The 121,896-nt window shown below is 36.6% G+C and overlaps 1 protein-coding gene across 1 annotated transcript; it reads right to left on the bottom strand.

Annotated features, from left to right (window-relative positions):
- Window positions 1-202: 202 nt before the first annotated feature.
- NEK1 (NIMA related kinase 1) lies at window positions 203-106,854 on the bottom strand (the record flags this gene model as incomplete). Its single annotated transcript, XM_084232141.1, has 33 exons — window positions 203-403; window positions 571-701; window positions 1,783-1,991; window positions 6,210-6,361; window positions 13,126-13,373; window positions 13,982-14,070; window positions 16,633-16,750; window positions 20,504-20,686; window positions 23,896-24,048; window positions 27,079-27,304; window positions 27,387-27,452; window positions 29,884-30,015; window positions 38,401-38,496; window positions 39,065-39,142; window positions 39,644-39,727; window positions 40,142-40,225; window positions 51,617-51,719; window positions 61,404-61,535; window positions 61,623-61,783; window positions 68,370-68,444; window positions 68,572-68,619; window positions 68,703-68,762; window positions 69,002-69,061; window positions 76,735-76,886; window positions 88,034-88,088; window positions 91,395-91,595; window positions 92,534-92,588; window positions 94,723-94,809; window positions 94,929-94,996; window positions 97,861-97,944; window positions 101,010-101,107; window positions 105,849-105,945; window positions 106,738-106,854. 33 exons carry the CDS (start codon window positions 106,852-106,854, stop codon window positions 203-205), a joined length of 3,903 nt encoding a protein of 1,300 aa, XP_084088267.1.
- Window positions 106,855-121,896: the final 15,042 nt, after the last annotated feature.

Raw genomic sequence — 121,896 nt, 5'->3', positions numbered from 1 at the left:
CAATACTAGAACCTTGATAAAAAAATTATTTGCATTTCTAGAGCTATCCAATAAGGAGGTTATTTTTGAAAAAAGGACTTAAGTCAATAAAAGTATACGATAGAATCAGTGAAAGAATATGAGAGTTAATTTTATAACTCCTTAAAAGTACTGGATATAATTCCAATATAGATTTCACCAAAACACATGTAATGTAAGCTCATCAATTTACATTTGTCATCTTGTTTTTCACACATTTATTTAAAATATAAAGATGTGAGGAAATCTTACCTTCTTGATAGGCTCCATCTGCCATGACTAAATGAAGAATCTTGGCATAAAGATGCTGATGTTCATTTCCCAAAATATTCTGGACTACTGTTGAACAAATCTCAACATTTTCATCTTCATCTTCATGAATAGCCTAAACCAAATTTTCAAATACAAATTAATATTTGAAGTTAACTTTCTCTAGTAAAACATTTGTTATTTATGATAATACTACAGACCAATAAAGATCAGTGATAATTCATTTGTAATTCAAACCGAGCACGTTTCAAAGTTAAATGGTCTAATTGACATCTTACTTACCTTTATTTTCTCATAAACCTCAAAGAACTTTTCAAAACCTATTTCCTGCTCCAAGTGAAGTCGCAATTCTTCTAAATGGTTAAAGACACTATCATATTCACACTCACTAGTAATCTCACCATCACTGTTATCTAAAAGACAGGAATAAAGACATTTTATGTTTGAAAACGGAAACTGGATAAAATAATTCTTACCCTAATAAAGTTCTATTACATGTAAATAATGTCACTGAAATAGATGATTTGTACTTCAAATATCAAGTTTTTGTCATGACAATAGTTATTTATATAGGTTACCTATAATTATATATATATATGTATGTCTTAACAAGAATGTTACTATGAGAATCTTTTATAGACATAAATTTTAAATCAGGTTAGAATAAAAATATTCCTAGATGTTATTTAAGTCAGTAAAAAATGGAAAACGCATACCCATATATGCTGCATCAAGGCAACCAACCCTAACCACTATTTTTAAAAAGTTGACAAAAAGTGGTGGTGGGAGAAATGGGGACTACACTTGAGGCAAGAAATCAAATATTATATAAAATGAACAATGATGTAAGGGGAAAAAAAGTTGATAAAAAGGATAAAAGGAATGCAAGGGAGATGAGCTACAATACATATCACAAAACTCTGGGACAGTACCTAGAAAGCGTTATAAATGCTCAATAAATTTATGCCATGTGTATGCCCAAGATATTTTGAAAAATTCAAGTAAAAGACAAATCACTGAAATTACTTTTCACTTTAATTCTTCCTCCACCCAAAATATCATATAGTTATTGAAATACAAAATTGTCTATATATCCTAAGGGTAATGCCACAACAAAGAATAGTCTCCAAACCAGAAAGTATCAAGTTTTTAAAAGGTCTTTCAGTATTACCTAATTAATCACTGTATGTGGAAGCTCTTTGTAAAACAAAGTGCTAAGAAAACTAAATTACTATCTTTGTAACTAAAAAATAAGTCAAGAAATGGAGGGCAAATAACAATAAAACTGTTTCCAAAACACATTTCTATAACTTAACGGGAAAGTAGTAGGAACAAATGAGTATGCACATGTGTGTGAAAAGAAAAAAAATATGTACAAAAGCATACCTTAGTTTTATGTAAAGTTAGAAATGGCTCATATCAGAGATCAGAAAAATATATTCTACTTGAAAAAAACACCAAAAAAGAAAAAGACCCACAATCGCACTCACGGACCTGAGTGCCACTCTTCATTTAGGACACTTTCACTGCTGGGATTGTCATCCTCATCTGCCAGCTCTGTACCATTTGCAGTCTGCTCTACATCACTGTTCTTCAAGACTGATTCCTCCTCCTCACTGTATTCTTCCCCAGGTTGTTCCCTAAGTAATTGTTCCATAGAGGCCTGAAGCTCTTGTAAATCTGTGTCAGCTTCTTCAAACACACTGAAATTTAAACAATAAAACTAAACATTACCAAAACTCTACCTTCTAAAGTTTTGCTTCAATATGCATGTACTCCCTTCTACTTAAAATTAAAAATAGTGGATGAAAAGAAATCTGAGAAAGCCTACATATTAATTGTTCTTACAAAGGAAATGAGGATTAATACAATTGATAAATATAACACATGCACATGTAGAATATGTAAGCCAGAGAGGATTTGTTTAAAACAGTCCTGATTTGCCAAACAGAATCATTTAACTCATAATATTGTTACCTAAATTTTGAAAGAATGTTTCAATATTTGAAAAGGACAAACTAAAGTTTTTCCCTTGACTTCTAAAATACATACTTAACACTCAAAAATTTTTCTTTTCTGTAATTTTGAAAGTTTAGCAAAATCTTGATGTAGATATAAAATAATAGTACATTAAACTTAAAGGCTTTCTGGGGACTCCCTGGTGGTGCAGTGGTTGAGCGCTGGGTTGCGAAGCTGCCCGCAGCCTCTGCAGTATCAGTTTGATCCCCGCCTGCTGGGCAAGGATCCCACATGGCACACAGACCTCTCCTGCCGCCCGCTGCTCCCCTCAGCAGTGTGTTTCGGTCCGCCTGCCTGTTCTGCTCCCTGCTTGGTGAATTCTCTCACCCTCCCGCACTTCTGACTGTACCCAGTGCTTGTATAAATAAATAAATAAATCTTTTAAAAAAACAAACAAAAAACTTAAAGGCTTTCAAAATAAATGCTCACTGGACATCTGAATTTTTAGAAATGGAAATATTTGGGGAATTAAATGTTCACATTAGAAGGATGATCTAGTGAATAAAGCAGTCACCAGATATCTTATCCTTGGACACTTTTTCTGAAAAATATTTCTAAAATATATAATAAAAAGAATAAACTTCAATGTGTAATCAGTATATATTAACCAATATTCACTGGAGAATCTTGCTTCCAAACAATAGGATATTAATTCTATTTTCATAGGATTACAGATGCTGGAATGAACTAATTTATGCAAGTAATATCTTACCTTCATATAGTACTTTCGTTTATTAAGTAAGCAGTTTTATTGTTCAAATTTTTTTTAATGATTTATTTATTTTTTATTTATTTATACAAGCACTGGGTACAGTCAGAAGCGCGGGAGGGTGAGAGAACCCACCAGAGCCAGAGCGGGGAGCAGAGCAGGCAGAAGGACCGAAGTACACTGCTGAGGGGAGCAGCGGGCGGCAGGAGAGGTCTGCACGCCATGTGGGACCCTCCTCTGGTGGCTGGGGAGCAGCCTGGGATCAAACCGGCGCTGCAGAGGCCGCGGGCAGCTTCGCAACCCAGCGCTCAACCGCTGCACCACCGGGGAGGCCCTTGTTCAAATTTTACCCACACTAAACTTACTTCGGAGACATGGAAAACTGTGAATCAAAGATTTTAAATGAACTGTTCAGGACCACACAACCAATAAATAGATATAAAGAATTGAAATCTAGGTCTTCTAGTCACTTCTATAATACCAAAAAAATAATCATCATCAACTTTATTTCTCTTAGGAGTTGCTTCTTTCTCCTAAATCTACATGCAAATGGAAAAGCTTGTACACTAAGTGTTAAATGAGGTTCTAGAATTACGAAGTTTGGGCTTCCCTGGTGGCCTAAGGTTAAGTCTCAGTGCTGTCACTGCTACAGCCTGAGTTCAATCCCCGGCCAGGGAGCTGACCTATATATTGCAGAGCAGACCTCTCCTGTCCCACCCACAGCTCCCTTTAGCAGTGTATTTCAGTACACTGCCTGTTGTGCTCCTCACCTTGTCTCTAGTGAATCCTCTCACCCCACCTCTCTGGCTTACATTCCCCAATAAAATTTAAAAAATAAATTTATAATTATAAAGTTCTTTGAAAGAAAATATGTACCCATGTTGAACATTTCATCCACCAGAAAAACAGTGCTGAACAGGACACAGGGAGTATTAAAGCCTTTCTTAAAGTTTAGACTCTAATCAAATAAACAAATACTTATTGAAGAACTAAAATATCAACATTACATGAGGTGTTGAATAAAATTTCTATTTATAAAAGAAAATTATTAATGTAGGAATAATATCTTTATTTTGTATATAAACTCCTTCATTTTAACTTTGGAGCAACTATAGAAAAGTGAGGCATCTAATTATGAGACACTATATCTATAATCTTCTGGATCATTTTACTAGTAGCAATTAACTAAATATGTAATTGTAAGACCAACATACTAATACTACTATACACATCTGCTAGGCTAAATTATTAGCCTACATTATTATTACTATATTGATTAAACATTAACCTGTTGATAAAATCTTCTAGTATTCAGTCTAAAGGAATTAGAGCCCTCTACAGATGGTATTAAAGTAAGCAGGACTGCTAGGTTTGCCATTGCAAGAAAAATAGGAGAAGATTAAGATCGTTTATAAAATGAGTATTCTAACAGTTGGTCCTGAATTAATTTTTTAATAGCCTTTCTTACAGGAACTTAAGGATAGATTAAAAATGTTTTTTTTTCCCCAAAGAAAAAAAAATTCAAGTGAATTTCCTAATATGGACAAGGAGTAACATTTTAAAAATATATTTTAGTTTTAAATTAAAACTAATATTAAAAATTAAAAGAACACAGTGACAAAGAAGTTATAGTTCAATCAGTAAAAGCATTAATTTATAAAAATGTAGGGGAAAATATTAACTTGCACTTTGTCAATGACAAAGGTACTGGAATGCTGTGCTCTCTAACAGGCTTAATAAGAACACAAGTTAAAGTGCTCAATAAACATAGCCAAGTAGAAGAAAACAAGGTAAACAACTCTTCCTCCAAATTCTGAGGCATCAGCAAAAACTTACAGAACTATGTGAAAAATGGGGGGAAAAGAGAAATCTTTAAAAGTACCAACTTTTAGGGCCTCCCTGGTGGAACAGAGGTTAAAGTCTTAGTGCTATCAATCACCAGCCGCTGCAGCATGAATTCAACATCCTGCCAGGGAGCTGACCCTGGCCTGTCTTACCTGCTGCTCCCTTCAGCAGTGTATTTCAGCAAATCTGCCTGTTCTGCTCCCTACTCTGTCTCTGGTGAATCCTCTCACACCCCCACACCTCTAACCTATACCCCAGTTCTTCTATGCATAAATAAATACAGTAAAATAAATCTTAAAAAAAATTTTTAAGTATTTAAAAAAATTTCTAAAATTTTTTTTTAAATAATTAAAAAAATTTTTTAAAAAAGTTAAAAAAACCATAAAATAAAATGTTCCAGCTGCAATGGCTCAGACTCAAGTATTACAGGGGGAAAAAACGTAAGACTGATATAATGCTTTCAATCAGATTCAAATATAGCTCTTTCTATTGAAAGGCAGAGCTAAAAAAAGCAGAAACTTAACTTAAAAAAAAAAGGAAATCATACATATTTTGTGATTTAATCACATTGTACCTTGTCAAATACTTTATTGCAGGATACTTGTATTTTATTTCCCAAAAGAAGTCTATAATATTTGTCTGAGGGGCTGAGAGGGTTGTTTATGGGCCATCATTTCTGACAACTCTTAGAAATATTGCTGGTTAGATTTCCTTCATGAATTCTAGATTCCTCATAAATTGTGAAGAAAATAATTTTTGTGAGAGCAATCAAGTTATATGCAGAACACACATGTACACACTCGCATACACAGACCCAAACAAAATCCCTATCCTACCTGTTAACTCCTCATTGCCAGGTTTTGAAATCATATAATGGGAAGACAGATGTAGAACTTTCTGGGCATTTTCCTAGACAATTCTAGAGTAATAAGTACTTCAAAATTTCCTATTGTGTGGTGGTGCACTATCAGTTATTACTCTGCTACCAATCATTCATTTAATCAATATTAAGACCTACCAAGCATAAGACAATGTGCTGAATGTTCAGTGGTGAATTAGAGAACACAAATACAAAACATTTTCTAATACCTCTCAAGAGAGGTTGAATTATTACATTATTTACAGGTAGATATATATGTGTGTGTGTGTGTGTGTGTGTGTGTATGTGTATATGTGTCAAAAGTTACATGGTTACACCGTAAATATGTTGTAAGAAGTTAAAGGAGCAGTAAGAAATCAGCTACTGACCATTTTTTAAAAATGTCTAGGTAAGTCACCATCTCTAGAATTTATATGTAAATTCAGAAACTCTACTAGTGCTAGCATCTATAAATGACATAACACTCACATGTCTTCAGAATCAGAAGGTCCTTCTTTAATGTGCTCCTCTTCAATTTCATCTATTTCAAGATTGTCTTGATGTACATCTCCTACAATGGGAACATCCATCAGTGTTCTAAACAGCTTTGAGAGATCTGGAAGTGAACATGTCCTCAACATCTTTAAGAAAACAAAAAAATCAACATATTTCCTATTAGGAGTAAAATAATTAGAAAAGAAAAATTAGAAAATTGTACACTAAAATAATTTGGCTCGTATCATATTTAGAGCTAGAAGTTTCAGGTTATACTCTTAACTCTCTTGAATTTTAGCTCAGCATTTTTTTCAGAAAAGAAAATAAACTTGTGATGTTTGATTTTTGTCTTAACATGAAGGTATTCATTTAGAGCACATTTAAAAGTAGGGAGATGTATTTATTTGGGGTATAGACATGCAATGAAATTGGAGATCTTTCAGTATTCAGGCAGTACTAGAAACTGCCAATTCAGTCCTTCTTCCTCCTCCTCTCACTGTCACAAGGACAACCCTCCCCATGGATTTTTGCCCAAATCTTAGAGTGAGTTATTCTGAAGTTTGGCTAAGTACCAACACACATCAATGGTGGACACCTGTATCCTTTTATCTTAGGAGTTGCAGGCTAAACAACACTGATTAAATCCAGGGGGCTCAAATTAGCACAATGAAAAGCTGAACATTGCTTCTTTGAACATTGGACTGTGAGTGGAGCCTTTACAGCTAGAATGGAAAACTGGAAACACAGGTAGTTTGATATTCCTACTGAGGATCATTTATAGCAGCAGGGTGAGAAGGTACTCAGCAAACTGAGCTGAGGAAAAACAATGCATAGTTGAGGTGTTAAAATTTGACTGTGCTGGATAACAATAGTTACTGATTGGAATCCCCTCTGTCAAACAACTTTTCACAATTAAAAGGTGATGGACAGGCAGGATTACTAAACAAATACTTATATACATGTAAGTCTTGGGGTTATGTAACCTTAAAGGAATCTGTGCCATTTGAAACATGGCTGTGATAAGAACCTTATACCAGATGGGAAACTGTGAAGAAAACACAATGTTTAGCATATTAATGAAAATTTATGTACTTGGCCAATTTTATTGGTACAATCTGTTTTTGAGAATAAAAAAGGATAGATTTCCATTATTTGAACATAATTTACATATATAACACCCAAGGGGGAAAAAGTGATGAACTACAAGATGGTAAAGATACACTGCTTGTTAAAACATTTAATAATGGTACTGTAAGTATTTCTTTTGCTGAATTTTCCACTGTCATGAGAATTTATGTATGGCCTGTCTGTTTATTCTAATGGCTTCAACCATGTTTAATATAGGAGAGTGGTATGCAAAATGTACATCCAGTAACAGTCTCTTCAGATACATTCAAATCAATAAAAATAAGCAGCATATATGCATTATATACTTAAATTCATGGGGACTACACAAAAGGATGTAACATTTTTCAGGTTGAGATAAATTTTATCCAGGTAAAATAATCTCAATTCTGGTTTAGTCTTTTCACTAATTAAAATTAATTTCATAAACTAACATACAATAATACAGAGAATTTAAACTGGTACACAATCTAACAACCTTTCTCTTGTTGGTCTAAACACCAATCCAACAGCTATCTGCCACATATGAAAAAAATGCTTTATGTTCAGTCTTCAATAAGACTATTAAAGTATTAAATGGGATATTCTTCTTCAGTCAGAAAAAATTTATATAAGAAACCTTTAAGCGCTATAATTTGGATTCCACTTTTTTTGTGTCATTTAAATGATATTCTATAGTTTTAACACTCATAGAAATGTTCCTGAAAATAGCTATACATTCATAACATGTTGCCTACTTTGTTTCACACTAATTTGTTTCATTTATAGTCAGACTTAATTTTCTCTAGATTCTTTGTTGCATGATACAGAGTTAGCATTTGGTCCCATTAAAAAACATGGAGCAGGAGAATAATGTTTTTGGAAACCTTAAAACATTTTTCAAAATATATACTTCCTTTACATGTTTTTGTTCGTGGTTAAGTTCTATTTTTTCTCAAAAATGAAGAGAACCATGTGAGTGAATAAATTAAGGACTAGATGCTCCAACTGAAATTCATCTTTAAAGTATTCTAACAACCCACTTTTTAATCTGTATAATTTTTCATGTAAGTTTATGAACTAGTAATACTCTGGTTAAACTACAAAATGGTTTATGATGAATACATTTGTTAGCCACTGCTTAGTGCATTTAAATGGTAACTTTGCTCCCTGAAAACTGCATCTACAAATATCTGGCTCACTTCAAAACATAAACCAGGTTAAAAGAGATTTGAAACATTAAAAATTATGAACTTTCACCAAAGGCAAAAATTATGGACATAACCTAAAAAAAATTTGTATTTTTAGACCAAAAGATGACATTTAAGGCAATTGTACTATTTGTGAATTGTACATTAATACTTTCCCCCACTCTGCATTTACTGGAACAAGAAAAATAATTCTTAAGTTTTCATAGAGGGGATCAGTTTTCTACTCCACTCCCTGAAAAAAAATATGGGTGGCGCACACCTGCTTTCTCTTCACCCCCTATTTACTAGCCCCTAAAGCAAGGACAGTCTAAAGGGAAGGACAAGCAACTTTTTCGTTTGGCAACCTAGACTTGTCTTACGCGAGTCATATAAGACAATCACATCTTTACACGATTTTGATCTGCTGCAAATTTACCTTCAAGTTTACTTTAAATTATGTTCTTTAAGTGCTATACTCTAATTTTATCAAGTTACTGTCTTAAAACTACCTTATGAAAGTGGTACTTGATACATACACAGTGTTGCCAGCAAGTAGAAGAAAATATAACTGTAGATCTAATGCAAATATTCTTTAAAAATGAAAGTGATGGGCCTCCCTGGTGGCACAGGAGTTAAAGCCTCAGCACTGCAGCATGAGATCAATTCCCAGCCAGGGAGCTCATCCACATGGCGTAGCAGACCTCTCCTGTCTCACCCGCTGCTCCCCTCAGCAGTGTATTCCAGTAGATCTGCCTGTTCGGCTCCCCACTCTGTCTATGGTAAATACTTCACTCCCCACATCTCTGGCCTGCACCCCAGTTCTTGTATGCATAAATATATAGATATAAATCTTTAAAAAACAAAATGAAAGTGATGCAAAAATGTTCTTACCTAAATAAAAACTGAAAAAACTTTATCAGTAACAGGGCTGAACAAGAAGTGATAAAAGAAGTTTAAACTAGAAGAAAAAAAGCAGCAGAAAATTCTACAGAAAGGAATGAAGTATGTCAGAAATGGCAAATACGTAAATATAAAAGATTTTCTGAATTTATACTTTCTGTAATAGAAAATATAATGTTTAAAGTAAACACATTATCAAAACAACAGAGGGAAGAGCAAAAGAGACTATGGTGATGGTGCATGGATGAACTGGTGGTAGAAATTCTATGGGGACTATACCTGAGAAAAGAAAGCAAACATTGTAAAAAAATGAACAATGATGTAAAATACATATAAATAAAAATAAAATAAATAAAATTAAAATAGTCAAAGTTAAACAAATTTTTAAAAATATAGTAAAATGTATTGTGGAGTTATAATACACATGGAATTAAAACATGAAAAGAGTTTCAAGAAAGCAGGCCAGATAGTACAAATGGAAATGTGCTACATGAAGTTCTCATGTTATATATAAAATGTTAAAGACGTATTTTGAAAAATGATATTTACCAATAAATACAAATTTTAAAAAGTCGATCTTATATAGCAAATACTAGAAATAATTTTTCCTTCAAAAGAAGGGAGAATAGGGGCCTTTCTGGTGGCCTAGGGGTTAAGTCTCAGCACTATCACCACTACAGTCTGAGTTCAATCCCCTGCAGGGAGCTAACCCACAGAGGGTGCAGCAGACCTCTCCTGTCTGGCCTGAGGCTCCTCTCAGCAGTGTATTTCAGTAAATCCTCCTGTTCCACTTCTCACTCTTTCTCTGGTGAATCCTCTCACAAACCTTCTCCCTGACCCCTGCACCTTTGGCCTAAATTCCAGTTCTTCCACACAAAAATAAATTTTTAAAAAATGGGGGAGGGGGGAAAAGGAAGAATAAAAGTGAAAAAGAAAAAAGTAATGAGAAAAATAGGAAACAAACAGCAAAATGATAGGTTTAAACCCAATCATATCAATAATATATTAAAATTATGTTAAATATAAATCATGCTAAGTAAAATCACTTTAATTAAAAGATTGTCAGACTGCTTAAAAAGCAAGTTTTGAATATATGAGAATAAGAAATTGAAATATAAGATCACTTTGATTAGAAGGGTATAAAAAATGTATAAACACCAAGCTTAATGAAACTGGACTGTATATTAAAACTAAGGTACATTTGGGAACAACATGATTTGATTGGTAATAATAATAATAAGAGTCTTCTCATAAAAGAGACATCAAGATGATTAACTTACATTCAACTAACTGGATATTTCAATACTCATTTCTCAGGAATTGATAAACAAATAGAAAATCAGTAAGGCTATAGAAGATTTGAATGATACTATTTAAGGAGGATACTTCAATAATAATAAATATATCAGTTCATCCAGAAGACATGACAGTATTACATTTTTATTCACTCAAAAATAGCAGAACTTCAAACTTGACATTAAGTGAAAGGAGAAACTGAAATTATACAAGTATTTTAATCTGCTTTTTTCAGTAACTGGTAAAGTATGCCAAAAAAATCAGTAAGATGAAGAAGACTTAAACAACACTATTAATTCTCAAGGTTTACAGAATACTTCATCCAATGAGACATAAATACCTATTATTTTGAAGAGATCTGCTAGTAGTAATAATTGCTAGCATAGGAAAATGAAGTGATTAATGACTACAGAGGAAAACTAGGAAATTATGATTTAAAGGTAGTCAGCAGATAAAATGATTTATAAAGTGAGTATCAACTCTGTTGAAAGAAGAGAAGCCAAAAAAGGTGAGAGAGAAAAAGGTACAAGAAATTTGGCAATGTATTGTGTATGCATTTTACAAGAACTACTAAGGCTGAACTAAGGTCATGAAGAAAATAAAATGTACTATCAAGGCATATTACTTTATAGGAAGCAACAACTTATTAAAGAGCTCTGGGGTAAAGATAGCTATAAATATTTACACAAAAGAAAGCATATGGATTCTAGGATAATCTCTGCCCTATCAACAGGTCTTTTTCTGTAACTCTGAAGAACATAAATTTATTTTGGTAGTTTATATCTTTCCAAGTCTGTCTGCTATTGGAATTTAGTAATCTAACTGGAGAGAACTTAGCAATCTCTATATTTAAGATAACACTCAACAAGATAAAAACATATTCAAGTGGAAAACTAAATTAGAAATCAAAATGACATCTAAAAACAGTCAAGGATGAAAGTATTCAAGTAATTCAGTCATACACAGACTTAAATTAATGAAACATGTTCAATCTCATTTGTAAACACAGAAACACAAATTAAAAAGTCAATTTCATTACTTATTTTGAATACACAAATTTTAAATAAGTTATAATTGTTGGTGTTATTAGGATATAGACGATCACATGCTATTTATTGATAGCACTGTAAACTGTTCCTTGAAGGGAAGTCAGGCATATATAACTTTCTGAATTCTACTTATAGAAATTTATTTTTTGGATATAATTGTGAGTATACACAAAAATATAGGTGTACCTAGTAACAAAAATTGGAAGTTAAAGGCACAATAAAAAAGATTAATTTTAAAAATCATGTATCAGTATAATAGGATTTGTGGTCACTAAAGATGATGAGAGATTATCTGACAATATGAGAAAAAGCTATTTTGTAATAATATTATTTGTAATAATTTTACAATACATATTAAAATAAGAAGAAGGTTCAAAAGTGTATTATATCCTATTTTGGTAAAAAGTTTTATAGGTAAAAGTTACATGTATGAAAAGCAAAACACCAAATGTGATTTATTATATTTATTTTTAAATTTTCTATAATCTTCTAAATTCTTAGTAAGGAAAACTGACTAGATATTTTTAAAAATTGCAAGTGTGAAAGGAGGTCTGAAAAACTGCTACCAGGAAGAGCATAAAACATCTATGACTCTTTCTAGATTCATTATTAGGCAATGTGGCACTTTTATCCATTAAAGTATATCTGCTAGGTTTAGTCTCACACTAAAAATGCAAGTTGGGTCAGGTAAATACCAAAAAAAATCCTAAACAGAGAGTATATAATAGTTTTTGCTGGTGGGAGGGGATGAGGAAGGGAGGCAGAGGGGGTAATGGCATGTGTGGTTTGGTTGAAGGCGAATAGAACATATATGCACATATGATGAGCAAAACTGTAACTCCAAAATTTTTTTTTAAAAAGTTTTTGTCCTATTTGTACTTTGAATGACAATTTCTTCATAGTATCTCTTCTTGGAAGAGAAGACAGAGGGGTCTTTGTTGTTGTTTTCATGTTTGTGTGTGTATATTTGAGGTTTTTTTTTTTAAAGATTTTCTGAATTTTTTTTTTAAGATTTATTTTTTATTTATTTATACAAGCACTGGGTACAGTCAGAAGCGCGGTAGGGTGAGAGAATTCACCAGAGCCAGAGCGGGGAGCAGAACAGGCAGAAGGACCAAAGTACACTACTGAGGGGAGCAGCGGGCAGCAGGAGAGGTCTGCGCACCATGCGGGACCCTCCTCCGGTGGCCGGGGAGCAGCCGGGGATCGAACCGGCGCTGCAGAGGCTGCGGGCAGCTTCGCAACCCAGTGCTCAACCGCGGCGCCACCGGGGAGGCCCATATATTTGAGTTTTAAACTGGAATTTACCAAAGGAAAACAATGAGAAATGTTACACATGGATAAAATTTGCCATTTGAGGAGCATACTTGCCTTTGGGTTGTTTGCATCAAACAGACCAGTTGAAAGTCCAATCAGCAAGGAATTCTTGCTTTTAGTTTTTGGTGGTGAATCAGAGCGAGATCGAAGCGGGAAGGATTCTTCTGGTGAACACGAAATTGATTGATTTTGAGACACTAAGTTCAAGTGTTGAGAATGAACCACCTTATGAAAAAATGGTTCTGGTTGCATAGATTTATCTACAGCACATTTAGAGTGCTGAGAATCATCTATTCCAGGTTCTGTGGTATAAAGGAAAGATCATAATGATAAGTCTATGTAACACTTAAAGTTCTCAGTGATACTGAAAACACACAGTATTTAACATAAGTTTCACCAAAAAAACTCCATATTTTGTCAGAAAAACAGTATCAAAATATACATGTGATCATATTACCATATAATCTTTAACAGGATATAAAATTTCGTATTTACAAAACAGCTTTAATGTCATATAATTATATACTTGGAACTTCTAAAATGTATACACAAATACAAGGAAATGCAAAAAAAAGTATTTTTTAGAAACACATATTTAGTTCTATTTTATCTCTGTTCCTAGAAATTAGGAGAAAATGGCATTTCTTATATTTTAATTAATATTAAAAAATGAATAACTTTAATGTACTTATAGACTTGGTAAGTCTTTGCATTTTGTACATTTGATAAAATAAGTGACAAAAAATTTTATTGTTCTTGGTAGACTTAATGCAAATTCCAGTGCTCCATGCCTGTTACATTTTTTAAATGACTGAGGTGACTTGTAAGTAATGCTTCATTTACATGTTACAAATAAAACAGGTGTTAATAATCTTCCACAAAGTAATCAGATTAATGCAATGCTGCTTACCTATTAGAACTTCACTATGGTGATCCACATTCCTTGAAACTCCATTTTCAGAAACTTCATTTTGCTGAATGGTGATCCTATTTTCCAACCTGTCTCAGATGGATAGACCAGGAAATACCAGTATTTATAAATAAGTAAAAGCACTCTCAAATTAAAAAAAAAAATGGAATACAAGTTCACTAGCATCCTGTGATCCCTCTTTCAAATATTTTTCTCATTTGTATGTTTACTTGCCTAAGTACATTGTATTTTTTTACCCAGTTCAAAGCTTTACCAGTCACAATCATGCACAAGTACCTTCAATAATTTTTACAACAGTGACTCCAGAAGTATAACCCCTAGATAACAGGAACACAATGGAAACTTGTTAGAAACGAAAATTCCTAGGCCCTACCCTGGACCTATGAATCAGAAACTTTGGGGAGTAAGTACCAGCAATTTATTTTGTTTTTTTTAGATTTTTTTTTGAAGGTTTATTTATTTATTTATACAAGCACTGGGTACAGTCAGAAGCACGGGAGGGTGAGAGAATTCACCAGAGCCAGAGCGGGGAGCAGAACAGGCAGACTGATGAAATACACTGCTGAGGGGAGCAGCAGGCATGGCAGGAGAGGTCTGCACGCCATGTGGGACCCTCGCCAGGCAGCTGGGGATGGAACCGGCGCTACAGAGGCTGTGGGCAGCTTCACAGCCCAGCGCTCAACCGCTGCACCACCAGGGGAGGCCCAGCAATTTATTTTTATAAATCTCATACTAATCTAATGCTTGACAAAGTGTGAGAACTCCTTTCAACAATCAAAATGTTCCTTAATAGTGTAGAATATTAAAATTCTGGTAAGGCTATGGGGGAAATAGGAAGTTTCATGTTTTTTATCAAAGGGGTGAGATGACTTCTCATTGTGGTTTTGATTTGTAAGTTTCCCAACACCTACAATCAGATCTATTACTATGATGTATGACCAGTGATTTTTGATGTTACTATTACAATAGTTTTGGAGCTGACAAACTGTGCCCATATAAGATGGTGAATTTAATTGATAAATATTGTGTATGTTCTAAATAACCAGAAGTTCTCCTGTCTGTCCCTCTCTTCAGGCCTTCTGATTCCCTGAGACACAACAATATTGGAATTATGCCAATTAATAACTACACAATGGTCTGTAAGCAAAAGGAAGAGTTGCACATTCACTTTACATCAAGTTAGGAATGATTAAGCTTAGTGAGGAAGGCATGTTGAAAGCTGAGATAGGCTGGAAAGCTAGGTCTCTTCCATCAAACTATTAGCCAAGTTGTGAATGCAAAGGAAAAGTTCCTGAAGGATATTAAAAGCTCTACGCCAGGAAACACATGAATGACAAGAAAACCAGCCTCACTGCTGATTTAAGAGTTTTAGTGGTTTGGATGGAGGATCACACCAGCCACAAAATTCCCTCAAACCAAAGCCTAACCCATAGCAAGGTCCTAACTTTCTTCTATTCTGTAAAGGCTGACAGAGTTGCTAAAGTTACAGAAAAAAAAAATTGAAGTTAGCAGAGGTTGGTAAGTGAGGATTAAGGCAAGCCATCTGATTGACATAAAAATCCAAGATGAAGCAACAAGTACTAATGTAGAAGCTACACTAACTTACCCAGATCTAGCTAATTAAATTGAGGATGGTGGCTATATTAAAGAATGAATTTTCAGTGTTTGCTTCGGCAGCACATACACTAAAATTGGAATGATACAGAGAAGATTTGTATGGCCCTTGTGCAAGGATGACACACAAATTCATGAAGCATTCCATATTTTTACTATGTACAATAGCTAAGCTATGGAAACAACCCAAATGCCCAAAAACAGAGGACTGGATCAAGAAGATGTGGTACATACACACAATGGAATATTACTCAGCAATCAAAAAAGATAAACTCATGCAATTTGCAGCAACATGGATGAAGCTAGAAGGGATCATGCTCAGCGAAATAAGCCAGAAAGAAAAAGAAAAATACCGGATGGTCTCACTCATAGCAGGAATTTAGAAAACCTAATAAATAAGGGACCAGGAAAAAGACTAATTATAATAAAGTAAAAATCAAAATCAACAAGCAACTATAAACCAGAGACACACAGGGCGGGGGGCGGGGAGAGAAAGGATTAGGGTCAAAATAAAGGGGGTGCAATTGTATGGGGAACATAACCAAAATGAAAATGCATACATTGTGCAAAAATGAAAAATGATGTAAGAATTATATAAAATAAAATTTTTTTTAAAAAAAGGAATGAATTTTCTATGGAAACTTCTTAAATTATGTACATTATTATTTTTGGACAAAAGCTATTGCATAATTAAAACCCTACAGTATAGTGTAAATGTAACTTTATAAGCGCTGGGAAAACGGAAAAGAATGTGAATCACTTTGGGAGATTCTCTATTGCAATAGCCTGGAACCAAAGAAGATCGTGGAATTATCTCCATTGTGTGCCTGTATATTTATATTTAGATACGTGTTGAGTTCAAAACCACATGAATGTAATATTTATTTTTAAATTAAATTATTTTTATGAGGCTTTATATTATTAAGATATAATACTGCAATGTCAGGTCATTATAGTATTTCATAAAAAGCTGTCACAAAAAAGGGAACCAAAGGTAAGGAAAAGAGGCAACATACTCAGTTTCCTTTGTTTCTTGCACCTCATTAATCCATGCATCAATAGCGCATGGCAAGTTTCCATTTTTCTTTGTTCCATTTGGTTCTTGTAAAACTTCTGTTTCCAAGTCATCAGGTCCTGAAAAGCAAAAATTTTTAGTAATAAAAAAAAAGACAAGTCTCAAAGCAAAATTCATTTAGAGAAAGTTGAATAAACTTTCTATAAATTATCATTACCTAATTTTAGGATAATATATTAATTATAACAAAAAACTAAGTATTTTGTCTATAGAAATTTAATCTTGTTACTGTTTACCTATGTTAATTCTCTAGTTCAATTGTTTCTGAAATGACAGATGTTTCCTTTTGTATTTTCACTGAAAAATACTCAAATATTATATACTCTTTTTCATCATTATATAAAATGTCCTCTTAATTGAAAGCCTAGCAGTATGTAAATTGGCTTAAAGGTACAAAAACAAATTTAAAGAATGATGTACAAGTTATAGGAAATTTCAATCATCAAAATTTATCTTTCAATGACTTCCCCTTTACCCCCCAAAAAACTCCTATTACCTCTATTACCTGTACTTTTACAATGATACTGAGGACTTAATTAAAGTGCACTAATAAATGTATTTTCCTAGACCCTCAAATAATTAATACCTAGAGTACTCTCTATTTTCTGGCAATGGTTCAGTTTTAATCTGGTTGCTATTTCCTGAAAGTAAAAAATGATGAGAAGAGAGGTTCTTCCTTATTGTTTCACTTTCCTTTCTCATCTCCAATTTTGATTATTATTATCTTTTTTAAGCCACCATAACACCTTTTTTTAAAGGTTTATTTTTTATTTATTATGGATACAAGAACTGGAGTGTAGGCCAGAGGTACGGGGGTGGGGGCGGGTAAGAGGATTCACCAGAAATAGAGTGGGGAGCAGAACAGGTGGATCTACTGAAATACACTGCTGAGGGGAGCAGTAGGTGAGACAGGAGAGGTCTGCTGTGCCATGTGGGTCAGCGCCCTGGCTAGGGATAGAACTCCTGTAGCATTGGCTTGTGACAGCTTGATAATGTTGATACTTAAACCCCTGTGCCACCAGGGAGATTCACACACCCTCTTTTTTTTCCTGGAATCTGCATATTCTTAAAAGTTTCCAACTAGTTATCCTACTATTCAGAGAGATGATACTGTACCAATCCTTAAAATTTTTATCCTTTATTCAAATGACTTTTTTTTCATTTTTAGAAGATAAACACCTGGGCGGGGGGAAATCCTTTTTATTTTTTAGTGAGTAACTGTTTTCTAGTACATGAGCTGTATCAATATGACTCTTCCTACAAAGTAGATTTGCAACTATATCTGCCTCCAAAAATGAAAATATTTACTAGCTGGCTCTATAAAGTTTGCCGACCCATGCACTGGGCTGTACAGTTTCTATTATAAACCAAAGACGGTTTTATTTTTTCCAAAAAAAAAAAAGGCATTAAAAACCTACTATGTCCTAAAAAGACTATTCAAGCTACTGTGGTGAATTAAAGATGGTCCCACATACTGCAAGGGCTCTGCTATTTCTCTTATCTAGAGGGGGGTGTTTCTTCTCCCCTTGAATTAGGGCTGGTACTATAACTGTCATCATCAACAGAATACAGTTGGAGTGTTGCTATTCCCGTTCCACCAGGTCTAGTCTTTCTGGTAGCTTCTGCTTTGGAAATGTGGAAGCCTAAGCCACCGTGAAAGAAGTTTAACTACACATGCTCAGACCCTGAGGCTAAAATGAAGAAGGGCCATCTGAGCAACCTTGCCTAAAGACTATTCATGGGCCGGACATCATCTTGCATTCTCTAGGGTCACTTAATGATACCGATGCTTCATGGAGAATTCCTAATTTATAATTGTGTGATAAAATAAAAATTATTTTAGCCACTAATATTTGGGAGTAATTTATTTTATAGCAATACATAACTGAAACAGAATTATTTCAATGGGGTACTGAAAAAAAAGACTAAAATCTGTACACTGGTATTAGGACAGGGCAGTAGGCAGGGTTTCAAGGAAACTGACTGTTGGTGAGACTATTCATAGAAAAAAAATGATCAGAGGTATCTAAGCAGAATATTGAAGATGCAGGCTAACTTCTTCTAGTAGCCGCTGATAAAGTACAAAAACAGATTAACTGAAGAACAAACTGTTTAATGTATGAGATGAGTTTAGAAGAGAAAGCCTACGCAAATTCCTTCTAGGCAACAAATGCTTCTCAAGGGAAGACATAGCCTCAAGACAAACACTAAATTCAGGGCAGTAAAGTGTGGTCTTAGAGCAAAACTGAAGCCAAAGGTGTGGCCATAAGGCCCCCCTGCTATGGCACAGAAAGATTCAAAAGCAAGCCTTGTCAGACAAAAGTTTTTCTAAGAATCTCATGTGCACCATCTCATAGAATCCTCACAGGCAACTCAAGACTCAAGGGAGAAAAGGATCATGTCAGTATAAAAAATAGTTTTTGTCAAATGCAGCAACTGTCAATAACATTCACACAAAACCCACAAAATTATTATTATTATTTTTAAAAGATTTATTGATGCATCCAAGAACTAGGGTATAGGCCAGAGGTGTGGGGGGGTGAGAGGATTCACCAGAGACAGAGTGGGGAACAGAATAGGCAGATCTACTGAAATACACTGCTGAGGGGAGCAGCGGGCAAGTCAGGAGAGGTCTGCTGCGCCATGTGGGTCACCTCCCTGGCTGGGGATCGAACTTGTGCTGCAGTGGCTGTGGACAGCTTCATAGTGCTGTGTCTTAACCCCTTACGCCACCAGGGAGGCCCCAAAACCCACAAAATTATTAATAAGAAAATTCTACTGGCAGAAGCACCACCAAGTTGGATTGGAAGGGACAAAAAAATTTCTGAGAAAAAGAGCCTTTGAGGGCACCAACTTTGGTGCAAAGGAAAAGGCTGACAGCGCTTCTTGACTGGATTTCAGAACTTCTATGGAGTAATGATTGCCATGTGCCTCCCTTTTCCCTTGTTTTTGAAAAGGAGTCTTTATTCCTGTTTCATCATTGTATGCTACCTTTTTCATTTACAAGTGTTCAGGGTGATAGTAACTGTACTCAAATAGCTGTACCCAATGAAACTCACCTGGTCACAGGTCTGACTTTGATAACCTCTTTAGATCTTGAGTCAATTTCATAAGAAGGTATTCAGAAGGGGTGAATGTATTTTGCATGTGGGAGGAATGTAAATTGTTTCCAGTAAGACAGTAGACCATGGCAGATTAAGGATGGCTGCAAAACCTTTAACTCTCTTACCTTTGAGAGGTAGGTTCATTTTCTCTTCCCTTTGAATCTAGACTGGTCTGTGACCACTAGGACAAACTGAGTCCTTAGTATGCCAGTGATCTTGTGCCAGTTCTGAGATTAGCTTTTAAGAGAATAAGCAGTTGTAGCTAAGTATCTGCTAATCCCTGGGCAACCATATAAAAAGTCAAACCACCTTGCTGGAGAGTGCAGAGGAAGGCATAGAGACTACAGAGAAAGAGAAAGGGGCCAGCAAAAACTAGCTCTATAACTGCAGTATATTAGTGAAGCCATTTTGGATCAGCCTGGCTGCCAGCTGAACCACACCAAGCCTTCCCAAAGACAACAGCACATGAATTAGAAAAATTACATTAGTGAAGTCTTGACTTAATTCCTAATGCACAAAATCATGTTACATAGATAAAATGGTTATTTATGCAACACTAAACTTTGGATTGATTTAGCATGTAGCAATAAGAAAACAGGCCTATCTCTAAAAGTATAAAAACACTGTACACATATTTTGATGATTTGTTTATAAAGAAGAAATTAAAGTAATATCAAAAACAGTTAATTTTGACACATTAAAACATACCGTCCAAATTTCCTTCTGGTTTCAATGATGTCTGTGGAGAGGCCTCAAAAATCTTTGGACTGTTTGTCAGAACAGGATAATCAACAGCAGCTGATAGGTTCATTTCAAGTGAAACACAGTCACAGTTAACTTTTTCTTCTTTAGTAGTTAGGGGGTTACACACCTCCCCTTCAGGAGAAATCTCTGATAAAACAAAACATGAAAAATCATCCTACATTTTCAAAATGACCTGAATTTTACATGTAATAGTATTAAGGGAAAAGATCAAAAATTGTACTTTTATAGCAGTGAATTACTTTAAGTTATGGCCACAAAACTAATAAATGATTGAGGTAGATGATTATCAAATTTTACTTTAATTGTATATACGTACAATGATTTCTAACATGATTAACATAGTTTACATTCGTCTTCCTTTTGGTGAAACTAATATATACGTGTCAATGGTATTTTTAAAATAATTGTGTTTGTTTCTGACAATTGTTAGTTATTTTTAATTGCTACAAAACTCTCCATATTTTTTTTAAGATTTATTTATTCATGCATACAAAAGTTGGGGTACAGGCCAGAGATGTGGAGGGTGAGAGGACTCACCAGACAGAGTGGGGAACAGAACAGGCAGACTGACTGAAATACACTGCTGAGGGGAGCAGCAGGCAAGACAGGAGAGGTCTACTTCACCTTGTGGTTTCTCCCTGGCTGGCTGGGGATCGAACTAGTGCTGCAGAGCTTCGGGTTGCTTCATAGTGCAGTACTTAACCCCTTGTGCCAGCAGGGAGGCCAAACTCTCCATATTTTTAATTAATATAAAGAGAATGCATTTACTTCGTAACTGTGAAAGTTATCTACAAGACACCCTATCAATGCCATTCACTCCTTAAGATAAAACTTTCTAGCTCACTGTCAGGACATCCCTCCTCAACACTAATTTCGTCATAACTAATTTAGTTGATGGGTCTTTGGCCAGTGGGTTAGAAGCAGAGAGATAATCTGGGCTTTTAATTGGCATCTGAAATGAAGGGTGGGACAGAGAGCTGTTCTGTAGGACTGATCCTTTAACCTGTGAGAGCTGACACTATCTCCAGATATTGTGTCAAAATTGAGCTGAATCGTAGGAAACCTGGCTGGTGTCCAAGAATGGCTTGGAAGGTATGGAAACAACTCCCTACACACACACACACACACACACACACTAATTTGGAGTCAGACTTTTAGCCTGGAATTTCATTTTCCCTCTTATCCAACCAATGCTCTTTTTTAATCCATGACCTATCTCAAAATTAAATGCTTTCTCTGTATCTTTCCCTGACCTAAAACTGTCATATCATCATTATTAAACTGTATTGATAACAGAAAGCATCCCCATTTGAGGTTCATAGCTTTTCAGGCACAATAGCTCTACCACAGACTTTGTGACATGTGAGTTTTTTGATTATAAGAACTATACCTTCTTTGTCGTAAAGTCTCATCATAAATCATTTTCTTCTGAGTGTAGTTAGGGAAAAAATAAAAATGAAGATGACAATACTTTGAAGTCTTAACTATCTAAGGGTTAATTAACTTTACGGAGATAAAGTTAATTCCTTAAACATCTCCTTCTACTTCTTAATCTTGTACAGATTTTTATTCTTGCCCTTTTCATATATCATTTCTTTGTTTTCATTTGTATCTGTCCCCTGAGAACAAGGATAATATTTTAATTCTTTACACTTGATCACCTAACATGTAATAATGCACATAGCTTAAAAATGTTCAATAATTGGGAAATTAAATTTTTTTTTAAGATTTATTTTTTTATTTATACAATAGCTGGGGTACAGGCCAGAGGCACAGGAGGGTGAGAGGATTCACCAGAGACAGAGTGGGGAGCAGAGCAAGGAGAGAGACCAAAAGCACTGCTGAGGGGAACAGTGGGTACGACAGGAGAGGTCTGCCACACCATGTGGGAATCTCCCTGGCCAGCTGGGAATTGATCCGGTGCTGCAGAGGCTGGGGACAGCTTCACGGCGCTGTGCTCAACCCGTTGTGCCACCGGGGAGGCCCGGGAAATTAAGTTTTAAAGAAATGAAGCAAATTGTAAAATAAGTTAATTCGGTAAGTTCAAATTTTATGCAGATGATTTAGTTTACTACTGAGAAGGAAAGCCCTACTTTACAATGCCTAGAAATTATTCTGAACTAAATTACATATATTTAAGCAATAAATATTATACCTAAGAAGACTCAGAATCTTATGTTTTTAAATAGTTCTAATAGGAATGAAGATAAACAGGAGACTTAGACTCTATCATCAGAAATTTTTATCAGTTTTTGAAAATCCTTTAGACTACGGACTTTTCCTGAACAAAGCCTAGGCCATTTTGAGAAAAGACTCAGACCAAGATGTAAGAATATTAAGTTACAAGTATTTTTGTTTTTGCTTAAAGTCTAGCATATAACCAACCATATTGGAGTATGAAAAATTAATTAAAATATACTTTGTGTACTTGCTCTTTTATCAAACAAATGGTTAAATATATTCTTCACTCAAATTGTTTCTTTCCTTTAATATTAATGATAATGCTAGAATTAATTAATGGCTACGAGTTTCATCCTTAATAAGGAAAGAACAATCCACTTTTGTTTATAGGTTCATAATATGTGTATAAAATTTTTCAACATCTGGTTAATTTCTTCGAACATGATGTGAAGATTCTCACCTCTTATGTTATTTTTCAGGCAGTTTTGATATGAGTTTCACTCTAATATTTAAGGAGAGACAGTGAAAAAAAGAAAAAGAAAAGCAGAGACAGCACAAAGGTGACATCACAATCATGCTTAGTCACAATTTCCAAAAACAGAAAAATTATATTCAAGTTTTTCATCACTTTAGTAAAACTGAAAAATCTGACAAGATCTATTTTATAATTGGACACACTTCTTTATGCATAGCTTAATACCAAGATCCATAACATGTGTGGATCATAAGTGTATTTCTCCTGCCTCAAAACAACTTACCTTCTCCAGTCCTGGGATAATGTCTTTCATACCTACTATAGGTATCTTTCAGTCAGTCAAATTCCTGAATGAAGCTGAATCCACATGAAAACATACATCATTCATTTCAATATATTGCTCTTACAACTTTTTTCATGTAAATATCAATCTGATGTTCTACTTTTCTGGCTCCTTCCACATTTCATTTTCAGATTTTGTCCCGGTTATATCAGATTAAAACTTAAGACTACCACTTGAGATAACAAGTGCCCAGAAGATATAATCATTTTCCATGTAATTAGTGAATTACTACAAAATGATAATTACAAAAAAATTCACTAAAATAACCATTATCTTAAATACAATCTGATATTTAACATTACTTCTAATATAGCAAAACAGCTAGTTTCAGCTTACCACTTCTAAGAGACGTGTTTTCTAGTATTTCTGTCTGAGGTTGTAGTTCAGCTTCTCCAAGTATCTTTAGAACAGAATCTGTAGGGCTTTTCCCCCAGACTCTTCTCGGAGATCCGCCAGGATCTAATTTAATAACCTCTCCCACTGTATGATCTATCAGAGATACAAAAAATAATTTTTAATAAGAGCATAAAAATAATATGTATTATAAGGTAGATTTAAACACTTGAATCCAATTGAGTCCTGCACAAAGAAAAAGGGGTTACATTTCAAAGAGCATATGATGATGATAATGTTAAAAATAAAAAAGACTTCTAGGGAATGAATGCTAAAAGACAAAGAAGAGAAGCAACAAAGAGCAGTAATAAAAAACATCTATAATTGTCTTTTAAACTATTTATGAATTACAAAGATCTACAAAGAACTCATACAAGTCAACAAAAACAAAGTAAATGATCCAGTCAAAAAATAGGCAGAAGAGCTAAAAAGACACTTCTCCAAAGAGGAAATGCAAATGGCCAACAGGCATATGAAAAAATGTTCGACATCACTTATAATCAGGGACATGCAAATCAAAACCACAATGAGATACCACCTTACACCAGTGAGAATGGCACATATTAAAAAAAACAGGAAACAACAAATGTTGGTGAGGACATGAAGAAAAAGGAACTCTCTTACACTGCTGGTGGAAATGCAAACTAGTCCAAATACTATGGAAAGCTGTGTGGAGGTTCATCAAACTACTAAAAATGGAGCTTCCATATGACCCAGCAATTCCACTCCTAGGAATCTACCCAAAGGACACAAAAGCATTAATTCAAAAGAAAACCTGCACCCGTATGTTTATTGCAGCACTATTTACAATAGGTAAGAATCTACCCAAAGGACACAAAAGCATTAATTCAAAAGAAAACCTGCACCCGTATGTTTATTGCAGCACTATTTACAATAGGTAAGATATGGAAACAACCCAAATGCCCAAAAATAGATGACTGGATCAAGAAGATGTGGTATATATACACAATGGAATAGTATTCAACAACAAAAAGATAAAGTCATGCTATTTGCAGCAACATGGATGGAACTAGAAGGAATTATGCTCAGTGAAATAAGCCAGAAAAAACAAAGGAAAATATTGAATGATTTCACTTAAATGAGGGATATAGGGAACAAAATAAGGGATCAGGAAAAAAAAATAATGATAATAAAAAAATTAGCAGGCAAATATAAATCAGAGACATTCTGCAAGGGAGGAGGAAGTAAAGGAATTCAAAACAAGGGAGAAGGGCAAAAGGGACTATAGGTGATGATGCACCAGTGAACTGGTGGTGGGAATTTTATGGGAAATACACCTGAAAGGAGAAAGCATACTAGCATGCATTGTACAAAAATGAACAATGAGGGCCTCCCTGGTGGTGCAAGGGGTTAAGCACTTCACTATAAAGCAATCCACAGCCTCTATGAGTTCCATCCCCGGCCGGCCAGAGAGCAACCCACATGGCGCGACAGACCTCTCCTGTCTCGCCCACCCACTGCTCCCCTCAGCACTGTATTTCAGTCAGTCTGCCTGTTCTGTTCCCCACTCTGTCTCTGGAGAATCCTCTCACTCCTGGCATTTTTGGCCTGTACCCCAGCTCTTGTATGAATAAATAAATAAATCTTAAAAAAAAAAAGAACAATGAGTTAAAATATACATAAATTTAAAAAATTAATTAAAAAATAAACTATTTGTAAATTAATCTGGCAGAATATAAAAATTGGAAAAATACCAAATCAAGTCTCTATAAATTTTTATTTGAAAAAATTTTTTAAAAGGCCTTAAGATAATTAAGCACTAATTTGGAGGACCACAAAAATACATAAAATATAATTTTCTATCAATATAATTGAGAGAATAGAAACTATGCATATAGATGGATTAAAAGTAGAGAAAAGGTTTCTTTTTTTTTGAATGGTAAACTGAAAAGATTCCCATCATGAGTCAATTTTCCTTAACCCCAAAACAGAGTTTTTGTATTTTAGACAGAAACCTGACACATACTTCCAAGTTTAAACTTTTACTTTCTCACATTTCTTTGTTTCACTATCCATACAGCAAGACGGAGGTTCAGAAACAGAAGATAAAAGAAATAACTGATGAAGCGAATGTATAAGGACCCTTCATAATCTAGACCTGTTTAATTCTTCCAAGGCTTTTTGCTTGTCATTCTGAACATTATACAGATGTTGAATTATATCCAGTGTCCTGAATTTTGTATGTTTTCTCACTTCTGGGTTCTGGCCACTCAGTCCAAAACATATTCTTTGGCTTTAAGCTTAGCTAACTACCTTTTACCCCTTAACACATCCTTTTTTCCAGAAATAATTTCTGTGGCTCTCCCAGGACTGATTTATGGTCTGATACAAATGCTTACATTAGCTTATGATTACTCCCAGAATATTACTTATCAACCATAATTGCCTCTTTACTTTCCTCCCTTTCCACTAAACCCTAAACTCCTGAAGATGAGAGACTATATCTTTATCACTACTATATCCTTATTACTTAGGAGTGTGGGGTTTATAATGGGCCACAATAAAGAACTGTTGAATACATAAAATAAATGCTATGGGGTTTATGAGCTTTTTTCCAATATACGAAATAATTCTACAAAAACAGTCCATTAAAAAGTGATTTAAAACTGTAGTTAGTTGATGGCTAGATTTGCCCTTTTAGAATGTAAACTCCCCAAGAGCACACTTTTGTTCATCATTGTTGCATATCCAGTGTCTAGGACAATGCAAGACAATAGTGGGTACTGAGTACTTATGGGTGAAAAAATCATTAACTCAGATCTTTCTCAATACCTCTGTGAAAAGCCTAAGGGACCATGCTGAGATTTTTTTCAGTTCACTACTCTGGTTCTCATCCAGAATTATTCCTAATAACAGGTTAATCTAATATGGTAGAAAGGGTTAAAGTAATACAAGTGAAATATACAACATTAGTTCCCTCTCTCACACTACACATTTTTATAATAAAAATCCTTGCTATTAAGATTAAATAGTTTTCTCCATTTTTCACATATATAGAATTCTTCCAGCTTCTGTCAATTCTTCTAAGCATTTTGTCTTTTAGTGTCTTCTTTAAGTTTGCACGTGTACTAGACCCAAATGGAATGTTAACACTTTTACACATACTTTCACTTTCAGAGAAGGATGTGTCCAATGTTAACTCATCTAGAGGAATCACAAGTTGACCTCCTGCTTTCCATTTCTTGCGATCAGAGGAAACTGATTTTTCTTTTTCATGCTCTTTGGCATCTTCATGAATAGCATCATAAGTATCAGAGTGACACTGCTTTCCTTTTTCATCTTCTTGAGCTTTAAGATTTTGATTTAATCTACGTAGTATTTCTCTCTTACTCTGAAAGATTTAAAAGTTATGTTTTAATAGTCTATGATGAAGTAAAATTGCTAAATAGAGAAAATTTGAAAATTGTACCTACTGAGATAGCATCATTAGTCTTTTGCATTTCTTCTGAAGTTTCCTGGGTATCAATTAAACTTCTGTCCTTTAAATACAAATAGTTACAGTAAGAAATAATATCTTAAAACTCTACCTTAATTTTTTACTTTTTTCATTAAATTGTTCCTTGTGAATTTTTTATTCCTTGAAAACATTAACACAGCTTCCTTCATTATGTCAGCAATGAGAAACAGTTTAATAATACAACAACAAGTTTACTACATAGTGAAGGGTCAAGTCTCAATTACTTGTCATATTTCAAGATTATGATTTTATATTTAGTTATCTTCTCTTTAATACCTGATTTTTGGTAATTTTGTCAGTAGTAAAAATAAAAAGAAAATTAATTCATAATTTCTCCTAGAGAGAAAGTCTTGATGGATAAAGTAATTTAAGATAGGCTATGTTATTTTGAAGCTGTCTTTATGTTTCATAAACATATAGTCTTATTATATAATATAACTAAATATAATTGACAATTGGTTCTTTTCCCTATGGAAAGAAAGTAAAATAATATTAAGTTCTGAGTCCCTTATACTACTGATAATATAAATTCTGTCTTTTGATTAGTATCATAGCATTCTAGACCACCTAATATTTAAATATGTGAAAAGAAGACATTAGTTATGAAAGCAAAGGTCCTAGAGTAAGGAAGAACAATTTTCAAAAATTTAAGTAAGTTATATTTACCAAGAAAAACCCTTCCGTTGCATGGATTACCTCAAATTTTGCAGTATTTGGGAAAATATAAAAGAATGTAGTGGTCAGTTTTAAATACATGTAAGTGAGACAAAGAGCATTTTACCCAGTAAAGTAGTCAGGAATTAGCAGTCGCTACAACCAGAGAGATGAACAGCTACTTGAGATGTGACACTGGGTACCAGGAAGGGAACCACACAGTGGTATCTAAAGCTGAAGTGAACAATGTAGCACATGCAAAGTAGTTATCAGAAAGAAAAAGAGGTCAAAGCTACTTGAAGAACAGTAATTTCTTACATGAAGCTCTTGAGAGTGACCAAGAAACTTGTATTTTCCTATTCAGTTTTATTTTCAAGAAAAAAAAAAACAAATTGGTGTAACAATAACACCAGTGTTGTTTGCAAAAACTTAATGAATCTTAACAAATAAAAGACACCAGGCATTAATTACCAGGAAGGAGAAAATCAGGTTAATCTGTTATATTACATGATCCAATACTTTTTCCTTCAGTCTGTTGAATTGTAGGCTGTTAGTACACATTGTGAGCACATTTCCCTTAACCCCACAGTAGAGTTTTCACATTTAGATGGACAGATAATTTTCCAAGATTAAAGATTTTATTAGTCCACTCTTTTACTATACATATGGCATGACAGAGATTAAAAAATAGAAGGTTTAAAAAAATTAATGTATTTGAATTACACATATTTACAGAGTCCTCTAAAATTTGCTATGCTACCAAATTTCAAATGAATATAAATATGGCGGCCTCCCTGGTGGCCTAGGGCTTAAGTCTCAGCGCTATCACCAATAAATGTAAATATGTGTTAGACTTCATTTCTAAAATTAGTTACATTAAAAACCAAATGCAGGGCCTCCTCTGGTGGCGCAGCAGTTGAGCGCTGGGCTGCGAAGCTGCCCACAGCCTCTGCAGTGCCAGTTCGATCCCCAGCCACCGGCGAGGGTCCCACATGGCGTGCAGACCTCTCCTGCCACCCGCTGCTCCCTTCAGCAGTGTATTTCAGTCCATCTGCCTGTTCTACTCCCAGCTCTGATTCTGGTGAATTCTCTCACCCTCTCGTGCTTCTGATTGTACTCAGTGCTTGTATAAATAAATAAATAAATCTTTTAAAAAAATGCAGATTATATTCTATTTTTATTTATTTTTTAAGATTTATTTTTGCATGCATACAAGAACCAAGGTACAGGCCAGATGTGTGGAAGGGTGAGAGGTTTCACCAGAGACAGAGTGGGGAACAGAACAGGCAGACTGACTGAAATACACTGCTGAGGGGAGCAGTGGGCTAGACAGGAGAGGTCTGCTGCGCCATGTGGGTATCTCCGCCATCAGCTGGAATCGAACTCGCGCTGTGGACAGCTTCACAGCGCTGTGCTCAACCGCCTACACCACCAGGGAGACCCCAGTTACATTTTAAAAATTGAGTCCTTGTTAACTGTGAGAGCTAGGCCATAAAAATGTGTGTTGCTTTACTTGGGGCACATTTCTAAATGTATTTTATTTGTTCATTATTATTTTAAAGTAAAAGAGAGAATCACTGTAATATATTTTTATCTACCAGGTAGTCCTAGATGTTAAAACCTATGAGCAGCGAGGCGCTAATATTCAGAGTAAACCATATATAATCTTACAAATCTTAAGAAGCAAATATTTTTCTTAGAAAACCTAATAGAGGATTAGGAAGTAATATAATTTCATTAAATTTAATACTTTTATTAATCTTTTGACTTTGAGCAGTTCTAAATTTTAGGAAACTTACCATACCCATTTCTTTCAAAGCTGAGGTAACTGAAATGACACATCTCATCTGCTGCTTTGATGGAGAGCCGCTTGCATCATTCTGCCCTACCGGCAGAGTAACATCAGAACTCTTCATTCCTTTAGCCACCAACTATAATAAAGAATTTAAACACAATGGGAAATTTACATCTGCATGAAAAGATAAAATCGCATAGACAAGATTACAGTCTATCCACCCTATCCACAAGTATATTTTTTATTCTTTAGTTTTTATTGTGCAACGTGCTAAGTGTTGGGGAAAGATGAGTGAATTAGAAACATCTCTGACCTCAGATGTAAACATAATCATTGTTCACAAGTTGTTTACGAGTAGTACTAAATAATCCCTTTCCATTATCAATGCTTCATAAAATGATCTGGAAAAAACTGTCTTCTGAAAGATTAGTCCTCTTACTTTAAATTTAACATTTGGTAGGAAGAATAAATTTCTAAAATTTGTTACAATCTTTAAGTTTGAACATCTATCATCCAACATAGGAGCCCTCATTAAAAATATCAACATAAATGAGAATGGAAGAAATGACAGATATAAGTAGTAATATGATTTACTTCAAAGGGTATAATCCTGTACCTTTAAACACCTACAGTGTTTTAAACCAATGATACCTCATAAAAATTTTTTTGGAAAGATTTACTTCATTAAAAATACAATTTGTTTTATTCATATATATGTTCATTTTTATCTTGCCATTTATACTCTAAACAATCTGAAATAAGATTTTGAACCTTTTATAATAGGAAATAGCACTTATGTACATGCTGACAGCAATATGGTAGCAATTTTGCTTAATACCTCTATTTTTCAAACTGGTCAATGGGAACTTCTGGTGAATACACATTTCAGACTTATTATTTATTCAGCATCTTCTGAAAATATGGTAGCAATACATTGATAATATTTCTGAACTTTTACTTTTACTTTACTTCAATTTATTTTCTTCAAAAGATAAACACAGCCATCGCAGTATTATAGGAGAAAACCATATTGGAGGATCCATACTACCTGGCCTCAAGACTTATTGTAAACCTACAATAATCAAGACATGTTGTACTGGTGACAAAATAAAACAGATCAATGGAATAGAATAGAAAGCACAAAATCAGATGCACATAAATATGATAAACTTTAGCAATAACCCTAAATCTTTAGCAATGGAGCAACTCCCTGGAATATTTTCAAAGTAAATTCAATGGAGAAAGGTTGTTCTTTTTCATTTTTCTTTAAATTTTTAAAAAATTTATTTATTTATACATAAAAGAACTGGGATACAGGCCAGAGGTGTGTGGGGGTGTATGTGAGAGGATTTACCAGAGACAGAGTGGGGAGCAGAACAGGCAGATCTACTGAAATACACTGCTGAGGGGAGCAGTGGATGAGTCAGGAGAGGTCTGCTGTGCCATGTGAGTTGCTGCCTGGCCGGGGATCAAACTCGTGCTGCTGTGGCTGCACATAGCTTCATAGGTTGCGTCTTAACGTCCTGAGCCACCAGGGAGGCCCAGGTTGTTCTTTTTTAAAATTATTTTTATTTTAAGCAATATTAAGATACCGCAATGAGCTATTGCCCCTGTAGTGCACCCACCACCTGGATTCCATTAAAATTCAAAAATATTGCTCTGTGAAAGAAACTGTCAAGGGAAGAGAATACAAGACACAAAACAGGAGGAAATATTTGCAGAAGATATCATGGTCTGTTAGCCAAAACAAAGAATTCTGAAGACTCAATAATAAGAAGACAATCCAGTTAAAAAGACAATCCAAAATATGTGAACAGACATTTTATCAAAAAAAGAAACATGGCAAATAAATACATGTTGTATACATCACCTAAACTAACAGATCAGAAGAACTTGAAATAATGAACATGCAAAGAATTTCAGGGACATCCCTTGTGGCCCAGGGGTTAAGTCTCAGCGCTATTACCACTACAGCCTCAATTCAGTCCTTGGCCAGAGAGCTAATTCACATATGGCGCAGCAGACCTCTCCTGTCTCGTCTGCTGCTCCCCTCAGCAGTGTATTTCAGTAAATCCACCTGTTCTGCTCTCTACTCTGTCTCTAGTGAATCCTCTCACTCCCCACACCTCTGGCCTACAACTCAATTCTTCTACACACAAAATAAATATTAAAAAAAAATTTCAGATACAGGAAATCTAAGCCAAAGAACAAAGACAAACAAACCATTCTATTAACTTATATAGTAACAATAACAAAATTAAGTCAGTCATTAAAAAATTAAAAGTAATTCAGGGTAACTACTGAGATGTGGCAATATTGTTTCAGCCCACTGCACAGTGGGTTGAGCACAGTGCTGTGGGGCTGTCCACAGCCTCTGCAGCACGGGTTTGATTCCCAGCCGGCCAGGGAGAAACTCACATGGTGCAGCAGACCTCTCCTGTCTCTCCCGCTGCTCCCCTCAGTAGTGTTTTTGGTCAATCTGCCTGTTATGTTCCCCACTGTCTCTAGTGGGTCCTCTTACCCCCCGCACTTCTAAACTCCAGTTCTTGTATGCATAAATAAAAAATCTTAAAAAAAAAAAAAGTTGATTCAATATGACAAACACAAAAATTAACCAAACTAAGGAAATAAAATTTCATAGTAGACAAAAAATAAGCTCTTAAAACAAACAAAAAAACAATTTTATTACAAAATTGATGATCCAGATATGTAGTATATATATATATATATATTTTTTTTAGCACAAGTGTTTGAAATTCAATCAATTTTTAATACATTTGCAATATTAATAATCCACTGACCTTAAAGTTTCATAAAGCAACTTGAAAAATTAAAATGCTTTAGGGGCTTGTTTAGTCCAGCCATTTCTCACCAGGTTCACCAATTCAAGACTTTTCCATACTGATTCTATTTCCACAAAAGGTTTTCAATTATTACTGTGAAACAGCTTCTATTTCATTTTTCTATTTTATTTTCTTGAAAATTTATGGAACAGTGCCACCAAATGACAAAACTCAAAAATGCACCAAATAGTGAGGCCAGGTTTGCAAACACACAAAATTATCAGTTTACCTACTCTTGAAGCATAGGTAAATACAAGTACTATTTCATCTCTATATGCTGAATGATTAATAAGAATTTAATGTATGTTAGGAAAATATCACTAAATGGATTGATTTCATATTTTGAATATAAAGCAATTTAAAGATATGTCAAAGCTATGCACCTTTACGTGGAGGAGGTGGGGAAGAAAGGGACAGAAAGGGCGAAGAGAAGAGACGAAAGAAAGGGTTCTAAGTAGAGCCATAAAACCAAAGGGAAGTCCTCCAAAAGTACTGGAACCAGGGCAGCTCTACGGACCTAGGTAGAAGAAACCAATTTATGGTTTCATCAGGTATTCTTACAGGATTCAATAAACTACAACTTCAAATCTTGCACTATTCTGCTCAAATGTCAAGTCCTGGGAGTGAATTCAAACAGATCTACTTTAGATGACCTGCCTAACCCTCAGCTGAAAGAAGCCAGGACACCTTGTTTAACAGTTTTACCAAAAGCACACACAATAAAATAATTCTCCCAAAGGAAAATCTGTTGCTAGCCTGTTGGACCTAAAAAGCCAGATCAGGTCAATGCATACCTCAGGTCAATGCTGCCAACATAAAAATCTTCTGAAGGGACATAAGGGAATACAAAGTACCATACCAGAAAATGCTTTTATCTATCAATAATATAGGCAATGAAATCTGTCATTTGCATGCACTTTATAACTAAGAAATACTATTAAAAGGGAGAAAAAATATATAGAGAAAAAAGTTTTACAGTTGTTTTAATGTGAATCAGAAAGCAAGACACTTAAGGAATTTTTCTGGAACTGTATCAATAAGTATATGAAAATCCTTTAAAGTGTATTGGATAGATGTAATGACATAGATTGCAGCCTTTTAGAAATAGAGAGGTTGGCTCCAACTGGTTATCTAAGGAAGCAGAATTATGCTACTATGCAAATATATAACTGCCCATTACAAAAATATTATATAAAAATGCAGAGCTCTTGCTAGAGCTGAGTTATTATTAGACATAATTTGTAAAAAGCATTTGCTGAAATAAAAAGCAGTGCTTCCATAGGTGCTTCCTTCCTTCTTCTTTCCACCTATTTCCTCTACTACCACCACTACCACTGTGAAACTTGTGCTCCTGTTGCTTAGAGAAATTTAGCTTCAGGGCCTCCCTGGTGGCGCAACGGTTGAGCACTGGGTTGCGAAGCTGACCGCAGCCTCTGCAGCACCGGTTCGATCCCCAGCCGCCTGCAGCACCTGTTCGATTCCCGGCTGCCGGGCGAGGGTCCCACATGGCGCGCAGACCTCTCCTGCTGCCCGCTGCTCCCCTCAGCAGTGTACTTCGTCACTCTGCCTGTTCTGCTCCCACTCCAGCTCTGGCTCTGGTAAATTCTCTCACCCTCCCGAGCTTCTGATTGTACCCAGTGCGGTATAAATAAATAAATCTTTTTTTAAAAAAAAAAAAAAAAGAAATTTAGCTTCATGCTAGAAAAGTCATCAGAGTAGTAACTGAAATAGAGAACCGCAGCGTAAGTGGAATTCTTTGATTTTCTTGAATCCTTTATGTCAAATAAACATATCTTGCAGAGATGTCTCTCTAGAACTCTATTAATGTCCAGTGACACCTGGCACAGGGAGCATGATTCCAAATTGGTCGCATGATGTGTCTAATTAAATGCATGAGATTGGATGGCAAGACAATGGATAAGGAAATTCTGAGGAAGCCATAGATCAGAAATGAGTTCACTGGAAGTTTTACAGTACTATGGTAGGTCGAAAGACTAGAACAAAGGTGGAAATGAAAGACATAACAAAGATCTAAATACAATAAAGGAGGAACTCATCATATTCAATATATAGCTTCTAGTCTAATCAAGGAACAGACTTCCACTGATACTGCCTGAATTAATGCAAGAAATATGCAGAAAGGGTCCCAAGAATATGCAGAAGGGTCCCATGATACAATAGTTTAAATGAAAAAAATAGGTAATACAGCTCCACTTACAAGTGTAGGACTGCAATCCAGGGATGTCAGTGGACGTATCAAGCACCAATGAGAATAAGGCAGCAAAGAAATAAATGAAAGAGTTGACTCAATAGACAGATTATGTACACAGTTACTGAATGATCAAGTACATGCTTATACCTACTCCTGGACAGTGATTATGATAGTGTTGAATGGGAAGGATAATGAGAAACAAGCCATAAAAAGAACTCTATTTGGGGAACAGTACTTTAGAAAATTATTATATAAAAAGTATTTAAGATCAAATTTATGGGTGTTTGTGGGCCATGTTTCCAGATCAAGAACAGATTTTTGCAAAGGAACATAAAGCATGAGCTTTATATATATTAACTTGAGTTGTTGGAAGCACAATATTCTGAATCACAACATTTCTTCATGAGTAGAAGAAAAGGAAACATGTGCCTGAGATCAAGGAAACGTGAACTATGCCAATTCAGTATGCTACATGCCAATCATAATATAAACTAGGACATAACCACTCACACTACACTGGGGGGCATGGTGCAGCAGTGGACTACAATAGGCCTGCTGCCACAATAGAGCCTATGCATGCATATTGAGTTCAGTAGAGATGGAGTAGCTCACCCATCTTCAAAATTACAGTGCACCACATAAACAATTATACAGACTATTATCAAATACTTGATTTCTCCCCCATGCAATCTGGATAAGGTCACATTTTAAAGAAAAGTCTGATTTGCAGCAAGCCTAAGTTAATCATATTTAATACATGTATTATCAATGTGATCACCTACAGGTGCTAAGCAGACTGCTGGCATGAGTTATTAAAGACAAAATAAAAACTATGAGGGCAATGGCCCTTAAAGCTTACAACTGCAGGACTGTAGCTGAACATAAGGGTAACATCAGCAGACTACCCATTAGGAAAGCAGATTAAAAAAGAACACACAGTGAGTTTCATATTGATTCATTTTGATATAATCATTGCCCCACTATGCAAATCAGCACATGAAAAGTTTCTGTTTCTTATGTTGAAGACATAAACCCAAGAGAACAAAAGCTCATTGTCCCTAACTACTGCATAAACATGCTACCAAATAGGCTCACATTATTTTCCAGATCAGGGTTAAGTTTGAAAGGGATTTGGGTAACAGAAGAAATCATTGGTTCTGATGCTAACGATGAATTATTTCTATTTCTGACAAATTTGGTTGCTACAATTTTCTCTAGGAGAAAAGGCAGTAAGTTAGCACAGTGACTATTTCATACTCACACCCTATTCATGCTATGTCTCAAAGAAGGAAAAAAGGGAAATAAGAAACACTGGATTTAAATAGAGTTATAATTTATTTATTTATTTTTTTTAATATAGAGGCATGCTTTATTTATTTTATTTATTTTGTTTGTTTGTTTGTTTTGTTTATACATGCACTGGGTACAGTCAGAAGCGCGGGAAGGTGAGAGAATTCACCAGAGCCAGAGCGGGGAGCAGAGCAGGCAGAAGGACCGAAGTACACTGCTGAGGGGAGCAGCGGGCGGCAGGAGAGGTCTGCGCGCCATGTGGGACCCTCCTCCGGAGGCCGGGGAGCAGCCGGGGATCGAACCGGCACCGCAGAGGCTGCGGGCAGCCTCGCAACCGAGCGCTCAACCGCTGCGCCACCGGGGAGGCCCTAGAGTTATAATTTAAACAGAGTTATAACCAGGTAGATTTTTGGCCCATAGACTAGACAGTCTTAGGCAAGATGGGATGCACTACCAGTTATTTCATACTTGAGCTATTAGAGGAACACTGCACCACTTGATGTTTTTACAGATTCTATTCCCATCTCCACACTGGAGAGATCTCAGGCACTGAGGACTATAAGTCCCAGCATGACAAGAACTGGACTTCCCAAATGGGGACAGCTGAGAAGGAGCAAGATGGATATACAAAGGGAGATGGTATTGCTGCAAGGGATCTCAGAGGAGACAAATGGGAGATGACATGGAGGAAAGACAGAGAGAGATACTTGGAGGAGACACACTGGTAAGAGAAACATGGGAGGCAGCTCCTGGTCTTTGGCAGACAAAATGGCCATCATTATCTTGACCTGCCTAACTTCTTTCTTGTGGTTCTGTAACAGTGTAATCTCCATAAAAGAGAATGTTCCAGATTCCCTGCCTTGCCTAAGGAAGGTTTCACTGTAGCACTACAGACAATAGCTAAGTTATGGAAACCACACAAGTGCCCAAGGATAAAGGATTAGAAAATTATGGAATATGGATGATTTCACTTATATATAGAATATAGTGAAATCAAACTAAGGATTAGACAAACTTTAAAACCAACCTCTGAAAGCTGACCACAGATCTGAGACATTATGGAAGATAGCAGTATAGAGAGGAAGCAAACAAGATGGGGGAGAGGACAATGGACTATGGTGGAGGATTATGGATGCTTTGGTGGTGGGAGAATTTTGGTGACTACACCTGAGGGGGAAAAATGCTGTATTGTGAAAAAACTAACAAGGATGGATGTAAAATAGTGGTAATTTATTAAATTATAAATATAAATTAAAAAATTTATAACAAAAAATTTTCAGCAAAACAAAAAAAAGGAAAAATGCGGTGTATATAACACAGTGGAATACCACTCAGCTATAAAAAAAGATGAACTATAGCCATCTGTAACATGAATAGAACCAGTGGGGATGATACTAAGTGAAATAAGTCCGAAGGAGAAAGACAAATGCCAGATGGTTTCAATTACATGTGGAATATAGAGAAACAAAACAAAGGTTCAGACAAAATCAAACCACTAATCAACCCTAAAAAATATGGCTGTAGAAGTGAAGCAACCTGAAGGTAAGGGGGAGGGAAGATAGAAAAAGAGCAAATAATTGAGGAAAACAAATGTAAAAAGGAGTAAAGGAAAAACGAGGGAAGAACGCCATCAGAAATTAAAATATTGTCTACACTCATAATATAATGAGGTACTGGTAGAACTGACAGAAAGAGTATTAGAGGAGAAGCTAGAGTCCCAGTAAAAAGTGCATTTTATATATATATATATATATATATATATATATATATATATACACACACACACACACACACACACACACACACACATACACGTTATAAATTCATTCCCTAGTATATATGAGAATTTAATGTATCTTAGAGGTAGCATCATAAATCAGTAGAGGAAGGAAGCCGTGGTCATTAAATGACACTGGAACTTTGATCAGCTGCTTGGTAACAACAAAAATTAAAAATAAAATAGGCTGTCATCTCAAATCAAACCCCAAAATAACATCCACATAGATCATCCTTGATTATAAGAGAGACAGAGTGACAGAGATAAGGACAGCAGGAGAGAAAAGAGTGAGGGAGGAAGAATGAGAAAAAAAAAGTAGAATAAAATTATAATGCTGATATTACCAGTAAGAGACACAAGAATATTAATACAAGAGGAAGAATATAAACTAAATCTTACCTGCTCTTCCCATATTTTCCTTTCTCGATCATATGCTTCCTTTCTTTTTCGCTCTAATTGTTCTTTTATCACAGCAGCACGTGCATTTGCTTGAGCCTGAAAATAAAAACAAACAACAAATTAGTTACCAGAGAGGTTTTTTAAAAATCTGTGAAGATATTTATTTAGTAACTAAAAAAGTGCGTGTGTGTAATTGTGTGTATTTTCAGAATAAAAAATCCATGTTTACTCACTAGCACTAAACCAGGGATCAACACACAGCACTGCTCAATAAGTATTTGTTCAATGAAAATAAACACAGGTAAATTCTAACAAAAATATAAATGTGAAAAATTTACTTATGATTACTAAACATAAACCTCATTTATCTTCATAGAAATGGACAACCATATTTCTTTCACTTTGAAGGTTTTCATTCTTTCTTTTTAAGGTTATTTGTGTAAGAGTTTCATGTACTTATGCCAGGCTTTCATCAAATTTCTTTTCATAAATATATGACAGAAAAATGCTCTTTTTCAGAAACCAAAAAGTGAGGGATAATGGAAAGAAAAATGAAGGCAAGCTAATAGGTGATTTAACAAAGTCAGACTTAAGAATGCAACTATTCATCTGAGGTTTCAACTTTCTCTTTGAAAACATTTCTAATATCATTACTCGTCTATACCTTCAATGCTTCAATTTTTTTGCGCCTCACATCAGTTTCCTCACTTCCTTCTTGTCCTCTGGGACTATCAGTTCCTTTCTGAAAAATAAGTAGAAAAACCATTTAGGACAGACATTCAAATTCTGCACTGAGTTCTGTGGAAAGTGGTATGAACATACTAACATCTAAAAATATAAAATGGAAAGTTGTTCAACACTGCTAATTTTCTCATAGCTACAAATGTTCACAACTGTCAACTCTTGCACAACGGATAAAAGATAAAAAGAGAATAATAAAAAATGTCCCTTTTTATGTCCATAGGTTCTACTTATATTTTCCTTTCAGAATTCCTATGGAATAAATGGCTTTACCAATTTTAAATCCCCATATCTGTATATATGATTTACTGAATATATACTGTATTAATGATTTAATTATCCCTAATTAAAATTTTCCTGGTCTTTGACTTTTACTATATCAGTTTTTATTTTTTGTTAGTGGTATAGCATTCTTAATCTTTTATAAAATCATTTTAATCTATTATAAACAGTCAATTAAATGTTCCTAAATTCCACTTTAAAAAACTGATTTTCAACCTGCCTTTTCACCACGAAGTTTGGCTCTAATCTGTTGGCGTTCATTGAAATTTTGCAGTCTTATTTGCTTCAGCCTTGCCAAATAAACCTACAAAGAGAAAAACAGCATTTTATTTAAAACAAAAACTATCAAGATTTTTACTGCTAAAATTTTTAATTTAAGGAAGTGTTAATCCGAATACAAGAAATAAAAGCGTTGAAATCTGGTTAATGAAAATGTAATATTAGCTTTCAAGTGTTTAATTTAGATCAACTTACTTCTGAAAATACATTAAAATTACAAAGTTTTAATTTTATCAAAAGAAAAGAAAGTGAACTCAGAATACTGAATAACAGTTATGGGACAAAATTATAATGTAGTATGTCAGCCAAAATATATTAATAGGCCCCTACAGACCTACAAAATCCTCAAATAATTGTTAAGAATTTTAACCATGCAAGAAAAGAAGGCAATAAACTCAAAAATGGCTGTGACGAGGTAGCGAACATGCGGGAAGCATACCTCTTCCTCTTTGTTTCTTGGCTTCCCTCCTCTTGAAGAGCTGGGCCTGCCTCCATACATAGCTGCCAGGTTTTGCAGGATTCCCTGTTTATCATTTAAGTACTAAGTTTAAAGAATGACTAAGGCTACATCAGCATCTTACCTAGGAATATCCAGGTGCCACTTTACTTCTTTTGGCAAATACTCATCATCTCTAGCTGATCAACTAGTAACAAACTCTGGCATGTCAATTTACCCAATACATTACGTGAGAACAGAAGGAAGCAAGTAAACCTCAAACATAAGTATTCAAAAAAGAGAGCAGCTATGTTTTTATTAGTCATTTTAGTAAACAGGTTTTTGAAACTGCTTTGGAGGTTGACAAAACCCCAAATCAAAATTTTTCCTTTACAAAGGGCCAATCCATTTCTACATGATACATTACATACAAAATACACACATACAATATAAAATACTTGAGTTCACACTTTTCACTAAGGTAATTCCTTTTCCTATACTGCAAATGATCATATCCAATCACAAACTGACTCATTTAACAGTTCATCATAATATAGAATTATCTTAATAGAAATTATTAAATCCTTCAATTAAAATATCAGATTGTCTGGGCCTCCCTGGTGGCGCAGGGGTTAAGATGCAACCTATTAAGCAATCCGCAGCCACTGCAGAACGAGTTCGATTCCCGGCCGGCCAGGGAGAAACCCACATGGTGGAACAGACCTCTCCTGTCTCACCTGCTGCTCCCCTCAGCAATATACTTGGTCCGTCTGCCTGTTCTGTTCCCCACTCTGTCTCTGGTGAATCCTCTCACCCTGCATGTCTGGCCTGTACCCCAATTCTTGTATAAAAATAAATAAATCTTTAAAAATAAAATAAAATAAAATATCGGATTGTCAAATTGCATTTTTTTCTTCCTTCGGGAGAAAAGCACACTTGAAGTTCCTCCCAACTTGAAAACATCATCAGTCCTACTTCCCTATCTGATGTCGTTTTATCAGCTTGTTGAAAGAGTACTTTTTATATTCATTACTTTCATTTTTGTGTTTCCCCTTTATTTATTTATTTATCTTTAGAAAATTTATTTATTTTTTTTTAAGATTTATTTTTATTTATTTATACAAGCACTGGGTACAGTCAGAGGCGCGGGAGGGTGAGCGAATTCACCAGAGCTGGGAGCAGAGCAGGCAGAAGGACCGAAGTATGCTGCTGAGGGGAGCAGCGGGCAGCAGGAGAGGTCTGCACGCCATGTGGGACCCTCCTCTGGTGGCCGGGGAGCAGCTGGGGTTTGAACCGGTGCTGCAGAGACTGCAGGCAGCTTTGCAACCCAGCACTCAACCGCTGCGCCACCGGGGAGGCCCTCCCCTTTATTTTTTAATCCACTACTTCTGGATTCTGATTCCGCTATGACTGAAAATTTTTTCAGGTCACCAATGGTCTTATAGATCACAATCAAATGGACGCTTATGAACAAATTTTGGAATTAACATTTCCACTGGAAATTAGTTTTAACTGAATCCACTTACTTTACATACGTATGTAGTTGTCCTCATAAAAACAAATGATGTTCGTTGCAGAAAATTTATGAAATGAAGAAAATGTAAAAAATTCATAATTTTATCATCTAAGAAATTCGAAGTTTAAAAGTATTTCTCCTTTTATTTTTATTTATTTATATTTTTTAAAGATTTACTTATTTATGTATACAAGAACTGGGGTACAGGCCAGAAATGCTGTGGGGGGGTGAGAGGACTCACCAGAGACAGAGTGGGGAGCAGAACAGGCAGACTGACTGAAATACACTGCTGAGGGGAGCAGCAGACGAGACAGGAGAGGTCTGCTGTGCCATGTGGGATGCTCTCTGGCTGGCTGGGGATCGAACTCCTGCTGCAGAGGCTGCGGATTGCTTCATAGTGAGGTGTTTAATCCCTTGCGCCACCAGGGTGGCCCAGTATTTCCCCTTTTTTAAATTCCCTTCTATGCATATGCATATATACATGTTTAGTTATACAAAATTAGAGTTTTACTATATCTAGTCTGATTTTTCCACCTAATATTAACACATTAATATTAATAATTTGAAATTTTTTTCCTCATTCAATATCCATAAAAACATTTTTTATTAGTAACAAAATCTTAACAATATGTTGTACTTGAAAACAAAGGACTGAGTGAAAGCTATAACTGTAGAACAAAATAGGGCTATTTAAGATATCTATTACAACTTGGCTGGTTTTGATGGTTTGTGGTTTTTGAAGTCTTGGCTTATGTCTTCTAAGTTGTTAAATTTGAGTGTAAAGTTATCCTTTTAATCACTAAAATAGCTGTAGTATTATGTCCATTTATTTCCTGATACTGGTAATTTGCGTCAATTTTCTTGTGAGTTGTGCTAGACATTTCATTGACCATTTCTAAGAATGAGTTTTACATTTTACTAAATTTATCAATAATTTTATTGGTTTCACTTTCAAAGACTGCTACTCTTAATTATTTCCCTCATTCTGCTTGTTTTGGGTCTATTTTGTTTTTGTCATTCAAATTGTCCTTTTTGTAGGTAATGTGTCATTTTCTCTATTTTAAGATTGTTTTCTTTGTCTTTTACTTTTAGAAGGTTAATAATATTTCTTGATGAGGATTTGTTTCAGTTTACCCTATTTGGGGATCTGTTCAGTTTCTTGAATCTGGAGATTCATGTCTCTCACCAAATGTGTAAAGTTTTCAACCATTATTTCTTTAAATATTTTTTTCAGTTGCACAGTCTCCTGTCCTTTGGGCTCTGATGTTACAAAGGTTAAATTTTGGGGTTTTGTGTCCTTTAGATCCTTAAGAGTCTCATCATTTTCTTCAGTCTTTTTTTCTCTCTGTTGTTCACACCGAGTAAATTTGACTGATGTCTTAAAATTCACTGATTCTATTTTTTGTCATCTCATCTCTACTACTGAATATATCCTATGAATCTCAAATTTTGGTTATTTTACTTTTTAATTATATAATGTCACTGGTTTTCTTATCTCTTCGCTGAGATTTTCCTTTTTTTTCATTCATTCTAGAGCATTTTAAATGATTTGCTGGTGCATCTGTTTATAGCAACTTTAAAATTCTTGTCTAATAAAATCAAGTCTCTGAGTCAGCTTGGTACTGATATCAACTCAATGTCCTTTCTCATTCAAGCCATGATTTTTCTGATTCTTGGCATGACTAGTGATTTTTTACTATGTTTTAAATATTTTGGTAATTATGTTATAAGACTCTTGATACCATTTATATAACTTCTATTTTACCAGTCAGTTTAGATTTAGCATTTAGGTTCTAGACTAGTTTTGTGGGTTGTAGTTCTAATGACAGCTTGGCTTTCTGAATGCTTGCAATGATATGCTGATCTGCTACATTCTTCTGGTACTATGGAGCTCCTTACTTAATCACTATTGGTGCTATTTTATGAGGATGGAAGTTGCTTCCCTGGGCCGCCTTCTATTATTCAGAGATTTCCAGATAATTTGGAGGCATATGTCACTGGGCCTGGTCTCATTATCACTGGGCAGGAAGCAGGAAGACACTGGGGTTTGTGGTGCTGCTATGTATAGATGGAATCACCTACCACTGCCCTAGTTTTTAAACAGGGCAAGGTTGGCCACAGCTTTGCTGCTGGGTCAAATTGTCCTCCAAATTATTTACCCATGCTTCCGGTGTGGAATGGAGTTGGGACAGTCCAAGGCTTAACTGTTACCTACAGTTTAATCCACTTACTAGGACTCCAATGTAACAAGTCTTGGAACTCTACTTTCCTAGTACTGTGACACCAGTGAGAACAGATTCTTCTTGTTTTTTGTGTATTTATTTGATGAGTTTCGGTTGTTGGCATGTTCCACAGAAGTCCAGGATATACAGCAGATAAAGGAAAACCCAAAGAACCCTGCATTGCTATTTCCTAAGTCCTGAGAGGTCCACCATCAGTTTACCTTCTTTCCAGCATTTAGATTCCTACTATTATTCTATGTTAAATAATTTACAGATACTTTAATTATATGTATTTAGAGGAGAGGTACAGGGAAATACTAGTTTATGCCATCTTGTTTTGGAATAGGGCATAAGTTACTTTTTAATAGCTAGGGTTTTTACAGCAGTATAATCTGTTATATGAACAGTATATTAAGGCTTAAAAGTGAGAGAAGATCGTTGTAAAACCTAAAAGCGACTGTTATGGGTTTAACTGCGTCCCCTCTTCTCCCTCACTCCAAATTCATATATTGAAGTCCTGACCCCTAGTACCGCAGAATGTGACCTTATCTGGAGGTAGTATCTTTATCAAGCTAAAATGAGATCATTAGGGGGAAACCAAATAATAAGACTGGTGTCCTTACACGATGGAAAATTTGGAGATAGATTCACACAGGGAGGACATAAGGAGAAAAGAAAGCAGAGATCAGGGTGATGATTCTATATCCAAACTACTGCTAACTATTGCCAGTCAACCGCCAGAAGGTAAGAAAGAAGCATATACAGACTCTTCACAGCCCTCTGCAGAAACCAGCCCTGTCAACACCACTGATCTCAGACTCCTAGCCTCCAGAACTGTGAGATAGTAAATTTCTGTTGTTTAAGTCATTTAGTTTGGGATATTTTGTTATGACAAAATAGTCCTAGTAGACTAATACAGAAATAATGCATATACGCTCCTTAACATAATGACTAGCACAGTAAGCTTTCAATGAACAATTATTATTACTTAGTTGTTGGCTTAATCAACAACTAATATAGTTGTTGGCTATATTCTTTACTGCTTATCTTAAATTCTCCTGCTAGCAAAAAAGCTAACATTTAACATTTATAGTCAATAAATTTGTGTGCAATACTAAATGAAGGAATAAAATGTTTTAACACAACTGTTGATTAAAGGCATTATTCCACTAATATAAATACAAAATGATTTGAGATGAATTTATGAAGGGATATATAATCCTGCATCATCAATTTTTTATAAAATTCTGAAGTTTTTCAATTACATTATTAAATAGGAAAAAATACACAAACAAGAAATATTCCTGTACATATGTGCCAGAGACATGTATAAGACTGTTCAGTGCAAAACTAAAACCAACCTAAAACTCTCTATCAGGAGAATAACTATAATATAGTCACATAATGCTATATCAGATATAGTTGATTACATACATGAATACACCTTACAAAGTTGAATGAAAAAAAAAAGTAAATCCTAATCTATAAACAACGCAAATTTTATAGTGCTCAAAAATAATATATTGTTAGGGACATTACATATGTGGGAAAAGGAATTTAAAAAAAATCTATAGGAAAGATAAACCCCAAATACAGGATATCTGTCACCTCTGGGAAAAGACAGAGGATTGGGTTAGAAGAGGAATTGGCAAAATACAGGTTATGGGACAAATCTAGTCTGCCATGTGTTTTTGAATGGTTCATAATGTAAGAAAAGTGTTTTTTTTTACATATTTAAGTGGTGGAAAAATGAAAAGAACATCTCATGAACATATTAAAATTATATAAAATTCAAATTTTGTTGTCCATTAAGTTTACTGGAACTCAGTCACTTACTTATTTACACATTGTCTATGCTTGCTTTTGTCCTAGGGTACAGAGTTAGACATGATGATAAAAATCTCATGGGTTACAAAGTCAGTTTGCCAATTCCAGAGGATTAATTCTTAGATAAAAATTAATCTTAACTATAGAGATTCATATATAAAGGGATTTTTTTAAATTATTAGAAAACAAATATCAGGTTTAAGAGCTGAACCTGTCAGAATCTCTCTTTTTTCCATCCATTAGCAAAATGGAGATTTTATGACTGGTTATTATAGTATAAACCACAGTGTAAATGCATATACATTTTCAAACTGTACAAACAAATCATAAATATTAATATTTTTCAGTGGGAAAATACTTATGTTGATGTTTGTTCTTTAAGAGTCAAGGTTATTATTATAAACATCCATCATTGTACTGTGCTGTAAGTGCAGTTACAAAGTTGAATTGAGAAGCCAAAGTTGTCATAGCCCAAAAATATATATTAATGACCACTATAAAATTAGCCCGTCATCCCCACTTAACATCAGTTTCTACTCAACATTTATCACAATTGTATTAGATGTGTATTATTTTGTCAGATATTTACATTATTCAGTAATATGGAGACAATATAATGCAATACTAGTACAAGCTGACTAACAAAGGAAATTAAAAATTTTGCCAAATCAATGTCTATAATGTGAAGTTAGTGTGAATACTAAATGAAGAAATCAAAAACTTCTTGTAAACTAACATTCTATATATATTAGTAATAATTATTTCTATAGTGAATCATCATCCCCTTTATAGCACGGAAATCAATTCAATGATACTGAAAACACAGTTTTCTTTCCTCCTTGATCTCGCATACTCCCCAAGCAATAAGACAGTAAAAGGTATCATTAATAATCTTCCAAGAAGACAAAGGAGATGGGATTTCATGTAAACACTCAAAAGAGCACTTTCAGGGGGATGCAAACAATATGGTATTGCTGAAGATTAACAGATGAAGAACCAAAAAGTGGCAAGAAAGTCAAAAGAACAAAGCTTTGTGTTAAGCTGAAGAGTTCTTAATTTATCATCTAAGCAATAAAAAAAATTACAGAAGAGTTTTAAGCAGATAATATTTTCAACTATGCTTTAGAAAGATCACATTGACAGCTTAAGCAATAGATGCACTAGAAGTAAAGATATGAAAAGGCCAACAAGAAATAAGGAGCCCAACGAGGTCAAAATAAAAAGGAGATGGGAACCAGATATTCAGAAAGCAAAAAATATGAGAGTTGGTCAGTAGACTGGATGTGAGTACAGTGAAACAGTGACAGAGAGAAGGTACTAAAAGATGACTTGAATTGTCAGTAAATCAAACAAAAACCTCAGTTATCTTTTATGGTTCTTCTCTATAGTAAGATGGGTAATACAGGAAAAACAGTGGGTATGAAGATTATAAAGATGAATTTAGATAAGTACTTGCCATCCTTCCTCTGTAATGAATACAACCACAAAACCTGGATGATAAGACCTCTGGTCGGTAAATAGCAGCAAGCAAATTAAGAATGCTGGAATGCAGAGTACCAAACGTGGTCATGACATGGTATCCTCTATCACAATCCTAACTTGGCTGAAAGCTGGAACCAAGTATTCCGGTGATAACAGAGAGAGAAAAGAATCCTCTAGTTTGGGCTCAAAAATTTCGGGAGAAAGGAGGAATTTCCCATTTTTCCCTCTCTCCTTTTGTCCTTCCTCTCATGCCCATTTCCCAGGGACTATCACTGCTGTGGGAGTAGTAAAGACAGCCAGGAGCTTAGAGTAACAAAAAACTTTCAAGAAGGGATACTTCTGTCTCCCGTGACGCTAAGCCTTCAAAATACAGAGACAAAATCTATCAGCTCTTTCTCTCTCTATCCTCAGAGTGCTCAGCACCAGAGAACAAAATCCCTGGTATGGAAGGTTATAGCCGTAAGACTAAAGGGTGGAGCCCAGGGAATGGGTAAGTAATGAGTTAACGGCAGACTGGGAGAGCTCAGGAAATGACCCCAGTATGTGGACAGAATCATGTTTTGCATACCCAAGAATTTGAGCACTGAACTAACAGATTTCAACCTAGGCCCCAGAGAGATGACAGCAGATGGTGTACACATGGGCCACTCTGAAGAGGCACCACAGAACTCTGACAAAAGTAGCTTGAACTACAACACATGGAAGAAAGGTAGGAACTTAGAGTCTGGGCCTGACAGGTGAACCGCCTGATAAAACAAATAACCAACAATTTCTTTTACAATGGTACATTGTCTTACAGTTACAAGATTGATTTAAACTAAAACTGTCTTTAAATCATGAGATGAAAGTATAGTTTTTCCTAAATTTCTTCTTTTTTATAGGCAATGTTAATAGGTCATATTGAGGGATAAGTCTTTCCATTGTATTCGTTAGTCATCCTACAATGGGAATGAGGAGGTTTTCCTTTGACTTTCCACTTGGTTGAAAGTCAAGAGAGAAACTGAAGACAAAGATTATCTTCTTGGCAGTTTAGTCTGTTTAGTCTCAGTTCTTATTTCCAGCCTTCTCGTGCTGTTCCTACTGTCTAGATTAATTAGTCTGCTATTTTAAATAAGAGGCACACATTTTTACTTTGAGAATATTGTGATCATTCTGCTTCAGTGTGCACTGCTTCTCTTAAATTTCTCCCTCTTAAGAAAAATTGCTTATAAAAATGATCTTGCTTTATAAATTATGTATCTTGATAGCAGTATCATTTTTTATTAAATATATGGGAAAATAAGTATATACAAAGAAGATAAAGGTGTAAAAAATTTCCATTAATTAGGTACAATTAATTACTTATCTGTAACTATTTACATGAATAGTTGTAATTCTTAAAATCTCCAGGATTCATTTCAGGTTTGTATTTAATTGACAAGGTATTTTTTCCTCAAGTTTATTTAGTGAGATTTGCATGTTTTCCCATGTATTTACCTTTCCACTTGACAAAAGAAATGAGGGAAAGAATCACTTTTACTTTGAAATTATCTTCCATTTTTAAAATGTCACCTTTGTTTTTGGTTTCTGGATATTCAAGGATAATTTATTGGGTTAAATAGTCAAGATACACTGATGTTTGAAAGGACAACTTAATTTCAAATCTGTAAGCACCAAGAATATTTCAACTCTCATAATATTGTATGGGTTATGAATGAATTTATTTCAATATTTGCTTAATAATAAGTATAAAGCTCAAAAGAAACATATATTATACTGATGTCATCACTTAAGCACTCTAAAAGCAAAGTTTTCTCTGGCTGGTTGTAGAAGTGGAGTTAGGAATCTGAAGCATGACAGGGATTGATGACCAGGAAGTTTTCTGTTGCTGAGGTAAAATGACAAAGACCTGAGAAATAATCTTTCATAGTTGAGAGTGGTTCACAGTCAAATACTATTCAACAGAGACTTTAGTCCTACAGTAGCAATGAAGTGAAGCCTACCAACATCTTAAGGCCCTGGAACAGCAAAGATCATCTTGGCTTAAATGAGCCTCCAAGTGAAGTTACAGTTAATTGTCATCTTGGCTTCAGCCTTAGGAAACTATGAGTAGAAGACTCAGTTAAAACAAACCAGATTCTTCACCCACAGAAACTGTGAGTAATAAATATGTTATGCTTTAAGGTACTACATGTATGGTAATTTGTTACACAACATTAGAAAACTAATACAGAGAGGCAATTTTTTAAAATTTATATTTAATTTTTTTTTTGCATGATTGTTAATTTTTGGACAGCATTTGATTTCTCCACTCAGGTGTAGTCCCCACAGTTTTACCGCCATTGCACTCATCACTGATACATCATCATGGCTTCCCTTTCTGTTTTGAGCTCTCACCTTCCCTCTTCTCCCTTGCTGTATGCCCAGATATAGGGTCAGCGTCCAGAGGCAAATTTGAAATAGTATTACTACCTCATAGTAGAGAAGTTCTAACTTAGAACTTAATGTCTATGAGACCTCTTACCTTTCCCACAGTTAACATCAGCTCTCACTTTTATTCAGTTTCATATTACTAGTGTGTATATTTTTGTCTAAATTAGACTGTAAACTACAGACAAACTATGATAAACACTAAAAATAAGATTTTTAAATAACAGTAGTCTTTTCAGAGAAATGAGAACATAAGAGTAAGGAGGTTTAGGGGAAAACTAATTAGAATTGATGGGCATGAAAATTCAAATTTCTAAAATTAAAAGCAACTCAATAAAGGGCCTGAAAAGCAGAGCAGACAAAAGAATATGTTAGAGAGTGGAAATTTAGGCCTAAGAATTTTTTCACACATAGTCAAAAGGAAGAAAGAGATAAAAAGGATGAAAGAAATATAGGAAAAAGGACATTTGATATATAGGTTCCAAGTTTACCCATTTAATACCAGTTCCTTCAGGAAAAAAAGGAGAAGCAGCAATATTTGAAGAAATGTTAATTAAGAATGTCCCATAACCAAAGATAAGTACTTATATTGAGATCTTCCAGTTAGAGTATAAGTTGGGTCAATAAAAAAAAACCTGAGAAATATTCAAGTGAAATTTCAGAACATTAATAGAAAAATGGTCATGAATGCTTTCAAAGAAAAAATATCCCATAAAAATGAAAATGATCCAGAACATAATCACATGCATATCTCATTATCAACAAAAAAGGTGGAAGACAATATTTAAAATTAGTGATGTCTTTATCCAGACAAATTATCATTAGTGACTCTCACTTGCAGCCCTGATGAAGTAACAGGGACCAGATCTACCTGCCTACTTTACAACTAGAAGTCTGGACAAAATATAAAAAATAATGGTTTTTAAACACTGGACAATAGGCAGCACAACACCGTGTGAGAGCAGGGAAACAAGTGAGATAAGCTCAATAATAAGCCAACGGGTTACACTGTAAGAGTTTTCAATCCACAGTACACAGAGCAGTCTCCCCGAGTTGAGGCAATAGCAGTTATAGCTTAGGAAATTGAAGATCACTAAAATTTTCAGGAAGAATTACCAGATAAAAGAGTTACAGAGAGAGAGAGAGAGAACACTGAAGATCTACAGAGAAAGACAATACTGGAGATCTAAAAAAGGGTTTCCTTTGAGTCTCCTGCAGAGTGGCAATTAGAATCATGTCAACAAGTTTTTACTAGTTAAAATTATTTAAAACAAAAGCAAACCCATAACAAACCCTTGACATCTGAAATGCAAAACTGAGGCAGCTAGAAAGAGGGTGGTGGGGTGGGACCAGGCCCAGTGCAACAGGTGGAAGACTACTGGGGTACTGGTGGCAGGTAGGCATGGTATAGAAACATACCCTTGTAGAGGTTTAAGCCTATACCCAACCCCCAAAGCAGATACAATCATGTAAACCAAGTTTACCTCAATAAACATAATTGGGAAAAAACTGAAAATAAAACTAACTTCCTATTTATATTCTTTACATACATATATACCTCCTTACAAAACTATAAACTCCTGGAGGGTATAGCCAATACATCATTCACATATTTATCCTACATGTTGCAAAGGCTTTATTAACACCTGTTGAATAAAAGAATGAGTGAACATAGCATAGCTCCCCCCAAAAACCCAAAAGCAGTAATATTTGGAGAAACACAGCAATGTAAGAACTCACTTAATATAAACAATAAAGTTGTTATACCTACCTTCATTCTTTTTAATGGAAGGATACAACTATGAACTAACTTCCTATAAACCTAAGCAAAACCAGAATTTTACCCTGGTTGTAAAAGCTATAGCAGAAGAGGGGTTAAAGAAGACATAGTACAACTTTACACTTTGTAAATACTTAGAGCAAATATTTGAAAAAGATTATAATTCTTTTCATTTATACCTACCTTATTCCACACCTTCACCTGAATATCAATATGTTCAATATCTTTAAAAAAAATCATACCATATGTCCTTCAGCTCGAGCTTTATTCTGCAGTGCTTCCCGTTTTCGCTGTAGAAACTCTTCCACTTGTTTAGCTCTTTCCACAGCTATCTGTCCTTTTTGCCTGAGTATTATAGAGAAGTAGGAAAGTCAGAAATTCTGAACACTATATATTCCACAAAGTTAAAAATTATACATATTTTAAATATTTTGTGAGAGAATGTGAAATAACTTGACACAAAATAAAACCTTCCTCTTAATGAATAAGCTACCCATAAATTAGTATCTTCTACCTAAACCACGTTCTTAACTATTTTATTTATTTATTTTTAAAAAAGATTTTATTTATTTATTTATACAAGCACTGGGTACAGAAGCGTGGGAGGGTAAGAGAATTCACCAGGGCCAGAGCGGAGAACAGAACACACAGACTGACGAAATACACTGCTGAGGGGAGCAGCAGGCACGGCAGGAGAGGTCTGCGCGCCATGTGGGACCCTCGCCCTGAGGCCAGGGATCGAACCAGTACTGCAGAGGCTGCGGGCAGCTTCGCGGCCCAGCACTCAACTGCTGCGCCACCAGGGGAGGCCCTCTTAACTATTTTAAATAGCAGTGAATTCCAAACAACTACTCCAAATCTAAGGTTTTCCTTAGATTTATTTAACCTGTTTCTACGTATAGATAAATAAAACTAAAATGCTGTACTTAAATAAGAATCTCAAAAGTTAAATTTATTTCTGAACTCTGTTCAAAACATCTAAGAACCTTCTTTAATCAGTACTGAAATGAAATCAAAGCAGTTTAGTAGCAATTTCAAAAATGAACTAAAAGAATGAAAAGCTTATTTCTATAAGTTTTGAAAGAGACAGTAGAAAGTGTTCTCTGAAATCCTTTAATATCATAATCATTAAAAGTAGTATGGATAGGTTAGGGGAAAAGTTAAAAGCACAGTTATTTGCTTTAAACTTCTGCAATTGTATGTCTGTATCTTGCTCTAACAATTATTAAGAGAATGCAAAATGTTAAGCTTAGACTCTATTGATAAGTATTTCTTGAACATCTAATATATATTGTACCTGTACCATGCTAAGTATAGGAGATATAAAAACAAGTAAAACTCAACCCAGAAATGAGAGAACTCATAGCATAGTATCAACTGCAGAAAAATTTGGAGGTGAGGAAGAAAGATGAGCAAGTTATTGGCTGTGCTTCTACTTGGACTTTGGCTACTGAGGTACACAAACTTCCTGTTACAGCTTCTCTTTATGATCATAACTAAGTTATGTTTTGAAAAATACATCAACTAGTAGTGCATTTTCTCTGTCTTAGTAGATTATCGGAACATTTTTTTTCAAAGCCTCCCCTCCCTTCAAAAGGAGGATGTCACTCAAAGGTTATGATTTAAAAATGATCAAAATATTAACCAGCATCCTCTGAATACAATTCTTTATCCAGTAAATAATCCAACTAACAATCTTATTTCTTCACCTTATTTACACTGAGACATCCTGGCAACAATATAATACTGAAATTTATATACTCTATCAGGTGTCTAAGTAATTTTTCACAATGCCTCTTGGTCAAAAGATAAACCTAATAGTTTCATTTATTAAATAGTTGAGTCCAAACTGCTTAACAGAAGTAGTCTGCACTTTTCCAACAAATGTTGTATTTCCCTCAAAACTGTAGAATAACTGTGATGGTTCCTCAGCGCACAAGCAAAGCTATAGTTCTTAAAAACTGCAGTTCTAGGGGCCTCCCTGGTGTCGCAAGGGGTTAAGCACCGCACTATGAAGCAATCCACAGACTCTGTAGCATGAGTTCGATCCCCAGCCAGGGTGCAACCCACATGGCGAGGCAGACCTCTCCTGTCTCATCTGCCGCTCCCCTCAGCAGTTTGTTACAGTCTACCTGTTTTGCTCCCCACTCTGTCTCTGGTGGATCCTCTCACCCTATGCATCTCTGGCCTGTGCCCCAGCTCTTGTATGCATAAATAAATAAATCTTTAAATAATAAAAAAAAAAAAAAACTGCAGTTCTAGCCTATAACCAAGAAAGAAAGATTATGTTTGACATGATTCAGTCCTCGTGAATTTATACAGCATCAGTGATTACTGTTTCCTTTTAAGGTGTCTCTTGACCCTATTTTAAGCCTAGCCTGGCATCAAAATGAAAACAATTAGTCTCTAGCTATAGAATTTGATTTTTGAAAATTATATGATACTTGCTGATCTTCCATTTTCTACCAAGTCCTCAGATAACATCAAAATAAATTCAACGAGTATATCTGAAAGGTTCATTGAGTTTGGTTATCATGTTTAATTTTTAAAGTACCCAATATTTTAAAATTCTATACCCATCTAAATCAAGAGCTTTTCAGTCTGCTCATTAGTAGTATCTCAAGAAGCTGAGAAATATTTGTAAGAGTGTTTAGGGAGTAGACCTCTACAGTCACGTCATCAAAAATATGCCTATGTGTGAGTCTGTAACCATCCTTTCTCAAAAATGAAAAGAATCTACCAACGAGCTTAATACTCCAGGCTACCATGTATAAGTAGTAATGTTAATTGACCTGAATTATCTCTGCTCAACTATATTTTTTATAACTGGGTTGATCATAAAGATTTTTATGACATTTGAAAGTATTCTCCTTCCAATGATAAGGAAAAGGCAATGTAAATAAACTTTCACAAATTGTTATCTAATGTTTCTTAGCCAGTATGTTTTATATATGAAATAGAAATGTCTACTATGCATACTTAATAAAAATGAACTATGTAAATTAAAACAATATAAATTAAAACTACCACATTAAATTCATTGGAAAGAAAAGGAAGAAAAATGAATAGGATCACAGAGAAACATAATTCATAGATGACTGTAAAAACAAAGAAAAGCAACAAAGAAAAGTGGGGTTCCAATTGATGAGGAAAAGGAAAACAAAAAAGAATGCTTTCAAATTTTACATAAAGTATGATTCCATTTAAATATATTATGATTTAAACCATATGTTGCTTGAAAGTTATCACATGTTCCTTTAAATCCTGTGTTTAGCCTATAATACATAAACAAACTACAAAAATTAGGTTGAAGAGGTACATGTTCACCAGATGTAATCATGGGCCAAACTGCACCTAAAAAAATTACTACAGTCAGAAGGCAAAAAATATTCTATGTGAGGAGGGCGGAGCAACATGGCGGCGAGGAGACGCTGCGAGTAAGATCTCCCATTAAAAAAAGTTAATAGGGAGGAAAAGCGGCAGGTCCCAGTGAGAACTGGGACACGGAAGATAAACGGGTGACTCCAGCAAACTGCCCGAAGAAGAAAGTGGCCATAAAAGAGGACCAGAAGGGAGGGAAGCGCAGAACCCTGCTCCCCTCCCCCGCCCACAGAGGCGGCACTCTCCCACCAGCAGAGAGGAGGGAAACAACAAACCAAAACGGCCAACAAGAAAAACGGACACAGCAAGTGGGACTGTGAGTGGAAAGGAACTATTTCAGCCACCACACCCCGTGAACGGGAGCTGAGGCGAACAATGCAGGATCCGCCGCGGAGGTGAGCTCCACGCGCCATTAAAGAGAGCCCCGACCCCCAGGAGGAGACCAGCACCAGCACACAGCCCCGGCCTCCCGGTAAGCTTGCACGCGGAAAGTGGCACGGATCCAGACCGGATCGCAGCTGCCCAGGTCCCCGCGCCTGCGACCTAGGCTTGCGGGGAGACGGCGGAGGCCCTCCCTGAGTGAGCAGGAACAAGGCGCCCAGGCAGGGGAGCAGGATTCAAAAGGCGCCATTCCCGCGCCACTGATCTGGGCTACAGCCCGCGTCCTGGAACTGAGGGCTTTGGAACTGAGACCCGGGGCACGAAATTAGGGGCGTGGGTTCCCCACGATGGTGGGGCACAAGGCAGACACAGCACCCCAAAGCCGTTGAGGTGTACCCTACCATCCCCGCTCTGCTCCCTGTCCCACGGGGTGGAAAATCAGCTCCCCAAGGGCTCTAGGAGAGCTCTCTGGCGCCACCTAGCGACTTGACCCCAGCACAGGCTACTGAAGGAGCTAGTGGCCAGCTGGGGAGTTAGCCCACACCGGGCTCCTTCCGAACAAGTAGTCTGAGCCCACAAGGAGAGCGAGCACCCACAGCCGGGGCAGACCAGGCGCGCAGAAGAGTATGCCTGAGACCAGACGCGCAGGGAGTGTGTCCCACATCACCATTTTAGAACAGGGACATTTCTTCAGTAAAGACTACCTGCAGAAGGCTTCCTCAGGAGCCAGAGGTGAGCGGGGGAAGTTCGCCCATGCCAGACCCCCTCTGGCCTGCAGTCCAAGCCCAGAGGGGAGCAGGAACCCACCGCCGGGGCAGACCAGGCGCACAGGGGAGTGTGTCCCCACATCGGCATTTTAGAACAGGGACCTTTCTCCAGTAAAGGCTGCTTGAAACTGACAGATGACTCCTGGAAGAACCAGAGGGGAACAGAGAAGCCCACCCAAGATGCCGGCCAGTCCCAACAACACAGTGTCCCAACGCATACGGCAAATTAGAAAACAGACAGTAGGGAGGAGAAGAACCACAAGCAACCTAGCAACTCTCCAGAGAAAAAGCACACCACAAAAAGAAAGCCAGCCCCCAGATTGCAACGACAATAACTTGGAAGAATTTCTGAGCCTTCCAGAAAGAGAATTTAAAATTGCCGTGATTAAAAAACTGACAGAAGTCATAAAGGAAAACAATGATAAGGGAAAAATAATCAACGATCAGAAGAATGCAATTGAGTCCCTAGAGAGGGAAAACAATGGTCAGAAGAAAGAAATTGAGTCCCTAAAGAGGGAAGTAAAAGAAATGCAGGAGATCAAAGAATTAATGGAAGAACTAAAGAATTCTGGGAAAAGCAATGAAAGCAGAATAGATGAAATGGAAGAACGAATAAGTAATCTTGAAGACACAGAAATAAAAAGAACCAAAACAGAAAAGGAATGAGAAGTACGAAGGAAAAAGAATGAAGAAAGACTTCGGGAACTATCTGACTCCATGAGGAAAGGAAATATAAGAGTTATAGGAATACCAGAAGGAGAGGAGAGAGATGTAGGAACAGAGAAAATATTCAAAGAGATAATTGAAGAGAACTTCCCAAATGTGAAGAAGGAGCTGAAAATTGATATACAAGAAGCAAGAAGAACACCAAACTTCCACGACGAAAGGAAAAATACAGCAAGACACATAATAGTAAAGCTCCCAAGAATCCAGGACAAGGAAAAAATAATGAAGCTGGCAAGAGGGAAGAAACAGATAACATTCAAAGGAAAACCAATCAGGCTGACATCAGACTTCTCCGAAGAAACACTACGGGCAAGGAGAGAGTGGAGGGACATAGTCAACAGACTCCAAGAAAACAGATGCCAACCAAGAATACTCTATCCCGCAAAGCTCTCCTTCCTCTTTGAAGAAAGAATATGGACCTTCCCAGACAAACAGAAACTCCGGAATTTCATTGCAACTAAACCCCCACTCCAAAAAATACTACAAGGAGTCCTAAAGCCAGAACCTCAGAGGGATGAATAACAATGAAAGAAGGCCAAAAAAAAAAAAAAAAGTTATTAAAAGAATAAATAAATAAAATCAAAGGAAAGACAAACACAATGGCAAATACAGATGTTAACATATCAATATTAACTCTAAATGTAAATGGACTAAACTCTTCAATAAAAAGACACAGAGTTGCAGCCTGGATTAAGAAACAAAACCCAACCTTTTGCTGTCTCCAGGAAACACATTTAGCTACAAAAGATAAAAATAGGCTCAAAGTTAAAGGATGGAAAACAATCCTACAAGCAAATGGACCAAAAAAGAAAGCAGGAACAGCTATACTTATATCAGATAAAACAGATTTCAAACTCAAAAAGATAAAAAGAGACCCCAATGGTCACTACATTATGATCAAGGGGACAATACTTCAAGAAGAAATAACACTCATTAACATATACTCACCAAACGAAGGAGCACCAAAATATATCAGACAACTGTTGTCCTCTCTGAAAACAGACATCAGAGAAAACACATACGTAGTGGGAGACTTCAACACACCACTATCAACAATGGATAGATCAACAAGACAAAAAATAAGTAAAGAAACCAAAGCTCTAAATAAGGACCTAGAGCAATTAGGCTTAACAGACATCTATAGAACACTAAACCCCAAAAAAACGGAGTACACATTTTTCTCAAGCGCACACGGATCATTCTCCAGGATCGATCACATACTGGGGCACAAGACAAACATCAACAGATACACCAAGATTGAAATCATATCAACCATCTTTTCTGACCATGAAGGCATCAAACTAGAAATAAACCATAAAAAGAAGGCAAGGAACTTTCCTACCTCATGGAGATTAAAAACCACACTACTGGAAGACCATTGGACTAATGAGGAGATCAAAGAAGAAATTAAAAAATTTTTTGAATTGAACGACAAGGAGGACACCAATATCCTAAATGTATGGGATGCAGCAAAAGCAGTAATAAGAGGAAAATATATAGCAATAGAAGCTCACATCAAGAAACAAGAAAGAACGCAAAGAAACAACCTAATCTCGAAGCTCAAAGATCTAGAAAAAGAACAACAAAAAAACCCCAAAACCGGTAGAAGAAAAGAAATAATAAAAACCAAAGCAGAAATAAATGATATTGAAACTAAAAAAACAATCCAAAAGATCAATGAAACCAAGAGCTGGTTCTTTGAAAAAATCAATAAAATAGACAAACCCCTAGCCAGGCTCACAAAGGAAAAAAGGGAGAAAGCACAAATAAACAGGATCATCAATGAAAGAGGAGAAATCACAACGGACACAGCAGAAATCAAAAGAATAATCAGTAACTATTATGAACAGTTATATGGAAACAAGTTTAACAATCTAGAGGAGATGGACAAATTCCTACAACTCTACAATCACCCAAAGCTAGATAAAGAAGAAATAGAACACCTAAACAGACCAATTACAATTAGCGAAATTGAAATGGTAATAAAAAACCTCCCCAAAAACAAAAGCCCAGGACCTGATGGATTTACAAATGAATTCTACCAAACATTCAGAGACGAATTAGTGCCTATCCTTCACAAACTCTTCCAAAAAATTGAGAAGGAAGGGACAATACCAAACACGTTTTATGAAGCCAACATTACACTAATACCAAAACCGAACAAGGACAACACAAAAAAGGAAAACTACAGGCCAATCTCCCTAATGAACACTGATGCAAAAATCCTCAATAAAATTTTAGCTATCAGAATCCAACAATGTATCCATAAGATAATTCACCACGACCAAGTTGGATTCATTCCAGGGGCACAAGGATGGTTTAACATCCGAAAATCAATCAACGTTATCCAACACATCAACAAAAAGAAATATAAAAACCATATGATAATATCAATAGATGCTGAGAAAGCTTTCGACAAAGTGCAACACCCATTCATGATAAAAGCCCTTGAAATTCTGGGGATACAAGGAACATACCTCAACATCATAAAGGCCATCTATGACAAGCCAACAGCCAGTATCATTCTCAATGGTGAAAAGCTGAAAGCAATTCCATTAAGATCTGGAACAAGACAAGGATGTCCACTCTCACCATTGCTTTTCAATATAATACTGGAAGTCCTAGCCAGGGCAATAAGACAAGAGAAAGACATCCAAGGAATCCAAATAGGAAAAGAAGAAGTCAAACTATCACTATTTGCAGACGATATGATATTATACATAGAGAACCCCAAAAACTCCACAGAAAAGCTAATTCAACTCATCAATCAGTTCAGTAAAGTGGCAGGATACAAAATCAACACGCAAAAGTCAGTAGCCTTCCTATACACAAACAATAAATCTGAAGAAGAAGAAGAAATCAAAAAGACCATCCCTTTTGTTATTGAAACAAAAAAAATCAAATATTTGGGAATAAATCTAACAAAAGAGGTAAAGGACCTATACAAAGAAAACTATAAAACACTGTTAAAAGAAATAGAAGAAGACACAAAGAAATGGAGAGACATCCCCTGCTCGTGGATTGGAAGAATAAACATTATTAAAATGGCCATCCTTCCAAAAGCAATATACAGATTCAATGCTATTCCAATCAAAATTTCAATGTCATTCTTCAAAGAAATAGAACAATTATTGATGAAATTCATATGGAATCACCAAAAACCCCGAATAGCCAAAGCTCTCCTGAAAAAAAAAGAAGGGAATGGAGGCATCAGACTCCCAGACTTCAAACTATACTACAAAGCCATAATCATCAAAACTGCATGGTATTGGAACAAGAACAGACATACAGACCAATGGAATCGAATAGAAAATCCAGAAATAAACCCACAGATTTATGGTCAACTAATCTTTGACAAAGGAGCAAAGAATATGCATTGGAGCAAAGAAAGTTTGTTCAATAAATGGTGCTGGGAAAACTGGGTCGCTACATGCAAAAGAATGAAGCTTGACCACCACCTCACACCATACACAAAAATCAACTCAAAATGGATTAAGGAACTAGACATAAGACCTGAAACCATAAAATATATAGAAGGAAATATAGGCGAAACACTACGTGATTTGCACATCAAAGACATCTTTACAGACACATCACCCAAAGCAGTGATAGTGAAGGCAAAGATATACAGCTGGGACTACATCAAATTAAAGAGCTTTTGCACAGCAAAAGAGACAATAACAAAAACAAAGAGAAACCCCACCAACTGGGAGAACATTTTTGCACCCAACACTAATGATAAAGGACTGATCACAAAAATCTGCAAAGAGCTGATGAGACTCAACAACAACAAAGAAAATAATCCAGTCAAAAAATGGGCAGAAGAGCTTAAAAGAAACTTCTCTGAAGAGGAAATGCAAATGGCCAACAGGCATATGAAAAAATGTTCAACATCACTTGTCATCAGGGAAATGCAAATCAAAACTACCATGAGATACCATCTTACACCAGTGAGAATGGCACATATTAAAAAAACTAGCAACAACAAATGTTGGCGAGGGTGTGGAGAAAAAGGAACTCTTCTGCACTGTTGGTGGGAGTGCAAACTGGTCCAACCACTGTGGAAAGCTGTATGGAGATTTCTGGACCTACTAAACATAGAGCTTCCATATGATCCAGCAATTCCACTCCTAGGTATTTACCCAAAGGACACAGAAACATCAATTCCAAAGAACACCTGCACCCCTATGTTTATAGCAGCACTGTTTACAATAGCTAAGCTTTGGAAACAACCCAAATGCCCAAAAATAGATGACTGGATCAAGAAGATGTGGTACATATATACCATGGAATATTACTCAGCATTCAAAAAAGATAAACATATGCAATTTGCAGCAACATGGATGGCGCTGGAAGGGATCATGCTCAGCGAAATAAGCCAAAAAGAAAAAGAAAAATACCGGATGGTCTCACTCATAGCAGGAATCTAGAAAACTTAAATAAGGGACCAGGATAATGAATAACTATAGGAAGGTGAAAATCGGAATCAGCGGAGAACTATGAACCAGAGACACTTTTGGGGGGGCGGGGGTGGGAGGGGAGGGATTGGGGTTGGAATGGGGGGGCTGCAATTGTATGGGGAATATAACAATAAAATTTATTAAAAAAAAATAAAATAAAATTCTTAAGGGTGATAAAAAAAAAGTTCTTTAGATATAAAAAAAAAATATATTCTATGTAATAAAAGAAGAAAACATCCACGAAGTGTAGACACTAAGCTACACATAAGACAAATTACACACAAGGGTGAATTTGTAGATCATCACAGTCCAACCTGTTTGCACCAGCTTGTTTAGAAACAGCCTTCAATCTTTCTAAAGTTTTTCTAATAGCATCAGCAGCAGCAAAATGGTGATGACCTGCAGCCCCACTAGGGAATCCTGGATGTACTCCAGGTGGAATTCCTCTGAAGATATGTATGTACAATAACTTTCATGACCTTCTCTGAAGCAAAGCATAAGCAACTTCTACAGAACACAGAACACAGCCATACCTTTCTGAAAGCCTTTGGCCATGGAGTTCTCCTTTCCATTTAGCTTCATTATCTTCTGCTCTTTGCCGCTGCATTTGATCAAAAATAGCATGATAATGTTCATACTGTCCTCGAGAAGAAAAAGATGGAGCTACAGCCCCTCCACTGCCAAAAAAGGGAGCCTAGGGATTAAACAAAGAACTTCACATGTTTATCTTATAAGGCCTAAAAGGCCTTTGCTACCTTCAAAAGAAAAAAAGTAAATTTCAACTCTTGACTTTTAAAAAATATTATGTAATTTGAACATATTAATAAACATACAGCTTAATGCAATACTGCCCTACTTTGTTATAACCATGAACAATCAAAAAATAATATTTTGCTACTTACAGTATAATTTAATCTAACAAAAATAGCAAATGTCATCAAATTCATGTAAATATGAAAAATCTGGCCTTAACAAGTTTTGAAGTTTCTAGAATACATTTCATATCATCCATTCTATTAAGTTTAAATATGTAGAGTTTATAAAGAGAAGCAGATTGATTTTGTAATATTCAAAATTATATTTAACAAAAACATTTGTATATGGCATTAAATATACTCCCAAATCTATAAATCAAAAAGAAATTAAGATACAAACACCTTGGGCCTCACCGGTGGCGCAAGGGGTTAAGCACCGTACTATGAAGCAATCTGCAGCCTTTGTAGCATGAGTTTGATCCCCGGCCTTGCCAGGAAGCAACCCACAGGGCGCAGCAGACCTCTCCTGTCTCACCTGCTGCTCCCCTCAGCAGTGTATTTCAGTCAATCTGCCTGTTCTGTTCCCCATTCCGTCTCTGGTGCATTCTCTCATCCCCACCCTCCCACCCACCACATCTCTGGCCTGTACCCCAGCTCTTGTATGCATAAATAAATCTTTAAAAAAAAATACAAACAGCATTAAAACATATTCAATGTACAGATAAGAGAAGCAAAACATCCTAGCGATCCTTTACAAAGTTTACAAAGTTAGGGAAACAAAGCTGAAACCCAGAAAAACATTTCATGCCTGTGGCAAACTAATGGTAACAGGCATACTCTAAAGTAGGTAAGTACTGAGCAAACTCACATAACAGAAAATAATTATTAGAAGTAAAAAATCCTAAAAAAAAAAGTCAGGAGAAATATAATGCTCAATTAAGTCTTAAAAGCAATGTAACAAAGAGAGATGAAATGACTACATATGAGCCAAGAAATGAAAATAAAAATAAGCAATATATGTATATATTTGAGTGTTGGCAGTAAGAGGGAGGAAGTATAGAGACAAACACAGGCATACTTGGAGATGTTGTGGATAAGGTTCCAAATCATTGCAATAACGCAAATATTGCAATAAAAACTACACACATGAAATTTTGGTTTCCCTGTGCACATAAAAGTTATGCTACACTATTCTATAGGATATTCAGTGTGCAATAGTATTATGTTTAAAAACACAGTATATATACCTTAATTAAAAAATATTTTATGGGGCCTCCCTGGTGGCACAAGGGGTTAAGCACAGCACTGTGAAGCTATCCGTAGCCTCTGCAGCAGGAATTCTATCCCCAGCCACCCAGGGAGCTACACACATGGCGCAGCAGACCTCTCCTGCCTCGCCTGCTGCTCCTCTCAGCAGTGTATTTCACTCAGTATGCCTGTTCTGTTCCCCATTCTGCCTCTGGTGAATCCTCTTACCCCCCGCACCTCTGGCCTGTACCCCAGTTCTTGTATGCATAAAAAAATAAATCTTAAAAAATATTTTTTTAAATTTAATTAAAAAAAATGTTTATGGCCAGAAAATGCTGTTTCCATTATCTGAACTGTTGGAAAGTGGTACTAACAGACTTGCTCAACACAGGGCTATCAAAAACCTTCAGCTGTATGTACAAAGTACAATCAAGTAAGGCACAATGAATGAGGTACGCTTGTACAATTAGAAGGAAGGCAAGCATTAAGCTTAGTCATGAAAGGTTGGCATAGGGCCTCCCTGGTGGCGCAGGTGGTTGAGCGCCACACTGTGAAGCTGTCAGCAGCCTCTGGAGCGCAGGTTCGATCCTGGCCGGCTGGCGAGAATCCCACATGGCAAGCAGACCTCTCCTGTCTTGCCCGCTGCTCCCCTCAGCGGTGTATTGCAGTCAGTCTGCCTGTTCTGTTCCCTGCTCTGTCTCCGGTGAATCCTCTCAACCTCCTGCGCATCTGGCCTGTACCCCAGTTCTTGTATAAAAATAAATACATCTTTAAAAAAAATAAAAGGTTGGCATAGTTAACTACTATCAGGCACGGGTGTTTGAATTCATATAATAACAGAAAAGAATTTATCAACTTTCTAGCAGAAGTAGCAACAGGTTTTAAAAAGGTCTATAAGTCAAAGTATGCATGATAAGCAGAAATGAGAGAACAAAGAGGAATTAATTAGAATCACTTCACACTAAACCCAGTCCAGGAATCCTAAAAGAGAGGTAACCAAGGAAAAAGATAATGCTGAGGGAGTTGTAGATTCTCTGCAGGCATGACAGATGAAGGATAGAGGAAAAGACATAGGGATCAACCACAGAGACACAGTAACTCAAATGCACGGAGAACTCAGAAAATAGAGATGTCAGAAAAGAGCAATAGTTAAAAGTAATAAGGGGATAATGCTATCAAAGGAAGAATTGAAGGGGCAATCAATAACCTCAAATGCAGAGGTCAATTGCAATGAAAATAAGGCAGATTTATACACTAAAAAAAAGTTGAGTCTTTTTTTTTCTTTCTTTTCTTTTTATTTTTGGTGGAGTGATGAAAACAGAAGCCACAATACTGAGAGTGAAGGAGGAAAAGCTTCCAAGTAATAAGTCTTAAAAAGGGCCTCCCCGGTGGCACAGTGGTTGAGCTACGGGGTTGCAAAGCTGCCTGCAGTCTCTGCAGCGCGGGTTCGATCCCCGGCTGCTCCCTGGCCACCGGAGGAGGGTCCCACATGGCGCGCAGACCTCTCCTGCCGCCCGCTGCTCCCCACAGCAGTGTACTTCGGTCCTTCTGCCTGCGCTGCTCCCTGCTCTGGCTCTGGTGAATTCTCTCACCCTCCCGCGCTTCTGACTGTACCCAGTGCTTGTATAAATAAATAAATAAATAAATCTTAAAAAAAAAAAAAAGAATGAAAAAATGTTAAAAAAAAATAAGTCTTAAAGAGAAGACTGGCTACAAGTAAAGATACAAAGAAAAATATTAGAATCAAATAGAAGAAACTTCAGTGGACCCAGTGAGAAAGAACGTGTTACACTCTTGATACAGTAAGTTGTACAGGAATAGAAGACAGTCTATATTATCTTTTTAACTCCGTTCACAATGATACAGATAAGTATGTTTAAATAGCAAGAGAACAAAGTTGCTAGAAAAAGAGACAATAACTAGCTTCCATTTAGGCGCCTCCATTACAGTTCTCACACATATCTTCAAAATGTGCCTCTCAACAAGAATCAGAACCAGAATTCTGGTAGAAGTGGTGACATCTCCTCTGTGGCTGGTTACTCTTTTAACTTAGTCCATAGCTACAGTATCATCTTAACTGCATTCCAGTACTCTAATGTTTCTCTTTAGCAAAAACAGAATCCCTGAAGATTCCTATACTCAAAATAATGCCCCAAGAAAAATTATACAATATTGAAGCAATATAAATTTGTAAAAAATGACTTTATTTAAAATTTTGAGAAGAGGCTAATGAGTTCTGACAAATATACACAATAGTATAATCGCCACAACCAAAAGCATATCCTTTCCCCTAAAGTTCCCTCATGTTCTTCGCAGTTAGTGCTCTTTCACTCCAGCAACTCCTGAAATGTTGCCATATAGGCTGTATTTGCCTTTTCCCTCATTTCATATTAATGGAATCACACAATATTTATACCATGTCTGGCTTCTTTCACTCACTATGTTATTTACATTCATGTTGTTGCATGTGTAAACAGACTAGTCCTTTTTACTGTTAAATAATATCCCAATATATTCTCAAACAACAGGTGTGCCTCCTGCATATTATGATCACCATAAGATCAAAATATATATGTGGAATATTTGATAATTTTTCTAAAAACAAACACTCATAAGAGATACATCAAAAAGGAAGGCAAAAAAAAAAAAGTCCCAGGGCCTCCCCGGTGGTGCAGCGGTTGAGCGCTGGGTTGCGAAGCTGTCCGCAGCCTCTGCAACGCCGGTTCGATCCCCGGCCACCAGGCGAGGGTCCCACATGGCGTGCAGACCTCTCCTGCCGCCCGCTGCTCCCCTCAGCAGTGTACTCCGGTCCTTCTGCCTGCTCTGCTCCCCACTCTGGCTCTAGTGAATTCTCTCACCCTCCCGCACTTCTGACTATACCCAGTGCTTCTATAAATAAATAAAAAAATCTTCAAAAAAAAAAAAAAGTCCCAGATTTTATAGATGCTAAATAATCAAAGGTAGTTGGTTATTTATACTGTGATTTAATGTCTTATTATTGAGAGATATTTAATAATAGCATTAATTTAAAAATACTTCCCTTAGTGTTTAGTTTTTATTTTATCTTTATTTTGGGGAGCTCCTTGATTTGATTCACATTTCACTGAACCTTCAGGCCCTTGTCAACTATACAGATATCAAACAGCCGAAGAAATTAAATATTTCAATTCCATGGGAATAAGTATAACTAATAAAGAATTTGCTTTAAGTGATGAAAAATAAACTATTATATTTTATTAATCCTCAAAGAAATCATTGTAGAAGTTTACTAAATGATGTAGGGATTTATTAAGCATATGTTCTTAACACTGTTAGAAAACTGTCTCAATTTGTTATCAAACATTCATTAAAATGGACTTTAGGATTAAATACAACTTAAGACATCACAGAAAAAGAGATATTTTATAACATAGGAGATATATGCAAAAAGAGAAGAAAATAATCAAATTCTCAATGCTAATTCTGGACTTAATATAAAATGCTTGACAAGATCTAGGGGGTCTACACTTTAATTGATAAGTATTTATTTTCCAATCAGATAAGATTAGGGATCAGTTACTTTAGAATAGGCCAAATTCTATTTGAGTCATTCCTTATGAAGTAGTAAGTTTACTAATAGTGAAGTACAATATAGAAACAGTAAAATATAATTTTATTCTGCAAATATTATTTTTTTATTGAGGTAATACTGGTATACAACAGTATATATGATTAGGTATAGGTTCATATTCCTTCAAATTTTAAAAAAGAATTGTAGTACTCGAAACTATATACACCTATATTAATTAAGAATTGAAAAAAGAGACTTGATAAATTACTGATAGGTGAGAACATGAAAAATTTATGCATCTGAAGAGACTCAAATACTAAGAAAGTCAGGACAGAATAAAACATCTACATTAAACAAAGTAAACATCTATTCAAATATAATTTTTTTGGTAAATAAAAAAGAATGGTAATCAACTTGACAAATATCTATCAGATACCTAAAGGGTCAGGGGAAGTCAGTGTAAAGACAAGATGATTAATATTTGCTTGGATGATACAAATTAAAATTATAATACAGCAGAATAATAGTGTATTCAATCTGTTGTGTGTAACAAATTACCACAAACATAGCAGCTTAAAACACTATCCATTTATTATTTGGAGTTTCCCTGGCCCAAGAGTCTGGGCATGGTTAGCTGGGTCCCTTGCTTAAGATCTTACCAGGTAGAAATCAAAGTGTCAGCCATGGCTGCAATTCTCATCTGAAGCTCAGGATCCTCTTGACAGAATTTGTTTCCTGTGGTTGTTTCCCTAAATCACCACTTTTTTGCTAGTTGTTAATCAAACACCACTATTAACTCCTAGAAGCCACCTATATATATATATACTTCCTTCCCACCTGAATATGTGCTTTTTTCCAGGTCAGCAGAAGCATGTCTGATTTTCTTCTCACCTTCCAACTTCCTATGAAGGAGTCTTATAAAATGTTAACTTAGTCAGTCAGTCATCAAATCTAATCAAGGGAGCTGCTGCTGTGACACCCTACTAAAGGTTCAACCCATACTCAAGGGGAAGGAATAATAATACAAGATATATACAGCAGGTGTCCAAAATTTTAGGAACCATTTTAGAATTCAGCCTACCATAGATACATAAAGGATGCTACAAGAACAAAAGAAGAAATGCAAGATTCAAATAGATTGAAGAAAGAAAAGGAAGTCAACAAATGAGCCTTTGACAGCAAGCACTATTCATGGAAATTTTCTTTTTTTTTTTTTAATGACAAAAATAGAAGCTCAGAAAAGCTAAGTAAAATCCCCCAGCTTAAGGGCCTCTTTGGTGGTGCAAGGGGTTAAGACGCAACCTATGAATCTGTCTGCAGCCTCTGCAGCATGACTTCGATCCCCCGGCTGGCCAGGGAGCAACCCACATGGCGAGGCACCTGCTGCTCCCCTCAGCAGTATATTTCAGTCTGCCTGTTCTGCTCCCCACTCTATCTCTGGTGAATCGGTGAATCTTCTCACCCCCCGCATCTCTGGCCTGTACACACTCTTGTATGCATAAATAAATAAATCTTTAAAAAAAAAGGTCACATATTAACTATTAATACAGATTATGTATAATACATGCAAGAAAACAAAGATTTCATAAAAGATGTTGAAGAATTCTAAGTAAAAATTAAATGCAAGCAAACAAAGAAGAAAGCAATTACATACATTTTAAAAAGCCAGGTGAAATTGGAGGGAAAAACACCACTAGTGTAACAATATGTTTGTGTTAAATGCCTACCTTTACTTCACCACTTCCACCTGCACTTAGCACATTTCTCCATCCTTGTTCTCTGGCCCTATTAATTTTCTCCAGCTTGTGGGGAAAAGAAACAACAAAACACCATTTCAAGTATTTCATATAGAACACAGGAAGTACAATTATAATAAAATGGAAATCAGCATATTCCTTAAAAAAGTATATGGAAAAGGCATTTTCTTACTCTTTCCTTTTCGTATCTTTTCATCTGTTCAGGCTTCATTAAACTCATCTGTAACAATTTTAAACACAAACTTCTTAGCATTCTTGAAATTTACCTATAATTCAGCAAGGGAAATAAAAGCAAAACATTACCTGATCCTTTTGCTTCTTTTCTTTTTCAAAAATTTCCAACCGTCTCTTTGGTGCTGCTTCCTTAAATTAAAGAATATTTTTATAAATAAATAACTGCTACTTTCTAATTTCAACAGGAAAGTACACCAACGGTAGGCATATGCACAGGGAAGTTTAGGAAGAAAAAAAAAAATACTAGGTTAGATGTAACTGAAAGAAATAAGGAGGAATTGTTTGGAGGTTTTATATTAGAAGTTTTGTTTCTTTTTCTGTGATTATTTTTGCAAAGCTTTAAAATAAGCAGACAGATGTCTTTATACCTCAAACATTTTCCTCCTTTCTTCTCCAGGATTCACTTTCTTCACTGGAATTTGATGGGCCTGGACAAAAAGTAAAACTATAAATTAGATAAGGATTTTAGGGTACCCATGTGAAAATTTCAAATTCATTGAAATTTAAAATAAAAAAAGTAAATTCAATATTGCCATAATTTCTTTCAAAATAGATTACCTCTAAGCCGGCCCCGCGGCCACCACAAGACGGAGCCCAGAGGGGATCCAGCCACGGCCCGGGCAGACCGTGGTGGGAAGTGACCCCCACTGATGCCTCTTGAGACAGGGAGGGTCCTACCCGGACCTCACCGAAACTGTGTGGAACTGAAAAAGGGCTGTCTCCGCAGTCAGAGGTGAGCCGAAACCCTGTAGGAGCCGAGCCCCCGTGTCTGCGGTGAGATGGAGCCCAGAGGGGAATCCAGCCACTGCCAGGGCTGACTGCCCCCCAGCCGTGCCATCTTTACGACAGGGAGGGCCAAGTCGGGACCTCACCAAAAGTGTCAGAGCCTCTGACATCCCAGAAGGAGCCAAAGAGATGCCGGCCAATACCAGCGACACTGTCCCAATGCATAGGACAAATCAGAAAACAAGTAACAGAGAGAAGAAAAACTACAAGCAACCAAGCAAAGCAGAAAATCAACCACAAGACTGAAACAACAGTGACTTGGAAAAACTTCTGAGCCTTCCCGATAGAGAATTTAAAGTCGCCATGATTAAAAAACTGAAAGAAGTAGAAAATGATATGGGAAAAATAATCAACAATCATAAGAATGAAATTGAGGCCTTAACGAGGGAAGTGAAAGAAATGCAGATCAAAGGATTAATGGAGGAGCTAAAAACTCTGGGAAAAGCAGTGAAAGCAGAATAGATGAAATGGAAGAACGAATAAGCACTCTCATAGACATGGAAATAAAAAGAACCAAAACACAGAAAAGGTAAGAGAAGTATGACAGAAAATGAAGAAAGACTTTGGGAACTATCTGACTCTATGAGGAAAGGAAATATAAGTTATAGGGATCCCGGAAGGAGAGGAGAGAGACACAGGAACAGAGAAAATACTCAAGGAAATAACCGAAGAGAACTTCCCAAACATGAAGAAGGAGCTGAAAATAGACATACAAGAACTTCCATGATGAAAGGAAAAATACAGCAAGACACATAATAGTAAATCTCCCAAGAATCCAAGACAAGGAAAAATAACGAAGCTGACAAGGGGGAAGAAAGAGATAACATACAAAGGAAACCAATCAGGCTGACGTCAGACTCCTTCAAAGAACCACCACCGGCAAGGAGAGAGTGGACGGACATAGTCAACAAACTCCAAGCCAACAAATGCCAATCAAGAATACTTTATCCTGGGCCTCCCCTGGTGGTGCAGCAGTTGAGCGCTGGGCTACGAGGCTGCCCACAGCCTCTGCAGCGCTGGTTCATTCCCCGGCCACCTGCAGGGTCCCACAAAAAAAAAAAAAAAAAAAAGAGAATACTTTATCCTGCAAAGCTTTCCTTCCTCTATGAAGAAAGAATAAGGATCTTCCCAGACAAATAGAAACTCCTGAATTTCATCATGACTAAACCCCCACTCCAAAAAATACTATAAGAAGTCCTAAAACTGGATCCAACAGAGGGATGAATAAGAACAAAACAGACAAAAAGTAAAACCACAGAAAAGACAAAAAGGCAAATACAGACGCTAACAATCAACATTAACTGTAAATGTAAACGGACTAAACAGGAATTTAGAAAACCTACATAAGGGACCAGGAAAAAGACTAATTATAATAAAGTAAAAATCAAAATCAACAAGCAACTATAAACCAGAGACACACTACAGGGGGGTAGAAAAAGAAGGGAATATGATCAAAACAAGGGGCGTGGGAATTGTATGGGGACTATAACCAAGATGAAAATGCATACGTTGTGCAAAAATGAAAAATGATGTAAAAAAACTCCAAAAAAACAAAATAGATTACCTCTAAAATGAAAGACCCAGTATAATGCTTGAAATGCTATTTGTTAATCAAAGAGAAACATTCAATTCAATGAAATTATAGAAAAGGATTCTTCTCCAGTCATCAACTAAAAATTTGTGTTCTCAAGTATAGATGTTAAAGTTTTCTAATGTTATGAAAATAAATGTTATTTAGAAAATCAAACATTGAAGAGATAAATTTTTCCAAAAAACAGTTAACTACACAATATATACTCACTAAATCAAATTTGAACAATTGTAAAAAGTTAGTCTACTTCACTTCCCACCTGCACACGTAAGCACAGTAATATCTTCTTGAGTATCATTAAAGACATAGTTTTATGCACTTAAATACACACATAACTATATATACATAGAATATAAGCTTTTCATGTTTCTTACATAAATGTAATAATGTTTTATTATATTCAGAAATGATTTTTATGTTCACAATGTGCCCTGACATTTCCACAATGTGGTAATAAGCAAGTAACAATATTCCATACCAAGAATTTAATTAATTTATTTAATCGTTCCTCTGGAACAGTTGCAAATTTTTCTTTCTCTATATACTGTAAATAACTTCCATGTACATACATCTTTGTACCGTATGCAAGTCTTTCAGAAGGGCAATACTTTTAGACAGAGAATTAGAGTAAAAATTAAAAAATTCTAACGCTGAGAAAAACTATCCTTCCAAGAGGCTGCATCAAATTATGCTCTCATCAAAGTACTCATTTTCCCAAATCTCACAAATATTGGGTATTATCAATTCAAGATACTAATAATATCTTGAATTTCTGCTTCTTGGAAAGGCTAAGAATATGTTCCAGTACATTACACATGTATATTTTCTCTTTTATATACTAATTATCTAATTTGGGGGGTATTTCAATTTTAGTAGCTTTTTGTATATTATGGAAAATAAGACCACATCTATTATAGATATTGCAAATATTTTTCCCATTCTGTCTTTAAATTGCTTACTATATATTTCACTGTACAGAAATTCGTAACTTATATATAGTTAAATCTGCCAGTCTATTCCTTTATGATATATATTGTTTTATTAAGGAAGGCAACTGACCTCATTATTATATTTACTCTGCCACTTAGTTTAATTTTTATATTTAGATCTTTATAAAAGAACAAGTTTACAATGAGATTTTTGAATATTTATAGTTAGGATTTTTATTTTTAGATCTGGAATAAGTTTTTGTTCATGGAAGAGGAAGAACCTAATTTTTCTTCCTCTAGAAAATCCAATTATTTTGTAACCATTTACTGGCTGGTTTATCTTTCCCCTCATTGGCTTGAAATGCCTCTATTATTCATGTAGTAAATTCACATACACGTATTGGTCAGTTTCTGGAATTCTCTGTCTACTACACTTCTCCATCTTCATTGTTCCTTTTTCCTTTTTTTTTTTTTAACAGTGATACAAAGTAAATTAGCAGAAAGATATAGAAATAGAATATTGCAACACTTGGAAGCCTTCCATTGCCTGACAGATTTTTTTAATTAAATTTTGTTGATTAGTAAGATTTGTATTTAAAAAAAGTAAGATATATATACACATATATATATATATTAAAATTTTGTTGATTTACTACTGATTCACAATACCACATAAGTTTTGGGAGTAGTTTCACAATTCAACATAAATACACATCTTACTACACATAACACCAAAGTTATAGTGCCATTTGCAACTTCAAAACAGGTAAGAGAGCTCTGGGGACACTATTACAGAAACACAAGGAGGAAAAATATACAATTGTAGATAATGCTCTTCTATTACAAGCACACTTAACATTTCAAAATATGTTCTATGTATACAAAATTGAAACTAGTAAAGAACGTTACCCAGGAGCTTTGTAAAAAATATATAGTCCCTTGGGCCTCCCTGGTGGCGCAGCAGTTGAACGCTGGGTTGCGAAGCTGCCCGCAGCCTCTGCAGTGCCGGTTCGATTCCCGGCTGCTCCCCGGCCACCGGAGGAGGGTCCCACTTGGAGCGCAGACCTCTGCTGGTGCCCGCTGCTCCCCTCAGCAGTGTACTTCAGTCCTTCTGCCTGCTCTCTCCCCGCTCTGGCTCTGGTGAATTCTCTCACCCTCCCGCGCTTCTGACTGTACCCAGTGCTTGTATAAATAAATAAATAAATCTTTAAAAAATATATATATATATAGTCCCTTCATACAAAGGAATATTTGGCAATGAAAAGAAATGAAGTCTGGGTACATGTACAACTTGGATACAAAATACAAGGTTGAAAGCATTATGCTAAGTAAAGCAGTCACAAAAGACCACATATTGTATGATTCCATTTATATGAAACGGACCAAACAAGTAAATCTCTATATGGACACAAGTAGATTACTGAACTTCAAGACTATAGGGGTGGGGGCCTCCCCGGTGGCGCAGCGGTTGAGCGCTGGGTTGCGAAGCTGCCTGCAGCCTCTGCAGCGCCGGTTCCATCCCGGGCTGCTCCCAGGCCACCGGAGGAGGGTCCCACATGGCGCGCAGACCTCTCCTGCCGCCCGCTGCTCCCCTCAGCAGTGTACTTCGGTCCTTCTGCCTGCTCTGCTCCCAGCTCTGGCTCTGGTGAATTCTCTCACCCTCTGGCGCTTCTGACTGTACTCAGTGCTTGCATAAATAAATAAATAAATAAATCTTTAAAAAAAAAAAAAAGACTATAGGGGTGGGGGAAGAATGGAGACTACTAACAGGAAAAGGACTTCTTTTGGGGGTGATGAAAATGTTCTAAAGTTGACTGTGGTGATGACTGTACAACTTTGTGAATACATTAAATACTATTTAATTCCAAACTTTAAATGGATGAATTTTATAGTATGTGACTATCTCAATAAAGCTGTTTTTTCCAAAAAATGTTAGAGTTACTGAATAATAATTTCTGGACATAAAGCCCTGCATTATATATTTTGACAACTTCCACAGGTTATATGGACCAGCTTTAAACAGCTGCTAAATAGATTACAAAATAATGTGAAACAAGAATGTTTAACTAAGATACCTCTCAGGTAAGTTAAATGAAGTAAAATTTACACTTATCTTTCTATGTTCCATATTGCTTTACATATAAGATTCTCAAGGTATTTGTGAAATAAAAAATACCAAGCTGGGCCTCCCCGGTGGCGCAGCGGTTGAGCGCTGGGTTGCGAAGCTGCCCGCGGCCTTTGCGGCGCCGGTTCGATCCCCGGCTGCTTCCCGGCCACCGGAGGAGGATCCCACATGGCGCGCAGACCTCTCCTGCCGCCCGCTGCTCCCCTCAGCAGTGTACTTCGGTCCTTCTGCCTGCTCTGCTCCCCGCTCTGGCTCTGGTGAATTCTCTCACCCTCCCGCGCTTCTGACTGTACCCAGTGCATGTATAAACAAAGAAAGAAAGAAAGAAAACATGCCTCTATAAAAAAAAAAAAAAAAAAAAAAAATACCAAGCTGCACCTGTGGGATAACACAGGTTATTTTTAGAACACTATTTCTACACATTAGAGAAAAAGAGAAAATATCAATACTAAGAAAAATGTTCTGTTTTCTATTTCTTTTTCAAAATTTCAGGGGGTGGTATGCCAAGTACTGAAACATATTCATGGAGCTCCCCCTGGTGGCTTAATTATCAACCACTCCTTTGTTTAAGTACAGTCCTTTAAAAAAAAATTACAGAACTGGAGCAAACCAACCTTTTAAGAAATATAAATATTTTCATGTATGCTTGACATACAAAAACATTTTGATAATAATACATATTATATTGCATTTTTGCAGCTGAAAATGACAAATAGTTATAGATTTCCTTATAAATTTCTTATGATTGACTTCTTTAACTTAGCATAATGCTTTCAAGATTGAAAACTAAAAATTTCCAAAGTCGTCATGAATTTGAATATAAAAGATGATTTTCTGGGAAAAAAAAAAAAAGGGCCTCCCTAGTGGTGCAAGGGGTTTAAGCACTGCACTTGAAGCAATCTGCAGCCTCTGTAGCATGAGTTCTATTCCCAGCCGGCCAGGGAGAAACCCACATGGCGAGGCAGACCTCTCCTGTCTCTCCCGCTGCTCCCCTCAGCATTGTCTTTCAGTCAGTCTGCCTGTTCTGTTCCCCGCTCTGTCTCTGGTGAAACCTCTCACCCTCCCACGCATCTGGTCTGTACCTTGGTTCTTATATAAAAATAAATAAATCTTTTAAAAAAATTTTTAAAAAATAAGGGTGGTCAGGACTAAAGTGGTGATAGAAACAATAAATAGTCAATTATGACTCCAAAAGTTTTTAAGAACAAATGGAAGGGTGAAGTTTTCATTTACTGAAATAAAGAAGATCAATTTGAGAAAAAGGTAGAATCAGGAGTTGAGTTTTGAGATGCCTATTAGAAGTTCAGTTACAGATGTTGACAGATATGCATCTGTACTTTAGGAAAGGAGTCCAGGCTGGAGATATAAATTTGTTGCCGTTTACAAATGCTATTGTAGAGTACGATACATGAAGAGAGAAATCAAAGGACCAAATCCTTGAGTGTTTCAGCATTTGGAGGTCAGGGACATTAAGAGGAGCTTGCAAAGAAGACTGAGAAAAACTATTACTCAAGAAGGAAGAAAATCTGAAGAATGTAACACTCTGACCTCAAGTAAAAAATACGTTTTATGAAGGAGGAGTAATCAAGTAACAGATTTTAACCAAACTGACTATAATTCCTACTGTGAAGTTTATCTTTCAGCAGTGTATGCACAAACATAAGCCAAAGCAGGCATGTATGTATATGTGTATGCATATACCTAGGCATGCAGCCATTACCACTGACATTAAGGAAAAAGTCAAATTCCTATAATGAACACTGTATTCTTGAACATGACATATAAATGCCACAGGCCTTAATTTTTTTCATCTGAAATATGATACCACATTTCAGATGATAACATTCCTTCCAGTACCATGGTATTGATATATCTGACTGTGGATTCTCAAATACAAAAATTTCTCATATTTTTATCAATTATATCATAGATATTAACTTTTTTTGCATACAATGAAATGGCTCTACCCAGATTGTTCAAAAGTGATTTTATTTACAACATTACTTTCTTTGTGCCCCAACTACCTTATGTAATATATCTACTAGATGTTTCTCTATGACTTCTATAAGACTTCTTAGTTTTAGAATATGGTGTGGGGAGAACAGCAATGTTCTTAGTAACTTAATAAAAACCATCCTAGGACTGTCAGGGTGACTGAATTGAATTTGTTACTGTTAGGGGGAAAAGGATGTCCTAAAGCTAATTTCATACAGGCTTTGTGGACTCCACCCCCACCCCAGGCCAAAGCCAAAGACACTGGGAACTCCAAATCCCATCACCACCAAAGGGAAGGTAGCTGGGACCTGAGGGTGGGGTTAAGCAGCCAGGTTGATACAAAAGGCAGACACGTGGGCTTTGAGGGGCCCCCCATTTTGGCTCTCTACCAGCTAGCAGCGTCTGGCCAGCTCTGAGAGTGACTTTGGGTTTCCAGGTCGTCGTCGGATTGGGTAGGACGCATTAAAGACTTTATTTCCCTATTTTCTCCCTGAGTTGTACATTTTCCTTTTCCCTTGTAAATAAACCTTTTATTAACCTTTTGTGTGTGCCTGTAGTGGAGTATTAATAAGTCCCTTGTAAGTGCGCAGGTGAGGACCCACAGCCAGGAACCCGTTCAATATCAGGGCTGCTCTATAACATTACTAAAACACAGTTTGTATATGGTCATCATACCTGTTTATGTTTTTGGAGTGGTTTCTTTTCATGTAACTTTTTATCTCCGTGTTTCTTATTTATTAAAGATACTCCATATTTAGCAGCAGGCTTTGTAATTTTCTGAGCAGATCCAACAGAAGCCACACTTAGTCCTGAAGCTGGTCTTTTAGCTACATGAAAAGAGACAAAGAATTTTTTCCAGAATTCTTTATAATAAAACTTTCAAAACTCTCCAAGATAGCAGTTTTTTCAATTTCACAATCACCGACAGCATTTAACGTGAAACTTTTCATTAAACATTCACTCCAGAACACAGGCTTTCATAACTATTTTACACTTATACCACTTTTTGAAAGAAATCATGCTGCTCTAAAATTCTGAAATTTCTCATACTAAAAAAAAGGACACCCCTTAAATTGAATGTGGGTAAATGCACATATATGGAAATATAATAAAGAACACTGAATTGTAGACTTCAAGCAGGTAAACTGAATGGTATATAAATTATATCTCAAAATAGTTTTTTAAAAATAAATTTTTATTTATTTATTTATTTATTTTTTGGTGAGGTCATTTTATTTCACAATCTGTCAGAATTTTGTTTTTTAAAAATATTTTATTTTATATAATTCTTATATCATTTTTCATCTTTACACAATGTATGTATTTTCATTATGGTTATATTCCCCATACAATTGCACCCCCCCCTTATTTTGACTCTAGTCCTTCCTCTCCTCACCCCTCCCACAACCAATAGTTCTTTATACCATAGTTCTCCACCGTTAAAAAATAAATTTTTAAAAGAATATTTCCCGGAGAAAATACAGGTGAAACACTACATGACACACACCTCAGTAACATCTTTAAAGACATATCACCCAAAGCAAAGATAGAGAAGAAAGGGATAAACAGATGGGACTACATCAAAAGAGACATTAACCAAAACAAAGAGACACCCACTGATTGGGAGAAAATTTTGCACACAATACTAATGATAAGGGACTGATCACAAAGATCTACTAAGAGCTGACTAAACTCAGCAAAAACAAAGTAAACAACCCAGTCAAAAAATGGACAGAGGAGCTAAAAAGACACTTCTCCAAAGAGGATATGCAATTGGCCAACAGGCATATGAAAAAAAGTTCAACATCGGGGGCGGAGCAACATGGCGGCGAGGAGAGGCTGCGAGTAAGATCTCCCATTAAAAAAAGTTAATAGGGAGGAAAAGCGGCAGGTCCCAGTGAGAACTGGGACACGGAAGATAAACGGACGACTCCAGCAAACTGCCCGAAGAAGAAAGTTGCCATAAAAGAGGACGAGAAGGGAGGGAAGCGCAGAACCCTGCTCCCCTCCCCCGCCCACAAAGTCGGCACTCTCCGACCGGCAGAGAGAAGGGAAACAACAAACCAAAACGGCCAACAAGAAAAACGGACACAGCAAGTGGGACTGTGAGTGGAAAGGAACTATTGCAGCCACCACACCCCGTGAACGGGAGCTGAGGCGAACCCTGCAGGATCCCCCGCAGAGGCGAGCTCCAGGCGCCATTAAAGAGAGCCCCGCCCCCCAGGAGGAGACCAGCACCAGCACACAGCCCCGGCCGCCCCGTAAGGTTGCACGCGGAAAGCGGCGCGGAGCCGGACCAGATCACAGCTGCCCAGGTCCCCGCGCCTTCTGCCCAGGTCCCCGCGCCTGCGACCTAGGCTTGCGGGGAGACGGCGGAGGCCCTCCCTGAGTGAGCAGGAACAAGGCGCCCAGGCAGGGGAGCGGGATTCAAAAGGCGCCATTCCCGCGCCACTGATCTGGGCTACAGCCCGCGTCCTGGAACTGAGGGCTTTGGAACTGAGACCCGGGGCACGAAATTAGGGGGAGACTGCGGAGGCCCATCCTGAGTGAGCAGGAACAAGGCGCCCAGGCAGGGGAGCGGGATTCAAAAGGCGCCATTCCCGCGCCACTGATCTGGGCTATAGCCCGCGTCCTGGAACTGAGGGCTTTGGATCTGAGACCCGGGGCACGAAATTAGGGGCGTGGGTTCCCCACGACGGTGGGGCACAAGGCAGACACAGCACCCCAAAGCCGTTGAGGTGTACCCTACCATCCCCGCTCTGCTCCCTGTCCCACGGGGTGGAAAATCAGCTCCCCAAGGGCTCTAGGAGAGATCTCTGGCGCCACCTAGCGACTTGACCCCAGCACAGGCTACTGAAGGAGCTAGTGGCCAGCTGGGGAGTTAGCCCACACCGGGCCCCTTCCGAACAAGTAGTCTGAGCCCACAGGGAGAGCGAGCACCCACAGCTGGGGCAGACCAGGTGCGCAGAAGAGTGTGCCTGAGACCAGACGCGCAGGGAGTGTGTCCCACATCACAATTTTAGAACAGGGACATTTCTTCAGTAAAGACTACCTGCAGAAGGCTTCCTCAGGAGCCAGAGGTGAGCGGGGGAAGTTCGCCCACGCCAGACCCCCTCTGGCCTGCAGTCCAAGCCCAGAGGGGAGCAGGAACCCACCGCCGGGGCAGACCAGGCGCACAGGGGAGTGTGTCCCTACATCGGCATTTTAGAACAGGGACCTTTCTCCAGTAAAGACTGCTTGAAACTGACAGATGACTCCTGGAAGAACCAGAGGGGAACAGAGAAGCCCACCCAAGATGCCGGCCAGTCCCAACAACACAGTGTCCCAACGCATACGGCAAACTAGAAAACAGACAGTAGGGAGGAGAAGAACCACACGCAACCTAGCAACTCTCCAGAGAAAAAGCACACCACAAAAAGAAAGCCAGCCCCCAGATTGCAACGACAATAACCTGGAAGAATTTCTGAGCCTTCCAGAAAGAGAATTTAAAATTGCCGTGATTAAAAAACTAACAGAAGTCATAAAGGAAAACAATGATAAGGGAAAAATAATCAACGATCAGAAGAACGCAATTGAGTCCCTAGAGAGGGAAAACAACGGTCAGAAGAAAGAAATTGAGTCCCTAAAGAGGGAAGTAAAAGAAATGCAGGAGATCAAAGAATTAATGGAAGAACTAAAGAATTCCGGGAAAAGCAATGAAAGCAGAATAGATGAAATGGAAGAACGAATAAGTAATCTTGAAGACACAGAAATAAAAAGAACCAAAACAGAAAAGGAAAGAGAAGTACGAAGGAAAAAGAACGAAGAAAGACTTCGGGAACTATCTGACTCCATGAGGAAAGGAAATATAAGAGTTATAGGAATACCAGAAGGAGAGGAGAGAGATGTAGGAACAGAGAAAATATTCAAAGAGATAATTGAAGAGAACTTCCCAAATGGGAAGAAGGACCTGAAAATTGATATACAAGAAGCAAGAAGAACACCAAACTTCCACGACGAAAGGAAAAATACAGCAAGACACATAATAGTAAAGCTCCCAAGAATCCAGGACAAGGAAAAAATAATGAAGCTGGCAAGAGGGAAGAAACAGATAACATTCAAAGGAAAGCCAATCAGGCTGACATCAGACTTCTCCGAAGAAACACTACGGGCAAGGAGAGAGTGGAGGGACATAGTCAACAGACTCCAAGAAAACAGATGCCAACCAAGAATACTCTATCCCGCAAAGCTCTCCTTCCTCTTTGAAGAAAGAATATGGACCTTCCCAGACAAACAGAAACTTCGGAATTTCATTGCAACTAAACCCCCACTCCAAAAAATACTACAAGGAGTCCTAAAGCCAGAACCTCAGAGGGACGAATAACAATAAAGAAGGCCAAAAAAAAAAAAAGTTATTAAAAGAATAAATAAATAAAATCAAAGGAAAGACAAACACAATGGCAAATACAGATGTTAACATATCAATAATAACTCTAAATGTAAATGGACTAAACTCTTCAATAAAAAGACACAGAGTTGCAGCCTGGATTAAGAAACAAAACCCAACCTTTTGCTGTCTCCAGGAAACACATTTAGCTACAAAAGATAAAAATAGGCTCAAAGTTAAAGGATGGAAAACAATCCTACAAGCAAATGGACCAAAAAAGAAAGCAGGAACAGCTATACTTATATCAGATAAAACAGATTTCAAACTCAAAAAGATAAAAAGAGACCCCAATGGTCACTACATTATGATCAAGGGGACAATACTTCAAGAAGAAATAACACTCATTAACATATACTCACCAAACGAAGGAGCACCAAAATATATTAGACAACTGTTGTCCTCTCTGAAAACAGACATCAGAGAAAACACATACGTAGTGGGAGACTTCAACACACCACTATCAACAATGGATAGATCAACAAGACAAAAAATAAGTAAAGAAACTAAAGCTCTAAATAAGGACCTAGAGCAATTGGGCTTAACAGACATCTATAGAACACTAAACCCCAAAAAAACGGAGTACACATTTTTCTCAAGCGCACACGGATCATTCTCCAGGATCGATCACATACTGGGGCACAAGACAAACATCAACAGATACACCAAGATTGAAATCATATCAACCATCTTTTCTGACCATGAAGGCATCAAACTAGAAATAAACCATAAAAAGAAGGCAAGGAACTTTCCTATCTCATGGAGATTAAAAACCACACTACTGGAAGACCATTGGACTAATGAGGAGATCAAAGAAGAAATTAAAAAATTTTTTGAATTGAACGACAAGGGGGACACCAATATCCTAAATGTATGGGATGCAGCAAAAGCAGTAATAAGAGGAAAATATATAGCAATAGAAGCTCACATCAAGAAACAAGAAAGAACGCAAAGAAACAACCTAATCTCGAAGCTCAAAGATCTAGAAAAAGAACAACAAAAAAACCCCAAAACCAGTAGAAGAAAAGAAATAATAAAAACCAAAGCAGAAATAAATGAAATTGAAACTAAAAAAACAATCCAAAAGATCAATGAAACCAAGAGCTGGTTCTTTGAAAAAAATCAATAAAATAGACAAACCCCTAGCCAGGCTCACAAAGGAAAAAAGGGAGAAAGCACAAATAAACAGGATCATCAATGAAAGAGGAGAAATCACAACGGACACAGCAGAAATCAAAAGAATAATCAGTAACTACTATGAACAGTTATATGGAAACAAGTTCAACAATCTAGAGGAGATGGACAAATTCCTACAACTCTACAATCACCCAAAGCTAGATAAAGAAGAAAGAGAACACCTAAACAGACCAATTACAATTAGCGAAATTGAAATGGTAATAAAAAACCTCCCCAAAAACAAAAGCCCAGGACCTGATGGATTTACAAATGAATTCTACCAAACATTCAGAGACGAATTAGTGCCTATCCTTCACAAACTCTTCCAAAAAATTGAGAAGGAAGGGACAATACCAAACACGTTTTATGAAGCCAACATTACACTAATACCAAAACCGAACAAGGACAACACAAAAAAGGAAAACTACAGGCCAATCTCCCTAATGAACACTGATGCAAAAATCCTCAATAAAATTTTAGCTATCAGAATCCAACAATGTATCCATAAGATAATTCACCACGACCAAGTTGGATTCATTCCAGGGGCACAAGGATGGTTTAACATCCGAAAATCAATCAACGTTATCCAACACATCAACAAAAAGAAATATAAAAACCATATGATAATATCAATAGATGCTGAGAAAGCTTTCGACAAAGTGCAACACCCATTCATGATAAAAGCCCTTGAAATTCTGGGGATACAAGGAACATACCTCAACATCATAAAGGCCATCTATGACAAGCCAACAGCCAGTATCATTCTCAATGGTGAAAAGCTGAAAGCAATTCCATTAAGATCTGGAACAAGACAAGGATGTCCACTCTCACCATTGCTTTTCAATATAATACTGGAAGTCCTAGCCAGGGCAATAAGACAAGAGAAAGACATCCAAGGAATCCAAATAGGAAAAGAAGAAGTCAAACTATCACTATTTGCAGACGATATGATATTATACATAGAGAACCCCAAAAACTCCACAGAAAAGCTAATTCAACTCATCAATCAGTTCAGTAAAGTGGCAGGATACAAAATCAACACGCAAAAGTCAGTAGCCTTCCTATACACAAACAATAAATCTGAAGAAGAAGAAGAAATCAAAAAGACCATCCCTTTTGTTATTGAAACAAAAAAAATCAAATATTTGGGAATAAATCTAACAAAAGAGGTAAAGGACCTATACAAAGAAAACTATAAAACACTGTTAAAAGAAATAGAAGAAGACACAAAGAAATGGAGAGACATCCCCTGCTCATGGATTGGAAGAATAAACATTATTAAAATGGCCATCCTTCCAAAAGCAATATACAGATTCAATGCTATTCCAATCAAAATTTCAATGTCATTCTTCAAAGAAATAGAGCAATTATTGATGAAATTCATATGGAATCACAAAAAACCCCGAATAGCCAAAGCTCTCCTGAAAAAAAAAGAAGGGAATGGACGCATCACACTCCCAGACTTCAAACTATACTACAAAGCCATAATCATCAAAACTGCATGGTATTGGAACAAGAACAGACATACAGACCAATGGAATCGAATAGAAAATCCAGAAATAAACCCACAGATTTATGGTCAACTAATCTTTGACAAAGGAGCAAAGAATATGCATTGGAGCAAAGAAAGTTTGTTCAATAAATGGTGCTGGGAAAACTGGGTCGCTACATGCAAAAGAATGAAGCTTGACCACCACCTCACACCATACACAAAAATCAACTCAAAATGGATTAAAGAACTAGACATAAGACCTGAAACCATAAAATATATAGAAGGAAATATAGGCGAAACACTACGTGATTTGCACATCAAAGACATCTTTACAGACACATCACCCAAAGCAGTGATAGTGAAGGCAAAGATAAACAGCTGGGACTACATCAAATTAAAGAGCTTTTGCACAGCAAAAGAGACAATAACAAAAACAAAGAGAAACCCCACCAACTGGGAGAACATTTTTGCACCCAACACTAATGATAAAGGACTGATCACAAAAATCTGCAAAGAGCTGATGAGACTCAACAACAACAAAGAAAATAATCCAGTCAAAAAATGGGCAGAAGAGCTAAAAAGAAACTTCTCTGAAGAGGAAATGCAAATGGCCAACAGGCATATGAAAAAATGTTCAACATCACTTGTCATCAGGGAAATGCAAATCAAAACTACCATGAGATACCATCTTACACCAGTGAGAATGGCACATATTAAAAAAACTAGCAACAACAAATGTTGGCGAGGGTGTGGAGAAAAAGGAACTCTTCTGCACTGTTGGTGGGAGTGCAAACTGGTCCAACCACTGTGGAAAGCTGTGTGGAGATTTCTGGACCTACTAAACATAGAGCTTCCATATGATCCAGCAATTCCACTCCTAGGTATTTACCCAAAGGACACAGAAACATCAATTCCAAAGAACACCTGCACCCCTATGTTTATAGCAGCATTGTTTACAATAGCTAAGCTTTGGAAACAACCCAAATGCCCAAAAATAGATGACTGGATCAAGAAGATGTGGTACATATATACCATGGAATATTACTCAGCATTCAAAAAAGATAAACACATGCAATTTGCAGCAACATGGATGGCGCTGGAAGGGATCATGCTCAGCGAAATAAGCCAAAAAGAAAAAGAAAAATACCGGATGGTCTCACTCATAGCAGGAATCTAGAAAACTTAAATAAGGGACCAGGAAAATGAATAACTATAAGATAGTGAAAATCAAAATCAACAAAAAACTATGAACCAGAGACACTTTTAGGGGGGCGGGAGGGGAGGGATTGGGGTCAGAATGGGGGGGCTGCAATTGTATGGGGAATATAACAATAAAATTTATTTAAAAAAAAAAATAAAGCTCAGGGTCAGTAACCACTAAAAAAAAAAAAAAAAAAAAAAAAGTTCAACATCACTGGTAATCAGGGAATGCAAATTAAAATGACAATGAGATACCATGTCATACCAGTGAGAATGGCACATATTAAAAAAACTAGCAACAATTGTTGGCAATGATGTGGAGAAAAGGAACTTTCCTACACTGCTGGCAGGAATGCAAGCTAGTCCAACCACTATGGAAAGCTATTTGGAGGTTCCTCAAAATGCTAAAAATGGAGCTTCCATATGATCCAGCAATTCCACTCTTAGGTATCTACCCAAAGGACACAAAAACATTAATTCAAAAGAACACCTGCACCCCTATGTTTATTGCAGCACCATTTAGAATAGATAAGCTACGGACACAACCCAAATGCCCAGAAACAGAGGACTGGATTAAGAACATGTGGTACATATTGATACCGGAATTGTCAGGCCTAGTCTCCCAGCCAGGAACGGATCTCAGGCTGCAGGGGCAGCGCTGAGCCCCAGCCACTAGACCCCCACGGGTTGGTGTCTCACGAAGCCGCAGCAGGAACTTCGCAGACGCTCAGGCAAGCAAGTGAGAAGAGGCAGGTTCGTTTAGAGAAAGAAAAAGTTTACTGAGGAGAAAAAGAACAGAAATAAAGTGGGACTCCCAGGCCAGGGGAGGGAAGGCCAGGGAACCAGGCCTGGGAGGGGCAAGGAAGCCAAAGTGGAGTCGTGTCTCAGGGAATATATACTTTCTTTCCCTGATTATTCTAAAGCTCCACCAGTCTCTTTGTGATTGGTCAGTTTTCGGCTGTTTCACTTAATTTGCTACTGAGTAGGGGATCTTCACATTCCTTATCTAACAGGTCTGTCTTTCCCCATTTGTTACATCTTTATTTTTATGGTCTAGTCTTCAGGGAGAGCATCTCCACACTTTATCTTTATCACCTGAAGAAAACTAGGACCATCCTGGATATTGTCCGTGGTCCTGGAGTGTTTGTTTTTCCCATTTTGTTAACAATGGTCCTGGGATGTTTGTTTTTCCCAGTGGAATTGGTTACATTCCCTTGGTTGTCCTTATCTCTGAAGCCTCCCTTAATTCTTCAGAGGTCCCCTCCTGCACTGTCCCTAAAACTACCTAATTATCCTAGCTTGCCCTGTGTCTCAATATAACACTAGAACATGACTCAGCAGTCAAAAAAGATAAACTCATGCCATTCGCAGCAACATGGATGGAGCTGGAAGGGATCATGCTCAGTGACATAAGCCAGAAAGAAAAAGAAAAACACCGGATGGTTTCACTTATAGGAGGAATGTAGAGGATCCCAAAAAAGGATCAGGGGGAAAAAAAGTAATTATAATAATTATCAAAACCAGTAGGCAACTATAAACCAGAGACATTCTGCAGCAGGGGAAAGGGAAGCAGGATCAAAACAGGAAAGCGAAGAGCACACTGCCTGAGTAGTAGCTTGCATTCTTTCTCTTTGAGGTTTCAAAGAGAAAAAGTCCAGTTTAGTTTTTTTTTTTTTATCATGTGCTATATATTAATTTAAATCAATTTCCTCCATTAAGTATTCTTCCTTTTTATGAGGTGAAAGGAGAAAAAATATTCCACTGATCGTTCACCATAAGATATTAAGGTCAGTTCTTAAAATTTGATTGCCAGTTTAGCAAATCATAAGTAATTTGTGTTGAAGATAAGAAATACAGTATGACAGAGTAAGGTGTTCCAAATACATGTTCCAACAGTATCCTGACAGGAACCAGGAAATGTGAGAAAAAAAATTTCCCTTTAAGAATTTAGGTGTAAGATCATATTGTAATCTCACTAAATGTGTTAACAGAACTAAAGAAATACTGTATATGTCAGAAAAGGGGCAGGAGGCACAAAAGCATAAAAATGAAGAGGACCAAGAGACAAATACAAAAAGTTCCCATATACTTTCCAGAGAGGAGGAAGAATGGCTTATCTGACTTTTAAAGCATTTCTCAGGCTCAATGACAGGTAGGGCAAAGCTTAAATGGGAAATATGTGTAGGCCCTTCAGCAATACTACCCTACTCCAGCCTTGTGCTGTTATACATTTCCTTCATGCATTGCCTGTTTGAACAAAATAACTTTCTAATTCCTCTGTAGGCTTATCCATGTGGCAGAATGTGCTGACACAGGAAACTTTCAGACTTTCAGACAGTGAGGCTTTTGATTAAGATTTGACTTCTCATGCCAGGAGAGATATGCTGAATCCATCACAGTCTGTCTCTTGTGAATTTTGTTTAGAGTGAGCTGATTTCCTAGACAGTCTCTACACACTGAGAGGATGAGTTTAAAAGTCTTTATATTTATTTTTATTAATAGTCAAACTCAAAATGGGATAGAATATGCAAAGCATTGTTTGAAAAATAATATACTCTTGAACCTTCAATAACTTCCACTGATTTTATAAATTCATTTTGAAGTCATTTATGCAGAAAATATATAATGTCCTATACTCACACAGATATATTGATAGGTATATACATATATATCATACCTAACGCCAAAAACAATCCTACAGAAATCTGACAGTTGTGGAGTAAATTTAAAAGAAAATCTTCCCTGGTAAAGTACCTGACTTTACATTAATTTACTTTAAAAAAATTTAAAGCTATGGGGCCTCCCCTGGTGGCACAGCGGTTGAGCACTGGGCTGCGAAGCTGCCAGCAGCCTCTGCAGCGCCATTTCGATCCCCAGCCGGCGAGGATCCCATATGGTGCGCAGACCTCTCCTGCCACCCGCTGCTTCCCTCAGCAGTGTATTTCATCAGTCTGGCTGTTCTGCTCCCTGCTCTGGGTCTGGTGGATTCTCTTACCCTCCCGTGCTTCTGACTGTACACAGTGCTTGTATAAATAAATAAATAAATCTTAAAAAAAAATTTAAAGCTATAAAGTATTTCTCAAAGAAGAATATTTTACATAAAGATCTACACTTAAGGGCCTCCCTGGTGGCGCAGTGGTTGAGTGCTGGGTTGCGAAGCTGCCCGCAGCCTCTGCAGTGCCGGTTCGATCCCTAGGGTGCAGGGTGAGGGTTCCACATGGCGCGCAGACCTCTCCTGCTGCCCGCTGCTCCCCTCAGCAGTGTACTTCGTCTGCCTGCTCTGCTCTCCCCTCTGGCTCTGGTGAATTCTCTCACCCTCCCGCACTTCTGACTGTACCCAGTGCTTATGTAAATAAATAAATCTTAAAAAAAAAACAACACAGATCTATACTTAATTAGAGCATGTAACATCCTATTACAATTTTCTCAGAATATCATCTAAGCATTTGATAAAAATAGATTTCAAGACAGATTTCATTTAAGGCAGACAAGAAATGGAAATTTTGTTATTAATTATCATCTTGTATATTGTCATATATCATTAAAAAATCTAAAATGCATTTCCCCTGGATTAAACTTACTTTACTACTATCTCAACTTATTACATTTACATATATCAATAGTATCATTGGCATATTGATTATTTCAAATACATGAAAGGTCTCATATTAAATTTCATTTACCTGGCTGTGCTCCAAACTTGGAAAATGTTTTTTGACAAAATTCTTCTGCGATAAGCTTAGAATGAAAGAAAAAAATGTCAGAAAAGATGTTAAATTTCCAAAATTCTACCATAAATTATAAAACATTCTTTTCCCTTTTCAGTCTCAACTATACTGCCAAATTAACTGTACTAATGAAATCCCAGTAATCCATTCACTGAATCCCTCTGATGCTAACTCCATCCACCACCTTACCAATTATTTCTATTACTTTTCTAGATAAGTTTACTTCTCAAATTAACATATTACATCACACAAGGCCTCATGCACAGTCTCCTTGTTTTGTATCTTAGCTATTTAACAAAACTACCTCCTATCTGGAGGAACCTTTAATATTCGATCCAAGAAGACAGGTCCACAGTGTGCAATACTGAGAACGAGATCTATTTACTTTGGCTGGGACAAAGAGAATTTAGGGACTAAAAAGAAACTGTATAGTATATTATAGTGATAGTAGAAATAATAGCTCATACATTGTAGTAAAGTTCATAAATTGTTTCAAAGTTAAAATCTTAAAAAATGTATTAAAGACTTTTTAATTAGAATACTGAACAAGTGGTATAAGCAGAAAATAAATCTCAAGAACAACAGATAAAGGTTTTTTAAAAGAATGAAATCTAAGTGGTACTTAAGTAGCAACAAGGGTCATGTATATACTAAACATGCAATGTCAAATACTCCATTTGTTAATAAATTTCTGCCCTTCTCATTTTCCATTAACTTTTATTTAAATCATGCTTGAATATTTTCTTTTTTTGCTGGCTAGCTGAATTCCAGAGCTTTAGTCTTGAGACTATATGTCCTAACTGCTGGTATGGGGGAAAGAAACCTCAGCAAGACTAAATGAACTCATTCATTCTTCTTCAGTAGTTGCCAGAATAACAACAGTACATAGCATCATAAAAATGTCCTGGAATACGATATAACAAAGGAGTCTTGTAAGACACCCACATTTAAGAGACTGTAGCTATGTCTTACACAAGTAACTTTAACCTACGATTTTTAATTGGCTTACAGGATTACTAATGTGTACTCCTAGTGGTAACAGTTTAATCCATTATCTGTTCTCTGAAGATTACTTGTTCACATGAATGCTCTGTAAAGTTAGAGGATAAGACATGTCTATCTCCTCTCAAGTGTACATAAATAATAAACGTATGATTTTTACATAAATAATAATAAAGTGTGATTGTAACTAATTTATAGAATTAAATAGTGATCATTTAAATAAACAAAGGGTAACAAAACATATAAAATAATTTCAGTTTCAGGTGATAATATTTATATCAATAACTTAAGCTAACTGATTTGATACTGATTTTTTAAAGTCCTGTAAATTAAATTTTAATTCATTCAACAAATATTTGTTTTGTACTGATAGTCAAGGACCAGAAGAAAAACCATGAGTCAACAATTTATTATACATACATATAAAACGTTCATAGAGTAATAGTTTCCAATCATTTTCTATCAAATCACTTGAATTATAATGACAACAATGTGTATTAGTATAATAAAGCGATACAATACTGAATATTTTAAATATACTGAGCACTTATGGTATGCGAGACATTAAGTGCTTTACATGCATTATCATGTTTAAACAACCTAATAACCTCATGATGTTCATATATTTATAATCTCATTTTTCAGAGGTAAGGAAAGCGAGGCACAGAATAATTTGATAGTTTTACAGTTAGAAACCCAGGAAGACAAAGTTGAAAGGTGGCTGGTTACCAAAGGAGCAGGGGAGAGGAAGAGTTATTGGTTAATGGGTATAAAGTTTGTTTTACAAGATGAAATGAGTTACAGAGGTAGATGACGGAGATGGCTGCGCAACATTATGAAAATATTCAATACCACTGAACTGTATAAAAACAGTTAAGATGATAAATTTTAAGTTATGCATATTTTACCACAATAAAGAAAAATTGGAAAACAACAGAAGCCCAAGAGAATAAGGAATGTTTCTATGATGTTATGATGTTGTGATTTACAGTAAGAAAAATATATACTTGATCTTTGTCCCATTCCTGGCATATAACAACTAAAATCCTCAGAATTTTCTATATGGTAAGAACATAAAGGTGTCTTTTCTTATTCATAATGAGTCCCTAGCAATCACACCTGAGTTTATGCTAGCAAGATGACTTTTGGGAAGTCCTTAAAGATGGAGGCTGGTTTTGCCAGGGAAAACAAACATGTGATCAGAGGACTGGAACTTCCTGTCCCACTCTCCTCCCCTCCAGGAGAAGGGGTTGGAGGTTGAACCAATAGCTAAAGGCCAACGATTTAATTAAGTATGTAATCAATCACCCAATGAAACCCATATATACAAGCAAAATGGATGGGGTTTGGTGACCTTCTAGTTGGTAAATATGCCAGAAGAGTGGCAAGCCCGGGCCTCCCCTGGTAGTGCAGAGGTTGAGTGCTTGGCTGCGAAGCTGCCCACAGCCTCTTCAGCGCCGGTTTGGTCCCCGGCTGCCGGGTGAGTGTCCCACCTGGCACCACAGACCTCTCCTGCCACGTCCGCTGCTCCCCTCAGCAGTATATTTCGTCAAGTCTGCCTGTTCTGTTCCCCGCTCTGGCTCTAGTGAATTCTCTCACCCTCCCAGGCTTCTGACTGTACCCAGTGCTTGTATAAATAAATAATCTTTAAAAAAAAAAAATGTTTGGGGGAAAAAAAAAAAAAAGAGTGGCAAGCCCAAGTTCCATGGGGGACAAAAGCTCCTGTGTTTGAGATCCTTTCAGAACTTGCCCTGTATGTTTCTTCATATATCTCTATCCTTTATTATAAGCTATTAAATAATAAGTAAATATTTCTCTGGGTTGCATAAGCTGCCCTAGCAATTAATCAAACCAAAGGAAAAGGTCACAGGAACCTCTCATTTATAGTTGGTGAATCAGAAGCACACATGACAACCTCCTCTTGTGACTGGTAACTGAAATGGGAACAACCTTGTGAAAGAGCATCCTTAACCTGCTGGATCTGATGCTTTCTCCAGGTAAAGAGTGGTATTATAGATTTGCTTGATGGAGGGTTGAGGGAGATCTATTATTACACGTTTAGGAATCAAAAGTGCCAAAAATGAAGTATTAGGTATTAAGAGGAGACACATGGAGCAATGTTTCCCTCCCTACAGGCCACAAATGAAAAGCAAATAGGAAGGGGAAGTATTATATAAAATGGAAGTGAAGGTGACTCCAATGCATTCTGAAAAAGGCACTTCATTCCCCCAAGGTTCTGATAAGCTCTCCTCAAAACAGGAGATTATGTCCTCATAATGCACAATAACCTAACTTCAAAAGTGAAAAAACATACCTGAGGTGAGAGAAACTTCTCAATGCGTTTGGCCATAAAAACTTTCTGCAATATGGAGTTGACTGATGGTCTAGCCCTAGGATTTCTTTTAAATAACTGAGAGAGCAAACTGCGGAGATCAGAAGAATAATGCAAAGATACAGGTGGAAAAGATCCAGATATTATCTTCAGTACCAGATTTTTCATATTGCCAGCTTCAAACTAAAACCCAGAAAACAGATTAACATTATGAAATATACAAATTGAAAGTGGGAATAACAATGAGAAATAGTTCTTTTCCTATCAATACAAAAGAAAAATACAATCCTCTTCAAATATTTTGATCAGCATATGTACTCTAGAGCAAGGTTCATTAGGTTATAAACAAACATTTAAAAGAGAGTATGAGTCCTCATAAAATTTTATGACTTGCTATAAGATTACTTTTTACTTATTCAAAATATTAAAAGAATGAATTTAGGTCTTAGAACAAAGATTTTATAAAACGACAATAATCAAGATGGTAAAACAAATTTAGTGGTCATCAGTTAAGACCTATCTTCCTATTGAAGTAAATAGAACAAAATATTACTATAGAACTAAAAGTATTTGGGAAAACATAATTTTAAAAAGTATTAATTACTTTCCTTTTAAACACTGCTCATTGTTATTATTTTTAAGTATGTGATGCTTTCAAAAAGCCATGGAATCAGCAAAATGGCAAATATTACAAAGGTGGAATACAAGCCATATAATGGAAATCTGTATTTTATGATTAAATACAATATATTCTAACTAAAGTTAAAAACAAAAACAAAAAAAAAAACAGGAGAGGCAATTTAAAAATCTAAAGATTTCTTTTTGGAAAAAAATTTGCTAAGCTAAAATACCAAATTCAAATTTGAGTTTAACCTAGAAATAATTTTCTGGGAAAAGTATGGCATAATAACAAATATATGACATGCATATATAATATATAATATCTGTTAAGGGAAAATCAATTTCAATTTATACTTTAGAAAATATGAGAACATTTCTTATATGGCAGTGAATTTCTAGTACAATAGGGCCATCTGAAAGATGACATATGACTTCTTAAAAAAAAAATACTATAGTCACTTTCTGACATAATTTTTAAAATGTCAGAAATTTCTACTTACTGCATGTTTAAGTGTACACATCTCATAAAGGACACACCCCAGAGCCCAAATGTCACTAGAAAAGAAAAAAGTGAGAAATTTTCTCTAAGAATCAGAATTAAAAGCTTTTAATATAAAGGAAACAAAAGCAGCATGAAAATGCTTTTGAAAAAATGTTTCATAAAGAACATCCTTTAAAATTTAAAATTTAAACAAGCCAAACGTCAAAAGCAGCTACCCCACATTAGAAAATTAATGGTTTCCTCAATAATTAAAGTTTCAATAAGGAAATTTAATATTTAAAAGAATGAAATTAGGAAATTTCATAGATATTCCATTTATTTTATTTTGCAAGTCATACTGCTTTATTTGCAAAATAACCTTTAAAAATATGTAAAGCAAAATACTGCTCAAATTAACATGAAGAAAATATTAATTTTTAAAATTAAATCTGAAATAAACCTGTGAGATCTAATCAAAATTATGGTATGTATTAATTTTATTCTACTTTTAAGAACATAGTTACAGGGCCTCCCCTGGTGATGCAGCAGTTGAGCGCTGGGCTGCGAAGCTGCCCGCAGCCTCTGCAGCGCCGGTTCGATTGTCCCACATGGCGAGCAGACCTCTCCTGCCACGCCCACTGCTCCCCTCAGCAGTGTATGCACTCTGGCTCTGGTGAATTCTCTCACCCTCCCGCGCTTCTGACTGTACCCAGTGCTTGTATAAATAAATAAATAAATCTTTAAAAAAAAAAGAACATATTTCCACTATCTTCTTTATACATGGTCTTTTCCCCTTGTTTATCTTAAAATACACATTTTCATAACAAAAGACTTTCTCTAGTGATCAAGAAAAGTAAAAACCACTGATTCTGAAAGCTGAATTTATAGAAGAGAATTAAATATTCTTGAAATCCTAAGGTTATTTTTACCCAAACTGACATAAATTTGTAACCCCCAAATCTATTTCATATTAAAATTGATCTGGGAAAAAAAGTGAAAATGAAATTAAGCTATTTAGGAACTTGTATGTGCTACAAACGACAGTATGAACAAAAACATTAAACTCATGATCCGAGAAATAAAATAAATTTAGAAAAATAAGAATTTCAAAGCATAATTGATGATTCTAATTCATATATTTTTAAAGCCTTTTTCCTACAATTTATTTTATATAAAATTGTTCAAAGGATGATTAAATCCATTCCTGAAGTATTTTTTATAGTTGAATTATCAATAAAGTACAGAAATTACATTAAAATGTAAAATTATTTTAGCTCAAAGAAAATGTTAATCCTTTAAAATACCCACTAATAAACATGCACACATATGGAAGAGCAAACGTGTACCTGCAAAATTAAAAAAAAAAAAAGAATATTCAATGTAATACAGTTTATGAACTAGATTGATCATTGTAATTTAACTTATTTTTTAAAATACAATGCTACAATGACATTCTTTGCTTCTGCTGCTCAGGTTTGATACAGCTTCCTCCCAATCCTTAAAAAAGGGGGGGGCTGGGGAGGAAGGGAGAGCAATTGTGAACACATGCTTCCCTCTATCTACTTCTTTTAGCTTCTGAATTTTTCAAAATTCAGACCAATGTTTCTTGGTTGAGATTCTTCAATTGCAAGGAATGGGAGAAAATAAAGGGTAACCTATTATACAATCTGTTAGTCATAAAAACAGCACAGTGATTAGGAATTCAGATTTGGGAGCTAAATGGCTGAAACTCTGAAGTCATTTTACTTCTCTCTAGTTTGGCTTCTGTAAGGAAAGGAGGAATGATTAATACCTACAGTTCATAAAATTACTGTGAAAATTAAAATAATCAATACATAAAAAACATTCAAAACAGTGCCTGGCGTATATTAAGTATTTAATCAATAATAACTAATAATAATTATTACAATTCAATAGGAAATTACTATTACCGCTAAAAATATCAAAGAAAGCACTTGATTTCTAATTATGTCTTAAATAACAAAGTGATTCTATGGTTACTTTAGCAAGATAAAGAACTCTGTCTATCATTCCTTTCACTTCTTTACAATTCTCCTCATGTATTTTCAAAAATGCAAATAAACAAATACATATTTATATGTTTACATAGGTTCATTACATATTTTAGAATAGTATCCTGAAGGTTGGTTAATATAGTATAACAGAGACAAAGGTAACATATTGTGTAATGAATATCGTTTTAAATACCTTTTATTATTGTAAGGTTTGTTTTCACAGATTTCAGGTGACAAGTAGTATGGGGTTCCTATGTAAGTTCGAGCCAGTTCTACAGTACTAGATCAAAAAGAGAATTATTGGAGAAGCTTAATATACCTAAAGATATTATAAATCATGACATATACAACATCATGGATTAAATTTTTAGTGAATAAAGCTTAAAATTGATATGTTACCTATTAAGAACTCTAGCAATTCCAAAATCTCCAAGTTGTACTGTCCCATCTTTGGTTAAAAATATGTTCTATGAAAGAAAGTGGGAAAAAATCCAGAAACATTGTTACAGTCCACTATTGTGTTGACAACTTTTTTTCATAAAAATACTGTTAAAAACCAGATATCCATCAGCAAGAGAATGAATAAAGATTCCTATTTCATACCATGCCAAAAAATGAACTTAAAATGGATTCCAAACCTAACTGTGAGAAGTTTTATTTTTCTAGTTTATAGCTTTATTATAAACTAAAGAAAAACTGAAGGATTAATTTTCATGCTATTGGATTAGTCAATAGTTTCTTAGATATGACACCAAAAGCCAAGAAAAAAAAATGAAAAAACAGATAAAATAGACTTGATCAAAACTGAAAACTTTTATGCATCAAAGAACACCATCAAGTACTGAACAGACTACTCATAGAATTGTATAAAATATCTGCAAATCATGTATCTGAGAAAGAATTTGTATCCAGAATAAAGAATTCCTACAAGTCAACAATAATAAAAGACAAATAATCCTATTTAAAAATAGGTAAAGACACATATTTTAAGATTCCATTAATATAAAAAGTCCAGAATAGACAAATCCATAGAGCCAAAAAATAAATTCGTGATTTCTGAGGTCTAAAGGTGGGGGGAGTGCAGGGGAAGAACTGACTGTTAATGGGTATAAGGTTTCTTTTGGGAGTGGTAAAAATGTTCTGTAATTAGAGAGTAGTGATGATTTCCCAACTCTGTGAACATATTAAAAATCACTGAACTGTACAACTTTAGGTGGGTAGTTTTATTGTGTGTAAAAAAGTCAATAAAGCTTTAAAAAAAAAAAAAAGAATCCAGATGTTCTTCCCCAACAACGAAAAACCTGCCGAAAAATTCTATTGAATAAATAGCTTAAATGTAAAATTTAACCTCAAAATTTTCCAATGATTTATCCAACTGTTTCACTTTATAAAAACAGAACTACAACCCTATATGAAACAGTGAACCAAGAGTTTGTGTGATAACACAAATTAAATTTCATATTAGCATAGGCTCACAGCTAAAGATTGCACTGACTGGGATGGAGTAAGATGGAGTAAGTGAAATGAGATTAGGTATTAGAAAGTCAGAGAGTCAGAGGAACAAAAAAGTATGGACCCAAAGAATACAAAAACACTAATTCAAAGGGATATATGCACTCCTGTGTTTATTGCAGCACTATTTACAATAGCTAAGTTATTAAAAACTACCTAAATGCCCAAGGACAGATGAGTGGATAAAGATATGTTTATATACACAGTGGAATACCACTTAGCTATTAAAAAAATAAGATAAAATCTTGCCATTTCCCACAGTATGTGAGGAACTGGAGGGGACTACGCTAAGCAAAATAAGTCAGAAGGGTGAAGACAAATACCAGATGATTCACTCATATGTGGAATAAAAGAAAAAAAGCAAAGGAACTAATAAAAACAAAACAAACACTAGAAATCTGACTATAGAACTGAAGGTGAGAGGTGGGGAGCCAAATAGGGTGAGAGGGTAAATGGATTAAGTGGAAGAACCCTAATGATAAATAATTGCACCATTATGATAAACAATTGTAGAGGTGTAAGCCTATACCCCGAAGGCATATACAGTGTTGTAAGTCATTGTTACCTTATTAAACATAATTTAGAAAACCAACATTAGAAAATTGTAGAGGTAAAATTATCCACTGAAAAAGAATAAGACATTATGACAAATCAAAAATAAAAACTGGTGTATATGAAAGACTATCTTGGGCCTCCCCGGTGGCGCAGCGGTTGAGCGCTGGGTTGCGAAGCTGCCCGCGGCCTCTGAGGTGCTGGTTCGATCCCCGGCTGCTCCCCGGCCACCGGAGGAGGGTCCCACATGGCGCGCAGACCTCTCCTGCCGCCCGCTGCTCCCCTCAGCAGTGTATTTCGGCCCTTCTGCCTGCTCTGCTCCCTGCTCTGGCTCTGGTGAATTCTCTCACCCTCCCGCGCTTCTGACTGTACCCAGTGCATGTATAAACAAAACAAACAAACAAACAAATAAATAAAAAACATGCCTTTATAAAAAAAAAAAAGACTATCTTGAATGATAAAAAACAGAGAGATAAGCACTAGTTTATATAAAATTAAAAGGGATTAGTTAACTAAAAAGATTGAGGAGTCTAAAATGCAACTGAGAGACAAGAGACAAAGTATGAAAAAACAATTAAGAAACACGAAGGGATAGATTAAGAAGCTCTAACACATACTAGAAAATACTACAGATGGCCATAAAGGAAGTGATAGAGAAATAACATTTGAAAAAACATTATTAAATATTTTTTACAGGAAATATACATTCTCAGATCAATAGTAAAAATTGAACCTCACCAATGCAGAAGTTTCAGAAATGAACAAGGAAGTAAAATGTCACAACAATGAAGACGGAATGCCCTAAAAACTTCCAGAGGGGGAAAAAAATCAAGGATAAGAAATCATAATGGCCTTAAATTCCAAAATAGATGCCAAAAGATAAATGAGCAGTATCTTCAAAATTCTCTAAAAAAATAGTTATACACTTCCAACAACCTGGAAGTTTATATCCAAATTATCATTAAGAGAATGGAAAAGTCATATTCAGATATTAAAATCTCAAAAAATACACCATCTACACACCAATTTTTTACTTTTTTATCATAATGAGTCAGTAAACCAAGAAAGAGGCAAATAAAGGAAGTAGGAAGGATATCTAAGACAAATGAAGAGGAATTCTAGGACTAAGTAAAGGGGAGACAGTGAAGGGAGAAGACAGATTATCTAAAGTAGACTGAATAAGATTAAAAATGTTTGGCCTAAGACTATGCTGGCTCCATATACATACCCATCTATATAAAAGTTACTAGTGACAGAATAAACATACCTGCGATTTTATGTCTCGATGAAGAATTTTTCTATCATGTACATGTTTCAGAGCCAAGCATATCTGCACAAACCAATCCAAAATCTAGTGGGGGAAAAAGCAAGTATGTCATTTCTTTTGACCCCGAAAAGGATTCAGAAATATGTGGGTTGAGGGGAACTAAATCCTTAAAAAGAATTTAAGCTTTGAGTTTATTTTTAATTTGTACTCACTAACATTAAGTAGATAGTCATACCAACTGCCACATTATATGAAGGGCACATGCTAATTTTTAAAAAATGTGAGAGACTGATATGGAAGCATTTCTTATAAATCAGAATAATATAGAAACTTCCAAAGAAGAGTGAAATTTTAACTTTTTACTCTTATTTCAGTACTATTTTTAAAAAAGAACAAACATTACATATTACTTGAAAATAATATAATCTTTTTAAATTTATAGTCTTTATAAAAACAAGTTTCTCAATTCAATTCAATAGATATTTAGAGTACGACAGTAAACATGAAGCTTTTGTTCCACATTTACATAAGGCACTGTAAGTGGAGAAATGAGTTTAAACTTAAAGTGAGTTTAAGTTCATATGGTGATAGAAATACACTTATAAACAAATATCAATAAATAAACATGTTTTATAACAGCAATATGTACACTGAAAATACCAATTAATTCAAGCAGGTTGAAGTCAGGCAAAGGTACGAAAGAAAGTGAAAATTAATGTCAGGGGAGTCTTACTGTTATGCAGTCTACCTGCAGAGCTGGAAAACATCATAGAAATCACCTATGCCTCATTTTACAGATAGGGTTCAACCACTACAATATCTCCCATACCTGTACTCCTTTATAATTTGATAAAATGCAGGTAGCACCAACCATGTTCCTGATAGGTACAGGAGCTGGCAAAAAAATTAATGAAAGCGCTCATAGATTGGAGTTAGTAAATTTACTTTGTAAATATTTTAGGCTTTGCAGGCCAGATCATCTATCTCAATTCAACTTTAGCACTCTAGCATAAGAACAGCCACGGAATAAATGCTAACAAATAAGTGTGTGTGTGTTTTTTTCTCCTAGTGTAAGTGTGTTTTAATAAAATTTTGGTTACAAACACAAACAGCTGAGTTTGACTGACAAGACATTTTTTGCCAGCTCTTGTCAATTACTATTGAGGAAGATGAATAAGTAAACTAAAGAGATAATGCTCTGAGAAGGAATGGAATACAAAGAGTTTAAAAAAAAAAAAAAAAGCAAAGCAAAGCAAGGGCTTTGCTGGAATGGAATATAATGTAACTATTAAAACTAATGGAACTGAATGGGGCCTCCCTGGTGGCACAAGGGATTAAGATGCGACCTATGAAGCTATCTGCAGCCACTGCAGCATGAGTTCGATCCCCTGCCAGGGAGCAACCTACATGGTGCAGCAGACCTCTCCTGTCTCGCCTGCTGCTCCCCTCAGCAGTGTATTTCAGTCGATCTGCCTGTTCTGTTCCCTACTCTGTCTCTGGTGAATCCTCTCACCCCTCAAGCCTCTGGTCTGTATCCTAGTTCTTGTATACATAAATAAATAAATCTTAAAAAAAAAATAAAACTAATGTAACTGAATGGACTGATGAGTAATGATAATCAAGATAAATTGCATATTATATATGGCATACATAATATCCCATTTCTGAAAATGGGTCTTGATGTAATTTATGTACATATGCAAGTATGAAAAATAAAGTGGAAGAATACATCAAACTAAAAACAGTGGCAACCTCGGGGAGGGAACAGTGGGGAAAGAAGACTTTCCGATTCTGAATTTTCTAATACTTTCATAATGTAAGTTCGCGAAAATAAAGTCTTTTGAACTTTAGTATTAGAAGCAGGTTCAAACAACTATATGAATTTTGTGCAAGTTACTTAATGTCTCTTAGCTTTCTTGTCTATTAAAGAAAGCTACAATAATTCATGGGGTTATGAGAATTTAAAAAAAAATCCTAGCACAATGTTCCCTCCATCTTTCTATGTAAATGCATGCAATTAAAATTAAGAATGGGCGATAAAGCGAAATGCAATAGGAATTAGAAATGGAAAAGATCATGTAAGATTAGTAATGCAAAATTTAAAGAAAAACTTGGAAGTTTTGCTGAGCTTTAAAATAAGGGTAGAGGGCCTCCCCTGGTGTGCAGGCAGTTGAGCACAGTGCTGTGAAGCTGTCTGCAGCCTCTGCAGCACCAGTTCGATCCCGGTTGGCCAGCGAGGGTCCCACATGGCACGGTGGACCTCTCCTGTCTCGCCCGCTGCTCCCCTAAGCAGTGTATTTTGTCAGTCTGCCTGTTCTGTTCCCTGCTCTGTCTCTGGTGAATCCTCTCACCTCCTGCACATCTGGCCTGTACCCCGGTTCTTGTATAAATAATCTTTAAAAAAATAAATAAAATAAGGGTAGAATACTAGTAACAGAGAGTTGGTAGGAAGATAGCACCAGAATGAAAGAAATAGAATAACTACACAGGAGAATAAAATGTATAAACATATGTCCCAGTGCCAAACACAAAATAAAACTTCAATAAATATCTACTAAATAAATAAAAAAGGGTATACATTAAAGGCTAGAGAAAAAAATGAGTCACTAGTTAGTAACTAAAGAGTTAGTACAACTAAAACAATTAGAAGAGTCATGTTTTAGAGATCTTTGAAATCTAAGCAAAGATTAGACTTAGTGCAGTTGCCAATGCAAGACATATTGAGATGGACATATCTGGCCAAACCACATTTTAGGAAAATATTACCTGGTATTTTGGTAGTACTGACCTGGTATTCTGGAAGTAGTAAACCAGATTAAAAGGATACAGACAGGTCAATTATAATGAATAATGAAATTATACACGTGGTACTATGTTGAATACATATATATGTATACATATACACATAAAACACAATGTTTATTATATACATAACAATATTATTACAATAGGAAATCAGATGGGGAATGGAACTTAGGTAGAAGCTAATCAGCATAGAAATATGACAAAATGCTAGAATATGATATCAAACTGTCTTAATAATTACAATTAACATTTGTAGCTACAAATAAATACATATATAAAAAAATACTGAACTACTTTTCAAGAGTATTATGGAGTAAGAGTCAATCTCTTAAAGGATAACTCACCTGATCCTCTTGAAACAAAATGCCTTTCTGAGCATTTATTCGTTTAAACAGATCCCCTCCTTCACAGTAATCCATCACTATATAGAGAGAGCCATTTTCTATAAAATATAAACATTACACTCATCTTTAAAATCAAAAGCATAGCCAAATCAAAGGATACTTAAAGGCTTACTAAAGAGTAACACTTAACTGTGTTCTATTAAATGAAAAACAGAAACACACTCAGAGGTGTGTAAAGTCAAGGTTTTGTGGTCAGAGAGATTATATAGTAACTTAGGCTAAAAGACAATTTTACCATTAATGATTTTTCTACTGAGAACATATCATCCTACTGGTTAGGAGTGTCCACACTGGTCTAAATATCTCTGGAACACACACAAAATGCAGACACACATTTCATTTAACAGTCCTTAAATGGCATCTATTAAATCATGTTTTACCACCAAGTTGTCAGAGATGGGTTATCTTACTTTTCAACTGACTATTACTTTTGGTCTCATTTTATTCACTTACATTCTTTTTAGACAACTATAGTAAAAAATGCTGTAATGAAATCTGAGGATTCAAGTATATATAAGATTGTCTCTATTCTCTCAGAGTTTCTTTGAATTTACTTTTTAAAATTATAAATGAAGGGCCTCCTTGGCAGCACAAGGGGTTAAGTCTTGCTACCATGAAGCTATTATCAGCCACTGCAGCATGTGTTTGATCCCTGGCCAGGGAGCAAACCACATGGCGCAGCAGACCTCTCCTATCTCGTCCATTGCTCTCCTCAGCAGTGTATTTCAGTAGATCTACCTGTTCTGTACCCCACTATGTCTCTGGTGAATCCTCTCACTGCTCCCCACCTCTGGCCTACACTCCATCTCTTGTATACATAAATAAATAAATCTTTAAAAAAAAAAGGAAATAGGGCCTCCCCGGTGGCGCAGCGGTTGAGCGCTGGGTTGCGAAGCTGCCCGTGACCTCTGCGGCGCCGGTTCAATCCCCGGCTGCTCCCCGGCCACCGGAGGAGGATCCCACATGGCACGCAGACCTCTCCTGCCGCCCGCTGCTCCCCTCAGCAGTGTACTTTGGTCCTTCTGCCTGCTCTGCTCCCCGCTCTGGCTCTGGTGAATTCTCTCACCCTCCTGCGCTTCTGACTGTACCCAGTGCATGTATAAACAAACAAACAAACAAGTAAAATAAATAAATAAAGCATGCCTCTATTAAAAAAAAAAAAAGAAAAGAAAATAATAAATCATGTGATCAAAATGAAGACCAAGGCATCTTTGTCCACAGAGAAAGACACTTTTCTCATAGGTAGACAGGACTAGACATATGTCTAACCCTATCTCTACTGCTAAACCTTCAGCTAAGTAAGCAAGAGTAGCCTACAACACATCTAACAATTACTAAACCACTACTTAACTAGAGACTATTGCAATTCAAAGGAGACTTTTCCTAGTTCACACTTTGCTTACTACCCTGTGCTTACAACCTTATTCCCAGCAGTATTTATTTCTTACCCCCTCTGGGGATATTCTTGTTATTCATAGTACTCACATCACCTCTGATAAAGTGCTCCTAATATGCCATGAATTGGGAACCTACATCATGAAGATAATTAAGAATCTATATGATTCTTGGGCCTCCCCGGTGGCGCAGCAGTTGAGCGCTGGGTTGCGAACCTGCCCGAGGCCTCCGCGGCGCTGGTTCGATCCCCGGCTGCTCCCCAGCCACCGGAGGTTGGTCCCACATGGCGCGCAGACCTCTCCTGCCGCCCGCTGCTCCCCTCAGCAGTGTACTTCGGTCCTTCTGCCTGCTCTGCTCCCCGCTCTGGCTCTGGTGAATTCTCTCACCCTCCCGCGCTTCTGACTGTACCCAGTGCTTGTATAAACAAAAAACAAACAAACAAATAAATAAATAAACATGCCTCTATAAAATTAAAAAAAAAAAAAGAATCTATATGATTCTTTAAGGTTGATACGGAAAGATCATCCAAATATACTTGTGAGAAATTATAATGTGGAAACTGTACAATCCACTATTTTTATAAAACATGTATAGGACATTACCATTTGTGTAGCTTAAGAAACAAAAAGCAAAAAATCACAAGCAGTATGTTATCATTTATGTATGCTTGCTAATGTTTAGAATATTCTGGAAGGAAACACAAGACAATGATAATAGTAAACCCTAGAAAAAGAAAATAAGTGGTTTGAAGACAGAAATAGAAGGCAAACTTTTTACTGTCAAGTAACACTTGAATTTTGTACCATAAGCATGTATCAAAAAGCAAAGCTTTAATTAACAAAAAGACAGACAAAAGGAGACAGAGAAGGCTTAACAAGAGCAGTGAAAGGGATAGGGAAACAATCAAGGAAGCAAAATGTTTGAACTTTAGTACATGAGCTCTGTAATGTTATCCACCTAAAAGTATTTATTTATTTAGGGAATAAATACTTCTTACAATTTAAGTTTAACAAAAAAAATCTTTTCTCCATAAAGGAAATATTAATCTATTTTGGGTTTATTCAATCATTCAACATCTGAATCCCAGCTATGTGCCAGACACTTTGCACAAGATGCTAGGGGTATAGGACACCACCCTTATCACACCAATGAATAAACTTAAAAAAAAAAAAAACCAAAATACAGTTTCCTTTACATTAAAATTGAACTAGCCATACGAACTAAATCTGTCTAAAAACAGAACAAAGGCCAAAAAACTTTAGAATTATAATTTTAGAACATAAGATAATTATTCTTAACATATCAAAATGTATAAAAATCAGTTAGTAGGGATAAAGAGTAAATATACTAATTTACTCTCATCTTTCATGGAAGACATTCAAAATAATATGAAACCTGGCGTTTTTAAACCAACTTGCTTACTTTGACAGATTTTAAATGTTTGCACTTACAGGTTATTTTTCATCCGTTCATAAAACAAATATTTGTGTTTCGGAGCTCCTTAAAGCTATGTGAGAAACTAAAGAGGATCAAAGTCCTACTGCAATTAAAATCAGATCATGCAGGTGAGGCAGAAATAGGGACCATAATCAAGTACACAGAATCACCAGATAAATTTATACCCTATAAACTCTTAAATGAACTGATAAATCACAGTTGGAAAGTGTGTGAAACACAGGAACTCTCATTCCCTTTAGTCTAACAATTACATTCATATATAGAAAGAAACACTAGTACAAGTTTATTCAGCGCTACATTATCTGTTAACACTGAAATACTAAAAACCACCTCAGTATCCAAAATAGAAAACTCATTAAACAAATCATGACAGAGCCATATAATGCATACAGTAGAATACACTGCAGTTGTTACAAGAAAGGTGTAGGGAATAAGGTACATCAATAGGAGTAAAAGGGAAAGAAAACCATGAGCTAGAAAGTGAAAAGAATAAGATGCAAAAAATAAGCATATGATGCCACTTATTTTTAGAAGTTATATGTCCTGTTAGAAGCTCTATGTATGTTTGTGCCATATAAGCACAGTAAAAACAGTAAAAAACAAAAAAAAAAACACAAAAAACACTGAATTATTAATAGGCTTACTCTTAGGGAATGGGAAGAGCAGATGACTTAGGGTTCACGCACAACTCTATTTTGTAGATGTTTACCTGAGCATGCAATCTTTTAAAATGAAGTGGCAGTAATAATACAACCTTATTCAAAGAATGTGCAACCCCACTTGAATCATTCAGATTTAAAAAAAAAAATCATTTAAATGGTATCTTTTTTTAATTGAGATAACACTGGTCTGTAATACTGTATATGATTTAGGAGTAAGGGTTTATAACTTTTCAGATGTATCCATTCAGGTATTTCTATGTGAAGGAATTGGACATAAATACAAATCATCTGCTGGAATATTAGTTGACATACATTCAAACCTTTTAAATATTAAATATTAAAATTTGAGTGATGAAAGAAAGAAGAAACTAAAAGATACTAGGGTAAAGAGGAATAAAGGACATTCAAGGTCTTGGGAAGGAAGAGAGTGTTAACACTATACTTTTACATAAGGTAAAAATCCTCATTTCAACGCCATCATAAAACATAACTGATTATCTTATGATATAATGTGCTAATTAAACCATACATTTTAAAAAATATGTTCTACTGCAGCAAATGACAAGTTTATGTGGGAACAGAGATACTTTCGCTCTAATTCAGACTCTGAAACTGGTATGTGATGTGATCCTGAAAGACTCATTTAACTTTCAATCTAAACTATCTTTCTGTTTTGTAATATATAGAAATTCATGATAATGGAAATAACTTCAGTAGGACTTAGATAAACTACTTTGACCTGCTCTTAAAGAAGCTTTGACTTATCTTAGTTCTTGCATTCCAAACATAATGGTATGTATTTCCAATATAGCAATACAGCTATGGCATTTTAAGAACTTAAGAACCCTTCCAATATTCCTATATATTATGAGGAAAACACTAGAACACTCCAATGCTTATAGAAGCAAACTAACGAATACCTACTGTCTAAAGATCAGAATATTTTCTCAATGGCAGCAATTAAGGGAGTTTATTTTCAAAAAATGCAAACTGCTATTCTCACTTTGTCTAAATTCTTGCACCTACAACATGGTTTCTTTTCAAGCAATCATAATAGTGTGTCAGTATTAAATCACACAGAAATAGCATAGTGTATCAGTATCATCCTAGAATCAATCTGGTATGTACACATATAGTTACTGAAGCAATACCAATATTCTTTTCTTTCTGAGATACATTCACAAAGCATTCCTTATAAGGAAAGTATCCAAAATTTGTCATGATTTATGAGTTCTTTTCAACATCCTTGCAAAACTTATCTGACCTTCAAATGATTCTTTATACTGGACAATATTTGGATGCTTCATGTTTTCCAACACTGCAACTTCTCTCCTTGATTCTTCTCTTTCTTTACTGGACATCTGAAATGGGAGGGAAAAAGAAAATGTTACATTAAATGATTCATTAAAAAAACCCCTAGAAGTCCATCAATAAGAGAATGGTTAAAAGATAATGGTACCAATAAAGCACAGTCCAAATAACAAAATACAGCCAGAAGTTAAAAAGAATGAGTTGGGGCCTCCCCGGCGGCGCAGCGGTTGAGCGCTGGGTTGCGAGGCTGCCGGCGACCGCTGCGGCGCCGGTTCGATCCCCAGCTGCTCCCTGGCCACAGGAGGAGGGTCCCACATGGCGCGCAGACCTCTCCTGCCGCCCGCTGCTCCCCTCAGCAGTGTACTTCGGTCCTTCTGCCTGCTCTGCTCCCCGCTCTGACTCTGGTGAATTCTCTTCACCCTCCCGCGCTTCTGACTGTACCCAGGGCATGTATAAACAAAACAAACAAACAAACAAACAAACAAATAAATAAATAAACATGCCTCTATTAAAAAAAAAAAAAGAATGAGTTGAATCCATGTTAAAAACATTTTAAGATGTTCAACCTAGATACATTAAAGAACAGCAGATGCTGTTTATATTTTTAACACACATACATAAAAACATACATCACAAAAAAATCCGAAAGAATAAAAAAAAGAAGAAAAAAAACACAAAAGAAAAAAAATCTGAAAGGATATACAAAATATTATTAAATCAGATAATCTCTCTGAGGATTATAGCAGTTCTTTCACTTTAGGTTATGTATTTTTTATTCTCTAACAGTGAACACTTTCATAATCAAACTATTACTGAAATAACCAAAAGAGAAACATACTTACTCTTGAGATATTAATTTCCTTGATAACATATTGTCTGCCATCTTCTGTAGATTTAACAAGGATGGCTTTTCCAAATGAACCTTCTCCAATCTTCTGTATTCTAACATATTTATCCATGATTTTTCCCTAAGGCATCTTAACAGATATGCTAGACATAAAAAAAAAATGAGAGTTAATAGAGATAAAGCATGTCTTCTATAATAATTTAATGTGATTCAAATTCTAATTCTTTAGTGATTTACTAACTGAAAAAAAGGATATTCAAAATCTTTGTTGAAAGCTAAACTATCTCAATCTTATTCATGCAATGTAGCTATATCTAAAAAGAGAACCAAACAATGACATTTCAATTTTCTAAGAATGGGTTGGAAAGTCAAATACTAAAAACACTTAACATATTTGGAGAGCAGGGGATAGCTAACTTTCTTCTAAATGTATGAGTAGCAGTATTTTATTATCTTCAGTAAGAATATAAGTGTAATTAGATTATTGCCAAAGTTAATCCAATCTTATCAGACATTTAAATTGTTTAGTGTCTGATACTATTAAAAATAATTTCAGATAAAAATTTTTAATATACATTTTTATGTACTTATTATGAGGATCCCCTTAGGATAAATTCTGAGTTCAAAGAATATGACCATGTTAGGGCTTTCAAACATATTACATAAGTATCTTACAGAAATGTCTACTAACTTATACTCTAATCAGCAGTGTTAAAGAGCTTGCTGCTAGGGAATCTTTAACACTATATATTATTTATTAAAATCTTTGAGCGATAGTAATTAAAGAGCACTAAAACCTTAGCAGCGGGAAGTCTGGGTTTAAATGCTATCCTAGTTTTATCATGTTACCACAGAAAAGTTACTCATCTTTAGGTGCTTCAGTTTGTTCAAAATGCAGAATGTATCTGCAAAATGCAGATAATAGTCATACCTAATTACAAACTGCTAGGAGGATTAGTTAATTTTTTTTTCAAAGATTTATTCATTTATTTATACAAGAACTGGGGTTCAGGCCAGAGGTGTGGGGCAGGGGGGAGAGGATTCAGCAGAGACAGAGTGGGGAAAGAGAGGAGGCAGAATGACTGAAATACACTACTGAGGGGAGCACCAGGGGAGACAGGAGAGGTTTGCCATGCCATGTGGGAGTCTTGCTGGCCGGCCAGGATCGAAACGGCACTGCAGAGGCTGTAAACAGCTTCACAGCGCTGCGCTCAACTGCCTGCGCCATCAGGGGAGGCCCAGGGTTAGTTAATTTTAATAATATACTGAGAATAGTACACACACATAGTGAGCAGTTTACCAGTATTTGTTGCTTTTGTCACTTGTTACATTTAATGGTGGAAATGGTGTCTCCTTTTTATTTGAATTTTTGCTTACTAGTGAATTTAAAATATTCTTCCACATTTATAGAACAGTTGTGTTTCTTCTCTTTTGAACTATTCATTCATGTTCTTTGTCCATTTCCTACTAGGATAATCAGTTTTTAATTAACTTATAAAAATTCCTTATTTAATGTTAATGTTAGACTTTCTTTATAGTAAATGTTTTCCTTATATGCTGATTTCCCTTTCAATTTTGTTTAAATATAAAAGTTTACTTTGATATGAATAAATATATCAATCTTTTAAAAAGTGTAATTCTAACTTTGGTACCATACCTAGATATTAGATAAAGTCATCAGTATGTTTAGCAATAAAAGAATGGTGGGGACAGAAGCCAGTGTACAATATATTAGGTAGTGAAAGTTTAAAAAAGTGAAAGGGAGTAGAGAGGGAGGGGGAAGAAAGCAGAAAGAGTTAAAAACGCAATCATTAACAGCCTACTGGCAAGATAACCCTCACTGTGGAAATATAAGAATCCCCTATGTTAATCTAAAGTTAATAAATATTTAATTCAGCTGACTTGTTCTTTTCCATTTCCATTCATAACATACAGGCTTTCTGTGTATGAATCTCTGCCAAGAGCAAATGGGCTTGTCATTAAGACTATCTTAAAATTTCTATGACAAAGTACTCTATTTCTCATTGTAAATCAACTAACACATATTCTCATTTCATCCACCAATATTAAATTTGTTCAATTTCATTTTGCATTTTAAAAAATTATTCACTCTCCTTATGTGACAAAATTCATATTCTGGGTCTACAAGACTACTGGAAACCAACCTGTGTAAAAATTAGGATAGTGTGCTTACGAAATTCCATGGGAAAGAGCTGTCTCTACATTAGAAAAAAAATTAAACGATTTTCCACTTCAAAGTTTCCCTAAGAAATGACAAGGCTTTTTAGCAACTTTAAGTCACATTTTACAAATCTAATTAAATAACAATCACATGCGATTATTTCACAACCAACACTATTGTGTGACTTTTTGCCAAGAAATAGAAACAATATTAGTCAATTTGACCCTGCCTCAAAACTTACTTACCTCTAACAAACTGAGGGACCACTAACAAGATGGAAGCTTCGAGTCCCCAGTATTCATTTTACTGCCTACCTCATTGAACGACCTCAAAAGAACTCCTATGGCCAAGTTCCATAACCCCTACTAAACTCCTAATGGTGACTTACTGCAAAAACCGCTCCTCACCTTTCAGTCCGAACAACAGGCACTCTTCAGTGAAACATCTGTTACAGCCTCTAATACCAGACAAATCTAAACTAGAAACAAAGGAATATTTCTCTCCATATCTGGCTCCCCTCCATCATCTCTGCAATACTGCTGCATCATTACTAGCAATATTGGATATTTTAATTCTTCACAAATATTTCTAAGGTAACTGACCATGGCAACAAAGTTTTCTGCATCTTGGGAAGGATTTTAGAGAATAAAAATAAAACCTGTATAAAACAGTTATGATGAACTCTGAAACTAGTAGAACTTTTAATGTCTTATGGCAATGTTTCAAATTGTGGAAACTAAAACATAAGCTATTAGGCAAACCAGTTAATTGCTACTCATTAACTAAAACGTATATGTAATTTCCTAACAGAGACAACACACAAGCAATGTAAATGAGTCCTTATCCATACCAAGATTTCTATTTTCAATCCCATTATCACTCTCGCTTCTTAAATAATGTCCAAGGATTGCTTCCTCTGTAGTACACACTGTTCCTCAGAAAATTAACATTCTAAAATGTTAACGAAATGATGTTTTCCGTGCACTTAAGGTGAGCATCCGTGCAATCTTGCCATCATCGAGAAGGCTGAGCAAGGTCTTTCCATTTCAACCTGGCTTGATTATTTTGCATGTCATTGCTTCCCCCAGTGCAACTCACCTCAATGACCCTGGGCGTTAGTAGGAATAACGGTGGTGTTCAATTAGCATCAGCCTAGGTGTAGCCGTCTTCCTGTGGACTTAATGAGGCAGAGGCATCATCCGCATTCTTAAAATGACATCCTGAAAGAAAAGCCGCGTCTAACTAGCAGCAGCTCCCGACCTAGTGTGAAAGGGGGGAGATGAGGCGACTCCCACACCTGACACCAGTCTTTTGTGGAACCTCAGGCTTGATTCCGTCCCGCCTCGGGCAACGCCCGGAGGGACTAGCCCACACTACCCTGCCGAAACAAACAAACAGTTTCCCGAGCCCCGTGGAAACGGCGGGAGGCGACGAGCCGGGAGCCGCGGTCCCGCCTCTCCAACTTCGGGGAGGTGGTGCTCACGGCCTCGGCGGGGACGGGGCGGGCGGTGTCGGGAGCTAGGAGGCTGCCTGCCCGCCACGGCCTCCTGCCTGGCAACGCCTGCTCTAGATTCCGGGCAGTGCGGAGTTCTCAGGACTTGGGGATCGGCACTCTGCACCCTAGCACCCCAGAACCCTGGAGCAAGTGCAGAAGAAGGGGGAGCGGCCGACGCGTCACTGGCGCTGGCGTGTGACGTCAGCGCGCGGCTGCTGGCGCGCCGTGGGGGTGGCCGGGAAGGAGGGCGGGGCGGGGCCGGGAAGGAGGGGGCGGGACCTGGAAGGGGTGGGGCGGGGCCGGGAAGCGGGGCGGGGCCGGGAAGCGGGGCGGGGCTGGGAAGCGGAGCGGGCCGGGAAGCGGAGCGGGGCGGGGTCTGGACACGGGGCGGGGCCGGGAAGCGGGGCGGGGCGGGACCTGGAAGCGGAGCGGGGCGGGGCCTGGAGGCGGAGCGGGGCCTGGAGGCGGGGCGGGGCCTGGAGGCGGGGCGGGGCCTGGAGGCGGAGCGGGGCCTGGAGGCGGGGCGGGGCCTGGAGGCGGGGCGGGGCCTGGAGGCGGGGCGGGGTCTGGAGGCGGGGCGGGGCCTGGAGGCGGGGCGGGGCGGAGCTGGGGCTGTGCTGATGCCGGAGGACTTTGGAGAAGGCAAGATGAAGCCGAAGGTGAAGAGGAGGGTGGAGAAAAGGAAGGAGGGATTAGGGTCAAAATTAGGGGGAGTGGGAATTGCATGGGGAATATAACCAAGATGAAAATGTACACATGTGCAAAAATGAAAAATGATGTAAAAAATATATAAAAGAAAATTAAAAGAAAAGGGATTAGAGGCGTGCCAAGTCTAGAGGATCAGGGCGAAAACTCACTAACAGAAGCCTGATTTGGAATCAAGTCTATGATAAATATGTACCATACATAGTGCACGGAGGAAAGGAATTTTTTGAGAGCTTTTACTTAGGATGCTATTTTTTTAAAGTAATTTTGCTTTTAAAAAGTAAGTATATTCTGCATGTTTAAGCAGAAGTATCTTTAAGTCTTAGAAAAATTTTAAAGATTTTTGATTGTACCTTTTCATCTAGTACTTGTATAAGTTACTTGCCTGTGTATTGACATGTTTCGTAGTCTCAGTACCGTTCTTTATTGGAGGGCTTTCAAAGATCATTAAAAACAGATTTCCCTCAAAAAAAGGCTCAAATCAGGTGTCCTGCTGAGTAGCCCTACAGAAGCTAAAGGAGGATGGTGGCTTTTATACAACTTTAGTTACCCTCCAAGCTGTACACATTGTCATATGTAGGTCGCTTGGAGAGAGCAGACTTTGCCAGAGACCTCAGAGGTCAAATGATTCAGATACTTACTTCAAAAAAATCTGCTTACTTCTCCCCCCTCATCCTCTTCCCAACACACCAACTCCCAATGGTTCCTTGCCATTCTACTTTAGTCGTGTTCATTATATATATATATATATATATATATACTTTTTAATTTACTCCTAGCGGAGAAATTGGAAGGTTTTGGCTTGTTTGCCAGAAGATGGCACTGCAAGTCATCCAATCTGGCAAACTGGAGAAAATCTACCTTTGTTAATCTCTTCTAGTTTCTTGCAACCAATTTATTTGTTTCTCTCACTTCTAGACTAACCCTCTCTGACCCCTCCCACTCCCAGTGAGTAGGAATTTTGGTGTCTGAATGCACAATAGCTGTAGTTCTACCCACGGCCCTTTGTACAGCAAGGGAGCATGAAAATGCCAGTTGCTAATCTAAGCAAATTCTTTCCTGCTGCTTGCAAGAACAATGGGTTAGTCAGGTACCTCATTAGATAATTCTTTAGGTTCCTGCTGTAAAGTTTTGGTGAGAAGACATGCATGGCAGCACAATGCATATCCTTTAACTGCAATTTTACTTCTAAGACACATATACACAAATGTGTATATATAAGAATAACCATTATTGTTTGTGACCAGGAAACCTAAAACAACATAAATTTCTAGCAATAAGAAATGGGTTAAGTAAATTATACTATATCCTAACAATGGATTATTCTGAAACCACTACAAAGGGTATTTAGGATCTATTCTTATTCATGTGGAAAATACCTTTGATATATTGTTGAGTACATAAAGCAGGTTACTCTAACCCGGGTTAAGAGGTTTATACCCTTTTGTAAAGTTTAATGTTTTTCTTTTAACACATGAATGCATGTGACATTCTTTGATTCTTTTTATTTATCTTATTGGATTTTTCTTTCAAATAATAAAATCAGTAAATCCACCTGTTCTGCTCCCCACTCTGTCTCTGGTGAATCCTCTCACCTGCATTCACCCCGCCCCCCACATACACACCCCAGTTCTTTTACAAAAAATAAATAAAATCTTAAAAAAAAAAATAAAGGTTAGGCCAGGAAGAGCTATCTAGATGTGTGTTACTTAGTGATGAGATAGGTCCAGAGAAATGCGTTTTAGGTGATTTTGTTATTGTGCAAACACCACAGAGTATACAAACCTAATGGTATAGCCTATCCCACACCAAGACTATATGGTATAGCTAGTTGTGACTGCCATCATATATATGGTCCATCATTGACCGAAATATTCTTATGCGGTGCTTGTACTGTTACCTCAGCCATATTCTTTGTGAAAAACCAAGGCTCATATACAGGCAAGATTTTCAAGGAAGGTGGGGGGTCTCCCTGTTGACATAGGGGTTAAGTCTCAGTGCTGTCATGCTATCACTGCCATGGCCTGAGTAAGATCCCTGACCAGGGAGCTGACCCAAATATGGCACAGCAGACCTCTCCTGTCTCGCCCACTGTTCTCCTCAGCAGTGTATTTCAGTAAATCCGCTTATTCTGCTCCCCACTCTGACTCTGGTGAATTCTCTCATTCCCTGCACCTCTGGCCTATACCCCAATTCTTAGACACATAAATAAATAAATATAAATCTTAAAAAAAAAGATTTACAAGGAAGGGAGGAATCAATGGCAGTTATATTTGGAAACTATCTACCATACCCTGGACTACTTTTTAGAAGTTTAAGTTTTAGAAGTTTAAGTTAAGGTTTATTAAAACCCTTAATAGTTTTATACCCAAGGTGACTAATTCTACTACCAATGAATGTTTCTCTTTTAATTCTGCAAAATTTTGAATTTCCTTCTGTATGTCTGCCTTTCATATCCCTTCCCACTAATCTATTAGATCGTCTTCTTATACATTTGTAGATGGTATTTATAAGTATAAGGGGAAATTAATCGTTTGTCATATTGTGTGACAAATATTTTCTGACAATCTCTCACTAATGTTTTGATATTTTTGATAGCTATTTTCAAATACAGAAATTTGTATATTTGAATATGGCCAAATTTGTCAGTTTATTTGTCATTTTAGGTTTCTCATCTTGCCAAGCAAATATTCCTTCACTCCCAGTTATCCAAATAATCTCAATGTTCTTATTTTGTAATTTAATAAATTTAATGCATCTGAAATTTACTTTTGTATATACCTGACAGAGGAAGATTAGCTTTATATTCTTTTGGAGCAAAGTTTGTCATGTCAGAATCATTTGTTAAATATGATTTCCTTTTCCACTGGTTTGATATGTAAACGTTATCATATAAAATTTATCATTTATATCTGTACTTATGGACTTTTCTTTTATTTAATTATTGGTCTCTTACTCATTTTGTTAAAAATGAGTAAAAAAAAAAGACTGTTGCTTTAAAAAATCAAAATAGTCCCATTTTGAAAACAAAATTCCAACACCAAGTTAATATTTTAAATTATATTAATTGTATGCCTTGTATAATAAAGATTGCTATAAAGCTATAGTTGTGTGTTTCTTCTCCCCACAGAGTTCAGTTTTTTGTTGAATATTTTTTGAACAAAAGAGGCTTAGTCAAAGAGCCCAAAGTCCATGTCATCATCAGAGTTCTCAGATAGTTTGTTTCTTGTTTTTGCTTCCATTTTCTTCTCAGTTGGGGCAGCAGTGTTGGAAGGGGCAGGGCCTCCTGTTGGTGCAGCACCTGCTGCCCGCCCAGACTCTACATTGCAGATGAGAGACACAACATTGACATTGCCCAAGGACTTTGCAAACAAGCCAGGCCCGAAAGGTTCAATATTTGCACTGACTTCTTTAATGAGGGCATTGATTTTATCTTCCCAGTGACTGTTACCTCATCCTTATGCAAGATGAGACCTGAGTAGCTGCAAGTGATCTGAACTAGGAGGCCATGTTGTGGGTGGGTGTTGGGCAGGTGCTGCCTGGTGTGGTGTTAGTTGTCAGATGAAATAAGAGACTTACCCCAACTCTGCCTTAGTTTCCTCTGGAGGGCTTCTTTCCTGCTAAAAAAATGACAATTCTGTAAATCTTTATTGATAGTAGGAATATAATATGGCAAGTGGAAAGGGGCTAGCTATATTACCAATATTTTCTTCTACTAAATATTTTTCAGAAATATATTCTCTTGTTCATTGACAATGAATTGAGCACTATGCTAGATGTTAAGGGTAGAGTGCTGTTATCGGTTATTTCCAGAAAGCAGGCAGCAAGATGAAACGGAGAAGAGCAAATTAGAGCAATGCTTGGCAATAAACTTATTTTTCCTTTGTGAAATAATTAAAAGGCCACCTATTTGTGTAGGTATAGGTATTTGATCAAACGAAGTATCCTGGCATACAAACAATCTTTTTTGATAAGAGAAAAGAAGGGCCTAAAACTTTAAGTATCAGAAAATACATTCTCTAAAATCCACACATTTCTTGCAGAAATGGAATATTAAAATTCAAGACAAAAACAACAGTGTCTTTGCATTTAAGCTTCCATCTTTTTACATTCTAAGAGAGGAATTTAAAGTCTACTCTAGCCTTATATAGTTTGAACTAACCATTAGCTATAAATAGTTTTAACTTTAACTGTAACTGCCTGCTGAATTTCTACATGTCAATCTGGTAGACCTAACTTACTATGCAAAGATAAAATGTTTATCTAGTCAGCCCTTGAGTTTCTGACTTTTTTGGTGGCTCATCTGCAAGAGCTCAGAAGACTTAGCTATCAGAAGAGGGAGAAGATTATCTATTTCTAGGAAGACTAAAACAAAACATTGAGGATTTAGCTATGCAGAGCCTGAAAGGAGGCATGATATGAGACTGAATTGCGGGCATACTTGTTAAAATAGCTCAGTGTATCAACTTTCAGGAAGCTTGAATAGACCAGAGTTTCGTAGAAAAGCTTCGCACGAACCTGGAAGGTTTAAAAATGTAATAAGGAGTGCAAATCTGTTCAAGATAATTTCATGTTCTGGGCCTCCCCGGTGGTGCAGCGGTTGAGCACTGGGTTGCAAAGCTGCCCTCAGCCTCTGCAGCACCGGTTCCATCCCTGGCCGCCGGGTGAGGGGCCCACATGGCGCGCAAACCTCTCCGGCCGCCCCCTGCACCCCTCAGCAGTGTACTTCGGTCCTTCTGCCTGCTCTGCTCCCCGCCATGGCTCTGGCGAATTCTCTCACCCTCCCGCGCTTCTGACTGTACCCAGTGCTTGTATAAATAAATAAATAAATCTTAAAAAAAAGAGATAATTTCATGTTCTTTCTTAGGGAAAAATGGCAAAGGACAAGAAAAAGCCAATTTCAATTACCCAGAGCTGCTGGAATCAGGAAGAAATTCCAGACTAAAATCATATCACTAATTTGCTGACAGATCATCTCAATCCCTTTCACTCCCTTAATATGTATGAAACATAAGCAATAAAATAAAAGTTATTTTCAGAATATTGCATAATATAAACAATATTACTGAAAACCAAATGTAGTAGCAGACTTGTTACCCACTTATAAGCGATCCTTGGGATATGTCCCACATAGGAATTAAACATTACAATAAAAGACCTAGGATATATTTCTAAAAGGATAATAGAAAGTGGATAATATTAATAGACTGTGATTATTGTCTGCTATTCTCAACACATATGTGCATCTTCCTAAAATTAGGTTACATATCTGCAAGAGAGAAGAACACACATAATGCCTGTGCATATCTTGTGACACATTACATGCAGTTTAGAAAAGTTGTTTCTTGCATCTCAACATTTTCTAAAAAAAATTTAAAAACTCATCCATGGTGTCTTATGTGAAATAAAATTGTACTTGGATATTGCCATGGTTCCACCAATTCAACCTTGATAAAAATATGGAAGTGTGACAGGAGTTTGATGGCAATATGAGAATGTTCATCATCATCAGCTCTGAGACCCAGGATTGTATTATTTGTGAATATTCAATAATGCTCTGGAAGAGAAGAAATATTTGGGATGGGCAAAACTCATGTGTTAATCACAGATAATTAAATTACTAAGTTTGACGCGGGGTGAACAAATAGTGGGACATATGAGTATAAACAAAGATAGAAAGACTGTACAGATCAAGTGATGCCTAATGTTCATGAGGCATTAAATATATGAGAGATCCAATATTCGTTAAGCACGATATATTTATGACATGGCAAAAGCTCAGACACTCTAGTTCACAGTTGTTAATTCTGCCACCTAGTGGTGACAGTTGTACTCCCACATGTCCTGCCCAAGAAGTGTAAAACTTGTATCTGCCAGTGTGTTAATTGGCCGGCTATGACTGTAGCCAGGCATTCTTGCCCCTGCATCTCTCCAATAGATTGAGAGTTTGTCATTTGCTTAGGTACTTTTCATTTGGGCGTCCTCGCTCAAATCTCAACTTTGGTAAAAATTGTTGTGTCACTAACAGGGAATCTGATGTGCAAAAAAAGAAAGGGTATATATGAACATTGCATAACTATAGGCTTCAAATTCCATCTGATTTTTACACCATCCTAAATGTGGCACTGTTGGTTTTTGGTTTTGTTTTTTTTTTTTTGTTTTTTTGGCTTTGCAAGGTTTGTTGTCATTTCTTTCCATGAGCTCTGGGATAGCTCTCTGGAAGTATACATAGACAGCATCAAGTGACTTTCCACATGGTACCAAGCAGCTAATATCTACATGCTATAATGATTTAAAAAAAAAATGAGAGTGGAACACTTTTTCCTGACAGCCTATAATTTCTAATACTTCTCATTCAAAATAATACCAGTGTAGACTTTGCTAGCAACAAGGGAGGGGATCCCTAATTTTAGCAGTTTGTAAGATATGTTCTTATGTGATTTTTTAATCTCTAGGTTTTCCAAATAAACCACATTAACAATTTTTGAAATGTTTGTCACTGAGGGGTATAGTGTATTTTAATGGCAAGATGGTAAATTTCTTAATTCAATAAAGGTCAGCTGAGTGACCCTCTGATTACTGCACAGGGTTGGTGACTAGATTTTATTGGATTAAGTCACAAGAACTTTGGGTGTTTTACCTGGTCTAAGTGGTCTAGTCTGAGATTCAGAATTAAGGAAATCTACAGTGTAATCTATAATTTTTTTCAAGAGCAGGAACCACAGAGTAATTTTTTCACTTTTTTTTCTACTGTGTCATCGTTGATTATTTTATACAATGTTTAGTGACACAATGAACAATGAGGCTTCCAAAATAAAATTATGCTGAGAGAAACCTGATTTTGGGGTTGGTGCCAGCACAGAATAAGGGAGTGAGTATAAATGGTGATTTGAGTCTGTGAGGTTGTCAATTGGTTGAAAACAGATACAGGAACTGAAAAATCTGGGGTTCAAACCCACCAAGGCATAAAACTTATGGAATAGGGTAATACAAGGGGACTTCCTTTTCTCAAAAACAACAAAAGAAAACCCCAAACCACCAAAACCCAACTGTAACAGGGTGGTCCCCAGGAAAGGGGGAGGTTCCCTGCCCCTCCCAAGGGAGGGTGGAGCTGAGCAGGAAGAGGAGAAGCTGCAGAAGAGACTGAGGAAGGAAGCTGGATGGAGCTAGGAGACCTGGAAGAGGCGCATGGAGCCTAGAGACACGTGAAGAAACTGTGCTTGTCTTTTGGTCGTGGACGGGGTGACACAGATGTGGGTGAGACCCGTGGGGAGGTGACAATGGCAGCTTTTTTCTTGATGTTGATTTTGCTCTTTTCCTTCCGGGCTTGTCCGGTTGTTTGTGACCCTTTTCTGTGGGTCCCCACTGGAAGATGTTTTAGACTTGTAGCAGGCTTTGGGGCCTTGTTCTGGGCCGATCCAATTTGGATGGAGTTTTACCCACGAGGGGATGGGTAACTTTGGGTGCTTCATTTAGAAACTAGACTCTTTGCCTTACCTGTATTGTTTCCTAGTTTTATTAAAGTTCCTTCCCATTAAAGTCTCCTATGTTTTGTGTTGATGCGGCGGATGGCAGAACCCATGTAGAATAGGCAGGTTTGCGGGGTTTGGGCTGCCCCTCTCCCTGTCCTATAACACAACTACTGTAATAGGAAAGAAAGGCACCTTCTTTCATCACTTGTGGAAATGACTCTGCATTTTATTTTTCTAATGATTTATTTATTTATGCATACAAGAACTGGTGTGTAAGCCAGACGTGCAAGGGGTGAGAGGATTCACCAGAGAGAGTAGGGAGCAGAACAGGCAGGTCTACTGAAATACACTGCTGAGGGGAGCAGTGGACGAGGCAGAAGAGGTCTGCTGCACCATGTGGGTTGCTCCCTGGCTGGGATCGAATTCATGTTTCAGTGGCTGGCGATAGCTTAATAGCGCTGTCTCTAACCCCTGAGCCACCAGGGAAGCCGTGACTGTGCATTTTAAAAGAGCCACTTCTCTCTAGCTTTCTTTCACCTAGGTTTAAACTAAAATGTCTACAACTGTTATCTTAAGCCACTCCCACTATCACATATTGGGGCTGTTGGGAGGAGATAATTTAGCTCTTTAGTTTCACAAGTCCACAGATGGGGGGATTAATTGATTATATCCAGAAGCCTCATCTTCACCTGAATTAGGATAAATTTTGGACTTTGAGCTAATATGCTAATGAAATTTAATTTAGAGGTTTAGTTATGAGATTTTGAACTTTAAACAGATGTTCTATTGGGGTAAGACTTTTGTAGCCCTTGGGAATGGGTGTTGTATTTAACATGTGGATTATTAGTAGCTAGAGAGTGGACTGTGGTAGGCATAGTTCTGAGCCCTGATGTACATGCCAGGAATAACTACATCTGTGAATATGGCGGATTTCACTTCCAATGTTAAGGTTACTAATTGAATGATTCTCAGTTGATGAAAAATGAGATTATGATTTAAAGGGCCCTCTTTTTTTTTTTTTTTTTTTTAAAAGATTTATTTATTTATTTATACAGGCATTGGGTACAGCCGGGAGGGTGAGAGAATTCACCAGAGCCAGAGCAGGGAGCAGAACAGGCAGATGGGCAAAGTACACTGCTGAGGGGAGTAGTGGGTGGCAGGAGAGATCTGTCGTGCCATGTGGGACCCTCGCCCGGTGGCCGGGGATCGAACAGGTGCTGCAGAGTGTGCAGGCAGCTTCGCAACCCAGTGCTCAACTGCTGTGCCACCGAGGAGACCCTAAAGGGCCCTCTTAAAACTAATCACAAACATTCAAGAGAAAGTAAGATATAAGTTTTCCTGCTGACTTTGAAGAGGTAAGTTACTATGTTGTCAAAGGGCTACACGGTTAGGACTTGAGGATGTTCTCTAGAAGCTGAGTGTGATCCAGTCATCAAGAAAGCAGGAACCTCAGTCCTAGGACCACAAATATAATCATGTCAAGCAAGATAAATTTGGAAATGAGAACATCCTCAAACTTATCTTGGCTAAAAACCCTATTATGTTATATGCAGCTATAAAAAAAAAGAGTTGAGGGCCTCCCCGGTGGCGCAGCGGTTGAGCGCTGGGTTGCGAAGCTGCCCGCGGCCTCTGCGGCACCGGTTCGATCCCCGGCTGCTCCCCGGCCACCGGAGGAGGGTCCCACATGGCGCGCAGACCTCTCCTGCCGCCCGCTGCTCCCCTCAGCAGTGTACTTCGGTCCTTCTGCCTGCTCTGCTCCCCGCTCTGGCTCTGGTGATTCTCTCACCCTCCCGCGCTTCTGACTGTACCCAGTGCATGTATAAACCAAACAAACAAATAATAAATAAATAAATAAATAAGACAAGACATGCCTCTAGAAAATTAAAAAAAAAAAAAAGAGTTGAATATTGAATTTTAATGATATTAATGCTTAATGAGTGCTGTTTACCTTAAGACACATATATACTTCATCGAAAGTATTAGTGTATATTAGTTTAATAAAATTTTGGTAGGGATGCAACTAAATTTCCATTGTATATTCCACTATAGACCACGTGACAGAAACCTCTTTTCCAACACTTTACTCCCAGTCTCCACTTGGGGCATTGGGTCTTTCCTACCCTTTCCTCTCTCCAAAGAAAGCAAAATAAATTTCATGCTAAGAAGCTTGATGTGCTTCCCTGAATTCTAAGAACAAGCTGGTACACATCTAGGATCATTGACCTTAAATATTTGTCAAAATATTTGGACAAGCCAAGAGGGGTATCTCTTTTAATGAGGCAACTGGTGAATAAAATTTCCTCCATCATTTTACATATGTAGTATTTTTGTATACACCTGAAAAGCCTAGAAAGCCATCAGAGACATAATAGTACCTTTTTGTGGTGAGCAACATTAAGGTTGGTCAGGCTATCAACTTTCATTTTATACTTTATTATGTCAAGATGTTTTAAGTCATTATATTAGTTTTCTTAAGATGGCTGTTAACAAGGTAGCGCAGACTAGATGTCTTAGAGCAGAAGTTTATTATCTCATGTTCTGGAGGCTAGAAGTCTGGAATTCAAGATATCAACAGGGGTTATTATGTTCTGTTCTAAGGTTCTAGGAAAGAATCTTTGTTTCTTACAGCTTAGAGTAGCTCCAGGTGTTTCTTGATTTTTTTTTAAAAGCATAATTCCAACCTCTGTCTCTGTTTTCATATGGCCAGTTTTCTGAATGTCTGTCAGTGTCTCTTCCATTTTTGTAAGGACAGAAGAATTGAATGAAGGGCCAGCCTAACAGCCTTAACTTGATCATATCTATAAAGACCTGATTTCCAAATAAAGTCATCTTTACAGGAGGAGGGACATGGTCAACCTATTATAGCCATGGATTACTGTTAAAAAGAAACTATTCCACATACGCTACAAGTTGTTTACACGACAACTTGCTTGATCTCTTAAATACATGAATTCTGATGTCATAATGCAATGCAGTTTCAATTAAAAATGTAAAACATGGATGTCCTGAAAAATTGGGAGGATTGTTGAATTATTAGGAGATTTAAGAAATATAATCAAAATGCAATGTTTGAAACCTGATTGGATCCTGGTTTGGGGGGAAAAAAAACCTAAAACCCAAAAATTTGTTTTTGACAATTGGTGAAATTTAAATATGAATTGGATATTAGATGATACTAGAGAGTTATTGCTAACTTTTTTAGTTGTGATAATGGCATTGGAATTGTGTCTAGAGACGGTGCTAGTCGTAGGAGATGTGTACTTAAGCATCTAGAAGTAAAGTGTCATAATGTCTGTCTCC

This window comes from Talpa europaea (assembly GCF_964194135.1).
Source record: "Talpa europaea genome assembly, chromosome: 4".
In the NCBI taxonomy this organism is placed as follows: Eukaryota; Metazoa; Chordata; class Mammalia; order Eulipotyphla; family Talpidae; genus Talpa; species Talpa europaea.
Note: the sequence above shows the minus strand (reverse complement) of the source record. Positions and strands in the feature narration are given on the sequence as shown.